General features: G+C 37.7%; 9 protein-coding genes across 15 annotated transcripts; 4 read left to right on the plus strand and 5 right to left on the minus strand.

Annotated features, from left to right (window-relative positions):
* Positions 1–1,955: 1,955 nt before the first annotated feature.
* LOC126374460 (DNA replication complex GINS protein PSF3) lies at positions 1,956–2,961 on the minus strand. The gene is made up of 3 exons (XM_050021112.1): positions 2,774–2,961; positions 2,430–2,698; positions 1,956–2,198 (listed from the first exon to the last, which is right to left on the minus strand). Exons 1-3 carry the CDS (start codon positions 2,862–2,864, stop codon positions 1,974–1,976), a joined length of 585 nt encoding a protein of 194 aa, XP_049877069.1. The 5' UTR covers positions 2,865–2,961; the 3' UTR covers positions 1,956–1,973.
* A 444-nt stretch (positions 2,962–3,405) lies between these two features.
* LOC126374287 (microtubule-associated protein futsch-like) lies at positions 3,406–21,728 on the plus strand. Of its 2 annotated transcripts, none has more exons than XM_050020811.1 (17): positions 3,406–3,702; positions 3,945–4,056; positions 4,874–4,989; positions 5,521–5,591; positions 5,835–7,400; positions 7,732–7,822; positions 8,265–8,363; positions 11,039–11,163; positions 11,492–11,591; positions 13,191–13,277; positions 13,861–13,972; positions 15,107–15,476; positions 15,999–16,116; positions 16,544–16,710; positions 17,416–17,581; positions 19,502–21,021; positions 21,235–21,728. In XM_050020811.1, the coding sequence occupies exons 1-17, from the start codon at positions 3,695–3,697 to the stop codon at positions 21,594–21,596; spliced, it is 5,190 nt and encodes a 1,729-aa protein (XP_049876768.1). In that variant the 5' UTR covers positions 3,406–3,694; the 3' UTR covers positions 21,597–21,728. The 2 variants fall into 2 exon arrangements, with proteins under 2 accessions (XP_049876768.1, XP_049876769.1); XM_050020812.1 differs by having other exon boundaries at positions 5,835–5,888; positions 21,235–21,726.
* A 397-nt stretch (positions 21,729–22,125) lies between these two features.
* Positions 22,126–23,298, plus strand: LOC126374439 (TM2 domain-containing protein almondex). Its single transcript, XM_050021088.1, has 4 exons — positions 22,126–22,298; positions 22,377–22,612; positions 22,699–22,820; positions 22,944–23,298. Exons 1-4 carry the CDS (start codon positions 22,205–22,207, stop codon positions 23,221–23,223), a joined length of 732 nt encoding a protein of 243 aa, XP_049877045.1. The 5' UTR covers positions 22,126–22,204; the 3' UTR covers positions 23,224–23,298.
* On the minus strand, positions 23,285–25,346 carry LOC126374341 (X-ray repair cross-complementing protein 5-like). Its single transcript, XM_050020915.1, has one exon. The coding sequence runs from the start codon at positions 25,194–25,196 to the stop codon at positions 23,409–23,411; it is 1,788 nt and encodes a 595-aa protein (XP_049876872.1). The 5' UTR covers positions 25,197–25,346; the 3' UTR covers positions 23,285–23,408.
* Positions 25,347–26,853: 1,507 nt separating this feature from the next.
* Positions 26,854–76,633, plus strand: LOC126374401 (guanine nucleotide-binding protein G(o) subunit alpha). Of its 2 annotated transcripts, none has more exons than XM_050021039.1 (8): positions 26,854–26,986; positions 36,540–36,582; positions 45,152–45,293; positions 50,581–50,741; positions 69,593–69,721; positions 71,874–72,003; positions 72,698–72,851; positions 73,346–76,633. In XM_050021039.1, the coding sequence occupies exons 1-8, from the start codon at positions 26,869–26,871 to the stop codon at positions 73,531–73,533; spliced, it is 1,065 nt and encodes a 354-aa protein (XP_049876996.1). In that variant the 5' UTR covers positions 26,854–26,868; the 3' UTR covers positions 73,534–76,633. The 2 variants fall into 2 exon arrangements, with proteins under 2 accessions (XP_049876996.1, XP_049876995.1); XM_050021038.1 differs by lacking the exon at positions 26,854–26,986 and adding an exon at positions 30,267–30,768.
* Positions 51,657–59,354, minus strand: LOC126374400 (probable cytochrome P450 49a1). Of its 2 annotated transcripts, XM_050021037.1 has the most exons (7): positions 59,306–59,354; positions 59,122–59,238; positions 57,952–58,028; positions 57,086–57,560; positions 55,185–55,263; positions 54,798–55,109; positions 51,657–52,868 (listed from the first exon to the last, which is right to left on the minus strand). In XM_050021037.1, exons 3-7 carry the CDS (start codon positions 58,025–58,027, stop codon positions 52,743–52,745), a joined length of 1,068 nt encoding a protein of 355 aa, XP_049876994.1. In that variant the 5' UTR covers position 58,028; positions 59,122–59,238; positions 59,306–59,354; the 3' UTR covers positions 51,657–52,742. The 2 variants fall into 2 exon arrangements, with proteins under 2 accessions (XP_049876994.1, XP_049876993.1); XM_050021036.1 differs by lacking the exons at positions 59,122–59,238; positions 59,306–59,354 and adding an exon at positions 58,776–58,877.
* A 658-nt stretch (positions 76,634–77,291) lies between the features above and the next one.
* On the plus strand, positions 77,292–79,188 carry LOC126374435 (cyclin-Q). Its single transcript, XM_050021085.1, has 2 exons — positions 77,292–78,426; positions 78,505–79,188. The coding sequence occupies exons 1-2, from the start codon at positions 77,761–77,763 to the stop codon at positions 78,592–78,594; spliced, it is 756 nt and encodes a 251-aa protein (XP_049877042.1). The 5' UTR covers positions 77,292–77,760; the 3' UTR covers positions 78,595–79,188.
* A 609-nt stretch (positions 79,189–79,797) lies between these two features.
* LOC126374388 (cAMP-dependent protein kinase type II regulatory subunit) lies at positions 79,798–107,204 on the minus strand. 4 transcript variants are annotated; one of them, XR_007567432.1, is made up of 8 exons: positions 106,627–107,204; positions 103,651–103,841; positions 102,260–102,397; positions 97,030–97,242; positions 86,145–86,316; positions 84,957–85,046; positions 84,162–84,344; positions 79,798–82,292 (listed from the first exon to the last, which is right to left on the minus strand). XR_007567432.1 is itself a non-coding variant. In XM_050021013.1 (7 exons), exons 1-7 carry the CDS (start codon positions 106,838–106,840, stop codon positions 84,214–84,216), a joined length of 1,149 nt encoding a protein of 382 aa, XP_049876970.1. In that variant the 5' UTR covers positions 106,841–107,203; the 3' UTR covers positions 79,798–84,213. The 4 variants fall into 4 exon arrangements, 1 of the variants encoding a protein (XP_049876970.1); XR_007567431.1 differs by having other exon boundaries at positions 79,798–82,653; XR_007567430.1 differs by having other exon boundaries at positions 79,798–80,797; positions 106,627–107,203.
* Positions 107,205–108,053: 849 nt separating this feature from the next.
* Positions 108,054–113,918, minus strand: LOC126374290 (uncharacterized). The gene is made up of 7 exons (XM_050020817.1): positions 113,552–113,918; positions 112,978–113,250; positions 112,496–112,837; positions 112,015–112,358; positions 108,948–111,623; positions 108,754–108,859; positions 108,054–108,668 (listed from the first exon to the last, which is right to left on the minus strand). The coding sequence occupies exons 1-7, from the start codon at positions 113,834–113,836 to the stop codon at positions 108,135–108,137; spliced, it is 4,560 nt and encodes a 1,519-aa protein (XP_049876774.1). The 5' UTR covers positions 113,837–113,918; the 3' UTR covers positions 108,054–108,134.
* Positions 113,919–118,861: the final 4,943 nt, after the last annotated feature.

The following is a 118,861-nucleotide window of genomic DNA, read 5'->3' on the forward strand; positions in this document are numbered from 1 at the left end:
TGTTTGCCTTCTATTATAATTTCGTTGTCATTCACTTTCACGCTGATTTCTTTTGGGAGGAAATGTTGCACATCTAAAGTAATCTTGAAGTTATCCTTTGTATTATCTATTGTCGATCCACATTCTTTCTTAGCCATTTCTTCGCAGAGTTTCCATGGTCTGAAGTAATTTGTGCCTTGATTGTTGAAGAACGGGACGAGTATGTCTTGAGGGGAGATGTTCATTCCGAAGCTCTGCTCTGGTAGTCGAGTGGTAATCAGTCTAGGCCAATCCATTTCGTTACACGTGTGTGAAGATGAAGGATTTTGGCAGTGTACTGAGAAATAGCAGACTGGGTTGGACGTTTTTATAGACCATCGCTTCCGGTTACACGTTGACTAATGGTTGTCTCTAGTAGACCATTAATGTACTTCCATTCATTAGGTACGTGATTTACTCCAGCCAGTCAGGGGTTCAATAGATCGATTAAAAATGCAAATGGGCGCTAGTAAAAAAATGTTATCAAATAAAATTAAAACTTAATACGTTCTAAAATTCGCTAACTGTATACCTACAATCTGCCCAAAGGCTACCACTGGACCAACCGAACATACTTCTATTACATTACAAAGCTCCACCGTGAACTTCACCGTGAGTTTCTTCTCGTAAAAAGCATCGACGGTTACTTGAATACGCTATAGTACAATTTTAATTAAGAATACATAAGATCTCGTGTATTTCCCGTTGGGATAGGCAGACACCACGGAATTCCACTTGCTACGATGCTGACACATCACATTTTCTTATTCCACTCTGATTAAAGTCTTAATTCAAGTTCGCCGGCTTAGTGTACTCTAGACCTGGCCTTTTTTAAAACATCCTGGATACGGTCGCGGTATGTTCAGCGCGAGAGGAATGTAAGTGATAACTTACACCGGCACCATAAATCTTAATCAAGAATAATAATCTCTCTATCCCTCCCTGTCAACACGCTATATCTATTTAGGCTCACAATCCGAAGGTCCTGCGTCCGAATCCCGGTGGGGACATCACAAAAATCAGTTTGTGATCCCTGGTTTGGTTAGGACATTACAGGCTGATCATCTGATTGTCCGAAAGTAAGACGATCCGTGCTTCGGAAGGCACGTTGGTCCCGGTTACTACTTACTGATGTAAGTACGTAGTCGTTATGACTCAATAGTAACCCTGACACCAGGGTTGATGAGTTTGATAATTGACCTCAATAGAAGATCCATTTAAGAGATTGGGTAGTGTGAGGGCATAATCTTCTTTATAGTTTATTAACTAATTTGTATTTAAATTTATACGGCGTTCAGCCCTACGTAAGATCGTAAATAACATCGATAGCTAACTGATTGATGCATGAACTTTCTCCCAGTATAAATAGCTGGCATTTTGAGTGGTATTTCAAACGAGGCTTTAAATATAGCTGGGTGATGATCGAATTACTCTCTTTCTGTCCCCGTATAAATAAAGCTCGATAAACAGGAACGGGCGAAGAAATTGGAACAAATAGGTTTGTAGTGACACAGACTGGGTAAGGTAGGTACGCACTTACTTTAATTATCAGAATACAACTAATGAACGCAAGATCTTATGACTTATAATAATTATGCGTGATTAGAACAATGGTAACGACTTACTAGCCTATGACCCTTGTTTTGACGTAGCATAATGTAGACTTGAATCAGATGGCAATAACTACTTAGCTAGACAACTAAGGCTAACTCCAATACCCCATTCACACATAGGACACAATCCCCATGATTGTGCCCTATGGGTGAGAGCCCTTAGGACACAATCCCAATGACATGCTCACAATGATAAATAGCATCCCATGTTTTTATTTACTTTGCTAGCCTGGGCCAGTAGAAAAGGCAGATTTACAGAACTATATAAGCTGCAAATCTCCAAATTAATTTAAAACTATCAGCAAGGGGAATCAAAACAAGAAATACAAAAATAAGCTTTATTCATAACATTTCCATTTCAGCTCTTTTCCGTTTCCTGTGATTAGCGACCATGTTGGCTGTCTGTAGTGGACAGTCGCCCCTCTGTAGCCAGCCAGAGAGGGCGCGCTCCGTCGTCGCAGCTTCAGCGGCGCGAGTCCTCTCGCTGGTTGATAGTGGCTGCACAGCACCCACAGAGTCACTTGACACACTGGCAGAAAGCAACATCTTGAACCTTTGTCTAAACGTCTGTAAATTTAATTTCAAGAAATGAAATACAAAACTATAAATAGGTATATTAAGAGTTGTAACTTTTGTAATAATAAAATTATTATTTTTTACCATACAGGAAAATACCCATACAGGACAGGACTTTTTTTTATTAAAAAAAACAATGAGTTGACTTCAATACCTCAGTATTATTAGACCAGAAATATTTTTTTTTTATAATTTTTATACTTGTTATGTTACAGTACTTACATTGACTAATGTGTTAGCAACTTCGCCTTTAATATCATGTTTTGCTACATAACAACCAAGCTCGTAGAAATGTTGTCCAAGTTTGTGCATATCAACAGTACACGCATCTGCATTTAAGATTTCCCTATATGCTTCCTTGTATATTTTAGGCAAATCTACGCTCACTAATGGTGGTCTTCTAGAGTATAAAGATTCAGCTAGCCACAAAGGTATTTCAACATTGGTCCCCGCCTTTAGGTCGTCTTCAGTCGCTGAAGGGTCTAGGAAACCTAAAACCGAGGTAAAATGTAACAACCATTTTTTTATTTACAAATAAGAGTATGTTTAGAACACTTAGGACATACCCATTTTCGGCAGATCGTGTAAAAATTTACAAGGTACTTTCTCATTCGTTACTAAAATGTCTGATATAGATAAATAATTCGAATTACTCATTGTTTATACTGTACTTTATGCGAAAACTTCCACGAAAATATATTTTGCCGCCAAAGTGATAATCACATAACCTCCAAACTTTGACAATACAGTAGTGGTTGATCAATCACTGTCGGTGGTTTGTGTGACCACAAATCTTTCGTCAATCATCTGACAAACAGTATATGAAACAAATAACGACCACAGTACTCTAACAATAAGGTCGATTTTTGTTTGACTATAAGTCATGATTGACGAAAGATTGGTGGAGGTTGTAGGGTTGTTTCCAAGATGTTTCATAGAACCATAGACAAAAATATCGCGGTCATGGCGGTCATTTTGTTGCAAAAAGAAATATAAACAGGGAATGCTAATGGTTAACACGCTCGTTCCGGCTTGACAAGAGCGGCGGATTCAAGTCCCGTTCGAGTCACATTTTTTTTTTTTGTTGTCTTGTCAATCTAGCGAGTGAACAAGTAGAACTTAAAAGATTGATCAAGCGATAATGTTCGGTCGGCTCCAAGGTCGGCTCGTTGGTTCACAGACTACAAATAAAACCAGCGGTTGTTTGGTTTGGTTCGGTTGATTCGGATCCGGTTCTTGTTGTGGCTTCTTCTAAATATTTTTTGATTTAACTATATAAAACAAACTTTTATTCATATTTGTGACGTGTAGTCATGTATGCTACTTCGATTAGTGGATAATGTGTGTTATTTCTAATTTTAATAACAAAGGTAGAACCCTAGAAAGTGGAGCCAAGCCGCTGCATTACATTACAACGCAGTGTTGCTTGAAACTCGACGGTTGCTGTTGGTTATTTTCTTGAACAAACTGCAATAATAAGCAAGAAAATGCCTGGGTAAGCAAATTTTCTACTTAGCAGCGTCATTACGTACCTATTTGGGTACCTACCATCTTGAATATATACTGTACTACATTTCGAGACTATTTTGGCGGTTAAACATTCCTATCATTTTTCTAAAACTATGAATAGTTTATATGTTTATATTTGTAATTATATTTTCGAAATGAATAGCTAAATATATATTGGAACTTTACCATAGCTTTTATCTGTACTGCATCAGTTATATTGGTTTACAGGAAACCATACACTATGAAGGAAATGAAGAAGATAGTAGAGTATCTGGTGGAACATAAAGTATACTCGGAGATAAGGGGGCGGAAAATGTGGATGGACCTTGCTAAGTCACAGGTTTGTCTTGCGCATTATGAAAGAAATGTATATGCATCTAAAAAAATATACTTGATGAGCATTTATTCCATTGTCACCATCTCCCTAGCGTTACCTGCTTGCCTAACCTGGAGATTTGACAGCTCACTTCTGTAAAAAACTGAAGTGACTAGGTTGGTACCTAGTCACTTCTGTAAAAAACTGAGCTGTCAAATCTCCAGGTTAGGCAAGCAGGTAACGCTAGGGAGATGAATAGACGAATAAATAGACTGATGAATAGACTGGTGTCTAACCTTGGAAGGTTAGCACACGCAAACGGAAAATCAGTCAATACAGGTTAGGTCACATAATGGAAAAAAATAATAATTCAGCAATATGGGTTTTCTCATAATGTTTTCCGTCACTGATGAGCATGTGATAATCCCAATCCAAACATGAATGATAAACAGGCTTAAATAAATAATGAAACTTATTGATTTAGGCCCACGCTGGGATTCAACCAACCAGTGAGAGTCAAGCATTCTTTCAACATGGCTGATTTTCTTTTTGGGAGTTATTCAATAGTTATTAAATTAATACATATTAATGATAATATTAGTTTTCCGTCACAGTGGTGTAATGATTTTTATAATTTTTATATACAAAAAAATAAATTATATTTTTTAATTACAGTAAATATTATCAATTAATAGTAACATGGCAGCAATTCTTGCTACCCTACTATTAATGTTATCTTCTTTAACTTAAAAACCACACTCTAGTCTGTGAAGTATTCTCCATCTTTCTCTATCTAAGCTAATTCTTTGGCTTGATTCTAAACTAATTAAATATCTTTCAGATATTGAATAGAACATGGCAGAGCTTGAAGGAGACATTCATAAAGAGAATTTTGCCAGATATCCAAAATCCATACTACAAGCTCTCTGTTGAACAGATAGCCAGCTTCCGGCAACAGTAAGCATTTATTTATTATGTCACTAAAAACTACCCCCCTAAAAATAAGTGTGGTGAAAAGAGGGTACTTAGTTAATCATGCATTGGATGTACCTCTGTCTACCCCAATTGGGAATATAGTAGTAAGCTTTAGAAAGTAACCCATGATAATCTTTATATTTATAATTAAAAAGAATCAAAAATACCTAGGTATTGCATTTTCGATTTGAATAATTCAATCAAATATCAAAAAATACTGACTGAATACCTGTTGTGAATAGCATACTAACAGAAATCAGAATCATTTATTCAACGTAATTATCATGGATAAACTTGTTGAAGGTCAATGTAACATTTTTGAATTTACGTCATTTCGCAAAGTATTATGGCTGAGGAGAAGAAATGACAAGAAACTGCATCAGCAACAGATCTTTTAAATCAGTGAGGGTATACAGTACAAGTTATTTAATAATTAGAGGAACACATTTAATACCAGACATTTTTATCATAATTACTGTTATATTATGATGTTGATTGAATTTATCATTTTAGGTCTGATGTAGAGGCAAGATATAATAGAAATAAACTGGAGGTACACAGCATTAGTGATTCAAGCAGCACAGGTAAGTGAACACCCTTAACAACTCTTTGTTGCTTTAGTAACTTTCTGTTTACAAAACTCTGAGATAACTAAAATAATAATGTATATTTTATTTGAAGTAGATAGAAGTAGTTTCGCTGATTGATTAATTTTGTAAATAAATTAAAAGTTGTAAAATCAATTACTCATAAAAGCAATGTAAAAAAAAAATAAAGAAACATATGATATAGACAGCAAGTATACCCAGAAATTATCTGTTTACCAGATAACCAGGGAGGAAAAAAGAAGGCTGAAGTCAAAAAAGAAGTGGAAAATACAGGTGAGAACAAATGTTCAAAGATTCAGAACTGCACTAGATCCTCTACTGACACACTTGTGCTCGAAAACTGTTACGAAACAGCAGAAGATGTCCGACGAGACCTTGAATCGCCTAGCGAACAAGAAAAGTCGCCCCAGAAGTCCATCAGGGACTTCATTACATATTCGGAGCCCTTAACACCTATGCTTCAAGAAGTCCTGCACGATTTCTCAACAGATGATGAAGAACCTCAGATGCAAATTGTAGAAGAACCAGAGGTTGAACCTAACACTAAAGATAATGACAATGATAATTCCGATGTCACATCTGACCATACAATCCGGGAATCAAAGAGCTACAATAAAAAAACTACAACAGCTAATGATGAAGAATCTGAAAAAAAGACGCAAACAACAAAGGTTAAGTCTTTGAAATTAAAAAAAACTCGCAAGGGCACATGGGAGAACAAAGAAAAGGAAGCTGCTGAACCTGCTATTTCCATAGTGGAGGAAAAAGAAGCAAATAACAATGAATCGAAAAATGTTTTTACATGTGACAAGAATACTTCTAATCAGAATGTTACTATTGCTGATGAGAAAACTGTGAAGCCTAATACGGAACAAACCAACAATTCTCTCTCCACTAGTGATACCCAATTACCCAACAACCCAGAAGGGCTCGAAAATGGTAACGATGGTAAGCGAACCTCGACAGAGAGTACAAATTCCGAATTTGTAGAACCATCGAATAATGATAAGAAAGGCAAATCTAATAAGAGGACTCGTTCGCAGACTAGCGCTGAACAAAAAAAGAAAAAAGCGAAACATCGCAAGACATCGGAACCAAGGGAAACTCAAAAGGACACGCAAACATATGATTCTCATCCCCACGCTGCTAATTTACAGAAATCTTTTGCAGTTTCAGAAGGAAATATGCAGGAAACTCAAGACACAGATACTAATAATCCAATAGTAAATGGCATTGAAAAAGTTGATACTGTAGAAAAATCATCACCTGTTAATATAAACCAGGCAAAAGAAGTACAACAACAATCTCCCAAAAAGAACAATGAAGGAACTTCGCAAGAAGCCGGCCCCTCGGGTGTTAACGATGTAAGTGTAAATGCTGCAGACATCAACCCTTGCCTCAAGAGCGTGAGTTTATACGCCGAGCAGTTTTCTCAATCAAGGTACAATGATTCTGATATAGAAGAAGTCATTGAAAGTAAGAATACTCAGGTGAACCAAGAAAATAATGATAAAAGTAGGAAAGAGAATGCGAACGATAAACAAATGACTGAGAAATATAAAGAAAAGAGTGCATCTGAATCTATAAATAAAGAAAGCAATGCGTCTCATAGTGTGGAAGAGACAGATAAACTTAAAGGCCCCAGTCTACGTATAGACGATGTGTTGCTAAAGTCTCACTCGGAAAGCGAGAGCGAAAGTTTGGAACTTCCCAAAAAGAGGACTGGAGGCGATCGTGAAAAATCGCGACAAGTAGCTATGGCAAATGCGTTTGGATTTTCTAGTGGTAAGTTTAGTTGCGGTTATAAGCGTCTTGAGAAAAAAAAATCTTAAATTAACCAAAATGTGTCAAAAAGAAATGTAACTCAAAATTCCAAAATACATGGACTCTTGTATAATATGTTGGCAATATTATTCAAGACGCATATGACTAGTGAATACTGCAAAAAAGGGGAGGAGGACAGTTAAGGAGCATGTGGCTAATATATTTTATATGTACTGAGTTTGATATTAACGCACGTATTATTAACAAATATAATTTATCTGTGTTTATTTATGCTTATCTTAAAAGCAGCAGAACAATAGTTTTAACATAATATATTTTCTTTTATTTGTAGGAGCAGCGTCTTATAACAGGATCAAAAACAACAAGTCCCATTCGAAGCGATTCTCGCGCCGCAGCCGAGTCACTTCCAGGAATTTTGTTAGGTTAGTATAGAAACATACAATGTTTATAGTAACATACTTTGATACGTCCGTAGCAAAGTTACTAAATTTAAAGCTACTTCAAAAAAGAAAACTCATCATTCTTCCGCCATTCCTCAGTTGCGTTTAGGCTTTATTCCTTTATTCGCTAAAGAATTTTAACTAAATTAAATATATGCAGTGCCAGTCGCCTTTTATGTTTAAAAAAGGGCCGCCAATTTAACACTGATTACTGAAGAAAACTACCATAATAACAAATTCGTGTTGTATATACGTAAACATTAAGTTATGTAGATAGTATAAGTTCTTTCCCTCAAGATGTAATGGTTTTTCAAATAAAGCGCAATATCGGTTGTACAAGATGCGGCGCCGCAGACACTTTTTCTACAAAGATTGATTGTATATTTTTTATACGAGGACTTTGATGTGACCAAATAATTTGCAGTACCATAGAGTCAGGGTCGAGCGACGAGTACACGACGGCTAGCGACAATGACGACCCTCCCTTGGCACGCGGTCGAAGTGGACACTCTTATAGATACATGTAAGTACATTTCTTTTTATTGAAAATCTAATAGTGACGATTAACCTTTGATCTGTGTGTGATAAGGATCCTGACTACCCCTCTCGTATGTGTGTGATTAGGATCCTGACCCATAGGACTGGTACCTATTTTTACGTAATTATCCACTCTAATTCTATCGCAAAAGGTTTAATGTTGTGTTTTGAACAAAATTGAATAAATGATCTATCATAGACAATCATCATTCGGATGAAATGTTCAATAGTTTCGCTAGAAAAATCGGTTGAAATTCCGTCTCGACCAGTGATACTTCAACTACCAAAAGTGAATACTAAAAGTGAAAAATAAGCTGAAAATTGTTAAAAAAGGTAAGTAAATGTTCAATTTTATTATTTTATATGTATTGTAGTGTCAATTTTTATAAATTATAAGTTCTCAAAGTGATTCACTTACGAATTATATTAGTTCAAAAGTAACCTACAGATCTCAAATAACTTTTCGTGTTTTTCTTTAAGTTATTCTAAACTTACGCCTTGTTTATATACATCATATTTTATATTATTTTGAAGGAAATTTTATGGAGATTCTGAATATCAAATTGCTTTGTATGAATAATTCATAAATATTTACCAAAACGTAAATTATTGAAACCATTACTAAAAAATGCACACACACACACGCAAGTAAAAATGGCCGACACTGTGTACGTACACATGTTTTCAAATTTACTATGGCAAAACCGTTATTTCTGAAATACAACTTACAGGATGATCTTTTACTAACTTTTTGTTTTTTTTTTTTAGATAAAATGGATTTAACAAATCCTTCAGCTCCGTCAACTTCACGGCCTCTTATCTTTGCGATGCTCGTCCAGGCGACGCCACAAGGATCACTGCACCCTTATTAGTCATAATACGGCTCTTATAAGAATAATATTTTGGTCATATAAACCATAATAAGAACAGTTGTTTTTGATTGTATATGAATAAATCATTTAACATGTAGATATTATCTCTCAATCTAACTAAAGTGAAATCTAAATAATAAAAAAAAAATACCTATTAGACATATTTCATTTTCACACCTTACCTGAACAAAAATAAAACATCCTATGTATGTGTCAGGATCCTAATCATACACAGACTACCGTTCAACAAACGAGTCAGGATCCGTATCATACACAGACGACTGTTCAACAACCAAGTCAGGATCCGTATCATACACAGACGACTGTTCAAGAACCGAGTCAGGATCCTTATCATACACAGACGACTGAATGACGAAATACACTCACACAAGCGCAGATATTATTGACCAATTTTTTTGCCATTCCAAAATTTTTTGTCATATTGTTTTCATAAAATTGATCAATATAAAGCATATAAGTATGTAGTGTGATATGTCTTTACAAAGCTCCATTTTTCTAGTTTATGGTCATATCCTTTGATTTTGACTATGACTTTTGGCACAAACAATAATTGACTGCATAATATTGGTGCAAGTGAATTTTTGATCAAACTTCGTATTCAAGCAGCTCGTATTTTATTTACAAGTAATTTCGAGGCTTGTGTTATTGTTCATAAACAAGGAAATATATCTAGCTTTAGTAATCAATCGCTTTATTATAACGTTCCATGCACAAAAAGTGAAATTTACATCATAAACTGAATGCTGGCGAAACTCGTAAAAATTTTGGAATGGCTTCCACAGACAGGGGGGTAATTTTTTGACAGCGCTGCCACAGACTAAAGGTTAACGACCTTTACCGTTACCTTGTAAGTGCCTGCATCAGCCATAGAATAAAGACTAATACTACGTATAGAATGGTAATTGGGTAGTTTCCTATGTCAAAGATAAGTTATGAATTTCTTATTCCTAAATAAAGACAGATATAAAGGTTCCAAAAACGTTTTCTTTATCTATTTAAATTATTTAATAAGTGCGACAATTTGACACGATTTTCTATGACGTCAGTCACAGGTTGTTTTTTCATACAAATTCCATTGTAATTTCGTGTTTTGACGTTCAGTCGAAAGTAATTGATTTGCTTAGTTGGAAACTACCCTATTCTCTGCCCTGCACCAATTTGTATCAGGCGCCGAACTAGTTTTGCCTCACCCCTCTCTGAGTTTTACTTTATTCTAAATCTAAACGGCCATAAGCCGCTAAGGATATAAAGGGGGAGGGCGGACAGTCTGTTACACTCGGACTTACGTGGTAACAATGAAATTTAGTATGGAGTACCCAGGGTGTGTTCTAGCTCTCTAAGATTGAAAAAGCAGGGGGGGGGGGATGTACTGCCCTGACCTCTCACAGAGTGGCTTCTTCAGGTATCTCCAATTTGTAATGATGGTCTCTATAATGTACTGGGGGTTTAAAAAAGCCACATTGTAGCAATTCAGCTAAGAACGCAATATTGCTATTTAACATTTATTGACATTGCGCTGACAGTGGACGTAAAATTGTCGGAAATAAAGTTGTTTTTTTATTGGCTACATTGAAACAATTCATCTAAAAGCAGTATTGCAATTTGACATTTGCGCATATAAAACTAAGTGCGCAATGCACACAAATGTCAAATAGCAATTTTGTTTTATTTAGATGAATTGCATCGATATAGCGTTTTTAACCCTCCCAGTTTTACTTTGGGTTTGGGTAATTGTCATAAAAAACTATTCTAACTTGTTTGTTTACAGGAAACCTCAATCCTACGACTTTTTAAGTAACGCGGACGGAGGGCTGTTCGTCGTGGGCAGAAAGAAAATATATCCTTTGCTTCTGAGAGAAAATGGCGCGGTACATTTTGCTTGTGCTGGGGAGAGTAAGTAATATTTATCGATCGCGTTATTTTTTAGTATTTCGATATTTTATATTACCAATTTTGTTTCTTTGCTGAGAAGAAGTAGGTTTAGAAGTAAGTGCGATTGTTTAATTTTAGGAATCAGATGGTCTATAAGGCCACATCGAAGCAATTCATCTAACAAATCAATATTGCAATTTGACATTTGCGCGTATAAAAGTAAATGCGCAAGGACTTTTAATCCCCCAGGTCTTCAATGTCTGTTTATTTAAATAAAGGATTTCGAAAAATACAATACTGTCCTAATAAGTCCTAAGACTCACTGTACAAATACGATTTTAATTCACAGGCCATGAAGATGAAGAACAGGAATCGTATTGGAAAACTAAGTTTTTGGAAGAGAGGAAGAAATGCGCCGAGGAAAAGATAAGGGCGGATGAGCTTAGTAGGTCAGTAAAGTGTTGCTTCCTCTTTTTCCTCGTTTTACACAGACACTACACATCAGCGTTGCCAGATTTTTTTTTTTGCAAAGTCGGGATTTTGGAACTTTTTGAGTGAAAAAAGCGGGATTCTTTCGTCGAAAGCGAGACATAGTAAAAAAAACGTATATAATAAAAAGTTTTTTAATATTTATCTTTTGAGTTCAAATAACGTTTATGTGACAATAGATAGCAAAAATATCCATAGAAAATTTTAATAAAAATATGATATTTTTAATCAGATTTACACTATCGTTAAATAGTTGAGTCTTATTCGTCTTCTGAATAAAAAAAAAAGAAATCAAAATTTTTAGAAGTTTAATTTATTAGAACTTATTAAAGTTTTTCTATTCAATTTTTATTAGTTTTATTTTATATTCAAGTTTTATTTATTACACACTTGTCTGTGCCATCCGCCCGCGCTTTCTCAATACGTTGCACGCACGGTCGGTTTATTTCCGAAAATAGGGACGTCTGGCAACGCTGCTACACATTGACGTTATCATACACGCGCATCTGTGTGTGTGCCGTCTGACGCCCATACGGTTGAAGACTAAAGGCCGAGGGGGTGAGGTAAACCTAGCTCAGCCACTGGCGGGGAGCGGAGAGTTGCCGTTGTATACGTAGTATTATTCCTTACACTATGGTTATAGTTATAATTCATGATACTAAAGTTCTAAATAAATCATGATGATGATCTTTATTTTTTAGGGACTTTTATACAAAAAATCATGAATTCTGGTTACATTTTTCTACAACTTATTTCCGTTACCGACAGTGTACGGTCATGAGCAATATTATGTACCCACTTTAGAACTCTGTCGTACTAACATACTTGACATTTAGTGAGACTTACAGTTCGATTTGTCAAAAAAGTTAATGTGCCATGGTATCAAAGTATATACATATTAATGCTCATTACCGTACGGGTGTTAGTGATAACGGAATTAAAATACATATTGAGGGATGATTCAGACTTAGTTGATATCAAATGGAATTTTCCATCGCATTTAAAAATCCAAAGAAGACTATGAATTTTGCGACGGAAAATTGCACTTTATATTAAATCAGAATCATGAACCATCCCCCTCAGTATTCGGTACGATGTCACTAACTCCTGTTTAGGGTGTAGTTGTCAAGGGGCTTAGTTTCCAACTAGTCAAATCAGTTTCTTTTTACTAAACGTCAAAACACAAAATTACTATGGAATTTATACACTGTTGTAAGTTTACGCGGTTATTATCATAATTAAAACACATAATAACGGGTTCTTACCGCGTTTAACCGCGCGTTTACCGGAGTCTCATATCCCCATTTAAACGCGGTAAGAACCCGTTATTATGTGTTTTAATTACTATGGAATTTGTATGAAAAAGCAACCTGTGACGTCACAGAAATACGTGACGAAATGTTGCACTTGTTACTACATTTTTCTTTATTAAAATTAAATAAATAAGTTAAATAGAAAAATAAGAAAATGCTTTTTGTCACCTTTAGATCTGTCTTTATTTAGTAATCAGAATTTCATAATTTATCTTTGACTTGGGAAACTACCAATTGTATTAACAGGTTACTACAACAGTCTAAAACCCGGCAAAGTCAGGCAGAGCCGAGGGAAGCCCCTAGTTCGCCGATACTACAAGCTAATCAGTCACTGTAAGTTGTCCTTTTATTTTGTATTTCGTACACTCCCTTGCAAAATTAAAATTTTACACTTTTTTGTTTTTTTTTTACTAAAGTACGCCTTCTCTCGTGTGGGTTGTGCTTGTGAAGTAAATTGCCAACCTCATCTACCTAAACGGTTGTGCTTTTATGACCTTATCGTGTGGATTGTGAGGTGGAATATCAGCCTCATCAACCCTGGTGTCAGGGTTATTACTGAGCCGCCAAAGGCCCCTGACATGACTCATGTAACAACTACATACTTACATCAGTAAGTAGTAACCGGGACCAACGGCTTAACGTGCCTTCCGAAGCACGGATCATCTTTCTTTCGGACAATCAGGTGATCAGCCTGTAATTTCTTAACAAACTACAGATCACAAAGTGATTTTTGTGATATGTCCCCACCGGGATTCGCACCCGGGGCCTCCGGACCGTGAGCCCAACGCTTAACCACTGGACCACGGAGGCCGCTTTTGGAGGGGTGCTTTTATGACTACAATCTATTATTGTCCTTCCTAATGGAAGGAATATTGTTATTTTTGTTGTATCATAATTGATACGACTTCCATTTCAGAAGCAAGGTTACAGAGAAAAGTAATCCGAAACAAAAGAAAGAAGCGGTTGTATCAGAACGAGAAATGAAAAGTGAAGAAACTGTTAAAATTAAATTTACTAAAAATCATGAGGTGAGTTATCACTTGGTCAATGTTTAAACCTCGCATTGATCAACAGCCGGTTGTAATAAATAGTATAGTTGTATGGTATGGATCGTAACTAACATCACGTGTTTTACCGGCAAGGCTAATGTGGCGATGCGCATGTGCGCAACGTGTTAAAATTATCAATCGATTCAATAAATTTGTTTTTTTCCCTAACATGCGCGCCGCGTGATTTTCCGACATGACTTATTTGGGTTCACATATAGGACCAATCGACAAAACGACATAATTATATCGTCAGAATCGATAAAATGACCGTGATAAAGTTTTATCACGTTGCCCATGTCAGCCGTACTGGAAGAAAAACGTCGTAGTAATATTCATAGAGATTTGTAAATGTAAATACGGTCATGAGTACTGATATGTGTACATTTTGAAACCATGTCACATTACCTTTTTTGACAAATAAAACCGTAAGTCTCATTAAATGTCAAATATGATAGTGCGACAGGGTTCTAAAGTGGGTACATAATATTGCTCATGACTGTACTATACTCAAGCACTGTACTGTACTGTCTATACTGTACTGTACTGTTCTATACTTAAGCATAACAAAATGTACCTAACAGAAAGCTCGATGAAGCGTGGGTGCTCAGTTCATCTTGCGATGGATATACCTCTTGACTAATTCGATAGGGCAGTTTCCAACTAGTCAAATCAGCTACTTTTTACTAAACTTCATACCAAGAAATTACTATGGAATTTGCATGAAAAAGCAACATGTGACGTCATAGAAAAAATGACAAAATATCGCAATTCTTATTACGTTTTTTGTCACCTTTAGATCTGTCTTTATTTAGTAATTAGAATTTTATCTTTGACCTAGGAAATTACCCAATTGGAAATATAGTCATGAGTTTATGTAACCAGATCGAAATTAGCCCATTTTTCTTGAAGACTTGCAGTGTATACATTGTTTTAAGTTTACGCGGTTATTATCATAATTAAAACACATAATAACGGGTTCTTACCGCGCCGAATATAGAATATCGGGAGTCTCATATCCCTATTTCAAACGCGGTAAGAACCCTTTATTATGTGTTTTAATTATGACTTGCAGTGTGTAACATACTCCTTCACTATCCGTTTCAACTTTTCCAGATTGAACTAGAAGGTCAATGGTCTCACGTCAATCCGTTGTTGGAGAGAATGGTAGAAATATTTAAAAACAACGAAACATCAGAACAAACACCAAAAAAGACAGATTCCCAACCGACAATTCAAGAAATAACAGAAAAGCAAGCGGAAACAGTGACTGATAAAACTAACACACAAACACAAATTCAAGAAGATACATCCAAGACTGAGGTGAAAGAAGTGAAACAAAAAGTAGATGTGAGTCAGAAAAAAAAAGCAAATGTGAGAAAGAAAAGAGGTTCTAAAAGTGTAGAAGAGAGTGACAAGAATCCAGATGAAGTTACAGTATCCAGTGGAAAGTCTACTCCTGTGATCACCGCAGCTGTTGACCCAGGTAATGATGAAAAATATTTTTTTTTCCCTCAGGATTTTACGAATATTATGTACTTTATCCTGCCAGTTGACGAATTTATAAAAATAATAAAATACAAGGTTTTCTGTATAACTCAGAAACGTGCATCCCTTGTTGATAAACTGTCTGATGCGGTCTTCTAGTAATATCTGCCATGTAAGTTCTGGATAAGCTATCAGACCCTTATCAGTGGTGATAAATTCTTATATATTTTATAACTGTCATACTTAAAAAAAATACTGTCAAATCTTCTGGTTAGGTTAACACTGTCACACCCCGCTCACAGACGTCTGACGCTTATACGATTCAAGTCTAAACTATGTTCGCGGCGTGGGGGGGGGGGGAGGTAAACCTAGCTCAGCCACTTGTGGGGAGCGGAGAGTTGCCGTTCTATACGTAGTATTATTCCTTATTCTATGGCACTGTGAAAGCGGGATGACACTAGGGAGATGACAGGATGAAACAAAAATGGTTTAATCTTTGTTTTAATTCGTCACATTGCAGAGGTTCATGAAAAGGTCACTAAAATTGAGAGCGAGATCTTCAAGAAGATTGAGGAAATAGAACAGACTGATCAGAGTGTCGCAAAAGAAGCTCCCAGCGATGTCAACGTTACTAAAAGGTAATGTCTCCCGTACACACAAATACATACATATACATGTCTCCCATAGATATGTATTAATAATAGTTTTTTTGCTAATTACATACACACTGGTGTTTAGTAGTAAAAAACTTTATTGATGAGTGTACATGAGTACATCGCGCATCGGTTAATAATTATACTGAACTTCATTTTGTTTGGAAATTCTAGAGACATTTACAAAAAAAATTCAGTCATCAGAAAAATATATTATCGCTACTTGCAAACTGATATATTCATGGTTATATGTAACCTGTATTGGGCTGGTTTTCCCTTCGCGGGTTGGAAGGTCAGACAGGCAGCCGTTTTGTAAAAAACCGGACCTGTCAAATGCTTAGGTTAGGTAGGCTGTGAAAAACGGGACAATACTAGGGAGATGATGATGTAACTCAAACATCCTTTTTTACAGAACAAGAAGTAGACCAAGGAAATCGCAATCTCCCCAACCAGGGACGTCATTCGAGAGTGAACCTAAGAAGCCGAAAGTGGACCTTCGACCAACCACCAGACGTCCAAGAATTAAGGCACACGCCACCGACGTAGAGAGTGATGCTAGTGTGGCAAAATATGGAAGTGGTATGTTGTGGCATTGGCTTAATGACGATATATAGACCGAAAGTATTTCGCATGGACAGGAGGAGGACCCGGTGGTGTAATGGTTAACACGCTCCTCCCGGCTTGACAAGAGCTGCGGCTTCAAGTCCCGTCCGAGTTATATTTTTCGATTTAAATTTTCTCTTTGTGCTATGTTGTCCTTTCTTCCGTGAACACTTACTTTGACCCAGTCCATCGGGCTAGATACGTCAAGGTCACGGGTGGTTACCATGGTAACTCCCCAACTCGCTCGAGATCGTCTTTACCATGGTTACGCCCCACCGATTTGTTTGACAAACGACATGCAATTTAATAACCGCTTATATCATTAGGCTAGATAGACAATGTGTTTTTTATGATTGGGGATTCCCGGTAAAATGAACTCCGATCGAACACATTGAATGCTGCGTTCCACTCAAATGTTGCAAACATAAAGATTTTTTCGCTTAATTTAGGGAATTTACGACTAAATAGACCTCGAACTATGAGGATGCGCAGGGGGGCGCCGCCGCAGCATGCGGCATGCCCTGGGCGATCGCCCAACCGCGCCCTACCTAAAACCGCTACTGTGTATATTTAGTTGTATACAGGTGTTAGTGACATCGAATACGAGTTAATATCAAGCGGAATTTTCAGTCGTTAATTCATGTTTTAAAATTCAATTTCAATAAGAAACTTTGTCCACAGATAGTGGTCTGATCGGTCAAGGTAGAGCAAAGTATACGAAATCCAAGAACACTATCAGTAAGAGCGACACGTGTATACCAGAGGACGACCCTAACGTTCGCTACATGCTTCCACCAGCCTCACGGACTAAGAAGATAGTTAGTAAAGCAAACAATATTAGAAGCTAGTGAGTATTATAATTAGTCATAAAACTACGTTGTTATTTATATAATTTTAGTATACTTGTCACTTTTAGTGGCTAATGAAATCATTTTTTTATTATGTGCCAACAAAGTAACTTGAATCTCTAGATATATATGTGAACGAAATGGAATTTCATAACATTTGGTACCATATTCCTTTGAGTTTAATCTTTTCTTTTTTACACATGTATATTTTGTTATTTTATGAATGAAACTTCGACTTACTTTGTTGTTTTTATTTTGCATCTAGCCACTAAAAATGAAAACCGTCCGCGTAAAAAACGGGATTCTTTTCATTGATTGTCTAATGAATATTGGTGCATACAAACTAGAGGATTTGCTTGTAACAATACAGACTAGTCGATGTGATGCACCATGAGCATTTTATCGAACATTAGTTCGAAAGTTAAGCATTTAATCATAATGTATCATTTTAAAAACACTTCATTATTACATAGTAATACGCAAGAGTTATTAGTAACCAGTCCCATTATCGCGACGGTCATAATACCTTCATTTTTATTATTTTAAAAATAAATACCTCTTAAATCTTATATAGTCTATATAAAGTGTCTATTACACTATTTTTCTACATTATTCTATTTCATGTCTTATAAATCATAAGCTAGTTGTAAATTATGCGCGACATAAAACATAAATAGCCTATATACGTCCCACTGCTTGACACGGGTCACCCCCTCAATCAACCGGAGGGAGTATGGAGCATACCACGCCGCTCTACCTCGGGTTGCTGGAGGTATTTGGCCGGGACTAACGGCTTACCGTGCCTTCCGAAGGACGTAAACTATGCAAACTAGTAAAACTATTTATAACAGCTAAGTTTCATTTGAAAAAGTTATAATTATAAGTTATTTCGTTTTGGGTATGCTTAATAAGTAAATACCCTGTTTTCTCTACCAGTGACAAAAAATGTTTCGAATAAAATCATGTAAAATATTTATTTTTACATATCAAAATTGTAAATTTTGTTGATTACAATGCTTCCTTCCATAGACAATATATAAAATGTTATATTTTTATATAAGTCTTATAAGTACAATAAGTCTAATTTAACAATGCACTAGTACGAATGCAATCACTGCATTTATAATTTTAAGTTTATTTCTACCCACGAAAACATTTGTATTTTTGGTATAACAAATGTATATAAATACAGTCAAATAAGGATTCAACCCTGGAATGCCAGCTAATAAACTGGAATATAGCTTCTTTTTGCCATTTTCTACCCCTTTGAAGACCCCTGTAAATTTATTATTTTATTAACTTTTAATTACTTGTTTTGTTTTATCCACCATTATAACACATTGTGAAGATTACAACTGGACACCTATTACGAGTGATAAGTTTTAGCCCCTCAAATGTACAGTACCTTTAATTTGACCTAAAATTTCTGTGACGTCACGTGATTTTATGAGAATTTTCACTATTTTTCAGTCAATGTAGAAAATAATACAAAACTAAGTACACAATTTTCCAGATTATTAGCTCTTATTCGGGAATTCCTTTGTTAACGCACATAATTTTAGTGTATTAAAATTAGTCTGATAGTAAAACAAAGCATGTCGTATGAATTTAAAAAAATATTTGCGATTCAAAGATTTTAAGAAACAATGTATTGTTTGGAGAATGGGAGCAGGTGTGTTCGAATCAATAAAGATTTGAAACATAATTTTGTGTATCATTTTAGATTTAGTATATTAGTTTAGTTTTAAAAGTCCTTTCATTAAGTTTTTGTCGAACCCTGGCTTTTGGCTCTTCGTTTTGTTGATAAACCTGCTTCCATTACACCAATGCACATTGCTTATATTAACCTCCGCACGTTTTGCTATGCACGTGTCACTGCTTTGCACATTCTAACCCTTCATTCGCTTCTTCCCATGCAGCCTCCGCAAGTCAAGACTATTCAGACCCTCTGACACCTCGATACATTCAGAAAGCACTCAAGGTTACCAAGACTCCGATGCTAGTCCTCAAAAGTCAGTCTGTCGAAGAAAACGAAGAGTCAGCATAGGTTACTTGAGCAAAAAAGGACAAATTAGAAAGGTCAAAAGAAGGTCCAGCCCCTATCTTGCTGATGACGATTCTAATGAAGCAAATGAATTGCACATTAGATCAGGTTCGATGCCAAACTTAAGTTTAAACAGTGAAATATACCGGTCAGAGTCATATCAACTGTTACTACCGAAAGCGAAGATGTTCAGTCAACTCGATAAAATAGATGAGAGCCCCATACAAAATGAGGGGATCGTAAATCAACATAATTTTACCAATCTAAGTCCACTAACAATAAATATTAATAACGAATTCTACATTCCATCTGAAGAACTGAGGAATGACTCAATGAGACAAAGGAGTTCTGAGAACTCAAGTAACGTGTCATTCCCGCTCTCGCCTGTGCTGTCTATAGCTGGAAACATGTCTGTTAGTAAAGAGATGATTAGCAGCAGTCTCGAGGATCCCCCCAGTTTGAATGAAATCCATCAAAATGATGTACAACCAGTGACTAATTTAAATAAATACTTGATGTCTGATGTAGACGTATCGGTGCCACTAATGGAACAAGATTGCCAATTACAAAGTCGTCAAAAAAGTAAATCGGGTTCACGTACCAGAAAAAGCACAATCTCTGAACCGATAGATCCAGTAAATTTCAAAGAGCAATCGTCTTCCGAGTCATTAGACCAAAAATTAAGAGATTTGCTCTTGGAAAGCGCTAAAAAGATGACGAAATCTCAAACAGATAATCCTATTAGCGCTGAAAATCTTATGGAAGTCGATCCTACAAGTGAAAAGAAAACGAGACCCAAAAAGCGATGCTCGACTCCTCGCAAGAAACAAACTGCATTGAAAAAGCAATCTCCTAACGTGGCGCCTGTCTTGGAAGAACACACTGAATCTTGTTCATTTGGCGGTAGAAAATCTTGTCCTCCAATTATTAATATTTTACTATGTGAAGATGCTAACCCTCTCACAGAAGAGGCCAATGCAAACAAGACTAACATTACAGAAAAGATAAAAGAGAAGAAAAAGAAGGATGTTATTAAAGTGAAAATTTTAAGACCTAGAGACAAGAGTGGTAATAGGAAAGGTAATAATAGTAGATTATCTGTGTGTACCGACAGTGGCATAAATGATACGGCGTCTGTGCTATCAGATGAATGCAGGTGTTGCAATGAATCCACAGAACTGATTCACAATCATTCCGACACATGTCTTCATATGGATGAGTGTGTAGGCGACAGTGTAGAGTTTATAGAGACCATGGAGAAATCTGTTATATCTTTAAATTCTAATTCAATTCCATCTGAAGTATGCTTTGACAATCTGAATCCAAGTAGTGAAGATTACGTTACTCCGGAACTATTCTCTACCGATGCAAGAGATGCCACTAGTTTGAGTGCTGGTAAGTCAACCAACTGTTCACACAATTCATGCACGATTTACCAACTCAATATACAACACCACACAAATTGCAACACAGAGTTTGTTATTTATGTTTTATTAATTTTAATAAATAATCAAGTATGATTGACATCATATTCGTTGACCAACTAACAAAGAAACCTAAGTTTTCCTTTTCTTCAAGGCTGCTAATATGTCCTCGTATTATTTTCAGTGACAAGAACCAACACGCAAAGCACAGATGCTGACGGGGTTACGGTGTACCACACGCCGTCCTCCGGGGGATCTATGAACAGCCTCGTCACAGAAGATTTGTCTAATGAGATACTTCCATCAACTGGCACCAACTGGTACCTCTTTAGCGAGGACGACACTAACGCAGACAATGTATCCCAGGATTTAAACACCGGTGGTATGGGGTCTAATCTAAAGCAAATATTTCCCCTTACATGCGCTATACCAGATTTATCCACAATCACGGAAATGTCCAGAGAAAATGATAGTATGAAACCCAATTTGAATACAGACAATGAAATGGATGGCCTTTCCCACAGTATGTTTGATTCGAATATTTAGCTAAGTATTAATGTTATTGTTTTCTTCAAAAGTTAATGTTTTGTAGTTTAATCTGTGTTATGTACGTATGATTGTTAAATTTAATAATGTTGAGCGTTTTACCTAATTTTGAATACAATTTTGATATGATAATGATAATAGATTTGTTTTTCTTGTTTGTATTGGTCAGGGATTGATTTTCCGTTATGGTCAAGACTATGTGCTACGGATTGCTTTTTGTACGCCTATACATTACTGCGAAGGCTGCACAGCAATGGCGCCGCGCTCGACGCGAATTTATATCGAGGACTTCAACCAATAGACTCTGCGAATGTTGACGAACGCAGATACGTAAGACTGCTTAGAGCAACACAAGACTTCCGCGCAAGAGGTCCATGTTACCCTATGTCCGGCTGTTATTCAAAACAAGCTTATAATTTCCAAGGCGACATTGTAACGCAAAACATATTTTTTAAATCAGGATAAAAAAATATACATAACATTTAACACTCGTGTATCCGAATTTACTTTTCTCTAATGTCAAATTGTGACTGACAGTGACAGGTGATACTTGTTTATGATGGAGTAGAAAAGGTTTTTGTTTCCGTGAAAAAATGTGAATTTCCACCATGCCGAGAGCGTTGCCTCTGCGAATTAACATTCGAGACTGTATAGTTTTAGTCCTTTTAGTTATTTTCAATACTATAAATGTAACAGATATGGGTAAGTATTAATACTGTTCATGGAAACCATAACGGGGTGAAGGGATTCTTTCATTAAAAATATTTTTGTTATTTTTAGCAAACAACAATATGGATATTATTAAAGAGAAAAAATCCACCAAGGAATCGAACGATAAAGTTAGTAACAGGGGTGAAGTTGAGGATTATTTAAAAAGTTGCCCTTTTCTGGAGCAGGACAGTATTGAATGTTCTTCGTTACAGTACCCATGTATAGTATGTAACAGAAGCATAGACTGCCGTTATGGAGGTTTCTATAACTACACATGTGTAGTGAAGCCCAAAGTTGCCTGCAATGTGAGTATCAAATTGCTATCTTTTTTATCAGATAATCACAACAAATGAAAAAATTTTGACCTAAGTGTTTATTATTTGATTTTCAGGGCTCAAAAACATTCAACAGAACAGCCATGTGCAGATTTTGCTACCAGTCTGAAAAGTGGGAACACCGTTGTGACCAGAAAGCTAATTGTAACTCTCTGGCCTCACCATTGAAATATTACTCGTAAGTATTTAAGTATTCTCCGAACGTCACATCTGTCTAAAACTACTGCAGTTTCTCACAACCTATATAGCATACAGTGTCTTATTTATTATGATGTTATATTGAATATCTTTTTTGTTTCAGTACAAATTGTACCGTGTCTGATGATGTTATTTGCTTGGGCAACCGAAGATTCTTGAAGAAAATTCGATGTTCATGGACTGCAGGAACGCGTTGGGGAACTGCCCTCATTCTAGCCCTCACCCTTGGGGGCTTTGGAGCAGATAGATTTTACCTGGGCCACTGGCAGGAGGGGATTGGGAAACTCTTTAGTTTCGGAGGTCTCGGTGTCTGGACACTTGTAGATGCATTATTGATTGGAATACATCATTTAGGTCCTGCTGATGGGTCACTTTACATTTAAATTATTGTATCTTATCTATTAAAAGCTTATGAGTATATGTTAGGTTAAATAGTAAACCAAATTTTTCATGATGAACATTCTTTTATTTCTGTTTTAAAAAATATAATTTATTATGTACTCCAACAAACTTAAACAACTTCCAAGTACTATTTGCTCTTAATTTCAACATAAAAACAATCTGCATTTTAACTGCAAAATTGGTAAACTAGATCCACTAGTTCGTTCTTTTTCAGTCCTGTCAATGCAGGAATATCAGAATTGCCAGTGTTCTTCAATATTTCTTTCAGCTGTGCAACTGTGTATTGATGTACAGTCTCACACTGTATTCTCTCTTGTAACAATGAAGTATCTATTTCCTCTCCTTTAGCTTTTTTGCTACTTGCACCTGAATCCTTAGATGAAGTAGATCTCTTAGGTGCAGCTTGTTCAAATGGACCAAACAGCTCTTCAAAAAGATCTTCTTTGACACCTGCAAACTTCTCAGGGTTAGGGATTGTGGTATCAACATATGGTTGAACATCTTCCTCCTCCAAGGCTATGGCCTCAATAGCTTTGTATGTAGATTGCAATTTTGGGTTTTCAAACATATCTGGTTTGTAATCAATATGCAATTTCTTTATTACATCTCCCATTAGTATCTTTTTTTCTTCAGTGACATTACTTTCTTCTACATCATCAATTGCAGGAATATCCCTAACATTCTCCACAAATGGTATCTGAATGACATCAAATCCTGTCTCTATGTTAAGACCAAGTGGATGTTTGCATGGTGACAATGCAACTATTGTCGGTTTGCAATTCAACCTAGTACCTAGACAACAAATACCCACTGTACCAGTTTCAACTAAAGCTTTATGCATAGCATTAAATGTTAAGGTAGACCCTTCAACAAGTCCCTCATTGGGAAACAAAAAGTATCCTGATTTCAAAAACCATCTCTCCTTAGACATTACCCTTGCTGGTTTAAATCCCAGAAGTTTCATCATAGGGGGACCAAATGGATTTCTTAGTTTTTTCATTTCAGCATCTGTGAATTCAACTTTTTCTCCACCATATTCCTGGTAGAACAGTATTTCTGATTTCAGCAGTGGCACCTGTCTAGGTCCACTTTCCTCTTCATCTACATCCATTGCTAGAATATCTTCATTGTCAGTTGTAACTTTCATAGTTTTGGTAACACTTGAGACAATAGCATTGGTTTCTCTTTCCAGATTAACCCTTTTTTGTTGGTACAGAGGTGATTTGATTAATAAGTTGTATAAACCAACTCCTATAGACATACCATTACCAATTTCAAAGTTCAAGTGGGATACAGCTAAATGGCGATGGGTTTGCTGATGCATAACCTTTTCAATTTCTGTAACATTCCAGACTGGCGCTGGCAAGACGTAATCTCTTCCTTTGTTTACTTCTTTCAAAAATTGCTCATAAAATGGATCAATTTTATAATCACCTTCAGCAACATTTATTACTCTTATTTCAATGTTTGAATCAACTAGATCAACTACTCTTTTAAGAGTTGGCTTATGATCAGACGGCACAGGCGGCGTATCAAGCCTTGTCAACATGATGACACTCCTTGATGACAACTGTCTTTTACAATTTGTAAACAATTTACTGCAATGCCACAAAACATCAGATAATTGAAAGTCTTTTGCCGGTTTATATTGAGATAGATTAATGTTGCGTAGTTTCTGGAAATTATCCAACGTTCCTGAAGTCAAAGGAAACACTTCTACAACGCTTTTGGCCCCCAATGCCGATGTCTGGGTATCTTCGATACCATACAAGCACACGGCTATATTGTGAGCACTTGAAATTCTTAAATATTGCTTCAGCATCTCGCAAGTCGCTGCATGTGCATTAGCTGCTGTATTCCTTGAAGAATCCAAAACATTAATCAGAATAACACTTCCAGGACAACCCTTCCAATCTGGTATATTATTTTCGTCTCTTTCGTCGTCGGAATTCATATTTACAAACTAACCACTGAACTAAATCACAAGAAAAGAGGGAAATTATATTATTTACTGAAGAAGTACAGCCGGTAATCACCAAAAACCGCCAATAGAAAATAAAAAATAAAATGTCTGTTTGTCATTTTGTTTTTTTATAACTTGTTTGTTTTTTTTTCCTTTGGCCCATAACTTTGACTTGTGCAGCCACATCTAATGTCACTTTATGTTATTTGCAGTGAGTAGTGCGTAACGTGTCATATTTACGTGTCGCTTATTTGCCAGGTGTCTCACGCCATTTAAAATCCTGCTTTGGTCTTTTAATAAGTTTGTGAATCTAATAAATCTGTGACTACAATGGGACAATCCACCCAGCAGTACACTCGGTCATCTAATTCGATACTAAAAAAAATAGTCTATGGTCCACACTTTAATTAAATCACGATTGCGATTTTTGTCCTCGACCTCCATCGGAGGTTCTGGGTTCAAGTCTCGATGGGGACACGTCAAACAAAAAACATGTTGTGAGACTATTCTTGAAGTTTAATTAAGATATTACAGGCTGAAGTCACTGATTGTCCGACCGAAGATGATTCCGTGCTTCTAATATGCAGTTGATGCGTAGGCTCCATAACGTGCCCCCCAAAGCACGGATAATTTTCGTCTTCACCGAACTGGGGATCACAAAGCGATTTTTGTGTCATGTCATGTCCCTACCGGATTTCGAACAGGGACCTCAGGATCGTAAGCCAAAAACGCTCATCTACTGGACCACGAAGGGCGATGCTCATTATGAATTTATCACAAGTAGGTTTCCTGAGGAATTACTCTCAAATAAAGGGAAATTCGTTTAGCAAGTGCGCAGCATGACTGGTGGCAGAATTAAACTATAGAATACATGACTTGGCAATTACCTTCATCTAAACGTATTATTTTATGATTAAATAAAAGGATGGGAAATTAATATTTAAGGCGGGTACACGCAGTACCTAGCTTGCATGCCCCCGGCACGTGGCACACTTTACATGCCAGTAGTTCCTTTAGGTACATGCATGAAAGTGTGCTAGCTACAGGCTTGTGTATTCCCGCCTTTATAAATAGTCGGCGCTATAATGAAGCATTCTTTAAATTGCACAGTAGGTATTAAAGTAATTTCTCATTGCCAATTAAATCCGTGATGTAACTAACTATCTGATCATCCGCATGCGATGGTTAATAACCTCTCTCATCCTTTGTTTCGTTGATAGGCCAGAGAGAGAAAAGGCGCAAGGTTGACGTAGGGTTAATTAGTGTATCAGGGAGGCACCGGGCCACTGCGGCGCGGCGTGTGTCGTGCGGCGGCGTGCGGCCGGCGCGGCGGAGGCGGGCGAGCGTGCGCAGTGCGAGCGGCGCGCGGAGCCTGCGCGCTCCGTCATTCGTTCACGGGCCCACGTCGCGGCGCCATCTCCGCAGTCCGCACCGCCGCCCAGCGTCCAGGCGACGAGCGCTTGTCGGACAGCGCGTGTAGGGCCGAGCCGAGTGCCGCGCGGCCGTGTCGTGGTGAGCAGCGCCGAGCGCGACCACCTGAGAAGCAGCACGCGTGCGCGAGCGAGCGCGTGCGCGGCGCCACCTGCGCGCGACGACGGGCCGCGAGCATGCGAGGGGCACGGCGCTGCCGCGCGTAGCGAGCCAGGCCGTGCGCGCCATCGCCATGGGGTGCGCCTCGTCCGCAGAGGAGCGCGCCGCCATCGCGCGCAGCAAGCAGATCGAGAAGAACCTGAAGGAAGATGGCATGCAGGCGGCCAAGGACATCAAGCTGCTGCTCCTTGGTAACGGGGCTTCCTCTCTCTTTCCGTAGCTGAGTGCGCGCGCACGTTTACCTGAGCTCTATCGACTCCGGTGACCGTGCAGCGCGCACTTCAGCCTACACGCCACATTAGTAACTAATGTGCCTCAAAACAAGCGTCTATCATTATCATTTTTCATTTTCTTCGTATTTCAGGGTCATGTTTACGGCTTATTTGGGTACTCATAGTTGAGCTGTAACAAATAAGTAGCACATTCCATTACGAGTAAAATTATATTCTTATGATTATTTTGTTTTGTTATAGAAGGATAAATAAATACGATCTTGATTAGTATTCCAGTTTTCAATGATCTTGGATAGAGGTCAGATAGCTTGTAATGTGGTTGGGATGTAACTTGAAGCTGCGGTTCCCAGTACCTCTCGTGGTTAACAGTTGAAGTGAATGGTTGATAACATAAACATTACTTTATACGTCCCACTGCCGGGCATAGGCCTCCCCTCAGTCAACCGGAGGGGGTATGGAGCATACTCTACGCTGCACCACTACGGGTTGGTGGAGGTGTTTTACGGCTAATGCGGTTACTTATACGTAAATGGTTCCAATAGCCTCATATATTCAGTTACTATTAATTATCATTATCCGAAAAAAATAAATAGCCGAAGAAAATAAATAGCCGCGGGACCAAACGCTTTAACGTGCTACCTGGAGTCATCTTACTTTTTCGGATTCAAGCTTAAGCAGTGGTTGATATGTTATAAAAAAACTGTTTGTTATCAAAACATTCTTCAGAATCAAAACAATTAGCTTGATTGGATTATATCAGTCATCATTTGATCATTTCTCAAACGTTTATCTCGGGTCCTGCTTAAGCTCTAAGTTTTAACAGGAACCAGTTTTTAGAAGTAATTGAACACATACATATCAGAATCAGATGTCGTAAGCTGGATATGATGAACATTATGGTGATAAGGGATCAGCCTCGCCTATGACAACTGCCCATCATGTTAGAAAAGACACAATCGTTCTGTCGGATTTTACGACATGCCCGGGAAGACAAGCAGCTGTACGTGTTCTATGTTTATTATTTGGTCCCAGAACAGCATGGAAGCAATTAAAATATCCGGCCTCCGTGGTCCAGTGGTTTGAGCGTTGGGCTCAAGATCCGGAGGTCCCGGGTTAGGACATTACAGGCTGATCACCTGATTGTCTGAAAATAAGATGATCCGTGCTTCGAAAGGCAAGCCGTTGGTCCCGGTTACTACTTACTGATGTAAGTTAGTAGTCGTTACATGAGCCATATCATGCCTTTGGTGGCTCAATAATAACCCTGACACCAGGGGCCTGTTTAATAAAACTTACAATTGTAAATTACAACGACAATTTGGTGTTCATTACGTAGCTAATATGAAACTGCAAAATATTCGTGATCACACACTCCGCAATGTACATCAAATTGTCATTGTAATTTACTATTGTAAGTTTTATTAAACAGGCCCCAGGGTTGATGGGGTAGGTAATCCACCTCACAAACCCACACGCCAGAAAAAGATTAAAATATCAAGAAAACCTATACTTACTAATAGATAATATTTTGAGGACGCATAGTACTAGCTAGTATTAGTGCTAAGGATACATTTATTTTATTCTTGAAAAAAATAGATAAATATATATTTTTTAATAAAAATAGACGCGCGTCTGACCACAATCTCACCTGATAGTAAGTGACGATGTGATCGAGGGTCGATCACGCTTACCTACCAAATGCCTATTCACTCTAGCATTGAAGACTCCCAGATTATAACGAGTTGGAAAAAAAGACGATGGCAGACAGTAATATTATTTGCAAAAACCTTACTCGTAAGTACTTAGGTATTTTTAACGATGCTGCTTAAATGCATCATCGTCCTTTGTTACACAACTTACGATCCATATAGATTCACAAACAAACATATTCCTATAAACATTTATAACATGTACAAAAATTCAGTGATTATTGTGTTTTCGAATATCAAAACAAACCTATTTATTTATAAAGTGACGCTTGATGTTAGATATAACTCTTCTCATCATGTACCTAGTCATTATCATCATTATAATAATATCACATTTTAGGACGAATATCAGAAATTACTTCGGGTTATCTCCGAGACAAAATGTACCCCTGCCCACCCTGATAAGGATTAATGGTGTGATTTTGTATTATGTTATTATACAAGCAGTTACACATGTACTTCGGTACATCAATAAGATTTACGAATTATCTACTATAACACATAAGGTCACGGTTATATCCCAATTGAATTACTAATAATAATTAAAAAAATAACAAAATAATAATAACAATGATTATAATAATATTTTAATTATTAATTATATTTATTTATCGTTGTTACAATTTATTGCCTGCTATCATTATGATTATTATTATGTGAAATTGATATAGGGCTATAATTAGGTATTTACCTATTTACTGCTTCCAAGTGTTATTAAAACTCATGTGACTATACTTATTTAAAATTGTACAATAGAACACAAATACAATTTATTACACGCAATAAACAGAACAAAAGAAGTACAATCGACTGTGTTGAAACGAGACTACCTATACCTATCTAACTAAGGTATATTTAAACTCTTATATACAATTTTGATTTTAATATAACACGGGGTTACATTGATACGATCCGTTCGGTTTGCCATACATAAGTAAATGAATAATAGTCACCGTATCCAGAACAGGGAAGGCAAAGTCACATGTCATAAGATAACTCACAGCCAATATCATGATATTCGTCCTATGATGAACCGTATGATGACATGATGAATATTACTTGCGAAAAGATATATTTACATAATTTCGAATGACTTCCAACTTATTGCCTGATAAAATGTTATAGTCAAATATGCATAATGTAATAAATAATGTTGTTATGAGTTATTCATCAGGCGCTTTGTCACGAGCTGTATTAGCGTCTATGTCGGTTGGTGTTACATATTTGGTGTGCAATCGGCGTTAATTATTTGAATTATTTTACTTTGAGAGTAAAAGAAATACTGAAAATTAATTTGCCTTTTACATAAATCTGTGTATTAAGTTGGCAGTTCATTACAACATAAACAAAATAAAATATGCCAAATAATTTAGACTAGAATAACTAAAATATATTTTTTTACAAAAACGATATGTCACCATAGACTATAGACTTTTGAACGTTTGAACGCATTTTGCTTTTGTTCTCTTTCGTGTGTGAATCTACTTCCACGCATGTGTGAGCGAGCTCGAACGAAGAGTGCCGAACGTACCCGAACGTCAGTCGAGCGGGGCGCGGTCGCCGTCACGGAGCGGAGCTGGCGCTTGTCATCCGGCGGCCATTATCTCGTATTTGAACGGATTCATAAAATCAATTAAAGTTCGCGTTGCCGTTACGCGTATTCGGTGTCGGGTCTTGTAAAGATTCCGTAAATCGCAGCCCGTGTGTTTATCGGCCGGATTAAAGTGTGTTTCCGTTCGGTGGGAACAGTGAGAAGTGATCCATTAGGTTACTGTGTATCGGGTGGTATCGCAGTGTAGGGTGGCTCCGGCTGGGCCGGGGCGAGCGGGCGCGTGCGGAGCGCATGCAGAGGGAGCGGTGAGAGCGGTGGGCGCGAGCTCGGGGCCGGGCAAGGCTCGCGGACAGCTGCCGACATGGGGTGCGCACAGTCCGCCGAGGAGCGCGCCGCCGCCGCTCGCAGCCGACAGATCGAGAGGAACCTGAAGGAGGACGGCATCCAGGCCTCGAAGGATATCAAATTGTTGCTCCTAGGTACGCAGCTTGCGCGTGACTAGCCCGGGACGCGTGGCCGCACCCATGCACACGATCGTAACGTTTTTGGGCGTTACGGGTTGATATCTGAACTTGAAATGGTTTTTTCTCTGGAAGCATCTATTCACCGGGGCTATGTACACGAGTAACGATGATATATTGATTGAGTAGTAACTAATCGGCTTTCTCCTGTTGCTCATCAGTATTCTGGTATGTGCGGCTGTTCCGCGTGCAAATGAAAGTGCCTATTGGCCCACTGCACTAGGAAGTGTTTAAATTTGTTTTAGTTCAGCATTACAGTTCGTAAGAGTTCACTAACCTGAAATATAACCTGGTAATTGCTTAGTGGAGTAGTCAACTTCACCTCTTGAAGCCATTTGCATTATTATACTAATTATCATTAGCAATGAATGAGTAAAAAATCTGGAGGGCGTCATCAACTAGATATCATAAAGCCAATAAGCAGGACAATTTCCATATAAATGTCTTGGTTATTTTCCTCTAGTCATTGACAATTTACCTATCTATACAAATGCTTTAAGTCTTCACAGTGTACCCATAAAATGTCTTATCACAATATCTTATCAGGTAGGTATTGCCCAATGTCTATATCAAATTATTGAACATATCAAGATTTAATCATTGAGAGCTGTGCAAGCACATAAGATAAATTTTAGACTGCTCAGTGATGGAACACTTTAAAATAGGATTGTAAAGCATTCCACTACTGCTACAGAATGCTTTTAATCTGCTCAACAACAACACTACAGTAAAATACTCCAAGTTCATAGAAACTCCAAAACTTATCAGAAATATCCTTATGTCCCCAACAAAACCCCTTTTCCGTACACAATTCCTTGAAACTCATACATTTCACATGTAGGCAATTTGTATAAAAAAATAAAATAGAATCAACTTAATGGGCAATTGATGTTAATGAATATAGGCTAACTTTTCCATTGTTTCCTTCTTCATACTTTTTAATATTACAAATACAGATCTGAATTTAGAATGTCTATTGTTCCTATGAAACCTATATCTAATAGTGATGAGTTACTCTGCATGTCTATAGTTTGGTGAGAATGTAAATAGCCAGCTATACCTGTTGACTTTTGAACTGCTGCCAATAAATCTGAGCAGTGTCATTCACACTGAATGGGAACGCTGCCATGCAAATATGCAACAATTGAAGGAAAATACTTACAGTATAGTCTACAGTAACCGCTAATAACATGATCAATGATATTTATAGAATAGGCAATGAAAACAATAATTTTCTACCACCAAAGCCTCAATATGTTTCATAGGCAGAAATTAATGCTGTATTAAAGCAATTCATCATAGAGATCAAATTCCAGTAAAACATAGCTTTGAGGATAGCAGTTACTGGACTGCACCACTAAATAAATAAAAACAACCATAAAGCATCTGATAAAGACTTTCAAGTTGATGGCAGATCGCAGTGCAGTGAAAAAAACCCGTAATTCTAACATTATACCTACCTCTTACATCCGCCTAATTATAATGTAGCTTTTCTGCATATTATTAACAGATGCAAAATGCCAGTCATGCTCAAGAGACGTAAATTTTTATGACAAAGTTGGGTATGATCAGCTATAACCTCAATAAATGAAAGCTCATTGTTGATACTTTGTGGATTTACAAACATTTCCTGCTATGATTGCCTCTGAAATACAGACAACCATTCACAATCATGAATTTCCCAATGAAAACTGAGCTTAGTGGATAAATAAGCTTCATCAACCTGCATCTGTAATAGTATTATCTATTAATGACTGAAGTACACAGGTTGTGCAAACATGTACAGTGAAGATGTATGTTTTACCTTGGTCTTGACTTTGAGTATGGTAGGCGCGTCGTGAGGTACATCTGGCCAGTGGGTCCTCTCATTGCAATATAATCACCTGACCCATGACTCATTGACAACAATTCATTCAATTAGGTACCACACTCAACAGCCAGTTTACTATGTATAATTATGTTTGGACCTCTCATTATCAGCTAAATAAATCTTAATCCCGCCACAACATTATTTAAATTTACATTTGCAATTGTAATTTGGATAAACTAAGCAATTAATTAAAACTAATATTATGTATAAATGCAAATGTCCTTCAATATCCTTGGACCTACTGATAGTGATAACATAAAAACTCAAATATATTACCTTGTGTGATGTTGTAGTTGTTTGACAGGTTTTTATTTATCTAAATAAAAAGCTATTTTGACAAAATTTTACTATACTAAATCAAGGTCATGTTTTAGCTGACTACTTATTCCATATTTAGCCTAAAGACGTGCCATGGTCATTAGTCAGCAAATAGTAATTGTTTTGTGTGACTCACCTGTGTTTTCCCCTTTCCATGAGAAGTTATATTATTGATCCGTTTTCGCAATTTGCATTTTAAATGACCATGCTTTGTTAGTGCATTTGCTGAATATTTGCTGAATATGTATTTATACACAATATGTATAATTGCATTAATCTGTAAAGACGAGATTATTCGTTCTACATAGTTATACAAAACATTGTAAAGTTTAGTTGGTTTTATACCTATTTGGCGCAGGTTTGGCGGCACTTTACAGTAATATCATTTAGTATTTTTTATTTACATAAAGTTATGGCATTCTGGGTCAGAACATCTATACTTTTACATCATAACATAATACCGTCTTGTCTTCGTTATACCCTGGTTGGTAGATTGAAACCTTGTTTACTCATAGGCGTCCTCAGTCCTGCCACCCCCATAGAAATACAATCTATCATGTCCCATCATTTATTCGCTTTTGTTTGTACAACGTCGCCGACGCGAGTAAGGTCGCCGTTAATATTAGCTTGACCAAAAACTGCTAATAATAACGCGGTCATGTAACGCCCATTACTTTCGCTTAGTGATTCACGTTAAGACATCCACGTGGTAAGGAAAATTAGTGATTCTTGAACTTGTGAACAACTCTTAAAGGTTGTTAACAAGTTCAAACTGAACCTCCCAAAGTTTAGTGATTCATTCTCGAATTGATTCATCATCATCATTCAGTCTTCGACCTGCCATTTACATCTTTATAATACAAAATCTTGTGCTTCGCGAAGAATCGTTACATAAAGGAAATTACAGTGTGGCGGTTTCCTTCCTGCTTTCTCTTGATGAACTTTTCTATTCAAAATAGCGAGATTTTTATTATAACGTAGAAAAATAGAAAATATTTCCTCTGAAAGTTATTCTCTTTTAAAGAAAAAAAGATCTTGTATTAAGCTTGATTATTTACAGATATTTTCGATGACAAACTATTTAAATGACCAGGTGCTGACAATTTACTCATAAAGCCATATTCGGGTCTTCTAATCCATATACGTGGTTGGTCATAGCTTTAGCGAGATTATGCCAAATACGCTTGTGACAAGTATGTCAGCCAGTTAGTAAAGTTAATTGATGTGTCACGTCATGATATCGTGACCAAAGGCGATATGTGCTGGTACATGTCAATCTGTCCCTGGAGTCGAGCTCATAATGTCTTTTAAGGCTTTTTTAAATATCTGTCTCAGGTCGTATTGTCAATGAAAGGTAGGAATGGTCTTAGCTAACGAGTTTTCAGTTTATACGACTAGGTTTGGGTGTTGATTACGCGAACACAGTTTTAATCTGGGTCTTGTCGTTCAAAATATGAACGCGTTCAATTTTGTTACAGTACGTTTATAGCGTCTATTCATGGATCGCATTTTCGTTGTATTAGGTTGTCGAGGGTCGGTGGGGTAATATAGACAGGTAGTATTATCAGGCAGGCGGATGCAGCTCGCGATGAACGATATTATCGCTGCGATAGCGCAAAAAGGCTCCGCAGCAACGTCGGCTCATCCGATCACGCCGCAGATACGAGTACTGCCGGTCGTGAACCAAAATTGGGTTCATGCCACCATGCTGGATAAGCTATCTAGACCCATTTTATACGTCTGACTTTTGTCTTTTTCAGTTTTGGAATAAATATACACGCACGTGTATAGTAATGTTATGATCGAGAAGCATTGAAACACACCAACGTTGAAACATTTACAACATCATGTCTCAAATCTGTTGTGACGCTATTTTTTCACTTCACATAATAAACTCACAATGCGTTCCTGACATTTGAAGTGTTTAAAAGCCGTCGAATGAGGTGTCTGTAGGAATGGTTCCTAGTCACGCGACTAGCAACTATTTTATTGTGAAAGTTTACAAAAAACTAGTTTTGACTGGAATTTTATTTAGTGGATCATCTATAAATGTAGGTACGATAAAATGTTTAAATGTATAAATAGAAATATCAATACCTCATGTGTATTTTCATCGCGTTATTACAGGACTTGCCTTTCTTACTCGATATTTTTGGAGCACTTATTTGATGAGTGTGTTAAGTTAGTTATTAGATCTTCCAATTTTGATATGCGGTGTTGAAAATGATCTTGAAATATGAAGTTTACAACACGGTATGAGAATGAATCGCAAGCCAGTATTGATTTACATGTTGCTAACTGCAAATGTAGAATGGAATCGGCGGAGAAGTCTCAATGTAAGTGTGATATGATACGTGTATCGGAAGGTCAGGGAGCGGCCATTCCCGCTGCCGGCAATTACAGCCAACTGGGGTCACGGCACTCAACCTGTATTTGATTCGTTTTGCTACACCCACGTAGTTTTCTCACTTTATAAATTAGGTTATTACGAATGGCACATCTCAAATCTATGTCTAATTCTAGATAATTGATGACCCGATGTCAATTATGATTATGAATGAATCATTCTTAGATTCAGTTGAGTATCCATTAGTGAATAAAGATGAATGGAGTCATTATGTAATTTATAAACTTACTACGACTGAGACAGATAACTACGATGTCCTCCTCGTTATAGCATGAAATATTGTTCTCGTTCTTTTGTGATGCCTTTGGGGCGTACCTAGGCCGTCAGATGCCAATAGGCAAGCCATTGACGTCATCACGTTTTGTTTGGGACACAAGTCCTCTGAATCCCGGTTATATTTAGCTTTCTCCACAAGATTACATCTGCCGTGTGTTGCTTTATATAAAATTGAAAAGGTCGTGATTTCAAGAAGGCAGGATTTGGGCTGATTATGGTTTCATGTTCCATTTTCAGAATGGATTTTTTATTTGGACCGAAAATTGCGGTCTGATATTGTGGGTAGCTTTCTGTAATAATGAAAGGAAATCGTATCTTTGTTTATTCTTGTTCTTGAAATTATATCCTTACTATATTATCTAATACAGAACAGAACTAACATTAGAAACATTCGTATCTTCTCTTCTAACATGTGGGTTGTCAATAACAGATCTGATCAACCCTTGGTTACTATTGAGCTATTCTATTGGTATTAATAAATAATAGGTATTATATATTTTATAAACCGTAGATATCTTTGATTCTGCTAAAATAATACACAGCAAGTTTCAGAAGCCAGAAAATTTGGTATCCGCAGGCGCGTTTGATTTATTTTCCCAAGCTATTTTTGCCTGCGAGAGACATGTATAATGTGAACTGTAACAGTTTACGTTTAGCTTGTAATTTACTTTTTAACCGCTGCAAGTTTTATTGCTCTGGCAACGTCTGGAGTCAACAATGCTGTGAACATTGGTATCTTTTCAAATCTGTTATGCTGAGACTTGGTGTTTTCAAAAATTTCAAAATTATGTGCTAATACTTTGGTTGCATGTTATAAAGTGAGACAATACATATTCTAATGAATCGTTCTTGTTACAGGTGCCGGCGAGTCGGGCAAGAGTACTATAGTCAAACAAATGAAGTAAGTACTTTTGTCTTTTGCATTAGCTATCAAAACATTGAACAACAATTATATCATGCTCCTAAGGCTTATCTGCCTAATTTAATTCGATGAAGAATTATCGTTTTTGAGAGTAAATAGAGGGGATTCTACAAAATGCTATCTGACTGTCATTAGATAAGGTAGAAGTAAAGCAATCAATAACAACAGTAGACTTCTTATTGCCACTCGATATTATTCAGTCCGATTGCTACTATCTCTATTTATCTAATATCTACGACTTGTCAACAAGCGTTTTAACGTTTTGGTGATAAAGGATTACGAGCGATATCAACAAACTTTATGCAATATGTATTATAATGTATTATATGATATGACTGGTCCTATCTAAGATAGTTTGCTCTTAGTAACTTGGTGAAAAGGATTCCAGGACATGCTGATGTCTACCTAAATACATTGTTTTAAGTTTACGCGGTTATTATCATAATTAAAGCACATAATAACGGGTTCTTACAGCGTTTAAATGGGGATATGAGACTCCCGATATTTCGACACTGTTGCAAGTGCCATGATCAAATATCGGGAGTCTCATATCCCCATTTAAACGCGGAAGAACCCGTTATTATGTGCTTTAATTATGTCTACCTAAATGTTCATGATTTTGAAATATATTTTGTGCTATACGCTGAGTCTAAGATTCTTTCCTGTCTACGTGATCGACTTGGTTTGAAAATTACACATAATATATTATTTAGGTTGGTAATTCTTTAATTACAAAATGACATGGCATTAGAACTGTAGGAATCCAATTTTCTCAGTTCACCGAATGTTTGTTGTCTATCGCTACGATTCGTGTAGTTATCGTTCAATAACTTGACGTAATATGTAGACGAACCGTTGATTTTTAAGTCTATGTGGGTTCTTATTTATATACTACATAAGTCGCTCCAGGAATGAGCTACTGCGGCGAACTGCGAGGGAGTTAGACGTGAAGTCATCCATGTTAAAGCTACAGCCATCTTAATCATTGACATAAGCATTACTTACTGAGTAATAGACTCACGTTATCAAGATTTCACAATTGCCTATATTACTCGTATCTGATTCACTTAGGAGTCGTCAAGATCTCCGTACTCACTAATACTCCGTTCATACTAATATTAATGCGAAAGTACCTTTGTCTGTCTGTTCTCTTTTGACGCTTACTTTAGATTAGATTTAGATGAAATTTCGTATGGACATATTTTGAGAGTCCGGGAAGAACATAGGAAAGTTTATGTCCCGGAAATCACTCTCCACGTGGATGGAGTCGCGGACGGAAACCTGGTTCATTATAACGCTCACTTGAGATGCCGATTCGAAGACAGATCTATTATCAGCTAACTGTTAACGGGTGTTTAGAAACAAAAGGCTATCGTCACGGCGCACGCGTCGCGAGGCGTGAAATTACTATCGTGACGTCACACGGCGACACGACGCTGCCAAATTGTTGCTCTTGGTCAGTTAATTTACCAAGTGGTATCTATAATATATATATTCGTTTCAAAGATGGTCTGCCCAGAATTAAAAGATGATGTTTATTGCGAAAAATTACTCACTTGGATGGTTCAAGGAATAGATCGTTCTAGCTCTGACGCGAATTGACGCAAGGTTATGTAGTTATTGGCATAGAAACTCATGTGGCAAACATTGTATGTACTCAATTGCTCTTCTCACTAACCTATAATCAAGTTCAACGACCCACCTTACATCATCATCAGCCGTATGACGCCCACTGCTGGGCATAGGCCTCCCCCAAGGATCTCCACGACGTTCGGTCCTGCGGTGTCCGCATCCAGCGGCTTCCCGCGACCTTCACCAGATTGTCGGTCCACCTTGTAGCGGGCCTACCCACTGAGCGTCGTCCGACACGTGGTCGCCACTCCAGAACCTTTCCGCCCCATCGGCCATCGGTTCTCCTCGCTATGTGTCCTGCCCACTGCCACTTCAGCTTTGCAATTCTCCGAGCTATATCGGTGACTTATGTGGAATAGATCGTTCTAGCTCTGACGCGAAATGACACAAGGTTATGTAGTTATTGGCATAGAAACTCATGTGGCAAACATTGTATGTACTCAATTGCTCTTCTCACTAACCTATAATCAAGTTCAACGACCCACCTTACATAAGTCGTATGAATGTTTCCTCGTAATGGGTACCGGAGCTCTGCGCACGGCAAACACAGGCCAATTCCAAGTGTAATCTTATCTAGTGCCATGTCAACAAGTGACGGTATCTCGTCGGTCGCGGATTAGCGTGCCAATAAGAGATGAACGCCGGTAATCAGTGTGCCACAGCGGTGCCGGTGACGTAACACTCACTGCCCCGGATGCGGGACACGCAGAGAACCATGCAAGGTATGTGGCGTAAATCCTCCACGCATGCGCTATACTTGACCTGCTCCAGGGCCGGTACACTGACATTGTTCCTCACTTTTCCTTGACAAGAAATTATAAATGTGTAGTTCGCCTTCCCAAGTCGCGCTGTGGTTCCGAATTAACCATAACAAGTAGGTTCACTTCAGTTTTATTTCGTTAAACTACCTATATTATTATTTTCCTATAGCGTAATGCTATTTGTTATAACTGTACTAATAGGTACTATGACGCATTTATTGATGATTTTCCTGTTAATATAAACAGCTTTCCTGCCATTACATTTCGGTTAACGATTAAGTCCCGGCCAAACATTGGTATCGTTAACCTTTCTGAATCGTTTCTTTTACGAAAAGTCATTTTTTCGTTGTTAGCGCGTGAAAGAAGCTAAAAGAACGCCAAGCAATTAAACTAAATGACAAAATGCGCTGGCATGACTCAGGGGTAGGGGCCGTACGAGTGACTTGCGCTCTTTAGTTCACTGAACTTCTCATATCGCGCACGCTCGTGGAGAAAATGAGTTTCCCTCTTCTCTATTATCTCAAACGCGAGTCCGGGGAACTTGAATGTTTTTCGAAATACCTCTTTGTGTATGCATACGTTGTTTTCATTGTTCGTGTTCTCGCACTGTGGAATAATGAAGAGTTTGCAGAAGGGACGCGTGCCACAGTCGCCGCAAAGCGCGGTGTGACGTCACCACCTATTGTCGTGGTTTCAGAGGACCGCATTTTTTCGCATGTTGTACGTCAGCCATCGGTACGGTTAGCAACTGCACTCAAGGACGGCCTTGAAATATTAGCCTCTTCCTTTTTAGGATGGGGTGTGACGTACAGTTTATGACCCCTTAAATGTATAATTTGTCCTACCTTTCCAGACATACCTACTTTACAGATAAAGGAATTACTACTAACTTTCTAATAGTTTACACTTAATTTCTATTTAAAAGTATACCAAGTCTAAATAACTATTATAATTGTGGCCTATCATATTTTTTATTACTTTCGCGTCTGATGTTTCCCACGATTTACGTGAGAAGTGTGTTCTGCTATTGTTGTGATGTGAAAAGCGGTAACTAAATAGGCATTGTGGTGTCAAAATTTGTGATTTTCAAATGTACAATTTGCCTTACCTAGCTTAGTTAATATTCAGGAAGTTTTATGTAGTTTCTGCGCCATAAAATGTACAGAAATGGTTTCATTGATTTTGATCGTGTAGCTAATAATTTCCACCCCACTGCTATTTAGGAGGTTGAACTATTAATACTTAGTTTTGAAGCTTTTGGTTACGGATGAAATTAATAAACAATAGCTGTAAGTGATCCATTAAATAAATAAATAAATAAATAGACCTTACATACCACTTTATAAACCAAAGCGGACTCAGAGCATATTATGCACTTTACTACTACACTACTGGTAAGTAGTTATGGTTCCGCATCTGCCCGGCCAAGCAGTGAATGATGGCCTTTGTTTTTTAAAATTATTTTAAGACATTATACGGAAAACACAAACACGCGCTCATTTGCCTTAATTACATATTATAGGAATCGAATCCGAACTTTTTGACTTGTAGGTGTATATTGACGAACCTAACCAAAGAACTTACGACTACAAGGTCCATTCCGTTTGTTTTCAAACAATTCTTTGAATATCTCGTCATAGTCGTACACCAATGTCGATCCAGTGACTGGAAGTGTCTTATCTCACCAATGATTCATGGTTACCTAGTGAACGGATGAGTAATCTCTAGTTTACTTGCTTTATTAACGCGCACTTGTAACGTTTGCTCCGGTGGTTCGTTGGGATAACGGATATCGGTATTTCTAAAGCATTTTCGTACATTTTGTATGGAACTCTATTGTTACTATGCAATGTGCACTAAGAACTATCTTTCGCTTGTCTAATCAGCGAATGAAAAGCGTTGAATGAATAGGTTTAACTTTCAATAAAGAACATGTTTTAGTGCTTAGGTCCAAAGTAGTACTCAATGAAACACTGGCAACACAAGTATGAAAATATAAATTTTATACAATTAAAAATTAAGAATATTTTTATATGGCAATATTGTACCGACTTGAATGGCCGACGCCTCTCGCGAAAGTGTACCAATAAATAAATAATGACAAGCAACAACTGCTGTTTGCACTTGGAAGTAGAACCCTCGACCTTTCATCATCTACTACAGTCCACATAACAAGAACCGAACATGGGCCGCATATAAAGATAACAGGTACCATACCTATTCCAATGGTTTGTTGTCATAAGTAACCATAATTTGAACCGCATGCTATTGACCCCTGGTGTCTTACATGTTTCGAAATGTTTATCTATCGTATCATCCATCAGGCAAACTTTCATCCATGACTCGGCGATAATGGCTCAGAATAAATCCCACGTCGCGTCGTCAGATGCAATTAATGTGTCTGATTTTTATGAATTATTCTGTTGAATAATTCTATGAAATAGAAACATGTATTCGCAACATTTGTATATAACTACTGTCATGAACGAACATAACTACATTATGAAGCATCGACTACACGCACAATGTTTTTCGCAGTAATTGTTATTTGCACAAGCAGATAAGACAGCAAAACGCGGCATGTACTAGAGTGCTCACGTGTGCAATTAAGAATTTGTGTAGTTGAGACTGAGTGTGGCCGAATCTTAAACAGCTTAATAGATACCGTACACTTAGTCCATAAAAGAACTACGAATTGTGAACACTTTTAGTTTCGCCCAAACCACTTTACTGCAACTACAATTGCGAGAATTGGAAAATGATAACAAAGTCTGAGTAGCGGTTCAAATTCTTAGAACTAATAATTATTGTTAGGCACGCACATTAACACAGTTTACAATTTCGCGTGTTGGGATTGTATGGCAGAATTTATCTTAAAAAATACTAAAATAAGTAATCAATAATAACATATCGTCTCATAGCAGTTTAGATTACTAAATAGAATGACTATTCCGGAGACATACAGACGGATCGCATTATTAGTTCGTAATAACCCTATTGTTCAAAGTTGTGAGCTAATCATGGTTAACGGGCTGATAAGCCACCTAAGTGATTGCAAGTTGTCCTCTGACAATGGCTCCTACCGCCTTTAGGGTAACAGGCCTGAGTTCTAGCACAGCCAAAATACTTCATACAAAAATCTCATTCTTGTGCCTCCTTACCATGTAAGTGCGAGGAAGACACACAGTCCGTGCGTTCACCCCCTTATTCAAATTCAAATTCAAAAATATCTTTATTCAGTAGGTAACATAGTTACACTTTGAATCGTAAATTTTTACATAACGAACGTCACATCCGCCTAAAACTACTGCTTACTACTTAACGGCTCACGTTACGGCCATTTAGATTTAAGTCAGACCTAGAGGGGGTGAGGTAAACCTTGCTCGGCGCCAGATACGAATTGGAGCGGGCGGAAAGTTTTATTATTCTTTATTCTGTGGTTTGTAGGTAGCTTTACGTTATCAAAGTCCGGAACACCTTACAGTTGATCCATATCCGGAGCAAACACGTGCCCAGACACATGTGAGCTAACAATGAAGCGGGCTTGGGAAACTGGCGCCACGGCAATGTTTTGATTGGGAAATTCGCTCAGCTATGGCTGGACTTAAGTGACGCGCATGTCAGATGGGCGCCGTTTCCAATAAAGGAAAATTGGTTATACATACATAGTATAGGGGTTGCCTGGAAGAGATTTCTATTTAGCAATAGGGCCGCCTATTATACTCTACATTTCTCTTTTGTTGTGTATTTCTGTATTTCCGGTTTATTCAATACAGTATTTGTTATGTTATGTACCAATGATTTTCGAAGTTGTTTTCGAATTCATTTTTGGGTTTTAAATGATTATCATGTGTTCAGCTGTGAAGGAAAACATCGCGAAGAAACTCACGTTCCCGGATTTTTTCGAGGCATGTAACTATGTAACCTAATCTGAAGAATTTAATTTTTAACGCTAGAAGATGATGACACCATGGATCTCCTAAATACTTTACCGAGACCCCTATAGTTGATAAGCCTCAAGTATTCAGAAGACAACTTGCAAGTCGCAGATACTTTTGATACGGATGATGGGTTATTAGCCCATCGCCCATCCAGTAATACCGACCTCATCAACCTTGGTGTCAGTATTACTGAGCCGCTAAAGGCCCCTGACATGGCTCATGTAACGACTACATACTTACATCAGTAAGTAGTAACCGGCACCAAGGGCTTAACTTGCCTTCCCAAGCATGGATCATCTTACAATCCAATAATAAGGTCCATAATTGTATAGTCCATTCAAAAATGATCTTCATAAAAGGTAAACAAACATGTTACTACAAAGAATGTTCGAATTTCACCTAAACTACCCAAAGTATTCTTCTAATAACATCCGTAGCACTCAATAGATGTATGATTTCTTAGCTAAATGTGAAATTAACGTAAAATAATTATTAAAAACACATTTTTTCATGTAAAAACAAAAATCAAACAAAAACTCACACAAAAAAGTTGACATCATAAATTCTTGTTAATCTGTGGCTAACTGTCAATTTGACGATTAGTGATGAGACATTTCATTCAGGTCAGGAAAACGAGTCAGTTCCGTGAATAACTTAAGTGAGTGTACTGTACTTAATAAGCCGAAATGCGCAGAAAAAATGACTTTCAAAGTGAGTTAGTATAACCACAAAGAAACATACAATATATATTTTAATATTATCATACAAAATATTCAAACAACCCAAGAGAGTCAGTTCATTTTGATAAAATAACTTGAGCTAAAATCAATTCAGCACTTCACTAGTATGCAGTTTGACACAGATAAAAAATATCGGCAGCCATATTTGTTTACCTTTTATGAAGATCATTCTTGAACGGACTATAGAAGGGACACAACCTTCATCATCATCAATCCCGATACAATGGATTGTGAGGTAAACCTAGTTCAGCCGCTGGTGGGGAGTGGACAGTTGCCGTTCTATACATAGTATTATTCCGTATTCTATGCCTATATAATTATATAGATACTAGGACTCCCACGTGCGCTATTTCCATTGGAGTACACGGTTCGTGTATTAATTAGTATTGCCTTCATATAATTCAGTTCTGTACAGAGTAATAGATTTTAGGCCGATGCCCAAAATAGACTCCTCATTTTGGGACACATCGTGTCTATTTCTGTCACCTACCAATGAGCATGATTATCAGTAATTTAAGAGCTCTTGTCGGTGTAGCATTCTCCATGTTACTTTTTAGGGAGAAATTGAACAGTGGTTTCCCTCTTGCCTTCCGCCCCGCAGTACTCTTGACGCGAGTGGGATGGCGCCCAGAGTAGTCTATTTTAAAGCCGTACTAGTACTCCTGTCCTCCGCCTCTGAATAGTACTGACAGTAATTGCTGCCGTCTGTCAGGTTCCAGGTTACAGTCCCTGCTTCTTGCCTCTTTCGTCCTGCAGTGCCGTACCGTGGTTTCCATCTCCGCCCCTGCAACTGTTGAGGTCTTCATCCATATCTCTAGGCAAGGGATCTACATTATACCCCGTAGGTCCCTATCCGAACTCAGCCACCATCTCACCCCACCCACCCCCGCGACAAGGACGCGTCAAACAGGAATTGTCCCAGTGGAAGGCAGAAAAGATAACTCTGTTTCCCCTAGGGCCGGGTTAATAGTCTTGTATGAAACCAAAACCAAAGGCTAACACTTTTATAATGTACAAATAATGATGCGTGGATCATGTTAGTGTACATTTGTTGTTTTCAGATATCTGGAAATCCTAGAATAAAACATGTTTCTATATCTATAAGGTGATTCGATTACAATCTGTAAGGAGATTCAACATTCATTCGAGTATTTCTAATAGCTGTGGATCAAAAATTGCGTTAAGTCATGGTTTGTGCTCACGCGAGATTTTTAATTACACACAAATACATCTGCATTATTGTACGTTTACACAAGAAACCATTTAAACATAAGTACATAAAAAAATAATATTCGACAAACTATTTTTTTGCCCGACTGGTGCGAAGCAAAAAGGACGGTTATGTGTTTGACTGATATGTATGTATGTGTGTATGCACGTCTGTTCCACCCAACCTAACTTCTATTCACTATTAACTTAGCATTATGTAGTACCTTACCTACAAATAACTAATGATACTTTATTTTGCCAACAGAATTATTCACGAAAGTGGGTTCACGAATGAAGACTTCAAACAGTACCGGCCGGTGGTGTACAGCAACACGATCCAGTCGCTGGTGGCCATCCTGCGCGCCATGCCCAACCTGGGCATCACCTATGGCAATAAGGATCGGGAGGTAACTTTTTTGTTCTTTTTTATCATTCGCTCTGGGTCTCCATTCATTTTTCCTGGCCCAGCTACCATCCATTCTAGCGATGTGCCTCGCCCATTTCCATTTGCAGAGGGCGCACTACCGGAGAAGAGGACAGGAAACCTATATCCAAAACCGGATAGATGACAGGGACAATTATGATATTTTTGAACATGCAATGGATGTAGGTACCTCTGACTACCCCAATTGGGAATATAGTCGTGAGCTTATGTTCACGTCACTAATTTAAGAGTCACGCTCATTCTTGTCTTCATTCTTGCCTATCAAAGGCCAATTCTTTCAATTGAGCTTATGTTATGTTTTTTGCACGATCGTGGGACAATTAGGCAAAGATCTACTTAGACGATTTCCTGCAAGCTTTTTCCCCGTAGTGGGACACTCGGGCTAGAAATGACAATAAATCATAATCTGCAATGCAAGGCCACAGAGCTCATAATGCCACAAACCTTACCAAAAACAAATCGAAACAACAGCACTTCATTATAAAGATCATTACCGAACCAATACAGAGCTCTTACTCTAATAACTAAGTAGTAAAATCGCGTTGCGTAAACGATAAACTGTATAGATTATGTGTCGGCCGTATTCTATAAATAACGGTCGGTTCGTCCGTCAAAAAATATTTGGATTGCACCGAGATCTCACTAAGTGCTTTCAGCTTCCGCCTGCCACGGCCGGTTATATGGAGCAGTCCCGTGGTTTATATTCCCACTACACTATCAAACAGGAGTTTTAACCTCACTCAATTTAACTCGGAGTTTGATCACCGCATCATATTCGCTAATACCTCGTTTGTTAAGTCGTTTATGAATCACCCTGTTTCGAATGAAGATTTGAAACTTTAGCTATGATGACGGGCATCAATTTTAATCAATACAGCTCGTCTAATGCCACGATGGACATTAGGATAATAAAGTCGTACATAATGAAAGGGAGCATGCATCGTGAATTGCATTCGCCGGGCGCCGCGCCGGTTCGATTTCATGAAATGCCTGCTGTATAGATCAATATTGCGTAGTTTATTCATGAGCTCGACTCCGCGGCTGCATATTCCCGGCTCTGCAGCATATTTGCTATACGTTCATTTATTATGTACGCGGCCATTGTTTGCCTACATATACGGCTACCACACAGATTTTGTTCTGCTTTACGGACACGATCGCTGGTGCTATTGATTCGTTCCGGCTATCGTCCTGTCGACAACCAGACGATTGTTATTGGAGGACGTCGGTAATAAAATGAAGTGCTTAACTCATCAACTACTTAAAAGCATGTGCGATATTGGCGATAGAACAGAGTTTACGTGTTTATCGGCGGAACTAGATCTCCTTGGTCTTCTCGTTTAACAGTTGTTATCGTGTGTGTAAAAACCTGTGTGGTGCTATGTCACAATCTGCTCGTCCATCTGCGGGGCCCCAGCCTCGAAGTTATGCTATAACGTCACGGCGACGTCACACGTCTTACACAACACTCGTTCTTTCCAAAGCCAGTGTAATTGTCTCGTCCATCATGACGCGTAATGACGTTGGTGTCGCCTGACATGAGTAAATAATGTATTTTCCATTTATCATATCGCCGCGATACCGAGGCAGCTGCCACTGATATAGTAAACCACGTTTTGCTTTTACAAAGCCTCATCAGAAAGGTATGCTAGGTTTATCAAACAACTGAATACCACTTTAAATGGAAACAAATAATATCTACTGTTAAAGTAGCAACTACACATACCCACAGGATATCGATCATAGTTCTCAGTACAGACTATTAGTGTTCCTAGCTATCGATCCTTACTTTGTACAACTAACGACCCTAACTGATTGTGTTAAACGTCAGTAATTTACTGATACTTTATGTACTGATACTTTATGCTTACATCATTTTCATGTAAATAATATTAATGCTCTATTTTTAGTTAGGTAATAAATCAATGCTACTGTGATGTCAAAGCGATCGGTATAATACCCAAGTATACACAATACAGTATCAATATCACAAGGGCTTATGCTGCAAAGTTAAATAAGCGCTGGTAAGCCGTTCATTGGAGCAGATTGATAACTTTCCGTAGTTTGTGCATAATAATTATCTGTGAGTCAGAGCGAGAAGCAGCGCTGTGTAAATGGCCCCGTACTTCAAAACGTTATCTGTGAGGGACGCGCGATGAAAGCGGCCGTCGTGACAGCCCTGTCTGGAATAAAACATGTCCAACAGCGGCTACATATGTACAAACACTAATGGAGACTCCGATGCCGGACCATTTGGTGTTTTGCATGAAACATTACATGGCAAAGTGAAACAGACTAATGTGTTCTAACCGGCTTCTTGCGCCCACCTGTAGATACCAGATAGACCCAAGTATACTGCTAGTGCTGGACTGTTAAGCAAAATTTCAAATAGCTTAAAAGTTCGTGTTCTAAAAAGAAAAACTGTCTAGTATTGATCAGCAAAAACTGTTTGGTAGCCTCGTGTATACAATGGATTGCAATTATTTACCACAGTTTCTTGGCAGTTAGCTGTAACGTGCCAATCATCTCTCCGGCCGTTCTGTGAAACGTCTGATTAGAATTGTAAACAGCTTGAAGCCACCTATTAAGTGTTATTATAAGGAACTGAAGTAAGGAAAACTAGCCGTTGACATGCATCGCTTGGGTTTATGACGATAGTTAGTTCGATGCTTCTAACGACGTTTTCCACGGTTGTGTACATAAACTAACTCCCCGAATACTATTGGAGATAGAATCAATATAAAGACAAACCTGCAACTATGTTAGTAATTATTCGTGTCTTAATATGTAAAAATATTATTAATTAGCTTGATGGGACGGGTTTCCAATAATCAGTAATAATATTTTTTAGACTAGACACTATGCGATGGATAGTCAAATTGGTCAAATCCGACAGTCAGTACAAAACGTTCTAATTTTGTCTCTTCGTCCCTGACCATGCATGGGACGGATTTTCCACGGTTGTGTTTAAGAGAATATCAATATCTAATGGATGCGAATGTACAGTGCGGTGGCAGTGGGGTGGGGTTGTGAATGGCTGCCGAGCCCGGGTGTCGGCTCGGCTCGGCGCGCATGCGCTTTTAGAGTCGGCAAAGACGGCGACTCGTCCCAATCGCCACGGGTAGCGAGTAGCGATGGGTTCGGAAACTTGGTACATGAGTTTCTGATGATATTGATAAATGCCAAACATTTTGATGTTAATAACAAATAAGCACCTTTGACATGCCATAGAAAGATATCGCATTTCTCAAAGTTAGTTGCAATATTAGCAGAAAACACGAGTACGAGTTTTGATTTGTCAATCGCCGCTATAAACATCGAGCCAGCGAGTCGTCTTACCAAAGCAAGCGGACAAATCGATGAATCTCTTTCACACAGGATTTGAACGTTTCTTGAAATTAGAAATTGTCTCACCTTCCTGTGAAAGTTATAATTACACTATATTTCAAGTAGGAAACCCAGAGTAAAAGCATAAGCTTGTTGTATGGATTATTTACTTTTTGCATGAAATTACACGCCGCGTTGCGAGGAAATTCTCATTTCCTCTGAAAAATATGGTCCGCTCTTTCCGTTTGTCTTTGTTATTGTCGCTTTCTCTTCCTAATTTAATCTCGGCCCTTTATAATCCTATTTCTTACTTAGACTTTTAAATGTTACCTGCACGAGTGAGCCATGCTCTCGGGCTCAAAATGAGTTTTCGTAACAGAGTGGACTAAAATTATTTTGTTATTTTTTATAATATTTATTTGAATTTCTTAATATGTTTATTATAGTGTCTAGAGTTGTGTTTAGTAAGGCTAAAAAGAACTACATAAATGTCACATAGTGAAAGACTGATTTGGATTTACATGATCAGATACAATAATATTAAAGTTCTTGTTTGCTCGTATTAAAAAATAAAAGTTTATTGTACGCAATTCAAGAATGCTTGTGTTAGGAACTTGGGAGTGTCTCGTTCCTACCCTTACATTTTCAATTTTCAGTTTGAGTCGCATTTTTGAAATATACAGGGTGTTAGTAACATCACAACGAAAACTGAGGTATGATTCGGACCATGATTCTGAGCTGATGTCAAGTGGAATTTTCCGTCGCAAAAATACGGAACGGAAAATAATTTAAAAAATACACTAAATATTCATTAAATTTCCGTCTGGAACTTGATATCAACTCAGAATTATAGTCTGAATCATCCCCCTCATTATTCGTTACGGTGTTACTAACACCCATGCGAACTTATATGGACATCTGTACGTACTTGTAACGTGTGTTTAAGTGACATCGTAACGAATACTGAGAAGGATGAATTTATCCTATTATTCTGAGTTAAAACCAAGTGGAATTTTCTATCTCATAAGTAGAGAATTGAAAAAATAAATTAAGTAAACAAAAAAAAAACATGAATTTTGCGACGGAAAATTCCACTTGATATTAACTCAGAATCATCCCCCTTAGATTAGTATTCTTTACTAACACCCTGTATGTTATAGTTTAGTGTTTCACATGAAGTTTCTAAAGAAATTGCGTATAGAAAGTGTTAGTAACGACCGTTGGAACATATCCGCTAAAAGGACAGCTAATCTCGTTAGAGAATGAACTCTAACACTCGGTTACTTAACTCCGAGCCATGGCTTTACTTAAACGGCTTTGCTTTGACACCGTTTACTAAGACTACGAATCACTTTGATTTTTAGTTCTGCTGAGTGAGTACTTGTAAATAAAACACTTGTAGTGTTGTAATATGTAAAGAACCGTTTAACATGTAATATGGGAATTTTGCTAGTTTTTATATAATGTTAAGAGGAATTCTTTTTTTTTGGAAAGATAGGAAAATTTATGTGAGCGCCGACCCCAACTATCTACAAACATATCAAGTTTTGAAGTCTAACATTAATCAAGCCTTTCTTTTAATAAAAAAAAGTTTAGTTTATGTGATAATACATATGTCAATGTTTAGGGCTTGAAAATTACTAGCTACTTATATCTATTGATATAGTTACAGTTACTTCGTATCGCTCTGTCTCTTCAGTCTACAAGCTACCGAATACGTTCTGTTAATCAGGGTAGGCTGATACTAGTATTAGTTAGTTATGTGATACTATACAGTATCTCCACCTTGGTGGAGTATTCTTCGCACCCTCTTCGTTTGATTGAAGGGAGGCCTGTCCCCAGATGTGGGACGTATACTCGTATGTATAGGCTGTTTATGTTTGTCTATCCATTTGAATGTTAACCAAAGCCCCTCATTACAGAGCGACGGCAAGATGGTGTTCGACGTGATCCAGCGGATGGAAGACACGGAGCCGTTCAGCGAGGAGTTGCTCGCAGCGATGAAGCGGCTGTGGGCGGACGCCGGCGTGCAGGAGTGCTTCGGCCGCTCCAACGAGTACCAGCTCAACGATTCCGCCAAATAGTAAGTATTTGCTTCACGTTCGTTATGCTCTCCTGGTACTCCTGGTGAACTTCCCGCCACTATTTATTGAAGAAATCGAATACTTCGGCAGATTAATACTTTTGTAGATGTACGAGTACAGTCATGAGCAATATCATATACCCACTTGTCCCTGTCGCACTATCACATTTGACATTTAATGAGACTTACAGTTTAATTTGTCTAAAAAGTTAATGTGGCATGGTTTCAAAGTGTGATATTAGTACTCGTGACCGTACATTGCTTATAATTTCCTGTAACCACGGCACAGTAACAACGTCATGCGCGGCGCGAATCATATCGAGAGCTTCCACCAATAACCGTACAATGTCTACCTACGTGGATAGTATTCACTGCGTCTATTGGTCGTAGCCCTCGATATAATTCGCGCCGCGCACGGCGGTGTTACCGTGCAGACCCAGTTGGTACATTAATAAATCCAACAACGACCATGTAAAAAATACCGGTATCTAGCAGCTGAAAGTATCAAATTTGATATATACTATTAATCCGTTGCTACCTATAATAATGAATCACTATTTTTACGAACGCCGATTGCATCATGGTCAGCGACATATCAGTGATCTATCGTTTGAGTTAGTTTGTATGTACATAATAATGTTTCATATTTACCCGTATCCCGCCTCTATGCTATTATATTAAACATACACAATAATAATAGGCTAGACAACATATATTCTGCTTTAAGTTTGTCTTTGTTCTATAATCCGCTTAAATATGACACATTAAAACTATTAATTATAGGCTAAGTACAAGTTATAATTTAGACTTTATTTAGTATGTTTCAAAGTTATAAGTACTAAATATATCGCTTACTTAAAATCCTTTCGATAATAGGAATAAACTTCAAAACTTGAATGCCTTAAGCTATTTAGAACTAATTTATTTACATATTAAACATACGTAACTACTTAAAAACAAAGTGAACAATGTCAATCTTTATTAACTTTGGCGTTATTGCAACTTGTTTGGGCTGTTTAATTTGGAATTCAACACAAATTCTAAAATTAACAAACTACAACAAGTTTTAAAAAGAGAAACTCGAACTAGCTATTATAACCAGTAATCGTATTATAGAAGCTAATCTTATTAATTAATTGGGACGTTAACAGTATATTGTAGAGCTACTAATACTATCAGACGTCGGTATCAATGTAACATCTACTGAAAATGGTGCAACATTATTATGCAGTCTTCTTTCTTTTTAATTTTATTTGAATGAAGCTTGATCTTATGTACCTTTGACCTACAGTTGGAACTTGACTATCAAGTGTTGGATCATTACTATTTTAAGAAGGTACACGCAAGAAATAACGTTTTCAAGTAAAATAATGTCATTCGACGCATTAGTAAATTGTAAGTACATGAAAAACGTATGGCAGACTTTGAAGCTCCCGTATCGGACTATACAGACACGAACGTAAGTGTCTCGCAGACACTGTTTACAATTTTATTTTTTTAAACGAGTAGACGGATGCTATAGTGTCATGAGGCCTATCATATTTCAAATCAAAAACACTTTATTACACAGAACTTAATTTTGAAATGTTATGATTGTGAATTTTAAATACTTAATAAATTGTAATGAAGGCACGGTCATGGTCAATCAAATGATAAAATAATTAAAATTACAATTAATCATATTTTATATAACGATGATGAAAAACGTAAAAGTCTTAAAAAAAAAAACAATGTCGTACCTTTTTCGAAGATGTACAGTCATGAGCAATAGCTCATGACTACGACATTGTTTTTTTTTTACATGATATTTCATGTACCCACTTTAGAACCCTGTCGCACTATCATATTTGACGTTTAATGAGACTTACGGTTTTATTTGTCAAAAAGTACATATTAGTGCTCGTGACTGTACTATGTTCACATAATATGTGAACTTATGTGAATCATATTATGATTTATATTAGCTAATTAGTTAGTCGTATATCAACTACCTAGTTTCTGTTAGTTAGCTAGTGATGTTTTCCTCGGTGTGAGTGCGAACCTCAGTGGCTCGTTGGGCACGTAAGTGGGAGTCACGCTGTAGGTTAGCTCGCTGTGCCGCCACGATACATTGTAGCGTTGAAATGTCTGGAACAAGACACCATCTGTTAAGTTTTTCATAACGAGTTTTTGTTCTTAGAAATGAGAGATAGAGGGTATCAAAACAGTTTGTAATAGTGCTGCAAAGAACTTTAGGCTTTTAGCCCTTATTTTAAGACTAGACTGTTAAATAAAAAGCTTAGTAGGCTAAAAACCTATAAAGCCATTTAGTACTTGCGGTTAGGCTAGGGTTAAGCCTATTCAAGCCTATTGGTTATAAGCCTAAAGGCCTTAAAAAGGCCTAACCTTGTTTAAGACTAATTTAATAAAATAAGACGCTCAAAAAGCCTATGAAGCTCTTAGACCTTAAGGTTATTTAGGCTATACATACAGTCCCTTTCTGAAGTAAAAAAAGTAAAAGTGTGGGTGGGTACAACAAACTTTAAAAACATATATACCTACACAAACACTGTGAAAAATTGATTTATTGTTAGATGCACAACTAGCTAACTAACTATGAATATTGAAAATAACTTCTTACTATCAATTAGTATGGAAATAGTCTAATAATTATAGTAATACGTAACAGCACGTCCTGTCAGCCCCATACAAATTACTTACGCCAGTATTATATAGTACTCTGTGGTAACAGTATAGTAATAGACTATTAGGTATATTAGGTACTTAAATGAAAATATACTTGATCATAACAATTAGTTTTTATTTTACATTGATAATGGTGCTAATTCCTGTAAATACCATCTAATTTTATTTTAAGTTATATCTGTCATTTTCTTATCCGCCGAAAAGGAAAGGGACGGGTAATCGACAAGCATAAAATTTATGGAACACACGTCAATTTTAAGCACAAATCTAAACCAACCGTCTAAAAATTTTACATCAGTCAATAACCCGACACGTTCATTTACTCATTCTTCCTAAAATTAAGAGCTGTGAATCATCCGTCCCTTTCCTTTTCGACGGATATGAAAATGACAGATATAACTTAAAATAAAATTAGACGGTGTCTCCAGGAATCGGGGCCATTGATAGATTAAAATCAACTAAGTTCTAAACTTACTAAGGTACTTAATTGTATTCTTTTAAGTGGTTTTTAGAAGTTTTTTAGCGAGAGTTCTTGGGACCTCGGAATGAAACCAGTCCTTGAGAAATTAACGTTTTTAATCAGTGTAGGTCACTTAAATTAGGATAACAAAACTATTTTTCGCGGCGCGCGGGGTGGAATTTTCGTATCAACTTATCAACTACTCGAGAATGTAGCTTTCGTAACGGGCCGGTAGGCGGCGCTCGCGTCGTCCGGTAAGACGTTTCGTTTCTCGCGCTACAGTTTATATTTAATTACTTTTTATTTAATATTTTTTACTAAGGGACTACTACCAGTGATACACAATTTCAGACAGTCCCTCAATATTTGTAAAACGTGGCGAAAACAACCGATTTTTAAGGCCAATATCATGTGTGAATTTTATGTAGCTCCAATAATATTATATACATACGTATCGAATTGATAACTCCCTTTTTTGAAATCGGTAAAAAGGCTTTTACTAAAAAATGATAATAAAGACTCCAGTCCCAAAAAGCCTACTACTTTAAAAAAGCTATAGGCTTTTTAAAAGCCTACTACATTAAAAAGGCTATAGGGTTTTTTAAAGCCTACTACTTTAAAAATAGCTAAAAGTTTTTTAAAATGACGAAGCTTTTAAAGCCCTATTTTACTGGTCTAGTCCCAAAAAGGACTCGGTAGGCTGAAATTTAGGGCTAAAAGCCTAAAGTCCTTTGCAGCACTAGTTTGTAATTAAGAAACCATTGCATAGAAATGCTTTGTAAATACGCATTAAAAGAGACAAGACTAGCAAGTTTGTCTACCTCGTAAATTAACATGCACTAAAATCTTCCAATCGTTTCCTTATCAGATCAAGTATATAATTATGTATTCCATATAAAATACACGTTTACCTTAGCAAGCAAAAGTTGTAACTCTGCTTCGGCAAACCTCTTCCCGATGCACATTCTTCTGCCGAACCCGAAAGGTAAAGAGGCAAACGGATGTATGCCCACTTCCTTCTGTCTCTTCCATACTGACGACGCCTGGGCGTGTGGACAGCTAGAGAACTGTGTTGTGCCAGGTTCGGAGCTCTTCACGGGACATTGTGGTTCCCTCTTCTCAATGTCACGGTCCCTCAGCCACCTCTCCGGCACATACTTGTCCGGCGCGGGAAAGTATCGCTCCTCATTCGACAGTATGTAATGAGGAAACACTACATGCGACTGAAATCATACATATGAGCTTAAAAATGTACAAAGTAAACACGTAAATCTAAACAGAATTATTAATAACCTCACCCCTTTGGGCACTTCAAATCCAGATATTACTGCGTCAGATTGGATACAGCGCCCGTTTCCCAAAATAACTGGTTTAATTCTGTAAAAAAAATATGTAAATATATATCTTTATTTGACATCTTTGCTTAATAGGTTACGCGATAAAAAACATTTTTCCATCGATTGACGAAACACGTGTCAATCTTGGGACTGTTTAAATAACAAGTTTCACTGCATTCCTTGTCGTTCAAAGGTTCAATATTACATAATGGCGGGCTGCTTGCAAGTGATAATAAGTGCGTAGATGTCTCGTTACGTGTCGCATTGATGCGAGACCGGTCGATGCGAGCTGTCAATTTCAGCTTGAACGATGCTTGGCGTTATCAGTGCGTGAGACAGAATACTGGCATAGCTTGCTATATGCATTAAAACATTACACGCCGAATAATGATTATGAAACCGTGGGTCAGGGCCTCACTGCTTACGTACATGACGAATGCAACTAGCAATAAACATACCAAAGTTTTAAATGGGTCGATAGAAAATTGATAACGAATTTCATGTGTTCAACGCGTTATACAACTTGTAGTCTCTTTATGTTTGCTATAGGCTTGTAAAGAAGCGTTACTTCCATTGTCGATTGTAATACAAGACGACTGGCCACAGTGATATTATAGTCATATTATAACGCGATGATCCACGTATATTTTCAACTAGGGTGGTATCTACGAGTATTGTGGTTTATACCAGTGTCGGGTATACGCTAGGGGCTTGGTCCAATTACCGTCTATAATGAATGCATAATTAATGAGTTTAAACAACCGTTAATATGCGACAAAAATACGTCTGAGCTACACTTAATTAAGAATTAATAACAAAATTGTCATTGCTTAGCTAATAATAAATTCCATTCGCCGCGGTTGTTTGTTATTAATTATTATTGATGATATTTTTAAAACTAAACGTGTCATTTTGATTTTACAATGGGGTTATTTTAGACGTCTTAAGTCTGTAAATCAGAGTAGGTCGTTAAATAATTTTATAGCTAGTGCCATTTTATAGTTAGATAAACATTTCCGTATCACGCGAAGTGTGAGATTAATTGGCAAGGAGTCGATTGAACGAGTTCAACAGTTGTAATTAAGAGAGTTAAACGCTTCAGCTTATTCCGCGAACGTCAATATAGGGCGTCAAAACCGCAAAACACCGGCATCGGACGTATGAGTAACGATCTCCGCGTGACGTCATCACCTAACCTTAAACGAAGCACGGAAAAATAATACAGAGCTTATTCATAAATCATATTATTAACATTAGTAGATAGCTGCCTACTTATTTAATTTACTTAATAAGTAACTAGCAAAGGCGGCAACAGGCATTTTTAGAACTAGTACAAGACTAAAGTTTCAAAGCTACAAAGCAATAATTTATTAAAGGCAGTCATTGTTACATTTATATTTTATATATATAATAAAGTATACTTCTTTTCATATTATATATTTTGTCTTTAGTAGACTTTGAACATGAACAGTCAGAATAATGTAAGACAACATTTTGCCTATGCTTATATAAATTTTACTGAGCTATAAATTAAAATTTGGAGGTCATTGTTGATTACGCTCGCTCGACTGTGGTATTATCGGTGTGACACAGGGCGATACGTCGGTAGGCCTGTTTGCAGCGGCGCGGGCCACATTAGGCGCCTAATGTCAATATTATGCAAACTGCTACCGTGAGATACACTCATGTGCCGAGATAACAGACTAGCGAGGGTGACTCTGCCAGCAGAGAAGCTAAAGAAAAATTACCATCCTTCCGAGTGCTGCGGAGCAAAAATACGCCTAGGCTTTGAATGATAATGAAGAGAATATCTGTGAACTCGGCAAACATAGTAAAGAGAACTTTAAAAGTTCGCAACTCACCGTAAAGCCTCCTTTATGCAAGCCCGGAGATACGGTAGTTTATCCAGGTCTTTGCTATGTAAAACGCGGTCCGATGGGAGGTAACTGTCCAGTTCCTGTTGCAATCTCTTTTGTGCTCTGTCATTATTTGCCAATAAGTACATGGTGCTCGCTGCGGCGGCCGCGGTGGTGTCCACGCCCACTAATAGCAGATCTAAGGCAAGAATCGTGGCAACTTTTTCGCCGGATTGCTTCGCTATTTGTGCGCAAACTCCTTTGTCAGTCAATCTTCTCAGGCATAATTCCCTGAAGACATCCAGTGCTTCAACATAGGTATTGTAAGCTGGCGTGGCGTATATCCTCCATAATGGTGCAGAGAGTTCCAACTCGGGAACGCTATGGAAGAACCCGTGGATGCATCGGATGATCTGCTTTGCCTCGGCATCGTTGTCACTGAGACACCCAAGTCTCGTGCCTAGTGCCCAGGCTCCTACAGCTAAAACAAATTAAATAACTCATAATTATGAGAACTAAAATCTAACTATAATCTAATAGTACACTGCATTGACGCAATAATTTTTTTTATAGAAACAATAACACAATTTATGGCGTTAAATGCATGCAAACGAAGTAATTACTCGGCAAATTCAAACTGTCGACGGAGAAGAAGCAAATACTCCTATCTTACACAGACCTAACTGTAAGATAGGAGTATTTGCTTCTTCCCCGTCGCTGTGTTTGTTTTACGTGAATATTATGCGCGTATCGATCGATTAGTTACAAGCAGACATTGTTGGCTTTATTGCAGCGGATTAGCTCTCGTAACTGCCATTATTGATAACGTTGAATATTAGACAGAATGGTTACATGCATCAATCGGCACTTACATTCCAGAGCCCATTTGTACAGCTCAGTCAGGAAGTCATCTGGCAGCTCGCGATTGTCGTCCACTAGGCGTTCCATTCTAAAATACAAACTGAATAAATTTTCTTTTCCAATGATAATAAATTTAATCTGTATTTATTTATGTTATATAACGTTCACGTTGTTAAAAAGACGCAAGGCTACCCTAATGTATAAAAACTCGAAAGATTAATTCACGAAAATAATGAACTTTTTATAATGAATTAATATTTTCGACAGTGATAAAATAATTAAATGCAAATTATGTTGCTTGAATTAAAACTGAACGGAACTACTCTACTGAAACGCGGTGTTTTTCATTGAAAGAGGTTTGTTGTTCCGACCAGTGAGTCAGTAGCGGGGCTCAAAACAAATGCGCAGACGCCGTTGTTTTAAACGGGATGTGGTCATTAAACCGAGATTCTACTGTCTGAGACCACAACACGCTTTATAAGAACACACTCTATAAAAGCTACATGAAAACACGTGTTACGCCTTTACGTTTAGAGTTGTTTTCATTCCACCTGTCATTGCTGTACACAGAAATGCAAATATAAAACAATGTGAGTGCATACCGCGAAACTGTTGATCTACTTACTTTTTGCCGGCGAATTAACGAGCCGTCTACTGTATGACGGGTTTACTTTACTTATTATCAAATGTTGCGTCAGGGGTTTAAAAGCGTTAATACATTTTACTGTCGGCCACTATGTAATCTGATTCGGGTTATCAAAAGAAGATCAATCGCGTGCAATATGGTATTAAAGTATCGATTTGATCGTATTAAGTGACTCATATATGGACTTACCAGTTGTAGCGGTTCTTAGAAATGCATATCACAAATTCTAGCAAAGGAAAGCAATCAGTGATCTATTTTTGAAATACTCTATCGATTAATGTTAGTGTCGGGACTATATGGTTGTTGGCACAGAGTTTATTCATAACTAAGCTTTACAAATCACAACGATGTTCGCTACGTACTATTTGATATCACAAGGAGTTTGTATAATGTCAATGGAACGACTATATCCATATATCACGAACGTGTCACATTTACCCGAAGATAAATGTTGGCAACGCAATCTACATTTCTGAATCGCTCTCCCGCTAGATATGTATTTTATGACATGTGTAATAAATGGTAGATGAGTTACCTGCAGACGAAGTCGTCGGCGACGTCGTCTAAAGCTGGCACCGCGGCTCGTGCTGCTTCGGGAGCCGCCACAGCTTTCGCAACCCGCGATCTGAATCTGGACCATGGCTCTCCATGCCTGAATTAAAAGCTTAGTTTCACACACCTAGTAGTTACAATTGAGAGATAGTTAATGATTCACTTACACTCCAATAAGACCGGGCTCGTCACCGAAAAAGTCTTTCCTCAATTCCTGTTTATAGTGTTTGAGACACGGCGCCACAGCTCGGTGCGGCATGGCGTCTTCACGTCTGTATATCCTGGCGGTTTCTTCAGCACAGAATGGGAACACGAGATCGGGGTGTCCGAATAGTTTGGCTACTTTAGCGGCGCCGCCGGTGCCGGCTAGAGCTCTTAGGGTCCATAATGTTATGTCTAAGGCGCGGGTTCGCCAGGGTTTCTGTCCAAGGGCGAACCGCCAGGAGTTGCCGAGTATGGGCAAGGGGCGGGGGCCCGGCATGACCGTGTAACACCGTGCGTTGTTCATCGCGTTTGGATGACCATTGGCGACTGCAGCCCCTTGTTGCTAGCTAGTGGGGCAGATGTTACGTTTTCAGCGGTGTCGTAACCCACGCCCGCGCCACCGGACCGCGTATCGGTGACGGCTGCCAGTACACCACACGTAATACTTCACTAGCCGTCTAACTGTAACGCAGACAAGCCCATCCTTTACTGGGTCACTTCGCACCAGTGTTCAAACTAAACTTATTTGACCTATTTCAACGTACTGAGTATCACAGATAACATTCAAATAATAATTTATTTCGGACAATTCAAATTACATAAAGTCTTCGAAATAACTTATTAACATTATCTCGTTTAAATATCGTTAACGAGTACGTGAAAATGGATGTATAACTAGCCACACCATAATACCTACCTTTATATGGTGAGGGTTAAATATTTAACCCCAATGTATAACAATTTATACAAAGATATAGCTGTAAAATGGATATTTGTAATTTTTTTCCTGTTATGTTTTTTCGTTTTAATGACGCGATTAGTTGCTGTAGGTTTGTTTAGTAGAGCTGCATTTAATTAATGCTATTCTACTCACATGTGCAGTTTTTTGTCAACAAAACAATGGTTCCCATTTAAGCGTGATTTAGAAGCGTAGAAAGGGATTATGTATTCACTTGAAACATTTCTGATGTCACTGTTCATGGTTAGAATTTATTATATTTGGTTGTTGCTACCTGAGAGGTTGGCGTAGATTTAGCGTTATCGTTATCGGGTGTCATTGAGAAGTTATCAGGAGAACGTACGCGGTTGGACCGCCGGTCGGCGAGAGATGAGATGGTTGGCGATGCTTGCGATGTTCGCTATTGAGCTGGAGCGGAGCCAGTGACGTCACACTCAATTAGTCGCTCCCTCAATGGGAGCTGCGCCCGCGCCGATTGACTCGTCCGGTCGATGAATATTTGTACGTTTATCTTCCGCAATCACATCGCTCAACATCTACCATCTATCTATACCTAACAAGTCATGAACGTAGCAACACCATAAGTGGCATAATATAGGACTACTTAGCACCGTAACAGAGTTGCCATTTTAATACACAATCAGTTATGTATTTAATATTCAAATTACGCCGTCTGCTTTGTTTATTAGTGTCTGGTGACGATTTCAAAAACTATATGGCGTAGATATTTGTTGTAGCAAACACGCCTTGGGTATTTGGTGCATGACGAAATGGTGTCGAATGTGATTGTTTAACTTGTTCAAATATGTCTGTTTACACCGACGTAAATTAGCGATAGGAGCTATTACGAGCGAGAAGTAGTGAACTATGACTTGCATTTCTAGTTGGATATTCATAGACCTAGAGAACCTTAGAAAAGAAAGTAATAATGTACTGTTCTATTCTAACTCTTTTTCCCAAGAAAATAATAAATCTGTCCATATTCTGAAACATTATTAAAAATTGAAATATGTTTTATCGAGTAAATGTTACCCAAACCAAAAAAATATATTATAAAACTGTTAAAACTTTACTAACCGTACATGTTACATAGTAACGACGGGATTGCAGATAAATTATCTGAGAACTTGATTATACGGCAGTATCATTTAACGCATATTGAAAGAGCATCAGTAACTCGATAAGCGTGTGGTTTTGTTTGATTTGTGCGTGCAGCGACGCGTCGACGGATGTTGTAGCGCACAAGGAACTCTTTGTCCGAAGATGATTACTCTATCTGCCATGTTCGTCTCGAATCACGGGCGGAAGCGTTATCGCGACTCGTCTCCTTATCTCTCAGCTTAGCCTTACAACATCGACAGATCTAACTGTATCTACCTGCACCTGACAAGTTAAAAGACTACTAGACATAGAAACGACAAATGTCATAATGCGACAACCACACAAACGATTGCTTTATAAACGACTGCGCCAAAAGATTTATTTGTTGTAATGCAGTGGTATCAACATGACTTACATATTTCATGTTTGCGGCAAACACATGAATGTTTCTATTTTCTTGTGCGTTGTACATCAGTAGATATGTTCCATCACACTGGTGCAATGTGGAAATGCTCATGCATAACCGTGCATCCACTCTCATGTTTAAGAGGTTGGAAAATTGCTACTTGCCGTCTCCGAGCGTACGTCTATACGGTTTGTTGCGGAATGCCCCTTGCGGAACGCACGCCAACGCTTTCAGAAACTTATTATCACTACACAGAACTTCAAGGTTCTACACTCGGTCTCTATTATAATAAATTTTAACAACACCCCCCAATTGTGTCTTTCACGACTATAGTAAGCACTTTTCACCGGTTTTAAACATTCTCACTCCACTGTATTACTTATTTAACTATATTATTTCATCGCCCTCTTCGTGAGGATTCATAATAGTAAACAAATATAGACGCCCGTTCCTTATCCATTAGATTCGATTATTGCCTCATTTGCCTTCAACAACATTACCCTATTGCCGATTTACGTTATCGACGCGGGCTAATTCGTGCGTGTGTATAACAAATTCTGACTCTGCGTTAGATTACGGGCGTAATTCAAAAATATAAGATCATTAGGAATAGGGGTTGGTTTTGTCAAGACCTTAATTCGTGAATGTTTTATTTATGAGCCTGTCGGTCAGCATTACACGGCTGAAGCTTAGATTGTTGTGTCGGGAAGTACATTGCTAATGGCAACCCTCCTGATATTTAGGTATTGATTACAGATTATATTTTGTTCCATTACGTTTGAATGAGCTTTCGGCGCCGTTGAGATCAATGTTGAAATGTTAAAGTCGGGTCAATTTGGGATCAATTAGGTACTTTATATGTATCTGCCCAGGTATTTGAGGACGTCATTATAGAGAACCATTTCGAAAAACGCTACTCTTGTGTTGTGCTGTCATTCTGAAAAGGAAGACATAATTTGTGTAAAGCAGTCTTGTTAAGACAAGGATCTGTAGACATGTTGTATCTATTTCTAAAGTCAATTTTACCAATATAAACTGGGCTTTTCTAGTTAAATAGATAGGACAAGTGTAGTGGCAGCGATTGCATCGCTGCTACCGCCCACGAAGTGTGCTAGTGAATGCGTTAGTACGCCGACGACGGATTTATGTGGCGATCGCATGTTCCGGAAACTCTAGCCCGATGCTCAGACCCTGAACTGTGCCCTCCAACACCTAATCTACGCCGCCCCGCTGCGAACTATTCACCTTTCCATGTTTCCTTAATTATGCTACATTGGGTGACAATTTTTATGTTCCATTCTACTCTACGCCCCGATCAGAGATAATAAAAACTTTATAGTGTTCCGCGATGCTTATCATACCGGTTATATAGTAGAAGTCGACTTAAATGTTACGTTTCTCTAGGATAATGGGTTGGTAGTCTGTCACTATACAATTACCTCCAGATTTATCTTCTATATAATTTGTTTGTATATGAACAATATCTGGCCGTTAGCTTGTAGATCTACTCTGAACATACGTATCGTGTTCTACTTTCTGAAACAAATCATCCCAATATTTCCATCGCGTCGTAATGTAACGGAACGCTGGCCGAGAACATATTTATTTGCTATTCGTAATTAATTTGATAGTGTCTGAGTCTGCATATTTGTTTTTATGGAACTAGTTAATATTGCGAAGTGTTTAGAAAGTCTAAAAATAGATGGTGTTTTTCGAGTGTAATGTAATAGGTACACATGAAAAAAAAATAGGGTATTATAAAGTTTTTCACTCCGTACACATTTGTCGATGAGTTTTTGCTAGATCATAATAGCAGTATTTCTGCAGGGCCTGATTTGAGTTTCTTTTATCGAGATTAGGCTATGACTGAGCTTTGATTTTGTAATAGTCGTTGTATGTAGCAATTTTACAAATGAAGCTGCTGTTAACTGGAACCCTCCGTCTGATATTTATTATTGTGCATCAACAAGGAACGCTTTGCTAGATCGATGCAGAATATCGTGCGTGTATCATCCCTCGCAGGGATCGTGCGTGAAGTGCGAACATATTGCGTGCGGCTGCGGGCCGCGGCGGGCGCGCGGGTCCGCGTCGGCGCGCCCGTATTGATCGCCCGACCTGTTGCCGGGCGGCGCCCGCCGGCTAGCGCTCCGCAGCCAGCGAACAACACCCGACACCCAACCAACACCCCAGCACCCGACACACACACGCACAGCACACATTATGCATTTCCCATGCCTGCACTGTCTTACTACTGCATTACGAATTCTGCACTCTTAAACATCTTACTCTGAAACCAAACAGAATTCCCTAAAAAATATCTCGAATAAACATTTTATTAAACTAATACCTATTCAAAATTCTCACTTGAAAATACTCTGTGATTCATTGTTTTGTCTTTTATAGATGAAAGAGAAAGTATCTACAATATCAATAGTTAGAAAGGAACGATCACTGGGGTGTACGATTCCGCCTGTTCCGAATGTAATTCATCCTTGTCTACTGACCCAGTTAATGTTGACACGAGTTTTGACGTCAGCGGCGCTAGGACCGGCGCGAAAAAGCCGTACGAACTCGGATATTTAGCGTGTCTTAATGTTTTATATAATATTAGATAATTATGACAAGAATATAGCGGGGAAACTGAAAACTTGGTCGCGGTGAGCGGCTAGCACTCGCACTGAACCCTCGGGAATCAGTTCGGAGTTTATTTATCTTGTAACTCCCCGTGACGTAAGTCTGGTCTGATCTACGTTAATATGGATCGCGTAACGGAACATTAATCTGGCCACTTTAGTTTTTCGCGTTGGCTGATGAGATTTCAGCATTCCTAAGGGAAATGAGAGAATTTTTCGAGGAATCGGAGAAGTGTAAGCAAATGGTATTTATAAATTATTCATTTAGCGTTTTGGTATGGCACTGCAGTATAGGACTAAAGGAAGGTTTGGTAGAGGTCCTCGATGTTGGCCGCGGGCCAGCGCGCGGCGTTGACATTGAAAGCTACGAGTGCCGCGGCTCGCCCGAACCCGGCTTAATGGCTTCGCGGAGGCTTTGTTTAAGCTACTCTTGAATGAAACGCATGTCTAGGACTCACTTCTAATACGAGTGTTATGTGTTGGAAACACTTTTAATACGGGGTGTTTCTACTAACGGGACGATTGTAGATCGATTTACTTTAGGAAAAGCTTACCACCGAGTTGCTTTTTCTATAACGCATTGATTTAAAATGTGAACGCTTACAGAAGAGCGCCACACCAAAATTGGACGTAATCCGTGTTGGTTTGTGATATAAGAAATGTAGGTCTGTATTGTATCTGAAATTAAGTTCGTCCTGTCAACTTGCATTTAAACTTTTTGAATTAGAGTCCGGATGCGTTTCAAAATAAAATGCTTTCATTTGCCACATAGGGCAAATACCTATACTAGATCGGGCGCGCTACGGATCATACCTCTCTACCACACATTGGAAGGACACCCACACCGGATTCATTTTAGAAAAGTTACATACATACGTTTACGCCTAATTCCTTTGGGGTAAGCAGATACCACGAAATTCCACTCAATACGATCCTGACAAACCACTTTGCTCTTATCAGTGTCTTCACGCTTGAAAAAGTTGGAAAACTTAGTTCCTCAAATTGTGTCAACTTGGAATCCAACCCATATTTTACCATAAGCATATCTGGAAGACTCCAGAAAATGTCAGAAAACGACAGCATCCTCAAGTACTCACAGTATGATGTGAACTTGTCTAACTTTCTATCTGGCAGGCTGCCAGGCTGCCTCGATCCATACTCCAGAGATTGCCCTTGAATTGCCATCTACGCTGACACCAATCATGATACCCATTTACGTTTTAATTGTAGGATATATTTCGTTTCTTTTAGACTTTATAGATGAAGGTATTGTGAAGAAAGTAATGTAGTACGCTCTACTCTATCTCTCTCTCTCTCTCTCTCCTTGGCATTTATTATTCGCTCCTATCTTATCCATACTGTTGTAAAAATGGAATAATACTACTACAATGTCGTTAGCTTTTTTAGTATTAAATAATATATGGTTCTATAAATAATATATGATTCTATAAATAATAACAAGGTCATACTAAAAGGTCAAACGTATTTAGGTTTTTCGGTTTTATCATTTTATAGTTCCTCCTGTCAAATCAAACAACAAATAAAAATCCTTACCCTCAGTATTCACTCACTTTTCACCTTCACAAAAGAAATACAAATCGTACCGAATCAGAAATGTAGATGGCGCTATACAGTGTTGCCTTCGTTAAAGCTTCTAATTTCATGGAGATGCATCTTTGATCTTTGTTTTTGGGTATAAATGATGACCCTTGTTGTTACACCCATGCACAACACATCTCCACACATTATTCAAATCAAATTAAATAGAAGATTATGTATAGGTAGCAAACATAATTCTATACGTATGTGATTCAAATATCAAGCATCAATTATTTTATATATGCCTTTGCCATAATATTTTTGAATAAATAAGTACCCGAGCAATGTTAAATCTGTACAGCGCCATCTATATTTTTTTTGGGAACTTATTCTGGATAGTTCCTCATTCAACATGGCGTGTTATTTAGCTATAGAGCCGCGTCATTAGCCGAAGTTGGGCTACGGTCGAAGCATTTAGCGCGAATATTACAACACGAGTACTCCTTGCGAACATAAGGTCTTCAAATACAGAGGCGGTATCGGCAGCGTTGCGATGCGGGAGTTAGCGGAATTTCGCGAAAACTGGGCAAACATATTTTTGTATTTATGTACTTTTCGATTGCGGTTCGCCTATGAACACAATGAAAACTTGTTGGTAACCGATAGTGTGCTAACGCGTGCACACGTGCGCGTACAAAGTGTGCTAGACATGCACAACAACAACATTACATAGCATTACGCCTGTATCCGCAAAGGGGTGGGCAGAGTTGTATAGTAAAAATAAAATAATATTCATTTATTTCTCTTTTAAATACAAGCAGATAATAGTGGATAGGACTTCCCAGTACTTATATACACTTACTCCTCGCCAAGTATGTTTAAGTCCCATGTAATAGGGGACGAGCCTTTTGCTATGAACCGAGGACAACTCCTGGAAACCACGTGATACCTAGCAAATACCGTTCCAAGATTATAATGTTTTTGGCAAGCTCTTGGCATCAAAAAGGAAGTGACGAAGCGACAAAAATCCTCACTACCGAACCATTCCTGGTGCCGCCTCTATGTGCATTGAGTTGGAAGGGACAAAAAACTCGCGTGACATAAATACGAGGTTTTTATTAAGCGGGAGGCACCCTTGCTGCATTGGCCTTTTGCACGCACAGCTTTTAAATACAGCTACGAATTCGCCAGAGCTATTAAGGTTTTTTACAAGTAACGTTCACGGTAATTGACGGTGAGAAAGCAGTATTGTTAGGGGATTCTGGTAAAGTTATGTCATTATTGTCGTTGTAGACGATTGTTTATTAATTGAAGTATGTATTTCACATAAATTTTATCTAGTGTTATAATTGCGTTGATTTTTTAGGTGCGAACTTTACATACGCCTCCATATTTGCAAATCGTTATGTCAAAGCAAATAACAGTCCAGTACTCAGACATGCGTTTTCATAAATAGATACCTCTGCCCTTTAGTCGCCATCGAAACAGACCAGCCACGTCAAAGTTCGTCGCTCTCGTGACCTATAGTCGTTCCGCTAAAAGCCTGTCAAAAACAGTGTGAAGGGTTCTTACCCCGTAATGCTGAACAATCGCGTGTTGTCTGGGCGCTCGTTAATATGTATGCGGTGGCACCGTCCGCACCAACTAGTTGCTAGCAGGGCGATGCTTTAATGTACTTATCTTGTGGATATCCACAAAAAGAAATATAACTACAGATAGTATATTTAATGTAATTCACATAGGCTCATGACTAACGCAACATCAGAGGTACATCCATCGCAACGATGAACTAAGCACTCACATCTCAACGAAATTTTTGTTAGACCAACGTGATAGGTGGTGAACCGTAATCCCGCTTGTAATGGTCGATCCAACAGTGTTAGTGAAAAGTTCACCTAAGATGTGAGATATATAGTTTTATGCCTGAAGAGCTGAAGCATCGGAAGAAACTCCTCTACAACACGGTTCTTTTATCATAATCCCGATTATTTTATTTGTATGAGCGACGCCTTATATGATGATGACGTATGATGATCGCTAATGTTAACGCGGTATCTACGAAACGAAGAAACGACAGGGAGACACCATACGCCACAGTGTGCCACTGTGTATGCGATCCAACATTACATACTGCGGCCCACAGATAGTATAACGTCTGTGCGCAGTGTCTAAACTGGCAGCGTATTTGACCTGGCTACTTTAGTGTTTTTTGCTTACGCTGCTGTAAGCATTTGTGTAACATGTGGCAACCTTTTTTGCTTCAATTCTTTAAATGGAGTATTTGTGATAACTAACCGACTGTAACTGTAATAAACCAATTTTTTCAAGCATATGTTGATTAGGAGCTCCAAATGTATCAAATTGCAGTCATTTATGGACTATAAGACTGTTCTTGGACAGGAAAAATACATGCCAAACGAAGGGAAAGACCCTGCCGAGGAAAACGTCGAACTCTCCCACTATATCAGATTCTGGTACAACACAGTAGTGTTGGTTCTGATCTGACACTCCATCTTTCACTCGCAACACCTCCACGGATGACGTTACATTCACATTTGCCGGCGCTTATCCTATTATGACGACGCATGGCGTATATTCAGGAGTCCTCAAGGTTCTAGAAAGTTCACGGACGCGATACACGTAAATTAAACATGACATCATTAAATGGATCGGACTCTGGAACAAAAACGTAGATTGTGGGTAATTTTATTTTTTTTTAAAGAGAAGTCGTTTTTTTAACGAAGAAAGGAATTGCGTACATGCATCGAGGTAGAATCCACACCACACTCAACAGCGTCAGTTTGGGTTTTGTTATTTTTCTAACACAATATTTTTTGTGGTTGATGAGCTTACTCAAGGCCTACGATGGAGCGAGCTCGCCCAAAAGATACCTTTTCAGTCTTAAAGGTTATCGATTATACGGGCTCGGAAATACATACGTCGGTAGGGAATTCCAGTGCTCACAATAAAATGTGATGAGAAGCATAGGATAGTTCTAAGTTTGGACGTGATTTTTCTGTATTTCTCTATGTCTCAGAATTATGACTCGAATCCTAGTGTCTCATTGAGTGTGCTGGCCAATTTACTTATTTTCAATTACGACTCTATTAAAGCACAATATAAGAAACAAAATAATTCAAAATAAAGCTAATATTGATACAACAGATCACCTTCGAAAACCGCAAAGCGGCAGTTTACCGAACGGATGCACAATACTTCTTGTTTTGGAGTCGCTATCATTGTACCTACAAATATGTATGAGTATTACTAATTTCAATTTGAAAATGTAGTGCGTGGTGTGGGTCACGTCGGCCGTGATACAATAGACTCACCCGTCATACAGCGTTCCAAGTTCCACCACCATTGTCTCTGCTTTGTGTCTTATCTGATTGACGCTGAGCACTACCGCAGTATTATACCGTCTTACACTGTACCTCAGGTCGACATTGAACTCTCTTATCAAATAAAAATGTAAAATACCTAATAATATACTTGGGATGTAACAGTGCGTCAAAAAAGTCATCATCATAGACTTCATACCTCACTCGTCTGTCTGTTTCAGACGATGTATGACATCATTGTCGCGACATATATATATGTCACAAAAAAATATATCAAGGGTTATATTATTATCTTTATCAAAATGGTAAAAATACCCTTATGAGACGACACTCTCTGTCAGTTTTGAAGATCACAAAATGACCTATTTCCTTACCATGTTACCACATAGACCAATAAGATTTTTTATTACAAAATTTTCGCATAATATCTTGACTTAAAATTTTATGTGAAGTAAAACATTATTAAACGTGTTGTTTCTGTTTGTTTTCAGTTTCCTGGATGATCTCGACCGGTTAGGCGCGAGAGATTACCAGCCCACGGAGCAGGATATCCTTAGGACAAGAGTCAAAACCACTGGCATTGTCGAAGTGCACTTCTCCTTCAAAAACCTTAATTTCAAGTGAGTATACAAATTAGAATATTGCCTTTACCACCATCCCCCACGACACAGCAACCGCGCCGCTCGTGGCGTGAACTATATCGAGGATTTCAACCAATAGACACAGCGAATGCATGCAGATAAATCTCGTACGGCTATTAGTCAAAGCCCTCGATATAATTCACGTCGCCCCCGCGGGTGCTGCAATTCTGCTGCAAGCAATTCATCTAAGAAAGCAATATTGCTATTTGACATTTGTTAGCATTGCGCACTTACTTTTATATGCGCAAATGTCAAATTGCAATATTGCTTTTTTAGATGAATCGCTTCGATGTGGCCTTTTTAACCCTCCTGATTGTAACTTTAGGTTAAAATGAGAAAAAAACGTTTCGCACAGAATAGGTTATCATAAGATTTGCTAGAATATTCACGAAAAGAATATTGATATAAGGATTATTAATATTCCAAAGTCCAATTTTCAAAAAATATTGACATTTATTCTTTATTTATGTAAGTGACGCTTATAATTGGTTCCTTCCAATGTGCTATATCAATTTATAAAGAAGAAAGGATTAAAAATATTTAACATAATTATTATAATATTAATGACAGTTAATGTCTTTTGTTATTATATCGAAAGGTGGAACTTGTACTTACAACAACCTTGCCAGTCTAAAGATGACAGCATTTAAACAATAATACTTCATTCAAGCTCTAGATAATTGGCATGCATCTTCAATCACGCGATTATATTACAATTCCATCACGTTATTGTTTTCCTTGAGTTATTTTCGAATGTCTATTATTTATAGCCATTCTTCATCGTTAGCCATTTCAAACTGTTAATGTTCCCATTATTATGAATGGACAATTATATAAAAATGTGTTTAAGCAAATATACAATGTGCAATATGTGTATGTACATTGGGAATTGTTATATCATAAATTCATAATATGACCTACAGATTATAAATAAGATAGTTGATAGTGGCGCCAAAGTTATGAGGTAAAGTAATCCTGGCGGATAAATTCGGAAGCTTTTGACAGTTAAAGATATACCTACTTAATGTTATAGGACACTCTTGCCATCTATTTTATCTCCTATAGTTATTGTACTATCTAACATTGTGCGTATGACAGCAGGACAGAGATATAGTAAGTATATCGCCTAGAGCGAAAGAGACGAGAAATATGTCTCTAATCATATGTCAGTAATCATGCTACGTACTATTTTGAATGTACTATAATGACAGATGCCCTACGCACAATGCTGTAACAAAAAAGTATAGTAACGCTTATCTCTAAGTCGGGTGTGAGAACATAGCTAAAAATAAAATAAAAACTGCCATACGTTTCCCCTTACCTCCGCTATTCTTAAGGAAAACCTTTGCAAGTCTCATTAACTTTGCATAATATACATCATGTTTGCATATAAATTGGTACAATGCCCATCCCTTATCATGTAAAAGGGTACGGACAAGTCTTAAAGTCTACTTGTGTTGGGCTGATACTTAGCTTGAATGAGATTTAAGACCGAATAGAGGAATGATACTGCCCATAGTAGCGGTACACCCCGGACACTTCACACAAAACACAGACATTTACACATTGACGTTATCGTACACGCGCATTTGTGTGTGTGACGTCGGGGGAGCGGAGAGTGCTTTTTTAATATTATTTTGCCGTTCTATACGTAGTATTATTCCTTATTCTATGGTAAGATAAAGTAGCTTCTCACGATTTAAGAGGATCGATACTTAACAAGAATATCGTGACAAATGTTTTATGTATAGTAAGATTTATTTAGTAGAAAAAGCAATCTACACAAATGCTGGTATTTTCTATTTCTTTTTTTTCCTATATTTTTGTTATTGTCAAACTTTAAGCGGTACCATATAATAAGGAATTATATTGCGTATAGAACAGCAACTCTCCGCACCCCACCAGTGGCTTAGCTAGGTTTACCTCACCCCCCTCGGACATACTTTAGTCTACAATAGTATGGGCGTCAGACGACACACACACAGATGTAGTGTCTGCGTAAAACGAGGTTTTTTGTATGAAGTGTCCGGGGTGTCGCGATAAACTCGATAGGAAAAATATAGGTGTACTTTTCCCGCCTGTGAAAATTTTTAGAAAATAGGAGCTAATGTGTACGCGTGTAATTTTTCAGATTGTTCGACGTGGGCGGTCAGAGATCGGAGAGAAAGAAATGGATCCACTGCTTCGAGGACGTGACGGCGATCATATTCTGCGTGGCCATGTCCGAGTATGACCAGGTGTTGCACGAGGATGAGACAACGGTGAGCGACTTCTCTTTTGTAAAAGACAATAAGCGACGTCACCAACCCTGGTGGCAGAGAAGAAGTGGCCCCCTGTCATGACTCGTGTAGTACAGTCATCTCATTAGCAATATCGTGTACTCACTTTAGAACCCTGTCGCACTAACATATTTAACATTTAGTGAGACTTACAGCTCAATTTGTTAGAAACGTTAATGTGACATGGTACCAAAGTACCATAGTAATGTTCGTGACCGGACGTACTTACTCAAACGAACTTATATCTTTACGCGAGTATGTAAACTTAACATTCGTCCTGCCACTGCTACTGTTGTTTCCCATAGCACCTTTAGTTGAGTGTTTTGTCAAAAGTCGACCGAGAACGCGAGTTAACATACAGTATCTTCTTACGGGCAAGTCTGCCGCAAAATGTAAAAGCACGCTGCCGTCCACAAGTGAAATAGTTCTGACCATGTCACCGACAGGGCAGAAAAAAGTAGAACAAAACAGTGGAAATAATGCGAACGACAGGCAGAGTAGGTTTTTATGACAGAGCCAAAAGTTCAAGTCTTGAAGATAAATGTTATGTATTTAGTCGTATAATATTATAACCTATCACCACTATTGAAATGTGTTATGGCTGAGGAGAAGAAATTCCTTAATAACACGGTATTTTTAAACTGCACAAAATAAGGTTACCTCTTGTATGTTTCAGAACCGCATGCAAGAGAGCTTGAAGCTGTTCGACTCGATCTGCAACAACAAATGGTTCACGGACACCAGCATCATCCTGTTCCTCAACAAGAAGGACTTGTTCGAGGAGAAGATCCGCAAGTCGCCGCTCACTATCTGCTTCCCAGAATACACCGGTATGTAGCACTATGTTTAGCCACTTCGAATGGCCCCAGGAGAGGGATGGTTAAAATTAAAAGAACGAATTAGAAATATGTTTATTCCCTGAGAAAATACAGCAGAAACAAAATCATAGGCACAATGAGTAACTAAAGAAGTGACATTTATGGGCAGAGGTTCCCAAAGCTGAGCCTGCATCTTGTGATCTGTGTGTATGTTTGATAATCGACCTAACAGACGCGTGATGCTAGAATTGAGTTTCCAAACCAAAGCGTAGAGGAGTGGAAACGTGCAGGAATCGACCATTCACCGCGACGGAGGGCGACAGAATCTCCGATCCTCTTTTCTCCTCTCCGCTTTCGTGGAATGGAAACCCACCAAAATATTAGAAAACACAATAGATTTATACACGTAAAGCAAACTGCTTAAGGATACGCTATTTGACTTCGTTTTAACTAGATAGTTTTGCCACTTTATCTTGTATATTGAGGGACGTGTTGTACGTGTACAGGTGCGCAAGAGTACGGCGAGGCGGCGGCGTACATCCAGGCGCAATTCGAGGCCAAGAACAAGTCGACGACGAAGGAGATCTACTGCCACATGACGTGCGCCACCGACACCAACAACATCCAGTTCGTGTTCGACGCCGTGACCGACGTGATCATCGCCAACAACCTGCGCGGCTGCGGGCTGTACTAGCCGCGCCGCGCCGGCCCATATCACCGCCACCACCGCAGCGTCTACCGCAACACCACATACTTATATATATTTTTATGGGAAGTAAGCTTACCGGATATACCGCCGATGTGCAGATATCATGTGTCACATGGCTTGGGGCACTGTGTATGTTTTACATTAGCTCCGATGGACAGTACGCGACTAGACCCCGCGATGTAGCGTTCTCTCCCTGTAAAATAAACCGCCGTTTCCTCTTTAGTTCTGGGCGTGTGGTTTTTCCGACGACACCCACGCGCCGCTCTCGATTAGCGAAATAATTTTTGATGAAAGTGAATTAGGTATCTAGTGTTCAATTCTAAATTTTGGTGCTAGTATAGTGTTTGGTTTGTGCAGTTAGTGGCTGGCGGTCTAGTCGCGTCACTGCCGGGAGCCCGGAGACATTGTGCTTATATACTCACTCTCTTACGGACCAAAAACAGAAAGGAACCAATATTTAGTACTGAACTCTGTAGTGAGATGCATGAATACGTTCACAGGCCTACTTTACTGATACAAAACATCATTCCATTATTAAGTATTATCGCTTACGATGAGAAATTATTTTTATAAACTTTTGAATGCACAAACTGTAACCGCTAAGATCGTTTGTTTTACGTACCTCGGGTCGTGTTAAGCTAAGTCCTGTCTCACTCTCGGAGCATGCATTTTGATTATTAGTTAGGCGTCGTACTACGCACAAATTATTTATTTCTGTGAGAGCATTGATTCTTTTATGCCATATACAATCTAAATATTTTTTCGTGTTAATATTTTTTCTATATCACTTTACAGTTAACCTTAAGATGTAGCCATTTAAGATCTACTCTTGTATTCAATTATAAAAATCATGTTAGGTATTTATTTTATCTAGCGTATTTTGTATTAAAGGTGGTATATGTAAACTTGTCATGTTTAATTTTATATTTAAGTGATTAACCAATGTTTATGATGATGTTGTCGCGCCACGTGGTCCGGCGGCGCCGGCACCGCCGGCACCCGGCCCCGGCGCCGGCCGAGGGCGTTCTGTTCGCACGGTGTAAGATATGTGAGTATATAAACTTTGTATACACTCGCGAATTGGCGTAATCAAACCTTATACATATATATACTATATAACATAATTTATTATTAATAATAAAATAAAAATCTTACTTTTAAGCATTAGGGCAGTAACTGTATCAATAAACATTAATTAATAATGCAATTAGACAGTAACCTTTACTATTGTCATAGTTAGGTGATTTGTTTTCATTTTACGTTTATGAAGTATGTAAAAAGTGATTAAATGAAAATGTAACGCCTACACTGTGACCACGCGGGCCACCCCGGCGGCCGCGGCCCTCGGCTCGCCTGGTTGCCGACGCCGCTGCACTGCGCCCCCTAGCGCCCGCGCCCGCGGGGCCGCGCGGACCGAGCGCGGCGCTCCGCCGGCCTGGCCCGCGGCCCGAGCGCGAGCTCGCTTGTTGCTAGGTAGGTTTTTTACTGTTATGTAACAATATGTGTACGTAAAACTAATAAAAATATTATTAGCGCAGTTCTACATTCAGCCCAGACATTACATCTAAGTAAGCTTCACACTACATTAAAAGTTTTTTAAATGATAAACTGGATGTGGCATTCGAAGTCGATACTAAGTCGCATCCATACGATTAGTTGGAGGATTGCGCTTTCCGTTTCATACTTGAACGACTAGAACCGACCGTGCGGTTCGCTATAAGACGAGATTGCTGCGGTTGTCTTCCGGATTACGAAGCAGCTTTTTGCACGGCAACTGATAATATGACGAGTGTGCCGATTGTGTCTGGTCGTCGAGTGGCGTCAGTGCAGGCGAGCGCGGCACAGTCGCAGTATGGAACGGCAGCGCGGCGACATCGGCGCAGCTTCGACGAGCCGCCGCGTCTCCTCACGTGCCGCAGAGCACGAAGTCGTCAGTTTCGCATTTCAATGTGTTCCTCCGCCGCTAAACATTAACTTGTATGCTTTAATATTTCGAGTGAATGTGATGTAAATTTTATACACTGCCGCATTGTTTATTCGCTCGAATCACATTTAGTTTATAAGATTTGGGACAGTGACCGGAACGCACACGCCACACGCAGCATGTTTGTTTGTTTGGACACGGCAGTGCGCACGAGCCACCTCGTCTCGACGCTCAATCGACCCTTCAGCCAAACTTTACGCAACGTGGTATGTGCGTAAGCTTCTTATTTGAAGACTGAAATGTTGCCGCTCAAATGTTCTCGCGCTTTATTAGATCCAAACGGGGAGGATAATGCAGTTTTTTAAAAGAGTTAGCGATTAGTAATTGGAACAAAATAGATGTCTTAATAATACTTATAAAAGGTGTGGCATAAGATAACTCGAAGACTACCCGGATCGAGAAACTTGCGAATTGAGCGACATTCAGTTGTAATTTTTAATATTAAACGCTGAGTCTTTGTCACAATGTTGTCGATTTAAAAACAATATCACATGCTTCATTCATATTTGCCAAAGTTAATACTAACCTCACTATTTATACCTACTGTATGTTCTTTGATGACTAAATTATGTGTGAGATTCGCGGGGAAAGCGACAACACGGCGCAGCCCCGCCGGCGAATATAGTCGTATTGGTACTGATCAGAGTACAATGTTGAAAATATCTTATTTAGAATTGATGACATGTAAACATTTATTTCTAGCGCGTGCGAGGGATCGCTCGGTGTCGCCGGCGTCGGCGCGGCCGTGGCCCGCCCGCCGGCTAACATACGCCGAGCGTTCCCATCTATTGAACAAACGTTTAAGAAAGTAAAATTTTTAGTCACTAGTGGGTAATTTTTGAATGTGATTCAATCTTATCTTTATTTTTCTATATCGAGTGACATCTTGTACATTTTGATTTCATTACGTTCCGACTTATGTTTTGTATTGCATTTACTGAGAGCGATATATTTAACCAACGATTAAACAAATATTTTCTCTTTTTTGTATCTCGTCTGCACTGGTATTTTTTATTGAATTTACTATAAATGTACTTTTAAGTGTATAATTTTAAATAATTACTGAAAATGATTATATTCTAATTTTTATGTTCAAATAATGATGGTCGTTTTATTTATTATTTCCCTTTCCTTTTAATACATTTCATGAAACTTAAACGTAGCTGTCAAGTGATGTATAAATACTATACGAGTACAACTACTTACCCCTTTGGGGATACAGGCGTGCAACTTACACACGTAGCTAGAAAAAAGTACCTGCATACTACCTAAAAAAATAATTAACAAAGCTGATTAATATCAGCTTTGAGACTTGCTTAATAAAGCATGACGAAAATAAGAAGATTCATTGTCATTTATTTAAAACAATCTAAATAATTTCTTTCATTCGAAGTAGGCAGGCATAAACACGTTTCGATCATATTAGGTAGGATGTTATCGAGGTTTCGCTACGCCTGGGTAATATGGGAGATGCTAAGCAACGCAAATAATCTAAAGAAAATCGATAGTATTTATAATCGCTATAAATATCTTAAAACTAGCAAAAAAATGCGCGAGGATGGCGACTCGAGACAGGTTTAATTTCAAAATTCCCGGCATTTGTCAGTCAGCCAATCAAGCAAATCCATAAACAAAAACAGAACGTCGCGCGCACGCACTAATTCGTGTTATCTATGGTTAAAAACAAATGAAGCGTCCGACGTCAGACAGACAAAAAAAAGTTATCGATCGAATTTGTGAAGTTTATGGTTAAGGCTTTTTAGCGGGAAACGAGAACGGGACAGTTGCTTTCTTCATTGAATAATCTAAATAATTAATACGAAGTGGTGTTTTGTGGTTAATGATCGCATTAAGTTAGTCGGAAGACATTCGCGAGTGTTATTACATTGGAGTATTCAATAAACAAAGTGTATCTGCCTATTTTCGCTTCGTGCTAGGAAGCCGCTTCATAGCTCAAAAGTTTATGCGGACTTTTGAGTTAATTCGTTTGGGGTTCGGAGTAGGAGTCTACTCCGAGGGTGGGGGCTTAGGTTTCATCATCATCATTCATCACCTTTCACCATTTCATTAATCATCAAGAAAAAAAAAATACGTCAGACATGGCTGTATGGGCATAGTTCCCTTTGCCTTACCCTTCGGGGAAAACCAAACCAAAAAAAAAAAAAAAAAAAAGTTTATGGTTAACCTTGAATTGTTTGTAAATTGATAACATTTCTCGAATTATAACAATGAAAGACGTAATAGACGTAATGGCTTTACAAAGTAGCAGACGTGAAAGACGTTTACCAGACTATCGCAGTGCGCCGGGCCATAGTTTAGCTACAAACTTTATATTCGAGTGCGGCATCAAACTAGGCTTGCAGCCGGCTACCGTCGCCACTGCAGCTATATTTTACCATAAATTCTTTAAGGAAGCTGAGAAAAATGATTACGATTGCTATGTGATCTGTACTGCATGTCTCTGTGCTGCGGGGAAGTCACGGGATGAGCCGGTCAGACTAAGAGATGCAGTGAATGTGGCGCATAATTCTATTAACCGTGGAGCTGGACCTTTAGAACTCGGTGAAGAATACTGGTCGTGGCGGGGAGCAGTGGCTCAGGCGGAGCTTCTAGTTTTGCGACTGCTAGGCTTTAATTTGGACGCACCGTCTCCACACAAATATCTGTTGCATTACCTGCGCTCTCTGCAAGAATGGTTCCCGCCGGCCCAATGGCGGTGTGCGCCGGTAGCCCGTACAGCGATGGCGTTCCTTCAAGACTTTCATCATTCCCCAGCAATTCTGGACTACCGTGCTCCCCATGTTGCAGTTGCTTGCCTCACGTTGGCTCTACATGTGCTGGGAGTATCAGTGCCATTAGCATCTACTTTAGATGACGATGCTGCTTGGTATTCTGTAAGTTCTATACTGTTTAAAGAAACTTACTATGTCCAATGTTCTTTCAATTGCTAATGTTATCCTTTTTTGTTGCAGGTGTTTACCAAAGATTTACAAAAAGAGAAGAATTGGGAAATTATGGAGAAAATTATGTTTGTTTATGGTAGAGAACCTGAACCAATATAGCATATGATCAGAGCTATCTTATGAATGTCACTTTCAATTTCCTTTTAACTAATTTTATAATGATAGACTGTTTCATAAGCTAAGAGACAAGAATTAAATAAGTATTATACGAAAACATGTAACTTCTTGTCTGCCGAAACACTGATCTCGACTAGACACCTACCTACCTATGTGTACACCACCTTCTGGTTCCATCTTCAGACCCTGGATATCAAGTAGCACCAGAAAGCTTATCAAGACAAATCAAACGAGTCCATATCAGTTAAAACTGTGTATCAGTTGAGAATAGTATTCAATATTTTAATGTCCTATTATGGTGTATATGTTTATGTTTCAGTTGTGGATATTTGGACCAAGTTCCATACAACTTAGGTCAATCTCCTTAAAGATCTTTTAAGTGCCTACCTATACCTATTATAACAAAATTTATGTTTATATATTAAACAAACAAAACCTGAACCTTGATAAAATAAACTAGTAAGTAGATACCTACCTAGAATTGATTCAATGTTAACATTTACTGAGATTGGTTTCAGGACTACTGCTGCATAATTATATATAAAAATAAAAGTCGAGGAACTATCTTTTTATTTATTGATAGTCTATTATTTTGAACGACGTGTCGAGGAGTGGTGAAATCAGATCTTCTAAGTGCTGTAACAGAAAAAGCGATGCTGGGAAAAGGCTTATCCGGGCACTGCCACTAAAAGATGCTTGTAATTTTTTAATGGCACACCTACAAATTCTGATAGGTCCGGATTCGATTCCCGATGGGGACATTGTCGAATTCACTTTAATGAGACAGTCTTTTCTTTAGTAAGGACATTGCAGGCTTAAATCGCTCGATTGTCCGAAAAAGTAAGATGATTCCGTGCTCCGGAGGGCACGTTAAGCCGTTGGTCCCGGCTATTAGCCGTAAAACCAAACAAAATTGGCGATCATTTTTCGTCGCTTTTTCTGTGTAGTCAGAATCCCGATCCGACATGGCCCATTATGCATAAGATCTCATCCTCATGCGATTAGTGACATATCTCTCGTCTCTTTCGTACTAGGCGATGTCATAAATCTGTTGCGTAATTCTACATTAAAAAAAAGGGTATAGCTGGATAAAGCAAAATACCCTACAACTACTCTATTTATAGCTTGCAGATAGCATGTGTCAGGGTAGTAAGGGATTAAAGGGCTAACAAATAAATAACGCGATTTAGATCTACAAACAAATATAATTCAGTTTTCTAACATTTTACGATACATAATTTTTATAAATGTACAGGGTAAGCTCATGACGTGGGTAAAGCGGTACTAGTTTTCAACTGGCTACCGGATGTACATATGTGGTGCAATTATATAATAGACAACATGGGAGGCGGCTGTCCGCTCTGATATGCTTCACTTCATGGAACTGGCATGACAACTTACACCTAATGTGAATGTGAAGATATGGAGTATGTTCCATTCCAAAGTGCCGTCAGGTTACAAATCTACGTTAAGACACCAATGACTAGTAATTTATAAAAAATTACGCTACGTATAAGCGTATTGAATTTAACATCAGAATGCCAGATAGTGCGTATGTTCTACTAGTGATGGTTCAATTGTCGAACTAGTGAGAGCGTTAAGGACACGCTAATTCTACTGCATTTAAATATTTTTATATTCGCAGTAATTCACGTAACTGCAGGGAGCTAGTGACACTTTTTTATCTCATTAGTTCGACGATTGAACTAAACAGTCGAACTGGTGAGAACAAACGAAGACAGTGAGCGACGCATGACGCAGGTGCGATGTCGCTGTGAACTAGTTGAGAACTTCTGTGCGTCCCATTTGGAAGACAACAGAATCGAAATCTATCAATTCACGTGTTTCAAACAAACATTTGTGCTTTCGTTACCATATTGCAAGTCAGTTACAATTCTCCAAACTATATTAGCCTTACAAGATAGCTTTGTTAAGTAGTCCCTGATGCGAATACTTAGAATGTTTTTATTAAACATCAGTATAAAGAGAAATATATGTATCTTATTCTATTTTTTATTAAAATCTATAAATAAATTCCACACTGACGAAATTTAACACATGATATTGATGTAGACGACATATAATGACATAAGTTATTGCACAATACTATTAACTACTGGGTTTGATACACCGGGGACACACAGACATTAATAATGTGGAGTAGTGGACACGTTACGCACCTCACCTGTACAATGTAACAAACACAACGTTATACACGGGAATATCAAATTACCACGGTGCTGCACCACTGCCGGCCGTCTGTAATACATTCGACTGACACTGTGAATATTGTTATGTCGATAGAAATGTGGCGATGAATCAAATTGGAGTTCGAGTGTAACTTGTGCTCGATGGTAATGCAGCACCCTGTCTATAGAGGTAATATGTATCATAGAAGGGAAAACTTCGCAATGACATTCCACACACATAAAAGCAATCCAACATTGAAGAATGGAAGTTCTTAGATTGATATTCTCTCAGAGTTAGCGCACTTAGATACTAGGTATAACATCGTCGATTTGATAGTACAACGATTTATATCGTTAGCATTAGAGCACTTTACAGTCGAAGAAATGTCAAATACGAGCCATGTCAAATATTACACGAGTCAAATACGAGCCTGTGTTTATGCCGAATTGCTCTTTTCTTTGACTGTATTAGAGTTCCAAACTTATCGACGTGAAATCGGTTTGGAAAACAAAATGAAACGGTTTGAAATGTTTTACGTCGTTATGCCGATATCTTATATGTTTGATTGGCTATTAACGATTCCCAGTCGATAAGCTCGGAGACTCCCTCACTCTGTTACATTATAACATTTGTATGCGACTCAAATGAGTAATTTTACCTGATGCACTAAACACATACCTCACAACACATTTCACAATTTCACTTAGAAAAAGGCAGTTCAAGAATAAAAAAAAACACGAGATTAAAGTGGTTAGTGAGAAGTACTAATTGTATCCTGGTTGATGTTTCTGTATGAAATAGGCACTTGAAGTGAGAATCTTATCGCAATTGATGGACAGATAAAAATAAATCTCTTTTCTATAACAAAAATAGAATAGTTAAAAATATATATTTCATCAGCAACAAGGAATGCTAAGTGAACCAATGCGTTGTTATCCCACACGCCGACACCGGACGCCGGCCACAACACAAGCGGCAAAGCAAACAGCACACTACACAATCAATAAAACGTCAATCCTGCCAGACAATGGAAGTCTCAAGTACTGCAAATCTAACAATCGAAATAAAATTACTAACATTTAATTCAATTAGATAATAATTCAATAACATAAAACGTTAAAATCTTCTATGGCAGCTGAAATAAATTTGTACATTTTTGCACATGGCGTTAAATTAATACACCTCTCCCCTCAGGATGTGACTATGCTCCATTTAGATTCCCTAAACTACTAATATTTAATTTAAATTACAATAAGAAGTGACAAAAACTAACTACTACATAGTAAATATAGACTTAAATATTTTAGTGCTACACATGATCTTTATGCATTCACCTACTTTGGCTGGACTCACAAATAAGGGTTGTAGATTTTTCTAATTTAAATAATACTGGAAAGATCTACCTGAGGGTCAAACGACATCGGCGGTCCCACCGCAGTCGCGCGGGGCCGAGTGGTGCTCGCGGGCATGCACACGTGATCAACGACGATCTATTGGTACACCGATATATTTACTCGTTACAAAAGGGCATTAAATTAACAACCTACGGGTTTGATCATTAAACGTGTTCGCTATAAACAGTAGTCAACACACCTCAGATCTAATACATAAAATGTTAAGACCAAACAAAACAATAGGAACTCTCTACAACAGAAAATATTTAAAACATAAATTAATAAAAGTTAACACAAAAACAATTCCTTTTCTTAACAAATTCTATATAAAAATTCTTCAGTTAAATAAAAATATATAGATTTTACAGCAAAACGATTCCCGACGTCGAGTAAGATTGTATCTCGACTCCCCTCACTATTGAATATGCCCAAATGACACTTGTAAATTCGCATTGTCCTGTAACAATTACAAATAAATGTTCTACATATCATTTAATTTGGCATTCAATATCTGTTTATCCGCACATTACTATCTCCATATACATATATCGTATAGAATCCATTAACCGTGTTAAAATAATAAAATAGAAGTGAGTAGATTTAATCTAGCCACGAATAAAATAAAACTACATATATTACCTACAAGGTATATAAATTCTGTATCGCTCAGAAAGCTTGTGTCAGTGAAATGTCTTACAGTAAGTAGAATGACAGGGGGTGGTCACGACAGAGCGCCGAATAGCATTGCATTGTCACGTTTCAACTTTTCACTACTAAACACTTTTTTACGGTAAATTTTAAAGACTAATGCCTTTAACCCAAGAGTCTTATTTTATTTCTCTATCGTAGATGTTCCCTTCACAACGGCCGGCGGTCGCAGGCGACAGCGTTCAAAGCGTCACGCGCCCGGGTCGCTACCGGGCCTTCGATCATTATTAAATTATATTGCACATAAATATGCTCTCACAGTAGACCTGTGTGAACGGTTTCGTAAAAATGGGCCGTTGGCCAGCCCTATTAAACAAATATACGACTTACGTAAAATAAATTATAAATTTCCATTATGGCACATAAAGTGAGCTCAACTTTTTAAGTCTTTTGAAACTGTGCGTATGTTTTCTTCCTCTTCAATGAGCCGCGAGAGAGAGAAGGCATACATAGTACCCTGGCAGTCGAACCCGCGTCCACGACCGCCGGTGACACACATCTCCGTCAGGTATCTTATATTTACATAGCTACTAAGGCATTTCACTATCTAAAATAAGCGTATTTTTTGTACCAATGCAATATTATTGAGCCCTCGTCTACTGTCATCATTTCGCCTTCCAACGCGTAATCGAAATAATTATTTTACAATTATAGGTGAACATAACGTCAACATGGCACAGTTTTGTTTCTAGATAATTCTTTATATAAATAAATGTACTTTGTCCGGTCATTAGTAGCGGGTAAGTGAAGCGTAGGTAAATAACGTTATATAATTTATGAGTTGTAGTTAGCAATTGCTTAACATGAGCATAAAACCGACGGCCCTTGAAGTCGAGATTGCGCTTCTCTTTGGTAATTTTGTTTCCTTCAATTTCCACTTGTAGAATTTAAGAGTTCTCTCATTAACACACCGGAACGAATAGAATACGTTCCGTATTTTAGGTTTTCATCTGGTTATATTGTCGGAAATTCCCTGATCGAGAGTAATTTCGTTCTCTCTAAAAAACGTCATAGCACAATCTCGACTTACGCGTCTCATTAAGAACACAAAACATGAACAAAAACGAGCTGGCAACGTCGCGTTGTTCAGCTAAAACTCCATACTAAGTAAAAGGGTTCCAAATGTAAAATTATAAACCTTTGTTGAAATAAAATCGCTTCTACAAACCAATAATATATAAATAAATTCAGACGCTAAAGGCGACGTTGCCAGTTCGTTCGCAGACACGAGAGAGTAAACCAAAGAGCATAGATTACGGTGCGTGGAAGGGAAACAACGGCCCGCGTTGCTTGCGTGCGACGTTGTCGTTCATCGCACGTCGGTGAGGTTGCTCTTGTCCCCGAACAGCTTCACCAGCTGCTCCTCGTAGTCGTCGATGTTGCGCTTCATGATCTCCATGCACGGGCCCAGCAGCCGCTCGAATGTCTCCACGTCCAGGACTGGAAACGTTCACAACACATTCATACACTTTTTCTTTTTACATTACCAGTTATTATACCCTATTATAACGACAGCAGGACAGACAACACTATACAACGCCTTGTGCGAAGGAGAGGAGGTAATGTCTCTTTCGCACAAACGGCATATGGCTTAGTATGAAAGGGGACGAGAGATATGTTAATAGTTACGTTTAACAGAGTTTAGGGTGCACAAAGTAGATCGTAAAATTCCGATGCACTAGCGATTCGAACACGAAACTGTTGTCAAGCCAACACAAGATTTCTAATGTAACTGTTAGACCGAGAGTGAAAACATCTAAAATATATTCGTAACAGTCGTGAGTGTACTCAAAAAACCGATAAAATGGTACATACTTTAAAACATAAGTAGGATATGTTACTAAATACGTAACTGGTAATAAAAATACAGTAACATTGTTTATGTGAGTGCTGTCGTGTAGAATGCTATTTCTATTGACACAGGTGTATTACAATTAGTTACTGTGGAGCGCTCGACTGTGGGTTCGAGGAAAACCAACTAACCCGAATAAAACTTTATTTAAAAAAACTAAACTAAACATTTTTTTTATTGATGAACGAGCCGGTACTCACATGCCACCCGGGTGGGTCCGACAGCGTACGCGGAGGCGGCGCGCGGCTTGTGCGTTACCAGCGCCAGCTCACCGAAGTACCCGCCCTTAGCTGAAACACACATAATGTATGTACATTACTTATTTATACCACTTGAAAGTGAAAAGTACGTAAGCGGCTTATTAAAAAACCAGATTTGGATGTAATTTTGTTAACAAAACCTCTCAATAAAAAGTTAGTTTCAATCCAGGTAAACAAAAATGATCTCAGTTTTGATTTGGAATGAAATTAATAGGCTAGTTTTTAACACGTCAAGGCAATCAGTTACTTTTTACTAAACGTCAAAACACGACATTACTATGGAATTTGTATGAAAAAGCACGCTGTGACGTCATAGAAAGGTGTGATAAAATGTCGGACTTATTATTATTAAATTTTTCTTGATTAAAATTCATAAGTAAGTTAAATAGAAAAAAGATAATGTTTTTCATTAGTTTTAGATCAGTCTTTATTTAGTAATCAGAATTTCATAATTTATCTTGATCCTAGTTCGCGAACCAATTGAATGAAATCCCATACTGTTGTACTACTCATCTCACTCACTCATCAATACCGAAAAGGTGTCTCGAGAAAGAACGGGGTAGTTTCGAGCTAGTCAAATAAGATACTTATTACTAAACGTCTAAACAAGAAATTACTAATGGAATTTTAAATGACATTATGAAAAAACGTGATAAAATACCAAATTTTTTGTTACGGTTTTCTTGATATGAATTAGTAAATAATTTCATTATGTAAACACATCAATAATATTAAGGTCAATTGACCTTTCATCCATAATAGTATGACGCGGACCACGGACTTTAGACATCGCCATTGGACTTTGAAACACATTTTTTTTTTCATTACTTTTTGACCTGCATTTATCTAGTCATTTTCCAATTAACACTTTTTCACAAATTTTAGCGGGATAGTAAGGAGAACTCTCAAAATATAGGAACACTCAACAGTGCTGCCGCCTACATTTGAGCTTCTAGTTTTTATCGTCATGTGGAATGTACGGTCACGAGCATTAATATGTATACATACACTTTGGTACCATGTCACATTAACTTTTTTGACAAATTTAACTGTAAGTCTCACTAATGTTAGTGCGACAGAGTCCTAAAGTGGGTACGTTATATTGCTCATGACTGTAAGTGTAATTACCGAGGCGTTTGATCTCGTGCTCGTTGCCGTCGTCGCGCGTGATGCGGATGGAGATGGAGCCGTCCTCTACGAAGTACATGCCGTCGGCCATGTCGCCCTGCCGGATGATCAGCTCGCCGTCGATCAGCTGCCGCGGGATCAGCGCGTCCGCGAGGTTCGCGCGCTCGTAAGGCTGTGGGGGAGAAGACAATTATTAGGATTTGAATAATAAATATAACATAGCATCACGCATGTCTATATCTGTCTACCAAACTTTGAATCACACCTAGACAGCAGGCAGTTAAGACCGATGAATACAGTAAATTCTTCAAGTTGAAGTGCTTCGGAAGGCACGTAAGCCCCTGTAATCCCTGTTACTACTTACTGATGCAAGTTAGTAGTAGTAGTTCAATAGTAACCCTGACACTAGGGTTGATGGGGTTGGTAGTCCACCTCACAACCCACACGATAGAGTAAATTCTAACATACACACGAACATAGCAACGTTATGTTATGTTTTTTACGAACGTTCGTAGGTGATATTCCCAAAGGGGTAGGCAGAGGAGATTACGGTGTTATGTTCCTAGCGACTGTGGAGGGCTGGTGTTCTGACGATGAGGATGTCAGATGAAAACGTCCAGAGTGCCAAAACTCACTAAATTTAATTCAAATTCGTACAAACAGTATGATACAGTAGTTCAATAGAGCCCAAGAAAACCGGAAAGACGCGACAAATGTTGCCATAGTAATAAAAGTAAAAATTTTATGTTGGGGTTGCCAATAATAAATCTATACATAATTTAATCCAAATATCAAGCAACAATTAGTTTTATGCTTCTGTCATTATATTTTTGAATAATTATGTACCCCAGCAATATGATCGCCACCTATCGTGTGTTTGAGGAACGTCGATTTAAAAGTCCCACGTTGATTTATAAGGACATCGGCCCCGATTCCTGCAGACATCTCCTAATTTTACTTTAAGTTATACCTGTCATTTTCTTATCCACCGAAAACGAAAGGGACAGATGATTGACAGCTCTTAATTTTAGGAAGAATGAGTAAATGAATGGATAACCCGGGCGAATCAAAAAGGTATTTCGCTGGTATGCAAACCGTTTGAAGTGTGCTGTCAACTTTATTCTGTCGGGTTATTGGCCAATATATAAATTTGGGAAGGTTTTTTAAAATTCCTGCCTAAAATTGACGTGTATTCCATAAATTTTATGCCTGTCGATTACATCCGTGCCTTTCCTTTTCGGTGGATAAGAAAATGACAGATATAACTTAAAATAAAATTAGATGGTGTTCACAGGAATTAGCACCGTTAGCCGCAAGTTGTGTTATGATTAGTTGTGGTTGTGTGTTTAAGTGTATGTATATAACTATGTATGTGAATAAAATCAACAACACGATTTCTTAAAAATTAGAGATAAGTGGGCGTTTAGCTAAAATAATGAACGTCTAAAAAGTTGAAAACGATGAGTAATCAACTAGCTTGTTAAGAATACATTACAAGAGCAGGAAATTGTTTATTGTTCTAAGAGCGACTATAACTTACGATGGGTGACGTCACAACCTATTATCTGTTACTGTGTGAATTTTCCCCTTCATCATAAGGTCTGTTAGCTATCAATTTATTTTCGGTTTTTCATAAACAAGTCTGTTAAATGTCTTTAATAAAATATTTAATTATATAGCTTTTAAACGTTTGGGCCTCTCCCAATCTACAGAGGTATGGAGCTTACTACACCACGCTGCTTCCCTGAGTTGTATATAAAATTATAAACACTCAGACTACATTATAACCAAATTGACCAACCAGCCGGCGGCCTTCCGGCGCTGAATCACATTTTAGCTAAATGCCCGACAATGTAGGTAAAATACATTTTGAGAAAAAGATAATCTGCGCCGGAGCTATACAGATATGGTTTGAAACAAAAGAAAAACGAATAAATGTGTTTTGAGCTGCTTTTCTTTTCGAAGTCACTTCACGTTGTATTTATAACCTTTATGAAGTTATTTTATAATTATACGATAGGGAGGTAACCTTTTACTACACAATCAGGTATATACATCGTAAGATGAATTGTGTACCCACGCTCCTCAGAACTTTCTGTTAGACCTACGTGATATGCGGAAGGCTTCTCTTCGACTTCTATAATACTTACAGATTAGGTATAATTGTATTTGACGAGTGTTTTGTTTCTGTTTATCGAAGTACCCTTCCTTTCGGCATCATGTACAGAAATTTTATATGAAAATGAGTTATTTATAGTAATCTCTTGATCTGTTGTGCTTCAGTCAACCTAATCAGGGTTTAGATGTCGCAACAATGGAAGCCGGTAGCTTATCCGAGTCATCTCCTCTTTATTATGATGACAATTCTGCCTCCTCTTATCAGCTCTAATCTCAGTTGAAAGACAACCTGATGACGCGCACTTTTATCTCATAGGACTCCGCTTATATAATATAATAAATGACGTATATGTTTATCAAGCATTTATCATTGAATTGATTCTCGTACTGTTGATAAGTCGTCGGAATTAGCGATATATTGCAATATTTTGATAACTTTGTTGAAATGCGAAGCGATGTACAATAATTTCATTTGGTGACTTTATTACCAGAGCTATGTACAATGAAGGCATACGCGACTTAGGCGATTTATGTTCATTCAGTATACCAGTATAGGGGAGTATTTAGCGTTCACTGTTTGTACGAACAAATAGTGAACCCAAACCAGAGCTACATATAAGACAAATCACAAAAAACAACATAAACACTACGGCGAAGGCCTAACTTTAAGTACTAGAATGTTCTAGACCAGCGATTTCCAAAGTGGATTCCACAAAGTCACCAGGGCTCCGCCAAATACCATTTTTAGCATTAAAAGTTAAAGTGAAGAATAAAGTGTTTCCACTTTGTAAAAGGTTTTATTCTTTGTGTCTTTGATTTGTAATCATTTGATATAGGGTTCCATAAAACAAAAGGTATCTATTAAGTTATCTAAACGGGGCGTTGTGGAGTATGCTCTATACCCTCTCCGGTTGATTGAGGGCACACCTGTGCCCAGCAGTGGGACCTATATATGATGTTCATGTCATGTAAGTTATCTAAAAAGTTTGGGAAACCCTGATCTAGACAGTACTTATTCAGTGTAGCCTTGAATCCCCCCTAACGGAGTAAACAAACAGTCCATGGCATTATAATTGTACTCCTTAGCATTTGCGTACCATAACATTGCTGTTAGAATTCTAATGGCATTGTAAGGTTACGGTCAAAGTAATGAAACGTGAATAGTAAGTACCTATAGCATAATTACGTTGGCAACTACATCTGCCAAAACATGAACGTATAAGTAATGGTTTGCAAATCAGCTGTGCGTCATTTAAATTACATTACACTCATATTTATATATAGACTCGTGCCTATTTCCCACCGGGGTAAGCAGACTAAGGAATTAGATCTGCTTTGATCCTAACACAGTCCTGCTTCTTCTATCACATACGACAATCGTTTCATACACGTATCCGGTTCAGAATAGATCGTACTAAACCGTTTCTAAGCACATCTCCAATTTGGTCAAATAATGTACAATGAGCAAAAGTGCAGTCAGTGAGCCCAGCGAATTATTTGTAAACAGTGGTGAAATTATGAACCATTAGTTGTCATAATTATAAAACTTATGTTTTTGTAGATGTTTTTGGTACACTACAGAAACGACATGTAAACAGGAGGTGTTAAGTGCAACCAGTTAATTTATTACTTTGCAAGAAACTGATTGGACTTTTGCACCTTATCGTACGTCTTTCTAAGCAAATAGCACTCTATTTCGGCCATAAGGTGAAACAAAGCATTATAAATATTCTCTTTGCGAAGTTAATGTGATGAATTGTACCCCAGTCCTATATTTGGATGGTAGCTAAAGTGAGATAAATGGTTGGTTTGCTAAAGTTATTTTTTGTCGAGGCCTAAGATACGTTTCTTTTCACTCAGTAAGCTTATAAAAGGGAAACCGGTTATACAGAGCGTTAGTGACTTCGTAACGAATACTGAGGGGGATGATTCAGGGCATGATATTGGGTTAATATCAAGTGGAATTTTCCGTCATCAAGTTTTCGTTACGATGTCACTAACACCCTGTATTTTTTTAATACAAGTCTAACGATATCACGGGAAACTAATATAAAATATAATAATTAAATATAAACGGACCACAGGAACTTGTTATCACTATTGCCAACAACAATAAGGTTATTAACACCACAATTTCCGCAATAATGATGGTGATGTACCTATTGGCTACTTGACAGTTTTCGGATAAGTATTTTAAAAATTACAGACGCTTATTTTATATCTCTTAAAATATATTATATTCTCGAAAAAGATTTTCAAGAAAAACGGTTTTTAAATACTAATTTCAAATTTCGCGCGAAAACGGTTGGTCACATGACATTTTACCCAATGACGTCACATTTCAATAAGCAAAGAAACTGCCAAACAGTATTACTTGAAACCTGACAGATAGTTTTTTTATTTTGTGAAATGTGACGTCACACGAAGCTCAATCATGGCCGCCCGTGTTTCGGGTCTTGTAATACACAGATAAAAAAAATGCATTCTTATTTTGTAAAAATAAATAAAAAATATTTAAAAAAGATCTCAATAAAAAAACTATTGGATAATTATCGTTAAATAATAAACTACCATTTCCCACATTTTTTATATTTTATTGTTACAACTTGTTTTGTTGTTGTTGTCGAAGCAAATGGATTTCTATAATCTCTGCTTACCCCGGTGGGAAATAGGCGTGAGTTTATGTATGTATTGTTACAACTGTCAAGTAGACAATTATTATTTATATTAATGACGTACAGGTGTTGATTCGAGCCGACACGGCTTATTTTTCATTTTCTATGACAGATCTAAAGTTAACTGTATATCTCTATGTTACCCATATATAAAGTGCAGGACAACACTATTATTAGAATGGTCAAATTAAATTATTTAAATTAAGTTTGTGTTGGCAGAATCGCCTCCAACATACTTTTATATGCGCAAATGTCAAATTGCTATATTGCTTTTTTAGATGAATTGTTATAATGTGACCTTTTCAGATCCCCTGGGCCCCGTCAAAGCAAGAGCGAATAGGCACTTTCTAGCTAAGTATGTCCCATCCTCGGCCACTCCATCACTTACCATCAGATGAGATTGTGGTCAAATGAATGTAAACACATTGAGTTGCGAAACCCTTTACCAATGACAACTCTACGCGTAAAAATCTCTAAGGTACTTACACTCATAGTTAGTGCTGCAAAGGACTTTAGGCTTTTAGCCCTAAATTTCAGCCTACCGAGTCCTTTTTGGGACTAGACCAGTAAAATAGGGCTTTAAAAGCTTCGTCATTTTAAAAAACTTTTAGCTATTTTTAAAGTAGTAGGCTTTAAAAAACCCTATAGCCTTTTTAATGTAGTAGGCTTTTAAAAAGCCTATAGCTTTTTTAAAGTAGTAGGCTTTTTGGGACTGGAGTCTTTATTATCATTTTTTAGTAAAAGCCTTTTTACCGATTTCAAAAAAGGGAGTTATCAATTCGATACGTATGTATATAATATTATTGGAGCTACATAAAATTCACACATGATATTGGCCTTAAAAATCGGTTGTTTTCGCCACGTTTTACAAATATTGAGGGACTGTCTGAAATTGTGTATCACTGGTAGTAGTCCCTTAGTAAAAAATATTAAATAAAAAGTAATTAAATATAAACTGTAGCGCGAGAAACGAAACGTCTTACCGGACGACGCGAGCGCCGCCTACCGGCCCGTTACGAAAGCTACATTCTCGAGTAGTTGATAAGTTGATACGAAAATTCCACCCCGCGCGCCGCGAAAAATAGTTTTGTTATCCTAATTTAAGTGACCTACACTGATTAAAAACGTTAATTTCTCAAGGACTGGTTTCATTCCGAGGTCCCAAGAACTCTCGCTAAAAAACTTCTAAAAACCACTTAAAAGAATACAATTAAGTACCTTAGTAAGTTTAGAACTTAGTTGATTTTAATCTATCAATGGCCCCGATTCCTGGAGACACCGTCTAATTTTATTTTAAGTTATATCTGTCATTTTCATATCCGTCGAAAAGGAAAGGGACGGATGATTCACAGCTCTTAATTTTAGGAAGAATGAGTAAATGAACGTGTCGGGTTATTGACTGATGTAAAATTTTTAGACGGTTGGTTTAGATTTGTGCTTAAAATTGACGTGTGTTCCATAAATTTTATGCTTGTCGATTACCCGTCCCTTTCCTTTTCGGCGGATAAGAAAATGACAGATATAACTTAAAATAAAATTAGATGGTATTTACAGGAATTAGCACCATTATCAATGTAAAATAAAAACTAATTGTTATGATCAAGTATATTTTCATTTAAGTACCTAATATACCTAATAGTCTATTACTATACTGTTACCACAGAGTACTATATAATACTGGCGTAAGTAATTTGTATGGGGCTGACAGGACGTGCTGTTACGTATTACTATAATTATTAGACTATTTCCATACTAATTGATAGTAAGAAGTTATTTTCAATATTCATAGTTAGTTAGCTAGTTGTGCATCTAACAATAAATCAATTTTTCACAGTGTTTGTGTAGGTATATATGTTTTTAAAGTTTGTTGTACCCACCCACACTTTTACTTTTTTTACTTCAGAAAGGGACTGTATGTATAGCCTAAATAACCTTAAGGTCTAAGAGCTTCATAGGCTTTTTGAGCGTCTTATTTTATTAAATTAGTCTTAAACAAGGTTAGGCCTTTTTAAGGCCTTTAGGCTTATAACCAATAGGCTTGAATAGGCTTAACCCTAGCCTAACCGCAAGTACTAAATGGCTTTATAGGTTTTTAGCCTACTAAGCTTTTTATTTAACAGTCTAGTCTTAAAATAAGGGCTAAAAGCCTAAAGTTCTTTGCAGCACTACTCATAGTTAGTGTTAGGCGATAATCGACTTTATATCAAACAGAACAAACAAATCTAAAAAAATATAAACTGCCTATACACGTCCTCATGATGGCATCACCTTAATCATCCACCACGCTGATTGGTAGCATAACGGCTTAAAGTGCCCTCCGAACCACGGTTATCATCTTACTTTTTCGGACAATCAGGTGGTTGAAGCCTGCCTGTCCTTAGACAAAAGCCAAACAAAGGACGGTCTCAAAAAGTAATTACGATAATGTCCCCATCGGGAATCGAACCTGGTTCTTCAGATATATCGATTAATAATCGATTATTTTCTAACCTGATAAATACTCTAAATGTCGATATGCCTATTGATAGTATCGATCGATTATTCAGCAATACTACTCCTTATCCTCCTCCCAACAGCCTCCGTGGTCTAGTGGTTAGAGCGTTAGGCTCAAGATCTGGAGGTCCGGGTTCGATTCCCGATGGGGATATTGTCGAAATCACTTTGTGAGACTGTCCTTTGTTTGGTAAGGACTTTTCAGGCTTGAATCACCTGATTGTCCGAAAAAGTAAGATGATTCCGTGCTTCGGAAGGCACGTTAAGCCGTTGGTCCCGGCTATTAGCCGTAAAAAACACCTCCACCAACCCGCAGTGGAGCAGCGTGGTGGAGTATGCTCCATACCCCCTCCGGTTGATTGAGGGGAGGCCTGTGCCCAGCAGTGGGACGTATATAGGCAGTTTATGTTACTACTCCTTATAAGTTCTAGTATGTCACTCGAGCGAAAACACGTATGGTATAAACAGTGCGGCTTGCCCACTGCATGTTTCACAATGGTAACGAGATCTGCATTACATTAAGGTAGAACGTATGTAGAACGCTGCCCGCTCCCAATGGCATACATAGTGCGTGTGTTGACTTGATTTACGATCAAGATATGGCAATGCTTACAGAATCGCGTCAGTATAGGCAAAATAAAGACGTTTTTCTACTCCTCTACTTTAATCTGGCATTTAAATAACCAAAAAGTCTAATATAAGTACATACATAATTAAACTCTTTGAAAAAGTGTACGCTCTATGGCCTATAAAAGCATTGTTTACAAAGTGTAACTGTACTATAATGTCGCCAAAAAAGCATTGTTGTTGTTTTTTTTTTTGACCTGGAAACTGGCACCTTTACTTTGTTTGGTGCCATAGATATACTATAAAAAAAAAGTATACATTTGCCGCCATTTTCCCGCGCGTTGGAAAATAAATTGGAAAATTTTTGTGTTTCGTTTCAAAACACTAAAAAGTATAAAATAAAAAGGAAAAATGGATGAAGAACTATTGAATTTTACACCAGAAGAAATTTCAACGTTAGCTCAAGATTTACATCTTCATTTTTATAAATAAAATTTTTCTTTGTATAATTTTTGTTTCATTTAAAATTACGTCGTCGTAGAAAAAGTATTGTATGCAACGTTGTATAACTAGGTCAAAAAATGCTCGTGGCGTCTCTTATTGCGATGTTCGCCAAGGCTCACATCGCAACTCACGCCACTCGCATTTTTTGACCCTTCTTATACAACTGTTGCATAAAATACTATTATTTTTGAACTGGCGGGTTAAAATGGCCACATCGAAGCAATTTATCTAAGAAAGCAATATTGCTATTTGACATTTGTTTGCATTGTGCACCTACTTTTATATGGGCAAATGTCAAATTGCAATATAGCTCTCTTAGATGAATTGCTTCGATGTGGCCATTTTAACCCCCCTGTTTATTTACATACATTATTAATTAGGATAGGATGCGGCTAGGTAGCCCCAGGCCCTGATTCCTGCAGACACCTCCTAATTTTATTTTAAGTTATACCCGCCATTTTCTTATTCGCCGAAAAGGGAAGGGACGGATGATTGACTACTGTCAATTTTGAAATGGTAAAACAACCCGTGCGAATAAAATAGACATCTCGCTCATATGCAATCCGTTTGACGTGTGCTGTCAAATTAATTCTGTCGGGTTATTGGCCTATTTAAAATTTTGGAAGGGTTTTTTTAATTTCTGCCTAAAATTGACGTGCGTTCCATAAATGTTTATGTTATGCCTGCCGATTACCCGTCCCTTTCCTTATCGGCGGATAAGAAAAGGACAGGTATAACTTAAAATAAACTTAGATGGTGTGTACAGGAATCAGCACCACTGTTTATAAGTGTGAGTGAGATGACGACTGACAGAGATGGAAGAGGAATACACGTTGAGTCGATCCAACATAGGATAGGCAAGAGTACAACCTAGTGATATGGGAAACTTTTTGCCGCCCCAATTGTACTGTATTCATGTGTTACATATGTCTGATTGTTAAAATTTAGTTCTGTGCAGTAAAGTATATTTGATTTGACTTTTTATGAAATGTAAATTGATAGATACATTTGTATTATCTTCTGTAGAATTTGTATAGACACACGAATGACGTCACCAGTAGACGTGGTAAAACGTCGTACTCTTGGCTACATAATTCTTAATTCAAATTTGTAAATGAATTAAAAAGACAAATGAGATTGATTTCTTTTGCAAAAGTAGACTATTAGATTAGCATTTTGTAATTTATTTTTAAAGAAAGAAAGAAACGTGGCGTAATACTGAGGTGGAACCGTTTCGGCATACATTCATAATTGTATTATGTTCTTTTAATATGTGAAAACATTAGTATGTCGAATAAATATTTTTTGTTTCTTCTTTCTTTTTCTTCTATTATACCCACGAACGCCGCACGTATTCGTCGTGTGTCCTATGTTATATTATATTATATTGCTTGTTTTAGACCCAATCTAGCCTATTACAGTTCAATTTGGTTCCATTTACGTAAAGCGTTCAAAAACCTTTCAACGCTGACGTCATGCATGTGCAGAAAGGTATCTAAGTGGGTAACTAGAAGAGCGAGTGTTCACTAAAATAGCCTCGGGCCAAGATAAACAAGTGAATGAGTCGCAATGTGAACAGTCGCTGAGTAAATACTCGATGTTATCTTACACGGCGTTATACGGAACATCTATGTTATTAGAGTACTCTTACATTATAAATACTATAAACAATCCATTTCTTTCGATTGAAAAATATTTGTCGTGAAGTGACGTCAGACTAAACCTATATAATCGTTACAAAAATAGAATGGTAATAGTTTTCAACTAGTCAAATCGGTTACTTTTTATTAAATGTCAAAACTCAAAACACAAAAAAAAGAAATAGAAATTACTATGGAATTTGTATGAAAAAGCCACCAGTGGCGTCATAGTAAAACGTGACAAAATATCGCGCTTATTATTACATTTTTCTTTATTAACATTTGTAAATAAGTTAAATCCGTTCCGTGCTTTGGAAGGCACGTTAAGCCGTTGGTCCCGGCTGCATTAGCAGTCGTTAATAACCATCAATCCGCACTGGGCCCGCGTGATGGTTTAAGGCCAGATCTCCCTGTCCATGCCCCAGCAGTGTGGACGTTAATGGGCTGGTGATGATGATGAAATAAGTTAAATAGAAAAAAGAAATCTTTTTTTGTCATCATTTTAGATCTGTCTTTATTTAATAATCAGAATTTCATAATTTGTCTTTGACCTAGGAAACTACGCAATTCTATGTAACTGAAGTGTGGAGTTCCACTATTAACATACGCATGTTAGTAATTTTTTATTAACACGTGAGAATACAGGTTACTTCATCGTAGATCTCGTCCCATCATATTAAATAAAAGCAAAACCAATTTTATTAAAAATATTTTTAAGTAAAGGAACATTCCCAATGAAGCTAAACACCGCTTCTAATCTGAAAAGCTGACCAGCCTATCAGAGCGAGTGAGAGAAGATGCTCTGTCGCGCTCGGTAATTACTCCTCGGGCCACGCTTTAGTGGGATATCTGAATTGCTTTAAGGGCAGGAAAGCGATGACGTCATACCTGCAGCGCCTTCAGCATGGGCACTTTGTCGAGCAGCTCCTCGTACAGCTTGCGCTTCTTGAAGGCGCTCTTGAGCAGGATGCGGCGGAAGGTGTGGCGGTCCATGGCCCAGAGCGCGCCCGGCGTCTGCGCGCGCACCGACGCCGCGCGAGGCATGTTGTACATCAGCGCCAGCTCGCCGAACGAGCCTGATCCTTCGTACGTGTGCACCACCTGGATTAAAATACGTAAATAAGAATAAATCCGGGATAAGATTATATTGGTATAAACATGTAACTAAGTTAAAACACATAATAACGGGTTCTTACCGCGTTTAAAGTAGGGATATGACAGTCAGTCATCCCGTGATCATGGCATTTGCAACAGTGTCGAAATATCGGGAGTCTCATATCCCTACTTTAAACGCGGCAAGTGTTTTAATTATGATAATAACCGCGTAAACTTAAAACAATGTATGTAACTAAGTTGACTGCGAATATCAAAGATTGTCAAAGAGAAAAAGGTTGGGATTTAAACCCCCTACTACTGTCAATTTGTCTACTGTCAAAACCCCCTCCGGTTGATAGAGGGGAGGCCTGTGCCCAGCAGTGGGACGTAATATAGGCAGTTTATGTATGTACTGTCAATTCAGGACAAGCGTTTTAACCGTCACGTGCTTTGACCTCATGCTGCGAATTTTTCGATCTCTGATGGGATTATGTCGACGATTCTTTGGGACGATTGTTTTTATATACATAATATAATATCAAGGGCTGTTTCTACATATTTATTCACAAAATTGACATAATATATGCAATATTTGTTTGTTTTCTTCAGCTACAAACGTTCATCAGAATCGGTAGAATATTTTATAAATTAAAGTGCAATTTATTCTCAATAAAAGTTCCTAAGAAAAATATTAAATAGTCGCGTCATATTTCTGGACACGAGACGAATAATGAGGAGGTTCGTTATTTTGCCTAAAACGTTTGTGGGTCATTCTTCTTTTTTATCGACAATAAGAAGTCATTTTCTCGTTATATCGGATTTAACATCTTTCATTATAACGGCAATAAATATTTAAAAAACATCATATAGAGATGTGTCTGTAGAGGAGTATTTAGTGTTTCTCTTTATCTTGGTAATATACTGTTCCTTGCAGGCGCATTGCAAAATATATTGTGACAGAGTGGCCCTTTTCATCGGAGACAGCATTTCGATTTACCACTCTGTCACAGAATTTTGTGAAAAACAACCAAGCTACGTTAATCACTAATCGAGGAACCGATTAGTATTTCGCTAGTATTTTAAGTATAATAAGATAACTATATTTTTGGACAATGGAAAGATTAAATAAAATTCTAAAACATGCTATGTTATAGCAGAGCGAAGGACAGATCATTGTCGATAAAAAAGAAGAACGACCCATGTATGTTATGCAAGTCTGAAAAGACAGCTCTGTGCTCTCATAACCTAACCTTGACCTTATCTGGCTACGAGCCTAACAAAGTTGCGTGCGATCTAGATGGGCAGCGTCTAAAGGCAAGGTTATGCTACTACTGTATACCCTGGCATACTTAATCATCCTCCTGTCATATGTCATACAGATAAGTGTACACATATCACGACCTATATCGCCGCATTCGCCCATACGATATATTATTTATTATTACAAAAATCTTCCGTTGTGCGGGGGTGGGATTATTCCGTGCTTCGGAAAGCACGCTAAGCCGTTGGTCCCGGGCTACTAGCCCAAACACCTTCACCAACACGCAGTGGAGCAGCGTGTTGGAGTATGCTCCATACCCACTCCGGTTGATTGAGGGGAGGCCTGTGCCCAGCAGTGGGACGCATATAGGCTGTTTATATGTGTCTGTGTGTGTGTGTGTGTGTGTGTGTGCGTGTGTGCGTGCGTGCGTGCGTGCGTGCGTGCGTGCGTGTGTGTGTGTGTGTGGGTTGGATAACCAAACTCAGCAACCCTAATGTCAGGGTTATTATTGAGCCGCCATAGTCCCCCATTAGATCAGAAAGTTGATTTACTTTTTTATAATCATTCATTTCATTTATTTGAATCCTGTCATAAATAAACATGCACGACTATTGAAAGTGTGTAAAGATTTATTTTGCAGTTTTACTGGTTAACCTTTAGAGTATCGAAACGCAGCTTTACACGCGACACAATGTAAAACCTATTGTCTGGTTTCTCCGCAGATCAGGGGTTACTACCAGACTATCGATTCATAACGAATTGCGTCTTAAGTAAGCATAATTGAGTCTAATCCACGCAATGACACCGTTTATTCTTTTATTAGAAAAGTGTTTAGGCGTAGGTGTTGTTTCGTGGACGACAGACCTTGGGAGGTGCAGGCCTTAGTATTATCTAATTGGGTTTAAATTACGGCTAACCTTAACATACAAAAATTCACGCCTGTAATCCTTACGCAGACACAAGCAAGTAATCAATAGACATATACATAGTTACTACCATAGTTAGTTTTAGTTGTAAGTACTTATACTTTGTACTCGCAATCTTTCAATTATTATTTTTTTAAAAAATTTTTTCCTCACCTTATGGTTGTCTGGAAGAAATCGCTTTAAGCGATAAGGCCGCCATTTGCCATGTACTTAATTAAGAGACTTTTTTGTAATTATTTGTTTTTATTTTGGTGCAATGAAGTGTATTTGTATTGTATTGTATACATAGCGTCACGCCTGTATATCCCTGAAGGGGTATGCAGAGGTACATATACCCACTCCTCAACTCCCCGTTATAGGGCGAGCCCATTGGCATTAACCGGGCATAAATCCTGGAAACCGCGTGATATCAATTAATTGCTTTGCAACTCAAAAAGTCGAATTCAGTGGTGGAAGACGTCTTGTTGACTCTTGGTACGGGTATCTTCAGATAGCTAGATATAAGCTATATGTAGTGATGGGTTTTCAACTCATGTTTTACACCTTTGTATACATCCCACTATTGGGTAAAAGTAAATGGGTACAGGGCTTCTTCGTAGTGAGAGTGTCAATGAGTATGAACATAATCAAATCTGTCGTTTGATTTCGTAATTGCAAATTGCGTTATTGAACAGTTATTTGCGTATGTCAATTTACCTCCTACTTCCATTTTTACATAAATCGAATTTGTCCTTTAAATGCCATAAAGCGGAAAGTACGAACAAAATATTATATATTTACACGTCCTTATCGCAATTTTGCGTGAGCTGGTTTTATTTAGTACGCTTTAAATTCAGGGTTCATAATGGTATTGTTTTGATGCATCATACGTATTGTTGCGTATCCATAGACAAGGTAAGGTGTTACGATACGACACGCATCGAGTGGCACGACCATTGTTGCTATAACTAGAAACATGAACTGTTTACAACACTTGAGTAGACTAGACAGAATATTCCAGCCGTAACTATACATATGGATGTATGCGATTATTGTATCTTACTTCTCTTCTGCACTGGGAGTAAAACCCAGTTCACATCATTCGAGCATTCCAGTCTTACGCTCCTATGTTAGGGAATAATATAAAGAGTTTAAAAACCGGTTTAAACAGGTTTAAAAACCGACTAAGGGAAGTGTCCTCTACAGTAACATAATGGACTGCCTATACGGGCAACGTTAGCCACCTATATATATACGTACCTATACGCATATGGGCATAGGTATTGGGGAACGTAGCCTAGAAAGTTCCTCATTGACTAAGTAATCAGTCTGAATTGCTCACGACTATTCCCTATTGGGCTAGTCAGAGGTACATCCATTGCAAGATGAAACTAACTCCCACGCCTCATCGAACTTTTTATAAATAATGTCAGTATTCTAATATCTTCCTATGATGGACTTTTCTGTTTCTAAAGTAAGCTCAAAACGCATGTAAACGTACGTACGCGGCAAATATGGTTATCGGTAGCATTCTAATGAATCGTGATTTTCGTGAATGTAATTGACAATACCGACACAATCAATTGGTCGCGTTCGACTCACTTTTATGTGTATGATCGTGTATCTATGACGCAACGAACAATATAAATTAATTTTATACCTATCTTAAGATTATATACGATCTAAATTACTTAATCATGTCCATTTTGATGTACTTTTTTACGAATCTGTGTTAGCCCTGTTCTGAGAACGTGTGACTTATTTAGTGTCACGGTTTCGAATCTCGGCTAGAGCTGTAAACAGCTTATGGCCCCGATTCCTGAACACCTCCTAATTTTACTTTAAGTTATACCTACCTGTCATTTTCTTATCCGCCGAAAAGGAAAGGGACGGATGATTGACAGCTCTTAATTAATAACCCGGGCAAACTTGCTGGTATGCAAACCGTTTGACATGTGCTGTCAACATAATTCTGTCGGGTCATTAGCTAATGCAAAATTGTTATAAGGTTGTTTTACACTTGCTTAAAATTGACGTGTGTTCCGTAAATTTTACGCTTGTCGATTACCCGTCCCTTTCCTTTTCGGCGGATAAGAAAATGACAGATATAACTTAAAATAAAATTAGATGGTGTTTACAGGAATTATTATGAGTGTCACTAATGATATTGACGTCCTTGCTCTGAAAATCACTCATTCAGCAAATTATTTGAATTTCAGCCTGCCAAAAAACCCGGAAGACAACACGTGATTTTTGTTACTATAATAGCACTACGCTTCTTTACAAAGCAGCATTATGATGCCTCTTGGTCGAATCCTGTTTTGTCATGCTTATCATATTTTGTATGGAGTTCCTAAACTCACTGGTCGCTTCATACATCCTATAAATACAACAATAGTCTTACATTTACGACCCCATGGTATAAGAATACCAGGTAAGCTCAAAAGTGACAGCTAACATTTCAAGGTTAGCCCAACTAACGACATCCCATCCTGCGTTGGCATTTCGTAAAAAATAAATTACCGACAACCAATCTTTTTATATTTACTTTGCAAACAAATTTTGAACTTTTAGTAAAAGATTTACTTACATAATAGTAATTAAATAATTGTAATTAAACACATTAATCAGTAATTCACTTAAACTTCAACAATACAATTTACGTCCTTGGAATGTTGGAGATACCAATTTCATGGTAACACAGTAGTAACACTTACGTCATCAAAGGGCTAGCAATGGCGGCTTGTCATAGGACTGAACATACCTGGTTTTTTTATGCCATGCACGTCATCGACGTCGCCCTGTCAAGTTCTGTATCTAGGCCCCGAGTACCACAGACAATAATCAGTAGTCTTACCTTCTCGATCCCATCGTCGCCGGTGACGAGCACGTCGAAGATGCCGTTCTCGATGACGTAGAAGTTGTCGCCGTCGTCGCCCTGCCGAATTATGTACTCGCCCGGCTCCGCGCGCTTCTCGAACATCGCATCTAGGACCTGGACATATACACAAGCATTTTAAAATCATTGCCAGTGATTATGTAAACCTACCTGTAACCTGTTTTCGGGGGTAAGCGGCTTAACCAGTCGGTAGTTATAAGGACAGATTGGCAGACACTTCTGTAAAATGCCAGACTTTTTAAATCTTCAGGTTAGGCAAGCGGACCCTGTGAAAGCGGAATAACGCTAGGGAGTTGATGATAAGACAATAATGATGCCGCAACGACCTGGTCGTAAACTGCGTGATTTAAACACATCCATACCTACCATAGAACTAGAAAAATAACATCGATAGAAGATCTAATGCTAGAATTGCCTTACTTTTACTTAAGCCTAGAAAATTCGAGCGGTAATCGAAATCGCGGTAGGTACCTAAATACCTTCATTATCATCATCATCATTAGCCCATTAACGTTCCCACTGCTGGAGCACGGGCCTTCCCTATGGATGGATAGGGAGAACGGGCCTTAAACCATCACGCGGGCCCAGTGCGGGTTGATGGTTATTAACGACTGCTAATGCACCCGGGACCAACGGCTTAACGTGCCTTCCGAAGCACGGAGAGCTCGAGATGAAAACTTTTTTTTTTTGTGGTCACCCATCCTATGACCGGCCTTTGCGAAAGTTGCTTAACTTCAACAATCGCAGACCGAGCGCGTTTACCGCTGCGCCACCGAGCTTCTCGCCTAAATACCTTATTCTTAGGGAATTATCAGTCTTGTTATATGAAAGCGGTATAATTTCCAATGATGTGTTATAAAAAGCCTACATTAAAAATGTAAAATATATCAATAAGTATTTAAGTAATTAGACAAGTTTCAACTTCGTGTGATCTTTTTTTATGACTGTTTATGTTTGTATTTAACATACCACCATGTAATAGGCCATGTTGTTTCCATATGGCGTTACTGACCTTAATTATCAAGATCATTCTCTCCTATTTAAGGCTAAGTAAAACCGGATCCAATACTTCAGACATCTAAGTGAGTAACGTGACCTTTACCTAGGATGTTTCTCTTAGATAATCTATATTTACATTTCTAAAGTCTTTGTGAGGGATAGGTAAGTAAGATATTTCAGTCTTCAAGGTTTATTGAAAGACATTTGTATGTCTTTCATTGAATAAGGAATTTTGTAATTCCTATGTCCAGTTCAGTGTAGAGAACTGTGACATGGTCTTAAGTCTTACCTACCTGCGCTAGTTACGTGTCTGTCGAGCAGCCATTTTGTTTCTTGGTGACGTCACTCACCTGCTGCATCTGTTGCACGTCGATGGCACGGAAGAGTAGTATGCTGCGAACTGCCTCTGCCAGCCTCGTCCGCTGCGCATCCGACTTGGGGAACACGATTGGAGCCCCCTCGTCCGAGTCATCTTCCTCCGGGTCATAAGTCTCCGCGAACACAGACTTGCGCCGGTTGTTGAAGCGCGCCACCGGCGGCTCTGCCGTCACAATATACTGTGTTACAATCCATTCGGAATAGACGAAAAACAGCGCAAAGCTAGCGACGGAGTAGAACATTGCGTGGAGTAATCTCTCTGAGGCATATGTTAATCAACGTTGAATGAAGACCGGTTGTTTTCGGCTATTGGATACCTGTTTCATAAGTAATGGTTGTAAAGTAGTAGTTGCCAGTGAATTATCGTAATGTCGCAAGCACATTTGCCTCGATTCTTTCCATCTATCTAGTCTGTCGCACGCTTGTCGCGTACTCATGCTAATCTATCTATTGTCACGCTTAGTTCACGCGTGGGTGCAAATCTCAGGGGTCAATCGTCAGTGGAAATTACATTTTCTACAGAACCGCTACTGAGGCAAAGCTCACCGCAAATTTTTGTCGCAATAACGCCATGCATTCTTAGAACCGCCTGCCATGTCTACAAGTTAAAATTAATAGCCGATTCTAGGTAAGACCTAAAGCGTCATAGAAAATATGTTCGCGATCTGTCGTTTAAGTAGGACGCATTAATCTGTAGTAAGTATAGCAAATGCTTGATGACCTTGCGGCTAACTGGTTCCCGTGATTGAGCAGTTGTAATTGTAACGTAATAATTATATTGAGAAATTGTACCTTTGCCATTGATCTGTCTTTCATCTCTACCTTAGTGACTGATATAGGATTTGACGTACCTGAGTTTAATTATTTAGAAGTGTAAATAACTAATTGATCTAATGAAAAAGAGTTGAATGTGTTGCACTAAGGTTCATATTTTATTAAAGAGTTTAATAACTAGTTGAGATTATATAATAATTTGTACCATTAGCAAATTCCCAACTGCCCATGATAAGATGCATATTATAAGGAATATAAACTATTGCGAAATTTATTATGTCGCTAGATACATTACAAAATATAAAACAGTATAATAACTTGAATGACACTATTTCACTTCTTAAGTGTCAACAGGTTTTGACGCTAATCCAGTAAGCTATGTTACATTGTACAGGTTAACTACAGTGATATATATGACGTCACTATTATTTACTAACAAGTACATAGTCTATGCAACCCAACCATAATTTTATGGAGAGTATGACTCAAAAAGACTGTATTTTTCAAGTGAGTCATTACAGTTAATGTTCACTGTAATGAACATGTTTCTCAGTGGTAAGTACATATGGCAACAAAAGAGCTGAAACATGTCTCTTACGCAAATACAACTCAAGGTCTGGTTAGCACCTGAACATTTCATTGTGAAGATACATATTACCTGTCATTACATGGGCTCGGGTAATTTTATGTAACGCGCATGTAAGGAAGGCCGACATCTGGTTCAATTCACGACGTTAAAGTCAGCCACAGACGTAGAAAAACAAGCCAATCTCATCATCACAAAGTTCAAAGCGTTAAAAAACAAACACACAAATGGTTTCAGCTTGTAGTAAACACTGGGAATTTATGTTTCACCAGACAGTTTCACTTGCATTAGTTGGTGGTGTTTTGGGAAGCATGTTAGTGCTTGTTTTCAGACACTCTCATCAAACGGAATCACTACAATTGTGCAGCCGTATATTTGTATTGTGCAGAGGAACTACCTTGCGGGCATCACAGTTGCTCAACACGGCGGAACACTGAATTTATAGTATCAGTTAAATAGATTTAGTAGTAATTAAATTTTATCGTCAGAGATAAAGTTAGATAATGACTTAATCAGCAAAACTTATATCTCTACTTTACATGTATAATTATTTCATAAAGAAATTGATTTCATTTATTATGGACTCCTTCAAAAATTATGAATAAACTTTGTTTAAAAGAAAAATGACAAGAAACATAAAAAAAAACACAGGAGTTATCTGTGTTGTCAAACATAATGTTCTGGGCTGTTTATTTATTACTTGGCAAGTGATATTGCCTAAAATTTTGAATAATAAAACAAAGTTATACCATGAAACTGTAATGGCAGGGTGCCAGCATAGAACGTAATGATTACAACCGTTAGCTCTATAAGAGTGTATTTATAAATATTTTTTATACAACTCTGTATAAAAGGAGCAACAAGTTCTAAATTTAAGACACAAGCTGTTTTCATAATGTTTCCTGGATTTAAACAATAACTATGCAATAATACTTTGAAATAGAGGCTACATTTACTACTTCTACTCAAGAAACACTAGCAATCTACTATTGTGCCGCTTTAATGAGGATGTGAGGTAGCTAGTTGAGTGACTACAGGAATTATTTATAACAATTTGGTAGTACAGAATTATTCTCCAATTGGAGGTCAGTTGTTGTTCTCCAATTTGAGGCAAAGTAACAAGGAAGTCATCGACATCACTCTTGTTTAAAATAGGTCATTTCTAATTTTATAGATATTGATCATGGCATAATTAAATTTGAACTTTTCTGAATCTGAAGGACTTTTCAGTATGTCTTTTCACATTTACAGAATCTATAGAATTTGTAGGTACCAGTTCTACAATATCATTGAAATTACTATCAGTATTATATGTAGGTAATAGAGGGCAATGATAGAAAATAGATGTTATAGATTTTTGGCATCAACAACAGCTGCAAGCCGCGCGGTGATGCCGACATGTCACTCATATTCCGATTAGCACAGCACACATGGCTATAAACTAAGCAGATAATTAGGTATTCAGTTCATTCAAATGGAAATGAATGGTACTGCGTCTACATTTGCGCAGCTCTAATCAGCTCACCTCGGGTGTCCCGACAAAGTTTTTGTGGCCTATTACTGAGTGTAATAACGAGGAAATGAGTACCTTCTTCATCTGATATTATGGACTCATCGGGCGTGCCGGCGGTGGGGCCCCGCACGATGGTAGTGGTCCTGTTGTTCTGTAACCGTGTGAAGAACTCGACCGCGTAGTTGATCACGTCGCCGGGCTGCTCCAGGAGGTAGCTTATGGTGAACTCCAGTAAGATCTCTCTAAGGTCATCCGGGACTTGTATGCGTCCGCCCTGAGGCCTGCTCATTTCTGACGGCGTCGCCTCACTTTCTCGATATTATCCCGTGTGCAGAATGTCTAAGCGACACGTTAGATTACAATTCCAGTATCATAGCCATCGAATTAGCTAAAGCGACACACCAACGAGCAATCTTACGACGGGAAGTAGCACTACATACAAAACGTTAGTAATAAATAAAACCACACTATTATACTAAGATTTTCTCAAATAATAGTCTCTTCTACGAGAAATAAATACAATGACACACTTAGAAAATTATCCTCGTCCTCCAGCCTGACAAAATATAAAATCTCCCTTCACTAAAAGTAAAAATGGCGAACTTTTGATTGCCCTACTTCTTCCACTCACTTCACTTCAATCATTTGCTGCAAGTATTACCATACAAAAAAATAACCATGGACAAAAATAGCTGACAATCGATCGAACATCTAAATGCGTTTTTTTACAAGACTACACCGCTAGTGCTTATGGTAAAAAGGATATATTGAAATAATGAAATATGTCTAGTCCTTTTTCTCATATTAATTCAGTTTTCATGAGAGCCATTATTATTACTTATAAAATTCTTTCGCAAGGGCCCGGTTAGCCGGTTGCATTTAGTATCAGGCTATCAGCCTATATATAAATGGGCAGTTGGGAAAATTGTTGCTTGATATTTGGCTAACTGGTATAGAATTATCTTGCTCCTACATTGCTTTTCTTTATTTTGATCAAAGATGTATCGTGCCTGGATAATAACAAAGGTCATCATGTATATCTTGATCTATACTTGGTCTTTGATACCCAAACAAAGATGCATCTACAGTCGTCCTAGTTTGTAGCTGTACAAACAGCGCCATCTATATTTTTTTAGACAATGTAGCGTGGAAATTCTCCATTGTCTTCTGACAAAATAAGATCATTTTTGTAGCTCACCTCACCCCATCAGGGATTGCGAGCGTGAGTTTATGCATGTATACACTTGGGCACGTATACGTCAATAGTCGAAGGTTTCTTGGACGACTTGAAAACTGGCAATGGGTTGTTTATGCGGAATCTTTCTTCTTTTCTGTGGTTGGTTACTAGCCCAACAATCAAACTTCAGTATGGTCCACGAGTCCACTGACATAGAAGAAACAATAATATTACATAATAGAAGAGATTCCGCCCCGTAATAATACGAGCACAAATTACCTAAAATTTAAAAATTCAGATTATCTGTAAATAATTGTGAACTATATACATATCCTACACTTTATTTAAATGAAACATTAATTCGGTGACCTTATATTACCTATAGTTTATAATCATTACAGAGTAATTACTCTGGACCAAAATAGTCATCTAACATCTTCTTTCTTAAATAAGCAAATCTTGTAAGCGAATCTTTTACCGGAAAGATTATAATATATTTCACAGATTCGTAAGGATTAAAATCTAGCTCTTCTGGGATTGTTGTTTCATTGTTGGAAAACAAACTTGGTTGTGAAACTTTTATACATTTTATAACCACACATTGGACTTTTTCTAAAACAATGCATATATCTTGGACAGCACGAGTGGAGAGGAATTCTGATTGGTCTGATAGATACTCAATAGAACATCCTGGATGTTCGAACACTTTGTTCATGATCACGCTAGCCCATTTTAATAATATATCAATTCTGATGTCCAAATCCAAGCTGAGCCAAGGCGTGGGAATTATAAGAGAGCCCTCGATAGATATAGTCCAAGGTTTTACGAATTCCGTCAGGACAACCAAATTCTCGAAGTAGCCCACGCGTTTGATAATGTGTGAAAATTCCAGTGACAATATTTTATCAATCAATGTTGTAGTGTCGAAGCCAGTAAAGTCCTGAAATTAAACAAAAGAGAGACGTTAATAAAGTTACGATATTGGACGAAACATGAATTGGAAGCAGTTAATAAAAATATTTAACCTGTAATTCAGAAAAAGTTGATCCACTTTCTTTTTTCACTTTTAGATGAGATATAATCTTGTCGTCAGTGTCAGCATTTTCGACAGGGTCGGATACTCTGGCATTTCTGAAAACATAATTTAAAATAATTTTGTGTGAAAACGGATTTTCTGTTAGGTTTTTGTTGTGCTGCTTTAAAAAGAAACAGTTCTTACTTTTGTATAGTATTTAAAATGTCTTGATACTCAATGTTCTCGAAAAGATCTGAGAATTTTTGGAAATTAGCTTTTTTCCTCCATCCCAGTGTTCCTGATTTCAGTTTGAAATTCATCATGATGTCAAGTACACTTAACTGGTCTTCCTGCATGATGGAACCAGATGGAGCAGATATGGCGGGTACCGTAGTAGTCGTAATATCCAATACGTCACTGCTATTTAACTCTAGTAGCAAACAATTCACCTCCTGGCATCCTTTTAAGCCACTCTGAGGCAACTCTCTATCTAAACTGACCATCAAGCTTTCAATAAACTCTGAATTTAATCTGCTGATCCATCTACGCTGGTAGTGTGCAGAAACTTTGTACGACGAATGCACAATGTCTTGGAAATTGAATCTACTGATGTGGGCATTGATTACTTTCTCCTTTGCGGCTACTGCGCTACATTTTCGCAACTGTTCTATCGCCGGCCGCATCAGCGGTTCCGGGTAAGCATTGAATACAGAGTATATTGTGTTAGCTGTTTTAGTAGACTGCGCTGTTTTAAAACTGGACATCACTGCAATAATAATTCCTTCTTTGACTGAAGCTAATTCAGGATCAGCTTCAAGAGGGGTTTTATATAGATTATATTTTTGGTTGGCTGAAGCTGGATGTATCTTAAATTTGTCATGGAAGTCTTCAAAGCTCAAAGCAACGCAAGGGATTTTTTGGTTGAATGATTTGCTTTTGACCAATTGTAGCATAATCCACACAAGTTCCATCATTGGAAGTCTAGTTCCGTTTATCAGTTTCGACATGTTTCCAGGGTATTGCATCCGTACAATTTTCAATAATTCCTCATATTTATTAGTTATATTGGGACGACGTTTTAGTTCATTTATTACACAATCCTTTTCATATGCCAGTGCGCTATTTGTTTCCAGATGTATTGCTCGTTTATGACATATACTTGCTGTTTTTTTTGGGTCAGTGATAGAAAATATGTCTTTGATAACTAGATTTCTGAGTTGAAGACATCCAGGTTGAGCAACGGGACTTATAATAGTCAAAGCTGCTTTACCCAACATTATAATTCTGTCGTCTTCTTTAGACCACTTTACTAAACTACCCTTTTCTCTCTTTCTTCGTAAAGATTTAATTGGTTTATTTTTATCTACAAAAACTTTTGATTTTTTCAAGTGTGATGTTTTGGTTAAGTTAGTTCTTAGTTTTCGTTTGGGCTTGTTTCGTCTAGGATTTTTTATAATTAGTTTTTTGTGTAATAGCTGCTGTTTTTTTACAAACTTCGTAAAATATGCAACCCAAAGTCGTGGAATTTCCATGTGAAATGACGAATCATACCCACATGGACCTAACCCATTTCCCAATATTACACCATTGTCATACAGCTCCACTGTCTCTTCTTCTCTAGGAGCCACTATTGGATATTTCATGCAACGTTCGCTTGAAGCTAAATTGATAGTTGTATTTTGGCTGATATTGTATACGTCATTCCAAAATCTTTCGACATCTTTGAAGGATTCAAAGTTGTACCATTTTTCTAGAGCTTCCATGTCAGCATTTTCTCTAGGCCACTCTCCTTGTGTGTCAATGATTCTCGCGCGTTGATTAGCATAAAACATGTATTTCGTCATAATCTTACCATCAGACCCAGATTCTTTGATCAATTGAATTAGTCCGAACATCGCCAATATTTTCAAATTTACTCGTAGCGCGCTTTGTAAGGCAGATGATGATAACAATAATTTAAAGAGATCAGTTGGTATGTTTCGTAGTTTACATTGTAACATGTCGCTAGTGATCTTCATTTGTGAAATAGAGGCTAGAGATATATTGCTCAAGTTGCCTATTGCGAATTCTAATGTGAATTCTGGCATGAGATCAATGATTGAGGAATATCCTTTCGGTAAATTAGAATGATAAGTTTCATCGTCATTGAAGTAGACTAGTTTCATAATGGATTCGTGAAGCTTTTGAAGTTTCATGTACCGAGGGTACAAAAATAGAGTTATAGGTCTCGTGTTAGTAGTGTCTGATACCGGCTTGAGCACTTTTGTTTGAATATTCGGATTTCTTAATGCCCGAATGTTTATTTCCTTGTATTTCGCCCTGATGATCGGGTCGGTGGGTTGTACGTGTGGCGCGCACAGAAATACAGAATATTTTTGAAGGCAACCTGGCCATGCTATTTTTAAAATTTTAATTTGGTTTTCAGCGACTAGTTTTTGGACAAATATTTTGATGCCTTTTGTGTCCATTGGGGCTTCCCCAATTTCCTTGGCAACCAGTAAGCTCAAAGTTTGATATCCAGATATAGCTAGTTTTTCTTTTATAACTTTGAGTATACCATTGGCGAATTTAAGCTGCCTCAGGGTCGGACCTTTTTTCGACCCGAACAATGTCTTTCCTTCCACATTTTCCAATCCGTCTAAACAAGACATTTCAGTAACTTTCTCTTCAATAGCTTCAGAATCGGATATAAAGCTATCATGTTCAATATTTGCATCTTTTTCAAGCTTAACTTTTTTTCTGGGTATCTCATTGTCAGATTCTGTGATTGTTGATGTTCTGATAGCAGTTTTAGACTCATCTAAATACTCCATAAATTTTCTTTTTTCTTCCTCATATGTGGAACTACTTCCTTTTATTGCCGAGACTGTTGCAACATATCTGTAATATAGATAATGGCATTTCTTATTATTTTCAATATGGAAGATTTGTTTATCACTGCAAAAATAGTATAGAGCTAGTATAAATAATATAAAGCTACATTGCCGTGGCTGTTCAACCAATTAACATTATATCTGCGTAAATGATATCCAGGGAACAGCCGCGGCGACGTAGCGATAAAACAATTTCACAAAACCGAATCTAGTGATATAATCATATCCTTAAACCGTAGCCCTGTTATGATCATATCCCTGCCAGGCATATTACAGCTGTAATCTGCGACACAGACGTCATCCATTGTCATTCCTTTAATATATCTGATGGAAGCAACAGAAATAGGTACCTATTTCTGTTGTAAATTAATTCTTTGGTGGTAAATAGGTTTATTTACCTGGCAATCCTTTGCTTTCCCTTGTCCTCAAAGAACTCCCTCACTAAATTCTTCGATTTTAATGTCCTAAACATTGTCCTTGCAGTATAGAACTCAATTCCAAAGAGTTCTGACGCTTCCATTCGTGTCAGCCCCTTGGTTCCTGCTTCAAGTAGCTTTTCATATACCTGCCTCATTAAGTTAATATGTACATTGTATTCACATTTCAGCGGCTCTGTAGTTGTCTCACTGTCTGATTGTGAAGATTCATCACTTTCCACCTTCAGGCTTATTTCTGTTTTAAACAACTTCTTGTTTGTTTTCCCTGTCTCTTCTGGAACCACAGCTGTTGAGTAGAGTTTGACCTGTTGTAATAGAATTATTATTTATATAAACACAAGTGAATAACTGCTAGGAAAAACTACAAATTGACAGCCAATATTCATGCAGTTTATTGTATTCCTTATTTAGAATAAAGAAATGTGTTATTAGAAATACTTACAAAACTGAGGAAGGTGCAAGATTTTCTAAGCTTTTTGCACATTCCTGTACTAAATATTCTTTTTTTAACCATTTCTTCAGTGTAATCCTTGTAATTTGGCTTAGTTAACAAGTACTGTACTACATTGTACAATTTGCCATGTTTAGGCAAACATTGCATCAGAGGTTGGTAAAATCTTTTCAGTCTCAAAAGTAAACTCTTTACAGTTTTACCTCCAATTATCTGATTCAAACTTTGTACTCTTATTAAACCCAAATCTTGCAAATATTTTCTGTTGTAGAATAGTAATTTGGAATCTTTTACTATTTTCATCAGATTTGTTGTGCCTGTAGTAATTTGTCCCTAAAATCAGATACCAAAATGAGAAAAAGGAATTCCCTATTCAGTGCGATAATTAATTATGTCAAAGAGAGGAGTAGTACATGCAGATTCATGCTTATAATTTGTAGAACAGTTTTTAGGTTTCTTTAGGTTGTACTAACATTTTCTCTAGCTCTGCCGACAAGTTCCAAAATACAATATTGTCCAACAGTCATTTGACTCAGTTGTGTTATTGGCATATGCGGTACCAAAGCCTTCCATCGCTCCTCGAGTGAGGCCACTAGCACTAAAGTATTTCCATACTTTTCTTCAACACTTTTGTATGGAATCCGTAGATTCTCTCTAGGAACTGTTTCCCGTGTGAAGTAGTTGGTACACGATCCAAATTCATTTTCAATAGGACTATACTCATATGGGCCATCCAGATAATCTGACTGAAATAATACAAAAATAAAATGAAAAATATTGTTAAATAATCTTCACATCGCACACATTTTTTTCCATAGTAAGCCTCAACATTTACCGTGCTAAATTTCTTTATAACTGTTGGTATACTGATACAAAAACATTTATTATACCATTTCTACATGGGTTTATTTTATTTAAGCTTGTAGTTTATTTACAAAGAGAATTTAATGTTTCGCTCAAATATATTTTACAAGACTACTAAACTGATAAGGCCACAAAGTAACAGGTACCTATTGTCAATATTTATAATGTGATGTAGGTACTTACAGGATCACTAATATAACCACACTCTTCATCCACTTTTTGAAACCTATCCAGTATTTCGATAGGGTTCCGTGCTTCGGGGAGTTGGTAAAACGAAATAGCTTCGCAATTGACTATAAAGTTCCAAAAACGATCCTTCATCTTCTCTGTGACGGTCGAAGATAATCTTTTCTCTACTCGCCTCCATAATAATTCGGTCACTGTGCCTTCTAGACCATCTAAAGCAATTTCATCTAATAATATCTCCTTAAAATTAAAAGCAAAGTGTTTATGCGAACTTTTATCCATTATATTTAAGTATTTATTTTTAAATTCACATTTTCGTTTGCACAAATTACGCACAAACAAATCACACGTGCACGATACTTGATTTGACTTGACACTAATATTTTTTTTCCCTTTCGCTCAGTTAGGGGTCAGGCTAAGATCATAAGTCCACGCTGCCTAGTCTTCAGTAAAGTACATTTTATAGTACACAGCCAGAAAGAAAATTAATGGTGTAAGTTGTGTATGGAAAAATCGACCGACTCGACTTTTTTTAGACGGATTTTCAATGTAAAATTCAGTCATGGTGACTTGGGTGGCGCACCACAAATAACCGGCATTATAAGTCATCTTCACAGTTCCGGATCTACGGTTTTAACATTAGCAAATACAACATATGAATGTAATTACATAAACAGCCTATGTCCCATTGCTGGGCACAGGCTTCCCTCAATCGAAGGGGTGCACCACTCTGCTCTAGTAAGGGTTGGTGGATTTAGGTAATAGCATGGTAATAGCTGGTACTTACCAACAACGGCATAACGTGCCTTACAAGGCACGGAATCAATTTACTTTTCCGGCAAATCAGGTGATTCAAGCTTGCAAAATATCGATGCTAAGCCAGTGGCGAATTATTTATCATTTACGCAAACTAGAGTAATAGTGCAATCACTGTGGAAAGTGTAATAACAGATTCCTCGAATGGTTGAATCACATTTGCCGGGTCTGCACGACAAACGCGCCGCACGCGGACCAATAGCCGTTTGACGTCTATCTACGTAGATAGCATTCGTATCGTTTATTGGTCCAAGCGCTCGATATAATTCGCACCGCGCGCGGCGCGGTTGTCATGCAGACCCGGCTGGCAGCACGCTGTACTTGTTGATCCTGCCGCGTGCGTGTCGTCAATCTCTCTCGTCTCTCTCGGTCTAGCAAATGACGGTTCTGAGTAGCAGAAAATGATAGAAGCATAGGAAAGTGCGATGAGGTGCTGATAGACGCGGTGTGGTTGGTGGTCAACCTTAAAGCTCCTTAGATAGGTACTTGTTTATTTGCGTAAATGCAAAATTGTTTTATTGTAGGTTGATGGGTAGTATAAATAAGAACAGGATTTCAAGTTTCAATATTTTATTTACTAAAGAAAAGGAATACATTTTATCCTTTGCTAAAATATTTAGCATTATATTAATAATATTTTAATGAGAAAATGATCATAACATTTCAAACAATGAAGAGTAAAATACAAAACCATGCGTTCTAGCAGCTCATTTTATATTTTGCAAGTCACCGTTCAGTTCTATTTGTATCTAGTTATAAAAAAATTGCACTCTATAAATACGGGCAGCGAATATGGTGTAACATTACTATCACTGCAGTTGCGTTTTGCATTTATTTATTTTTTATTTATAAAACTCCTACTTAATCCTATGGAGTGTCTAAAAAGCAAATTAATGCAGTATTAACAACTGAGATAATATTAAAAGTTGAGTATGAAGATGAAGGTAACTTATAATGATATTATATGGTAGGTATGTATAGCTCCCCAAACTATCATCAGAAGGACTTAAGCGGAGTTCAATGGAATAACCACTTACTATAACTAAATAGCAATTTGTTAATGTGGAATATCGTAGTAATTACAAAACTATTCTACTCTAAGCATTAACGCGAGTGGGAAAGATCGAGCTTAATTAAATTTCCTCAAAAATCTTTTCAACTATGGAACTCTTATACAAATAACGTCATACAAACTTCAGTGGTTATTCCGAATCGCCTCCTTAGTAACATATGGGCGGTAATCAGTATATTCTAAAGGCACGCTAACCTACGGCCAGATCCACGGGATGGGTATTGGAGGCATGCCGTTATCACTACAGTTGCAATTTAAATTAGTTAGGCACTTCCCATAGTGATTCTCCTCTATTATTATGGTCCTAGAAGATATATAAAAAAATGGCTGTGAAGAATATTCTATTCCAACAAGTGGCTACGTAATACAGTAGGACTCAACGAAGCAATTAAGAGTGGGAGGGCTCACATTCCTGACAATTTTGTGTGACTCTTGAACCATAGATCACACAAACATTGGCGCACTGCATATTTTATGCTACCACTACCTTCTGCGTGTTCGTGATATAATCTGTACTTCCAATTTTAAATTTCCCGCGGCCCACTCTCTTTCCCAATCTTCAGAGACATTTTATCTTCGAAATACTTTCGTTATACATATTTATTATTTAATTTAGAATGAAGAAAGTACATAGAAGTAGAAAAATATTGCACAGGCTTCAAAACCGACTCGGTAAGAGAACTCAACCCCATAATATTTACACGCTATAGTATAAGTATGTGATGGATAGTTTGAGAGTAACGTGACATAAACGCGCTATACCTTAACATTATACTTTAATAAAAGTTGTGGATTTCTTTATTAAACCCCATCTCTGTAATTACAGTACTTCATTATTTTAATAAAAGTCTTCAATTTCTAACACTAAGGCTTCGAGTCTCGAACAAAATTAAGCGGTCTATCATAAACTACAGTACGATACGTTCTATATAATTCTCAATATAATTATAAATCAATAATTTACGCTTATTACGACTGTCTAGGCATTTTACGATTACAATTAACGTTACAAGTATAAAAAGGTGGTTCAGTAATTTAAACGTAGAAATGGTTATTGTACATTTCATCAATATTTTTAAGTTATACAAAAAACAATTCTTAACAATCGCCTTCCAAAATTTTCCATCCGCTTATGTCCTAACGCTTACGTTTATTCTCGACGAAACTAATTTACATTACAAACTCGCTATTTACAAGTACTAGCCTCACTTACGTATGTATGTATTACTTTTTGTACGCACAGATTGGGAAAATGATAACAATTTCTTTTTTGATGAATTAGTCCATTACTAAAAAAATAGAACTAAAATCCATAGATAGGAAATATTAAATTGCGCTAGTAGCGCCACTATCTCGTATAAAATACACCTAGCGGGGAACGCAATGATTTAGGTTCCCGCCGTTGGAAATATATTTATGAAAATTTGTAGCGTTACACATCGTGAAATTTGTTTAATTTATCCATGGGTTTTGATGTTCTATTTTTTTGCAGGTAATTTTACCACGTTAAATTGACGACAAGTGTCCCAATGTCGTTTGAGATTGGTTTATTGGGATCAATGTTGTCATTTCAAACATGTAAATCGTAACTTGTAAAAAATGGGTCCCTTCTTAACAAACGACCTACTAGCAGACTATTTCGGAATACAAGTTTACTTATTGAAGAAAATTAAGATATCCAAACTACGTTCTAAAACTAGCGCCTTTCAACTATCAACGTCTTTACTTACATCTTCAGGTTATCATTTTCACAATCCGACTCTATGTTTCCGAACAAGATTGGCCGTGTACAAAAGCGTCTATCTAATCGCATGTTTTATGATAAAATTAAACGTTTTCTGTGCGTTTACTTTGGTTAATAAAAATGTATACCAATGGCAGTTACATTCACGATAAAAAAGTAACAATTGATTAAGTAATACATTCTTATTAATAACTACTATAAATAAATAATTTACATTAAAAATCATTGCATCTTTGGTATGTTAATGTAAATGAGAATTATGAGTATTACCAAGGCAATCTTGAGAATGCCCTCTATATATTATTATGGTAAGTATATAAAAATTTGCTTTTTAGTTCCTATCGCGGTCGCGGTATCTATATTTGTCATCTATTGTAGTCTATACTCTAATGGCATCCTAATTTTCGTTCTAACGTCAGTCCAAACGAAAAATTGAATGATTGTAATTACAAATCCTGCCACACACACTTAGGCACTAAGTCATTACAAATAGAATTGACATTTTCTTTTACACACATTAAATTGTCAACAATGAGCGAAAATGGGTCCGACTTGTCTTGGTTAGATGAACACTTGTCACAGGATTACAGAGGGTACCTACAGTAGATTATAAATCGACTTCTAAAACACCTAGACGTAGGTATTTCCAAGCGATCTATAATTTACTTTTAACTTACAAACCAGACATTTTTGTACTGGGATTCAAAATAAACGTTAGCTACATCTTAAGCAGAAATAAAAGCGTTATTTTTAAATAAGTTGGAATTAGGATTTTCCTTTTACAGATAAGGAAAGAATTTTGAAAGTATTCTTTAACGTTTGGCCCACAATTCTGGAAATTTAAATTTAAAAACGACGGTAGATTAAAAAGGAGAATCTAGTTAGTGTCACAGAATGTATGTACATAATGATCACAGTTACAAATTGTAACTTTACAAATGGCGCACCAACAATTAAATTGGCAATGTGGCATCACAGTGCCTTCTTACACTATATCTATGTATACATAATCACTAAATCTATAACATTATCGAATAATTATCAAAACGATCCCCTAGTAATCTAAATACACCCATAAGAAGCACTTTAATGAATGAATAAGTATCAGAACTTTACATATCATTTATACACGGTAAATATATAATTTATATTTTGTGTTTCATAATGGTATCAACTATTATAATTATATTATTTGTGTTGTAACTTTGTGACGTCAATGATTGCGTCGCTGGCGGCCTTCTAAGAAAGGGTTGCAGGGTGTAAGGAACGCAGGCGCCGGTAACGCCACCATTGGTGTCTCACGGTTAACCAGTCGCTAGAACTTTTAGAATAAGAGAATCCTATATTTAATGACGTAATACTACAAATAGTAGGTATGTAAAAAAGCGATTGCGAGCCCATTGCAGATTTTTCCATTAAATCTCTTGATGTAACAACGATATAAAGGACCAATATGGAAGTTAAGTAAATTCTGTCAAAAAATCTGCAACGACCTCACAATTTCACATTAACTAGTCATCAACATGTTACCAACAAAACTTATATTTTCACCTAAATTATTAGTAAACTATGTATATCTAAACAATCTACAATTTGTTACATTATTCATCTTACATACATCAATCGATAATATTGTTCCGTCTTTTAAAAAAAATACAATTATTTTTGTCACACC

The sequence above is a fragment of the Pectinophora gossypiella genome, chromosome 17, assembly GCF_024362695.1.
Source record: "Pectinophora gossypiella chromosome 17, ilPecGoss1.1, whole genome shotgun sequence".
In the NCBI taxonomy this organism is placed as follows: Eukaryota; Metazoa; Arthropoda; class Insecta; order Lepidoptera; family Gelechiidae; genus Pectinophora; species Pectinophora gossypiella.

Bases quoted from the DNA above. Each gene is read 5' to 3' on its own strand.
- LOC126374460 (XM_050021112.1), bottom strand. From the start codon at position 2,864: ATGAGTAATTCGAATTATTTATCTATATCAGACATTTTAGTAACGAAT. The intron at 2,699-2,773 runs GTATGTCCTAAG...CCTCGGTTTTAG, and splicing joins ACACGATCTGCCGAAAATGG to GTTTCCTAGACCCTTCAGCG. The intron at 2,199-2,429 runs GTAAGTACTGTA...TTAAATTTACAG, and splicing joins TTGCTAACACATTAGTCAAT to ACGTTTAGACAAAGGTTCAA.
- LOC126374287 (XM_050020811.1), top strand. The intron at 4,057-4,873 runs GTTTGTCTTGCG...AATATCTTTCAG, and splicing joins TGGACCTTGCTAAGTCACAG to ATATTGAATAGAACATGGCA. The intron at 17,582-19,501 runs GTGAGTATTATA...CTTCCCATGCAG, and splicing joins GCAAACAATATTAGAAGCTA to CCTCCGCAAGTCAAGACTAT.
- LOC126374439 (XM_050021088.1), top strand. From the start codon at position 22,205: ATGCCGAGAGCGTTGCCTCTGCGAATTAACATTCGAGACTGTATAGTT. The intron at 22,613-22,698 runs GTGAGTATCAAA...TTTGATTTTCAG, and splicing joins AGCCCAAAGTTGCCTGCAAT to GGCTCAAAAACATTCAACAG. The intron at 22,821-22,943 runs GTAAGTATTTAA...TTTTTGTTTCAG, and splicing joins TCACCATTGAAATATTACTC to TACAAATTGTACCGTGTCTG.
- LOC126374341 (XM_050020915.1), bottom strand. From the start codon at position 25,196: ATGAATTCCGACGACGAAAGAGACGAAAATAATATACCAGATTGGAAG.
- LOC126374401 (XM_050021039.1), top strand. From the start codon at position 26,869: ATGGGGTGCGCCTCGTCCGCAGAGGAGCGCGCCGCCATCGCGCGCAGC. The intron at 45,294-50,580 runs GTAACTTTTTTG...CCCTCATTACAG, and splicing joins ATGGCAATAAGGATCGGGAG to AGCGACGGCAAGATGGTGTT. The intron at 72,852-73,345 runs GTATGTAGCACT...GTACGTGTACAG, and splicing joins CTGCTTCCCAGAATACACCG to GTGCGCAAGAGTACGGCGAG.
- LOC126374400 (XM_050021037.1), bottom strand. From the start codon at position 58,027: ATGGAACGCCTAGTGGACGACAATCGCGAGCTGCCAGATGACTTCCTG. The intron at 57,561-57,951 runs GTAAGTGCCGAT...AATTTGTTTTAG, and splicing joins GTACAAATGGGCTCTGGAAT to CTGTAGGAGCCTGGGCACTA. The intron at 52,869-54,797 runs GTAAACGTGTAT...GTCTTGTTCCAG, and splicing joins TACAACTTTTGCTTGCTAAG to ACATTTCAACGCTACAATGT.
- LOC126374435 (XM_050021085.1), top strand. From the start codon at position 77,761: ATGAAAGACGTAATAGACGTAATGGCTTTACAAAGTAGCAGACGTGAA. The intron at 78,427-78,504 runs GTAAGTTCTATA...TTTTTGTTGCAG, and splicing joins ACGATGCTGCTTGGTATTCT to GTGTTTACCAAAGATTTACA.
- LOC126374388 (XM_050021013.1), bottom strand. From the start codon at position 106,840: ATGAGCAGGCCTCAGGGCGGACGCATACAAGTCCCGGATGACCTTAGA. The intron at 86,317-97,029 runs GTATGACGTCAT...TCTCCCCCACAG, and splicing joins CCATGCTGAAGGCGCTGCAG to CCTTACGAGCGCGCGAACCT. The intron at 84,345-84,956 runs GTGAGTACCGGC...GAACGTTTCCAG, and splicing joins CGGACCCACCCGGGTGGCAT to TCCTGGACGTGGAGACATTC.
- LOC126374290 (XM_050020817.1), bottom strand. From the start codon at position 113,836: ATGGATAAAAGTTCGCATAAACACTTTGCTTTTAATTTTAAGGAGATA. The intron at 113,251-113,551 runs GTAAGTACCTAC...GTATTATTTCAG, and splicing joins GTGGTTATATTAGTGATCCT to TCAGATTATCTGGATGGCCC. The intron at 112,838-112,977 runs GTTAGTACAACC...ATCTGATTTTAG, and splicing joins TCGGCAGAGCTAGAGAAAAT to GGACAAATTACTACAGGCAC.